At 49.9% G+C, this 117,983-nt stretch overlaps 2 protein-coding genes and 1 long non-coding RNA gene across 4 annotated transcripts in view; all 3 read left to right on the forward strand.

Moving 5' to 3' along the window:
• Positions 1–1,961: 1,961 nt before the first annotated feature.
• LOC142906968 (uncharacterized) lies at positions 1,962–16,703 on the forward strand. Of its 2 annotated transcripts, none has more exons than XR_012930602.1 (3): positions 1,962–2,320; positions 11,078–12,300; positions 16,121–16,703. It is a non-coding gene; the product is annotated as an uncharacterized LOC142906968 (long non-coding RNA). The 2 variants fall into 2 exon arrangements; XR_012930603.1 differs by lacking the exon at positions 16,121–16,703 and adding an exon at positions 15,874–16,047.
• Positions 16,704–16,923: 220 nt separating this feature from the next.
• On the forward strand, positions 16,924–43,693 carry LOC116958147 (endoplasmic reticulum membrane adapter protein XK-like). The gene is made up of 6 exons (XM_076055818.1): positions 16,924–17,090; positions 23,900–24,017; positions 27,121–27,265; positions 33,821–34,014; positions 38,501–38,612; positions 39,619–43,693. Exons 1-6 carry the CDS (start codon positions 17,050–17,052, stop codon positions 40,452–40,454), a joined length of 1,446 nt encoding a protein of 481 aa, XP_075911933.1. The 5' UTR covers positions 16,924–17,049; the 3' UTR covers positions 40,455–43,693.
• A 39,449-nt stretch (positions 43,694–83,142) lies between these two features.
• The window catches only part of SMS (spermine synthase), a 73,279-nt gene continuing 38,438 nt past the window's right edge, over positions 83,143–117,983 (forward strand). The window contains exons 1-5 of the mRNA XM_076055822.1: positions 83,143–83,407; positions 97,831–97,954; positions 102,539–102,623; positions 105,481–105,542; positions 112,974–113,149. Coding sequence (XP_075911937.1) covers positions 83,164–83,407; positions 97,831–97,954; positions 102,539–102,623; positions 105,481–105,542; positions 112,974–113,149 — 691 coding nt within the window. The 5' untranslated portion in view covers positions 83,143–83,163. The remainder of the gene's footprint in view (positions 83,408–97,830; positions 97,955–102,538; positions 102,624–105,480; positions 105,543–112,973; positions 113,150–117,983) is intronic.

Consider the following 117,983-nt stretch of genomic DNA (forward strand, 5'->3'; position numbering starts at 1 on the left):
GTGGGGTGATAGTGGGTGGGGTGATAGTAGGTGGGGGTGGTAGTGGGTGGTAGTGAGTGGGGTGGTAGTTGGTGGGGGTGATAGTAGTGTGGTGGGGGTGATAGTGGGTGGGGGTGATAGTGGGTGGGTGAATAGTGGGTGGGGGTGGGTAGTGGATGGTAGTGGGTGGGGGTGGTAGTGGGTGGGATGATAGTGGGTGGGTGATAGTGGGTGGGGTGGTGGTGGGGGTGATAGTGGGTGGGGGTGTATGGTGGTGGTGATAGTGGGTGGGGGGAGTGTGGCTGGTAGTGGGTGGGGGTGGTAGTGGGTGGGATGATAGTGGGTGGGGTGGTAGTGGGTGGGTGGTAGTGGGGGTGGGGTGATAGTGGGTGATAGTGGGTGGGGTGGTAGTGGTGGGGGTGGTAGTGGGTGGGGGGTAGTGGGTGGGGGTGGTAGTGGGTAGGGGTGATAGTGGGTGGAGTGATAGTGGGTGGTAGTGGGTGGGGGTGGGGTGATAGTGGGGTGGTAGTGGGTGGGGGTGGTAGTGGGTGGTAGTAGGTGGGGTGGTAGTGGGTTGGGTGGTAGTGGGTGGTAGTGGGTGGGGTGATAGTGGGTGGGGGTGACAGTGGTTGGGGTGATAGTGGGTGGGGGTGATAATGGGTGGGGGTGGTATTGGGTGGGGGTGATAGTGGGTGTGTGTGGTAGTGGGTGGGGTGGTAGTGGGTGGGGTGATAGTGGGTGGGTGGTAGTGGGTGGGGGTGATAGTGGGTGGGGTGGTAGTGGGTGGTAGTGGGTGGGGTGATAGGGGGTGGGGGTAGTAGTGGGTGGGGTGATAGTGGGTGGGGGTGGTAGTGGGTGGGGGGTTAGTGGGTGGGGGCGTTAGTGGGTGGGGTGATGAGGGTGGGGTGGTAGTGGGTGGGGTGGTAGTGGGTGGGGGTGATAGTGGGTGGGGGTGGTAGTGGGTGGTAGTGGGTGGGGGTAGTAGTGGGTGGGGTGATAGTGGGTGGGGTGGTAGTGGGTAGGGGTGATAGTGGGTGGGGTGATAGTGGGTGGTAGTGGGTGGGGGTGGGGTGATAGTGGGTGGTAGTAGGTGGGGTGGTAGTGGGTGGGGTGATAGTGGGTGGGGTGGTAGTGGGTGGGGTGGTAGTGGGTGGGGTGATAGTGGGTGGGGGTGGTAGTAGGTGGTAGTGGGTGGGGTGGTGGGTGGGGTGGTAGTGGGTGGTAGTGGGTGAGGTGATAGTGGCTGGGGGTGGTAGTGGGTGGTGGTGGTAGTGGGTGGGGTGATAGTGGGTGGGGTGGTAGTGGGTGGGGGTGATAGTGGGTGGGATGGTAGTGGGTGGGGGGTGATAGTGGGTGGGGGTGATAGTGGGTGGGGTGGTAGTGGGTGGGGTGGTAGTGGGTGGAGTGATAGTGGGTGGGGGTGGTAGTGGGTGGTAGTGGGTGGGGTGGTAGTGGGTGGGGGTGGTAGTGGGTGGGGGTGGTAGTGGGTGGGGGTGGTAGTGGGTGGGGTGATAGTGGGTGGGGGTGGTAGTGGGTGGTAGTGGGTGGGGTGCTAGTGGGTGGGGTGATAGTGGGTGGGGTGATAGTGGGTGGGGGTGGTAGTGGGTGGTAGTGAGTGGGGTGGTAGTTGGTGGGGGTGATAGTGGGTGGGGTGGTAGTGGGTGGAGTGGGTAGTGGGTGGGGTGATAGTGGGTGGGGTGGGTAGTGGGTGGGGTGATAGTGGGTGGGGGTGATAGTGGGTGGGGTGATAGTGGGTGGGGGTGGTAGTGGCTGGTAGTGGGTGGGGGTGGTAGTGGGTGGGATGATAGTGGGTGGGGTGGTAGTGGGTGGGGTGGTAGTGGGTGGGGGTGGTAGTGGGTGGGGTGGTAGTGGGTGGTAGTGGGTGGGGGTGGTAGTGGGTGGTAGTGGGTGGGGGTGGTAGTGGGTGGTAGTGGGTGGGGTGGTAGTGGGTGGGGTGGTAGTGGGTGGTAGTGGGTGGGGTGTAGTTAATTAATTATTTCTTTGTTGACGCTGCCTTCTGCTGCTGCAGGCAGCCATGGGCGGATTCTCATTCCGACGGCAGCTGAAACAGTAGCGACACAGACACACAGAGACACAGAGACACACACACAGAGACACAGAGACACAGACACACAGACACACACAGAGACACACACAGAGACACAGACACACACAGAGACACACAGAGACACACACAGAGACACACACAGAGACACAGACACACACAGACACACAGACAAACAGACACACAGACACACACAGACACACACACAGACACTGTCTCTGTGTGTGAGGCGAGACGGACACGTCGACAGGAGAGAGACACGGGGAGAGAGACAAGGTGAGAGACACGGAGACACGGAGACACAGACACGGAGACGTTTAGACACACAAATGTATACATAGACACACAGACACACACACAGACTCACACACCTAGACACACACACAGACACACACACCTAGACACACACACACACAGACACACACACACACAGACACACACACACAGACACCCACACAGACACACACACAGACTCACACACCTAGACACACACACAGACACACACACACAGACACACACACAGACCCAGAAACACACACAGAGATACACACATACACATAAGCACACACAGACACACACCCATAAACACACACAGAGACACACCTAGACACACACACTCACACACACGGACACACACACAGACCCATAAACACATACAGAGATACACACAGACACATAAGCACACACACAAACACACATAGACCCATAAACACACACAGAGACACACACAGACACATAAGCACACACAGACACACACACACCTAGACACACACACCTAGACACACACCTAGACACACACACAGACACACACACACACCTAGACACACACACAGACACACACACAGACACACACAGACTCACACGCACACAGACACACACACAGACCCAGAAACACACAGAGACACACACAGACACATAAACACCCACAGAGGCACATACAGACACACACAGATCCATAAACACCCACAGAGGCACATACAGACACACACACAGACCCATAAACACACACAGAGACTCACACAGACCATAAACACACAACAATCACATAAGCCCATACACACACAGAGATAAACACAGACTCACAGAGACACACAGACTCACACAGAGACTCACACTCACACAGAGACTCACACTCACACAGAGACTCACACGGACTCATACACAGAGACACACAGACTCACACAGAGACTCACACTCACACAGACTCATACACAGAGACTCACACAGACTCACAAAGAGACACACAGACTCACAAAGAGACACACACTCATACACACACACTCACACAGACTCACACAGAGACTCACACTCACACAGAGACTCACACGGACTCATACACAGAGACACACAGACTCACACAGACTGACACTCACACAGAGACTCACACTCACACAGAGACTCACACTCACCACAGACTCATACACACAGACTCACACAGAGACACACACTTACACAGAGACACACACAGACTGACACATACACAGAGACTCACACAGACTCACAAAGAGACACACACACAGACTCACAAAGAGACTCACACTCACACAGAGACACACACAGACTGACACATAAACAGAGACTCACACAGACTCACAAAGAGACACACAGACTCACAAAGAGACACACAGACCCATCAGCACACACAGACTCACACAGACCCATAAACACACAGACAGACTCATACACACAGACTCACACAGAGACTCACACGGGACTCATACACAGAGACACACAGACTCACACATACACAGAGACTCACACAGACTCACAAAGAGACACACAGACTCACAAAGAGACACACACTTACACAGACTCATACACACAGACTCACACAGAGACTCACACTCACACAGACTCACACACACAGACTCACACGGAGACTCACACGGACTCATACACAGAGACACACAGACTCACACAGAGACACACACAGACTGACACATACACAGAGACTCACACAGACTCACAAAGAGACACACAGACCCATCAGCACACACAGACTCACACAGACCCATAAACACACACACAGACTCATACACACACACACAGACTCATACACACACACAGACTCATACACACAGACTCACACAGAGACTCACACGGACTCATACACAGACTCACACAGACTCACACAGAGACTCACACACAGACTCATAACACACTCACACACACAGACTCATACACACACTCACACAAAGACTCACACGGACTCATACACAGAGACACAGAGACTCACACAGAGACTCACATTCACACATAGACTCACACTCACACAGAGACTCACACAGAGACTCACATTCACACATAGACTCACACTCACACAGAGACTCACACAGAGACTCACACTCACACAGAGACTCACACTCACACAGAGACTCACACAGAGACTCACACAGACCCATAAACACACACAGACTCACACAGAGACTCACACTCACACAGAGACTCACACAGAGACTCACAGACTCACACAGAGACTCACACTCACACAGAGACTCACACAGAGACACACAGACTCACACAGAGACTCACACTCACACAGAGACTCACACAGAGACACACACCACTCACAACAGAGACTCACACTCACACAGAGACTCACACAGACCCATAAACACACACAGACTCACACAGAGACTCACACTCACACAGAGACTCGCACAGAGACTCACAGACTCACACAGAGACTCACACTCACACAGAGACACACAGACTCACACAGAGACTCACACTCACACAGAGACTCACACAGAGACACACACACAGACCCACACATACACACAGACTCACACAGAGACACACACAGAGACACACACACAGAGACTCACACAGACCCATAAACACACACACACAGACTCACACAGAGATTCACACTCACACAGAGACTCACACAGAGACACACACACAGAGACTCACACAGAGACTCACACAGAGACACACACGGACTCATACACAGAGACACACAGACTCACACAGACTCACACACACAGACTCATACACACAGACTCACACAGAGACTCACACAGAGACTCACACAGACTGACACATACACAGAGACTCACACAGACTGACAAAGAGACACACACACACAGACTCACAAAGAGACTCACACTCACACAGAGACTCACACAGACTGACACATACACAGAGACTCACACAGACTCACAAAGAGACACACAGACTCACAAAGAGACACACAGACCCATAAGCACACACAGACTCACACAGACCCATAAACACACACACAGACTCATACACACATACTCACACAGAGACTCACACTCACACAGAGACACACAGACTCACACAGAGACTCACACGGACTCATACACAGAGACACACAGAGACTCACACAGAGACTCACATTCACACACAGACTTATACACACAGACTCACACAGAGACTCACACGGACTCATACACAGAGACTTACACAGAGACTCACACTCACACAGAGACTCACACTCACACAGAGACTCACACAGAGACACACACACAGACTCACACATACACACAGACTCATAAAGACTCACACAATCACACAGAGAACCATAGACTTATCACACAGAGCCATAAACTCAACACACAGAGACCCATAGACTCACCACACAGAGACACCATAGACTCACCACACAGAGACCCATAGACTCACCACACAGAGACCCATAGACTCACCACACAGAGCCATAAACTCAACACACAGAGACCCATAGACTCACCACACAGAGACCCATAGACTCACCACACAGAGACCCATAGACTCATCACACAGAGAGCCATAGACTCACTCACCCCCCACCCACTCACCCACCCACTCACCCACCCACTCACCCACCCACTCATCCACCAACTCACCCACCCACCAACTCACCCACCCACCAACTCACCCACCCACAATCACCCACCCACTCCATCCGTCTCCCCACTCACCCACTCATCCGTCCTCCCCTCACCCACTCACTCTCCCACCCTCCACCCTCCCACCCACCCACCCACCCACCCACCCACCCTGACACCCACCCACCCTCCCACCCTGACACCCACCCACCCCCACCCTCCACCCTCCCGCCCTCCACCCTCCACCACCCTCCACCCTCCCACCCACCCTCCCACCCTCCCACCCTCCCACCCACCCTCCCACCCTCCACCCACCCTCCCACCCTCCCACCCACCCTCCCACCCTCCCACCCACCCTCCCACCCACTCTCCCAACCACCCACCCACTCTCCCAACCACCCACCCACTCTCCCAACCACCCACCCACTCTCCCAACCACCCACCCACTCTCCCAACCACCCACCCACTTTCCCAACCACCCACCCACTCTCCCAACCACCCACCCACTTTCCCAACCACCCACCCACTCTCCCAACCACCCACCCACTCATCCACCCACTCACCCACCCACGCACCCACTCACCCACCCACTCACCACCCACCCACCCGCTCACTCACTCACCCACCCACCCACTCACTCACCCACCCACCCACCCACCCGCTCACTCACCCACCCACCCACCCCCACCCACCCACCCACTCACCCACCCACCCACCCACTCTCTCACCCACCCACCCACCCACTCACCCCCCCACCCACCCACCCACTCACCCACCCACCCACCCACTCACCCACCCACCCACTCACTCACCCACCCACTCACTCACCCCACCCACCAATCCACTCACCCACCCACCCACCCACCAACCCACTCACCCACCAACCCACTCACCCCCCAATCCACTCACCCCACCAATCCACTCACCCACCAATCCACTCACCCACCAATCCACTCACCCACCAACCCACCAACCCACTCACCACCAATCCACTCACCCACCAATCCACTCACCCACCAATCCACTCACCCACCAATCCACTCACCCACTCACCCACCAATCCACTCACCCACTCACCCACCAATCCACTCCATCCACTCACCCACCAATCCACTCACCCACTCCCACCAATCCACTCACCCACCAATCCACTCACCCACCAATCCACTCACCCACCAATCCACTCACCCACCAATCCACTCACCCACCAATCCACTCACCCACTCACCCACCAATCCACTCACCCACTCACCCACCAATCCACTCACCCACTCACCCACCAATCCACTCACCCACCAATCCACTCACCCACCAATCCACTCACCCACCATCACTCACCCACTCACCCACCAATCCACTCACCCACTCACCCACCAATCCACTCACCCACTCACCCACCAATCCACTCACCCACTCACCCACCAATCCACTCACCCACCAATCCACTCACCCACCAATCCACTCACCCACCAATCCACTCACCCACTCACCCACCAATCCACTCACCCACCCAATCCACTCACCCACTCACCCACCAATCCACTCACCCACTCACCCACCAATCCACTCACCCACTCACCCACCAATCCACTCACCCACCAATCCCACTCACCCACTCACCCACCAATCCACTCACCCACTCACCCACCAATCCACTCACCCACCAATCCACTCAACCACCATCCACTCACCACACACCCACCAACCCACTCACCCACCAACCCACTCACCACCAACCCACTCACCCACCAATCCCACTCACCCACTCACCCACCAATCCACTCACCCACTCACCCACCAATCCACTCACCCACCAACCCACTCACCACCCAACCCACTCACCCACCAACCCACTCACCCACCAATCCACTCACCCACTCACCCACCAATCCACTCACCCACTCACCCACCAATCCACTCACCCACCAACCCACCTCACCCACCAACCCACTCACCCACCCACCCACTCACCTACCAACCCACTCACTCACCCACCAACCCACTCACCCACCAACCCCACTCACCCACCAATCCACTCACCCACCAACCCACCAACCCACTCACCCACCAACCCACTCACCCACTCACCCACCAACCCACTCACTCACTCACCCACCAATCCACTCACCCACCAATCCACTCACCCACCAACCCACTCACCCACCAACCCACTCACCCACCAATCCACCCACCAATCCACTCACCCACCAATCCACTCACCCACCAATCCACTCACCCACCCACTCACTAATTCAGCAGTGGATAGACCCTGGATGATTGACAGTGAAAATGTTTTGGAGGGGGGAAAAAACCTCTGAGCTGGCACGGCTCCTGGGACGTCGCGTGCCACTTCCGGTTTGGGACCGGAAGTAGTACGTCACGGCAGTGTATGCTACAGTATATATAGACTGTACGTCACTGCTACAGTATGTGGACTGTACGTCACTGCTACAGTATGTGGACTGTACGGCACAGTCACAGAATGAGTACTGTACATCACTGTCACCGCGGGCTACTGTACATAGCTGATACAGTAGTTGTACTGCGCATTGCCGGTACAGTATACGCACTGTACATCGCCGCCACAACAGATGTACTGTACACCGCTGCTACAATATTGTACTGCACATCACGGCTACAGTATTGCACTGTACACCGATGGTACAGTAGGTGTGCTGTGTATCCCTGCCACGGTTAGTATACTGTACATCGCTGCTACAGTATGCGTACTGTGCGCCGCTGTTACAAATATATGTACTGTATGTCGCTGCTACAGCAGGTATACTGTATGCCGCTGCAACAGTAGGTATACCATGTCGCTGCTACAGTAGGTATACTGTATATCGCTGCTACAGAATGTGTACTGTATATCACTTACAGTATGCGTACTGTATATCGCTCCAACCGCATGTGCGTACTGTACATCGCTGCTACAGTGTTGTACTGTATACCACTGCCACAACATGCATACTGTACATCACCGCCACAGTACTGTACTGTATATCACTGCCACAGTAAGTGTACTGTATATCGCTGTTACAGTATGTGTGCTGTATATCACTGTTACAGTATGTGTACTGTATATCGCTGTCACAGTATGCGTACTGTATATCACTTACAGTATGTGTACTGTGTATCGCTGATACAGTTGGTGTGCTGCATATCGCAGCTACAGTATTGTACTGTATATCGCTGACACAGTAGATGTACTGTATATCACGGGGGGTACAGTAGGAGTGCTGTGCATCGATGCCACAGTCTGTACTGTACGCCGCTGTTACGGTATGTGTACTGTATCTCACTTCTACAGTAGGTATACTGTACATCGCTGCTACAGTATACAATATACAGACTTATGTACATCAGTATGGACTATACACACTGCTACAGTATATACAGACTATGTACAGTATGCAATCACTCTTACTGTATGCATACACTACATCAATACAGTATATATAGACTGTATGTACAGTGTAACATTGCTGGACTAATATACATAATTTATGCGTTATGGACTGGACATAACTGCAGTAAATACAATTACTGTACATGATCACAGTTTGCATAGTTGTGTATATTCTATGTTAGATATATAAGTCTATAGAGACTATATCACTACAGTTCGCAGGAGTGATACAGTCTTAAGAGACCCACAGAGACCCACACAGACCCACACAGACCCATAGAGACCCACACAGACCCACAGAGACCCATACTCATAGAGACCCATACAGACCCACGGAGACCCATACTCATAGAGACCCACACAGACCCACACAGACCCATAGAGACCTACACAGACCCACACAGACCCATAGAGACCTACACAGACCCACAGAGACCCATAGAGACCCACACAGACCCACAGAGACCCACACAGACCCACAGAGACCCACAGAGACCCACACAGACCCACAGAGACCCATACTCATAGAGACCCACAGAGACCCACAGAGCCCCATAGACACCCACAGAGACCAACAGAGACTCACAGAGCCCCAAACTAAAACTAAACTAAGTTGATGTCACCAGGTGTAAGATCCCACTCAGCTGCTGTGTTGATATTTTATCAGAAGCGAGCTGGGCCATCACTTATGACAGCAGCTCAGCCACGTGGCTGATATCATCATCATCGTCATCACCACGTGACTGATATCATCATCACCATCACGTGGTCATTGATAGCAGCAGACAAAGACTCTGAACTCGTGATTCTAAACGTGAGAGGGGAAAAACCGGAGGACCCGGAGTGATAAAATCAACGCAGCGACCACCACGGGGAGAGAGACGCAGACTCCAAATACACAGCAGCAGCAGCAGGGTCTGGGATCGAACCCACGACCTCCTGTAGACCACTTACTCGGTTATTCAGTCTCCCACCCACTGACCCACCTAATGACTCACTCACCCACTCACTCACTCAACAACTCACCCACCCAACCACCCACCCACTCACCCACCCACTCCGTCATTCAGTCATCCACACACTCACCCACTCATTCACCCACCCACTCATTCACCAACTCATTCACCAACTCACTCACCCACCCACTCACCCACCCACCCACTCACCCACCCACCCACTCACTCATTCACCCACCCACCCACTCACCCACCCACTCACCCACTCATTCACCCACCCACCCACTCGCCCACCCACCCACTCATCCACCCATTCACCCACCCACCCACTCACCCACTCACTCACCCACCCACCCATTCACCCACTCACCCACCCACTCACCCACCCACCCACTCACCCACCCACTCATTCACCCACCCATTCACCCACCCACCCACTCGCCCACCCACCCACTCATCCACCCATTCACCCACCCACCCACTCACCCACTCACTCACCCACCCACTCATTCACCCACTCACCCACCCACTCACCCACCCACCCACTCACCCACCCACTCATTCACCCACCCACCCACTCGCCCACCCACCCACCCATTCACTCACCCACTCACTCACCCACCCACCCACTCACTCACCCACCCACCCACTCACTCACCCACCCACTCACCCACCCACCCACCCACTCACCCACCCACTCATTTACCCACCCACCCACTCACCCACCCACCCACTCATCCACCCACTCACCCACCCACCCACTCACCCACCCACTCACTCACCCACCCACTCACCCACCCACCCACCCACTGGTTTGTCCCCCCACCGCCAGGGCCCTACAAGGCCTGAGGATCTCCTCCAACACCCAAGGGGACCGGTCTACGCCTTCCATACTCAACCACCCACCAACCCTACCAACTACCCACCCACCCTACTAACTACCCACCCACCCTACTAACTACCCACCAACCCTACTAACTACCCACCAACCCTACTAACTACCCACCCTACTAACTACCCACCAACCCTACTAACTACTCACCCTACTAACTACCCACCAACCCTACTAACTACCCACCCACCCTACTAACTTCTCACCAACCCTACTAACTACCCACCCACCCTACTAACTACCCACCCACCCTACTAACTACCCACCAACCCTACTAACTACCCACCCTACTAACTACCCACCAACCCTACGAACTACCCACCCACCCTACTAACTACCCACCCACCCTACTAACTACCCACCCTACTAACTACCCACCCTACCAACTACCCACCCACCCTACTAACTACCCACCCACCCTACCAACTACCCACCAACCCTACTAACTACCCACCCTACTAACTACCCACCCTACTAACTACCTACCCTACTAACTACCCACCCACCCTACTAACTACCCACCCACCCTACTAACTACCCACCCACCCTACTAACTACCCACCCACCCTACTAACTACCCACCCACCCTACTACCCACCCACCCTACTAACCATCCACCCACCCACCCTACTAACTACCCACCCTACTAACTATCCACCCTACTAACTACCCACCCTACTAACCATCCACCCACCCACCCTACTAACTACCCACCCACCCTACCAACTACCCACCCACCCTACTAACTACCCACCCACCCTACTAACTACCCACCCACCCTACCAACTACCCACCAACCCTACTACCTACCCACCCTACTACCCACCCACCCACCCAGCCCCCCACCCCACCCACCGACCGGCCCACCACCGCCACCATGATGCATCTGAGGAGTGCGCGCTCCTCCGCCGGCTCTCGCGTGCCGGTGGGTCCGGTGCTGGCGGCTGCGCTGGCGCTGGCCGAGTTGGTGTGCGCCTGCGTGCTGTGCGCCTGCGAGTATCACCACGGCCACCACGGCCACCACGGCCACCACGGCCACCACGGCCACCACGGCCACCACGGCCACCACGGCCACCACGACGGAGGCGGTGGCTCGCCGCAGACGCCGCCGCCTCGTCCTGACTGGGCACAGGGACTGCCGCCGGAGTACGCCGGCAATGGAGGTGGGTGGGGTGGGTGGAGTGGGGTGGGGTGGGTGGGGTGGGTGGGTGAGTGAGTGAGTGGGTGAGTGAGTGAGTGGGTGAGTGAGTGTGTGAATGGGTGAGTGAGTGCGTGGATGGGTGGGTGGGTGGGTGAGTGGGTGGGTGCGTGGATGGGTGGGTGGGTGGGTGAGCGAGTGGGTGGGTGAGCGAGTGGGTGGGTGAGCGAGTGGGTGGGTGAGTGAGTGTGTGAATGGGTGAGTGAGTGTGTGAATGGGTGAGTGGGTGGGTGAGTGGGTGGGTGGGTGGGTGAGTGGGTGGGTGGGTGGGTGAGTGGGTGGGTGAGTGAGTGAGTGAGTCGGTGAGCGAGTGGGTGGGTGGGTGGGTGAGTGTGTGAATGGGTGAGTGCGTGGATGGGTGGGTGGGTGGGTGAGTGGGTGGGTGGGTGGGTGAGTGGGTGGGTGGGTGGGTGAGTGGGTGGGTGGGTGGGTGAGTGGGTGGGTGGGTGGGTGAGTGGGTGGGTGGGTGGGTGGGTGGGTGGGTGAGTGGGTGGGTGGGTGGGTGAGTGGGTGGGTGGGTGGGTGAGTGGGTGGGTGAGTGAGTGTGTGAATGGGTGAGTGAGTGCGTGGATGGGTGGGTGGGTGAGTGGGTGGGTGGGTGGGTGGGTGAGTGGGTGGGTGAGTGAGTGAGTGAGTGGGTGAACGAGTGGGTGGGTGGGTGGGTGAGTGTGTGAATGGGTGAGTGAGTGCGTGGATGGGTGGGTGGGTGGGTGAGTGGGTGGGTGGGTGGGTGAGTGGGTGGGTGAGTGAGCGAGTGAGTGGGTGAGCGAGTGAGTGGGTGAGCGAGTGTGTGAATGGGTGAGTGCGTGGATGGGTGGGTGGGTGGGTGAGTGGGTGGGTGGGTGAGTGGGTGGGTGAGTGGGTGGGTGAGTGAGTGTGTGAATGGGTGAGTGAGTGCGTGGATGGGTGGGTGGGTGAGTGGGTGGGTGAGTGAGTGAGTGAGTGGGTGAGCGAGTGGGTGGGTGGGTGGGTGAGTGTGTGAATGGGTGAGTGAGTGCGTGGATGGGTGGGTGGGTGAGTGGGTGGGTGGGTGGGTGAGTGGGTGGGTGAGTGGGTGGGTGAGTGGGTGGGTGGGTGGGTGAGTGGGTGGGTGGGTGAGTGGGTGAGTGGGTGAGTGGGTGAGTGGGTGAGTGGGTGAATGGGTGGGTGGGTGGATGGGTGGGTGAGTGGGTGGGTGGGTGAGCGGGTGGGTGGGCGGGTGAGCGGGTGGGTGGGTGGGTGATTGGCTGGGTGGGGATCACTGGACGGGTTCCGCAGGATTGGAAGGATGCCCTGGTGGTCCCCCTCTTTAAGAAGGGGGACCGCACAGACTGTAACAACTACAGGGGCATCTCACTCCTCAGTGTGCCGGGAAAGGTCCTGGCAAGGATTATTCAACATCGCCTTGCCAGGCACGCTGAGGAGAGGCTTGCGGAGCCCCAATGCAGTTTCAGGAAAGGGCGGTCCTGCACAGATGCCATATTTTCTGTCCGTCTGCTACAGCAGAGGTGTAGGGAATTCCAACAAGACCTACATCTCTGCTTTATTGACCTGGTCAAGGCCTATGATACCATCAGTAGGCCTGGGCTCTGGGTCGTTCTTCGTGCTTTTGGAGTACCTGACCCTCTGCTCACGATCATTAAGGACCTTCATGATGGTGAGAGGGCCCGGGTAAAACTACGTGGCCGGGAGTCAGAGCCATTCCCTGTACACCTTGGGGTGCGACAGAGATGTCCTCTGGCTGCCGCATTATTTAACATCTATTTATACCACGTAGTTTATGAAGCTTTTGATGGCTGTACCGGAGGAATTTCCATCTGGTACAAATACAATAGGAGGCTGATTGATGCCCGGGTGCTATCAAGGGATGGCTCCCTATTGCTCAACCACGTTATGTATGCCGATGACCTGGTAATAGCTGCTCATTCAGAGGAGGAGTTGGAGACGCTGCTGCTGAGACTGGAGTGTGCCACTAAGAGGTGGGGCCTTACCATCAGCCCCACCAAAACTAAGCACCTGCCTGGGTATTTTGTACCATCGGACACTCCACCCCCACAACTCCCAATCGGTGATGGGGCAGTTGTGGAGAGAGTGGAGAGTTTCCCATACCTGGGGAGTGTGCTTATGACTGGCTCCAGTTTAACAGCAGAGGTCTCACTCCGAATAAGTCGAGCGGCAATATCTTTTCATCGGTTGTGTAACGCTGTGTGGAAGCTACCTGGTCTGTCGCTCCGCACGAAGCTTCAGGTCTTCTCGGCCACGGTCATTCCCTCCCTTCTCTACGCTTGCGAAACGTGGACCCCCCTAATGGAACATCTTCGCCGGTTAGAAACATTTAGGCTGGCCTGCCTACGATCCATCCTGGGTTTAACCAGGCTGGATTGTGTGAGGAGCTCACAAATCCTTGAAAGATCTGGGCAAGGTCCCATCGGTGAGCTCCTCCGGCGGGCAAGGCTGCGATGGCTGGGTCATGTAGCCCGCATGCCCAGCCACCGCATGCCGAAACAGCTTTTGTTCGGCCGGATTGAGGGGGCTAAGCGGGCGCGGCACGGGCTAGAGAAGAGATGGAGTGATGTGGTACAGGAGGACGTGGAGCTGAGTGGACTTGCCGATGACTGGTACCAGCGGTGTCAAGATCGGCCTCTGTGGAGGAGGCTCGTGAAGGACGCTACTGGGCAGTTGGAGGCAGTCGCCCTCCAACAACAACGGAGGGCGGAGGAGCGACGCTCACAACAACGAGCGGAGCGCCGGGTGGCTAAAGCACAGCAGGTTGGCACAGTAGGGGGCACAGGTGGTGCACCAGCCAGTCATCTCAGTCAGTCGACCCGTGGCACCTGGGTCTGCCCCGTGACCTCCTGCCAGCGGGCGTTCGACACTTCACGTGGCCACAGGGTGCACATAGCCTGGCACAAGCGTCGTGGTGACTGTGTGCGTGTGACTGTGTGTCTGTGTGCGTGTGTCTGTGTGCGTGTGTCTGTCTGTGTGTGTGTCTGTCTGTGTGTGTGTCTGTCTGTGTGTGTGTCTGTGTGTGTGTGTGTGTCTCCCCCTCCCTCTCTCTCTCTCTGTGTCTGTGTGTGTGTCTGTGTGTGTCTGTGTGTGTGTGTCTCTCCCCCTCTCTCTCTCTGTGTCTGTGAAGGTGATGGTGGCGGTGACGGTGATGGAGGTGGTGGTGTGAGTCACCCGGCGTGGCTGGGCCTCACCCTCTCTCTCTCTCTGTGTCTGTGAAGGTGACGGTGGTGGTGGTGGCGGTGACGGTGGTGACGGTGGTGGTGGTGTGAGTCACCCGGCGTGGCTGGGCCTCACCCTCTCTCTCCCTGTGTCTGTGTGTGTGTCTGTGTGTGTGTGTGTCTGTGTGTGTGTCTGTGTGTGTGAAGGTGACGGTGATGGAGGTGGTGAGAGTGGCGTGAGTCACCCGGCGTGGCTGGGCCTCACCCTCTCTCTCTGTGTGTGTGTGTGAAGGTGACGGTGATGGAGGTGGTGGTGGTGTGAGTCACCCGGCGTGGCTGGGCCTCACCCTCACCCTCTCTCTCTCTCTGTGTGTCTCTGTGTGTCTGTGAAGGTGACGGTGATGGAGGAGGTGGTGATGGAGGTGGTGGTGGTGTGAGTCACCCGGCGTGGCTGGGCCTCACCCTCTCTCTCTCTGTGTCTGTGTGTGTGTCTGTGTGTGTGTGTGTCTGTGTGTGTGTCTGTGTGTGTGAAGGTGACGGTGACGGTGAGAGTGGTGGTGTGAGTCACCCGGCGTGGCTGGGCCTCACCCTCACCCTCTCTCTCCCTGTGTCTGTGTGTGTCTGTGTGTGTCTGTGAAGGTGACGGTGATGACAGTGATGGTGGTGTGAGTCACCCGGCGTGGCTGGGCCTCACCCTCTCTCTCTGTGTGTGTGTGTGAAGGTGACGGTGATGGAGGAGGTGGTGACGGTGAGAGTGGTGTGAGTCACCCGGCGTGGCTGGGCCTCACCCTCTCTCTGTGTGTGTCTGTGAAGGTGACGGTGATGATGGAGGTGTGAGTCACCCGGCGTGGCTGGGCCTCACCCTCTCTCTCTCTGTGTGTGTGTGTGAAGGTGACGGTGATGGAGGAGGTGGTGATGGAGGTGGTGGTGGTGTGAGTCACCCGGCGTGGCTGGGCCTCACCCTCTCTCTGTGTGTGTGTGTGTCTGTGTGTGTGTGTCACCCCCTCTCTCTCTCTCTGTGTGTGTGTGAAGGTGACGGTGATGGAGGTGGTGGTGGTGTGAGTCACCTGGCGTGGCTGGGCCTCACCCTCTCTCTCTGTGTGTCTGTGTGTGTCTGTGTGTGTGTGTGTCTGTGTGTGTGTCTGTGTGTGTGAAGGTGACGGTGATGGAGGTGTGAGTCACCCGGCGTGGCTGGGCCTCACCCTCTCTCTCTGTGTGTGTGTGTGTGAAGGTGACGGTGATGGAGGAGGTGGTGATGGTGGTGTGAGTCACCCGGCGTGGCTGGGCCTCACCCTCTCTCTGTGTGTGTGTGTGTGTGTCTGTGTGTGTGTCTGTGTGTGTGAAGGTGACGGTGACGGTGGTGGTGGTGTGAGTCACCCGGCGTGGCTGGGCCTCACCCTCTCTCTCTGTGTGTCTGTGAAGGTGACGGTGATGGAGGAGGTGGTGATGGTGGTGTGAGTCACCCGGCGTGGCTGGGCCTCACCCTCCTCTTTGCGCTGCTCCCCCACGCGCTCGCACAGCTGGCGCTGGCGCACGCCCACAGGGACCTGGGCCGGGACCGGCCGCTCATGCTCATGCTGCACGCCATGCAGCTCGGTGGGGTCACCAGGTCAGTGGGGGGGGGGGGGGGGGAGGAGGGGGGGTGGAGGAGGGGGTGTGTGTGTCACTGTGTGTCTCTGTGTGTGTGTGTTGTCTGTGTGTGTGTGTGTGTCTGTGTGTGTCTGTGTCTGTGTGTGTGTCTGTGTGTGTGTGTGTGTCTGTGTGTGTCTGTGTGTGTGTGTGTGTCTGTGAGTGTATGTGTCTGTGTGTGTGTCTGTGTGTGTGTGTGTGTCTGTGTGTGTGTGTGTGTCTGTGTGTGTGTCTGTGTGTGTGTGTCTGTGTGTGTGTGTGTCTATGTGTGTGTCTATGTGTGTGTGTCTGTGTGTGTGTGTCACTGTGTGTGTCACTGTGTGTGTGTGTCACTGTGTGTGTGTGTGTGTGTCTGTGTCTGTGTATCTGTGTCTCTGTGTGTGTGTGTGTGTCTATGTGTCTGTGTGTCTGTGTGTGTGTGTCTATGTGTGTGTGTGTGTCTCTGTGTGTGTGTCTATCTGTGTGTGTGTCTGTGTGTGTCTGTGTGTGTGTGACTGTGTGTGTCTGTCTACCCTACCTCCTCGCGGTGCCGGACGGTCAACTCTGTCGTGGACAGTGCTGTGGGGGGAGGTCCAATTCCGATTGGCTCCTCCCCTCATGGCATCTGTGACCACCACAGGGGCTAAACGGGGGCTCTGGACGGGTGCGAGGGGCTGGTAACCCCTCCATATTCAATTAATTTCCACTAAACTACGAATACAAAATGTAATTAATAAGCTTGTGCCGGAGGCCACGGGGGGCCAGGCGTCTATGACGTCTCCTGGCCAAACTCCAATTAGCGGAGCCAGGAGATTGAATATCTACCCTCGGGGCTCCTCCAGAAACAACGAAAAGCCACTTCGTGTGGCCACGTGGAATGTTTGAACGCTCACTGCGGAGGAGAGGCTGCCACTCCTCTGTCGGGAGCTGGACCGGTACCGCCTGGATCTCTGTGGCATTCAGGAGGTCCGGTGGACTGGTTCTGGCTCCTGCCATCATGAGGGGTGGACAGTCCTCTACTCGGGGCAGCAGACTGCCAAACAACAGGGTGTGGCTCTTCTTTTGAACAAAAGAATGAAGGGGGCGTGGGAGCGTGGCGGTGAGGTGTGGGAAGCTCTAAGCCCCAGGCTACTTTGGGCTCGCCTTCCCATTAACCGGAGGCGAGGAGTGGTGGTCGTGGTTACTTATGCCCCCACCGAAGACGAACATCCGTGGAGGGATGCAGGCAAGGCCGATGAGGCAGATGCCTTCTATGACCTCCTGTCACAGGTGCTGGCTAAAGTGGCACCTCGGGATAGAGTCATCTTGTTGGGTGACTTCAATGCTTGAGTTGGTCATGATGCTGGCACCTGGTCTGGAGTGATCGGAGGGCATGGGCCAAATCAGCTCAATAACAATGGTAGGAGGCTGCTAGATTTTTGTGCAGCCCATGGGCTTGTAATTACCAACACGCTGTTCCGGCATCGGCGCATCCACACAACACCATGGATGCATGCCGGGTCCAAGCAAGAACATCTGCTGGACTACATAGTGACGGATCAGTGGATGCGATCCCATGTCCTTCACACCAGGACCTACCGTGGAGCTGATCTGCCCTCTAACCATCGACTAGTCATCTGTAAGATGCACCTGCCATTCTTCCACTCCAGTGGTGGGTGTAGACCCAGGACCCCATTCCAACCAAAGGTGGCCTGGTCTCAGCTGATGAAAGTTGCAAGCGAGAATTTCATCATCACTTGTGGCTGGGGTTGGCATGGTCCCCCACTCCTCCTGATGTCGAGGGTAAATGGGTGAGGTTTAGGACTGTGACTCATGCAGCTGCAATGGCTGCTTTGAGTACGTGGTCCAGACCTCCCCAGAGACCCTGGCTGACAGAGGAGGTGTTCAGGATGGTTGAGAAAAAGCGACAGGCCCACTGTCATCAGCTACAGAATCCCACGTCGGAGAATGAGGAGGCTTACCGCAGCCTTCGCTCGGAGGTTCGGAGAGCCATGAGGCGCTGCAAGGATGGGTGGTGGTCGCGGGTTGCTGAGGAGATGGAGTCTGTCTCAGTGGCCCGCGATCACAAATCCCTATTTAACTCCATCAAAAAAGTTACCTGCAGCGCCACACCGATTACCATCATTGGGGGAAAGAACGGTCATCCAATCTCCGGCCCCCAGGAACAGGTTTGCAGATTTGCTGAGCATTTCTGTGAGGTCCTGGGGAAGGGGAAATCTCTCAGCCAGGAAAACATCGTGGCACAAAGTGAGGATGACCCTGCTGAGGCTGCGGTGCCTCCCCCTGTGAGTGGCTGGCTGAGGTGCCATCTGTTGAGGAAGTACTGAAGGCGATCCAGAGTCTGAGACCAGGAAAGGCACCGGGCAGAGATGATCTCCCAAGCGAAATGCTGAGGGAGGGTGGCGTTTGTGCACAGACTGCCCTATATGACATCATAACAACAGTCTGGACCACTGGACAGGTTCCACAGGATTGGAAGGATGCCCTGGTGGTCCCCCTCTTTAAGAAGGGGGACCGCACAGACTGTAACAACTACAGGGGCATCTCACTCCTCAGTGTGCCGGGAAAGGTCCTGGCAAGGATTATTCAACATCGCATTGCTAGGCACGCTGAGGAGAGGCTTGCGGAGCCCCAATGCGGTTTCAGAAAAGGGCGGTCCTGCACAGATGCCATATTTTCTGTCCGTCTGCTACAGCAGAGGTGTAGGGAATTCCAACAAGACCTACATCTCTGCTTTATTGACCTGGTCAAGTCCTATGATACCATCAGTAGGCCTGGGCTCTGGGTTGTTCTTCGTACTTTCGGAGTCCCTGACCCTCTGCTCACGCTCATTAAGGACCTTCATGATGGTGAGCGGGCCCCGGTAAAACTACGTGGCCGGGAGTCAGAGCCATTCAATCGCTGTACCGGAAGAATTTCCGTTTGGTACAGATATAATGGGAGGCTGATCGATGCCCGGGTGCGGTCAAGGGATGGCTCCCTATTACTCAACCACGTTATGTATGCCGATGATTTGGTAATAGCTGCTCATTCAGAGGAGGAGTTGGAGATGCTGCTGCTGAGACTGGAGCGTGCCACTAAGAGATGGGGCCTTACCATCAGCCCCACCAAAATTAAGCACCTGCCTGGGTATTTGGTACCATTGGACACTCCACCCCCACAACTCCCAATCGGTGATGGGGCAGTTGTGGAGAGAGTGGAGAGTTTCCCATACCTGGGCAGTGTGCTCATGACTGGCTCCGGTTTAACAGCAGAGGTCTCACTCTGAATCAGTCGAGCGGCAATATCTTTTCATCGGTTGCGTAACACTGTATGGAAGTTACCTGGTCTGTCGCTCCACACGAAGCTTCAGGTCTTCTCAGCCACGGTCATTCCCTCCCTTCTCTACGCTTGCGAAAGGTGGACCCCCTTAATGGAACATCTTCGCCGGTTAGAAACATTTAAGCTAGCCTGCCTATGATCCATCCTGGGTTTAACCAGGCTGGATTGTGTGAGGAGCTCACAAATCCTTGAAAGATCTGGGCAAGGTTCCCATCAGTAAGCTCCTCCGGCAGGCAAGGCTGCGTTGGCTTGGTCATGCCCAGCCACCGCATGCCGAAACAGCTTTTGTTCGGCCGGATTGAGGGGGCTAAACGGGCGCGGCACGGGCTAGAGAAGAGATGGAGTGACGTGGTACAGGAGGACGTGGAGCTGAGTGGACTTGCCGATGACCGGTACCAGCGGTGTCAAGATCGGCCTCTGTGGAGGAGGCTCGTGAAGGACGCTACTGGGCAGTTGGAGGCAGTCGCCCTCCAACAACAACGGAGGGCGGAGGAGCGACGCTCACAACAACGAGCGGAGCACCGGGTGGCTAAAGCACAGCAGGTTGGCACAGTAGGGCGCACAGGTGGTGCATCAGCCAGTCATCTCAGTCAGTCGACCCGTGGCACCTGGGTCTGCCCCGTGACTTCCTGCCAGCGGGCGTTCGACACTTCACGTGGCCTCAGGGTGCACATAGCCTGGCACAAGCGTCGTGGTGACGTCACCGCCACTTAGTGGCGAATGGCGGTTGTTGTTGTTGTGTGTGTGACTGTGTGTGTGTGACTGTGTGTGTCACTGTGTGTGTGTCACTGTGACTGTGTGTGTGTGACTGTGTGTCTGTGACTGCGTGTGTGTGACTGTGTGTGTGACTGTGTGTGTGTGACTGTGTGTGTCACTGTGTGTGTGTGTGTCACTGTGTGTGTGTGTCACTGTGTGTGTGTCACTGTGTGTGTGTAACTGTGTAAATGTGTGTCACTGTGACTGTGTAACTGTGTGTGACTGTGTGTAACTGACTGTGTGTCACTGTGTAGAGTGATCGAGGCGGTGTGTGTGTGACTGTGTGTGTAACTGTGACTGTGTGACTGTGTGTGTGTAACTGTGTCTCACTGTGTAGAGCGATCGAGGCGGTGTGTGTGTTACTGTGTAACTGTGTGACTGTGTGTGACTGTGTGTGTGTGTCACTGTGACTGACTGTGTCACTGTGTCACTGTGTGTGTGTGTGACTGTGTGTCACTGTGACTGTGTGACTGTGTGACTGTGTGTGTGACTGTGTAACTGTGTGTGTGTGTAGAGCGATGGAGGCGGTGTGTGTGTCACTGTGTAAGTGTGACTGTGTGTAACTGTAACTGTGTGTGTGTGTAAAGCGATGGAGGCGGTGTGTGTGTCACTGTGTGTGTGTGTCACTGTGTCACTGTGTGTGACTGTGTGTGTCACTGTGACTGTGTAACTGACTGTGTGTAACTGTGACTGACTGTGTGTGTGACTGTGTGTGTGTGTCACTGTGTGTGTGTGTAACTGTGACTGACTGTGTGACTGTGTAACTGTGACTGTGTGTGACTGTGTGTGACTGTGTGTGACTGTGTGCGACTGTGTGTAACTGTGACTATGTGTCTCACTGTGTGTAGAGCGATGGAGGCGGTGTGTGTGTGTGTGTGACTGTGTGTAACTGTCACTGTGACTGTGTAGAGCGATGGAGGCGGTGTGTGTGTGTGTGTGTCACTGTGACTGTGTGTATCACTGTGACTGTGTCTCACTGTGTATGTGTGTCTCACTGTGTAGAGCGATGGAGGCGGTGTGTGTGTGTGTGTGACTGTGTATCACTGTGTGTCACACTGTGTGTGTCACTGTGTGTGTCACTGTGTAGAGCGATGGAGGCGGTGTGTGTGTCACTGTGTCACTATGACTGTGTGTGTGTGTGACTGTGTATCACTGTGTAACTGTGACTGTGTGTGTCACTGTGTAGAGCGATGGAGGCGGTGTGTGTGTGACTGTGTGTGTGACTGTGTGTCTCACTGTGACTGTGTAGAGCGATGGAGGCGGTGTGTGTGACTGTGTGTGTGTGACTGTGTGTGTGTGACTGTGTGTGTGACTGTGTCTCACTGTGTGTAGAGCGATGGAGGCGGTGTGTGTGTGTCTCACTGTGACTGTGTGTGTGTGTATCACTGTGACTGTGTGTGTGTGTATCACTGTGACTGTGTGTGTCACTGTGTAGAGCGATGGAGGCGGTGTGTGTGTGACTGTGTAACTGTGTGTGTCACACTGTGTGTGTATCACTGTGTGTCACTGTGTAGAGCGATGGAGGCGGTGTGTGTGTGTCACTGTGTCACTGTGACTGTGTGTGTATCACTGTGACTGTGTCTCACTGTGTGTCACTGTGACTGTGTAGAGCGATGGAGGCGGTGTGTGACTGTGTGTGACTGTGTGTATCACTGTGACTGTGTGTCACTGTGTGTCACTGTGACTGTGTAGAGCGATGGAGGCGGTGTGTGACTGTGTGTGACTGTGTGTATCACTGTGTGTGTGTCTCTGTGTGTAGAGCGATGGAGGCGGTGTGTGTGTGTGTGACTGTGTGTGTGTCACTGTGACTGTGTGTGTCACTGTGACTGTGTGTGTGTGACTGTGTGTGTGTGACTGTGTGTGTGTCACTGTGACTGTGTGTGTCACTGTGTGTGTATCACTGTGTGTGTCACTGTGTAGAGCGATGGAGGCGGTGTGTGTGTGTAACTGTGTGTAACTCACTATGTGTGTGTCTCTGTGTGTAGAGCGATGGAGGCGGTGTGTGTGTGTCACTGTGTAACTGTGTGTGTGTGTGTGTGACTGTGTGTGTGTGACTGTGTGTGTCACTGTGTGTGTGTGTCACTGTGTGTGTGTCTCACTGTGTAGAGCGATGGAGGCGGTGTGTGTGTGTGTGACTGTGTGTGTGTCACTGTGACTGTGTGTGTGTGTGTGTGACTGTGTGTGTGTGACTGTGTGTGTGTGACTGTGTGTGTATCACTGTGACTGTGTGTGTGTGACTGTGTGTGTGTCTCTGTGTGTAGAGTGATGGAGGCGGTGTGTGTGTGTGACTGTGTGTATCACTGTGACTGTGTGTGTCACACTGTGTGTGTCACTGTGACTGTGTGTGTGTGTGTAACTGACTGTGTGTGTGACTGTGTGTGTGTCACACTGTGTGTCTCACTATGTGTGTGTCTCTGTGTGTAGAGCGATGGAGGCGGTGTGTGTGTGTGACTGTGTGTGACTGTGTGTCTCACTGTGTGTGTGTCACTGTGACTGTGTAGAGCGATGGAGGCGGTGTGTGTATCACTGTGTATCACTGTGTGTGTGTGTGACTGTGTGTCTCACTATGTGTGTCACTGTGTGTGTATCACTGTGTGTGTCTCTGTGTGTAGAGCGATGGAGGCGGTGTGTGTGTGTATCACTGTGTGTGTGTGTGACTGTGTGTGTATCACTGTGTGTGTCTGTGTGACTGTGTGTGTGTCACACTGTGTGTGTCTCACTGTCACTGTGTAGAGCGATGGAGGCGGTGTGGACCTACCGTGCGTTGGGCCGTGTAGAGGAGCCGTACTGTAGCTTGGTGCGCAAAATTCGCGTCTCTCGTGATGGCTCGCAGCACCACGTGATTCGCGAGGTGACACACTCACACACTTACACACTCATACACACACTCACTTACACACACTTACACACACACACTCACTTACACACTCAATTACACACTCACTCATACACTCACTTACACACTCACTTACACACTCACTTACACACTTACACACTCACTTACACACACACTCACTTACACACACTTACACACACTCACTTACACACTCACACACACACTCATACACACACTCACTTACACACACTTACACACTCACACTCACTTACACACTCACTTACACACACTTACACACTCACACTCACTTACACACTCACTCACTTACACAGACACTCACTTACACACTCATACACACACTCACACACACTCACTTACACACTCACTTACACACTTACACACTCATACACACTCACTTACACACTCACTTACACACTCATACACACACTCACTTACACACTCACTTACACACTTACACACTCATACACACTCACTTACACACTCACTTACACACTCACTCATACACACACTCATACACTCATACACTCACTCACTCACTTACACACTCACTTACTTACACACTTACACACACTCACTTACACACTCATTTACACACACACTCACTTACACACACTCATACACTCATACACTCACTCACTTACACACTCACTTACACACTCACTTACACACTCACTTACACACTCACTTACACACTCACTTACACACTTACACACTCATACACACACTCACACACTCATACACTCACACACACTTACACACTCACTTACACACTCACTCACTCACTTACACACTCACACACACACTCACTTACACACTCACTTACACACTCACTCATACACACACTCATACACTCATACACTCACTCACTCACTTACACACTCACTTACTTACACACTTACACACTCACTTACACACTCACTTACACACTCACTTACACACTCACTTACACACTCACTTACACACTCACTTACACAGACACTCACTTACACATTCACACTCACTTACACACTCACACACACTCATACACTCACTCACACACTCACTCATACACTCACTCATACACTCATACACTCACACACACACTCACTCACTTACACACTCATACACTCATTCACACACTCACTCACACACTCACTCACTTACACATACACTCACTCATACACTCACTCATACACTCATTCACACACTCACACACTCACTCACTCACACACTCACTCACTTACACACTCACTCACACACTCACTCATACACTCACTCACTCACACACTCATACACTCACTCACTTACACACTCACTCACACACTCACTCACACACTCACTCACTCATACACTCACTCATACACTCACTCACTCATACACTCACTCATACACTCACTCACTCATACTCACTCATACACTCACTCATACACTCACTCACTCATACACTCACTCATACACTCACTCACTCATACACTCACTCACTCATACACTCACTCATACACTCACTCACTCATACACTCACTCATACACTCACTCATACACTCACTCACTCATACACTCACTCATACACTCACTCACTCATACACTCACTCACTCATACACTCACTCATACACTCACTCACTCATACACTCACTCACTCATACACTCACACACTTACACACTCACTCACACACTCACTCACTCACTCATACACTCACTCACACACTCACACACTCACTCACACACTCACTCACACACTCACACACTCACTCACACACTCACTCATACACTCACTCACTTACACACTCACACACTCACTCACTCACACACTTACACACTCACACACTCACTCATACACTCACTCACTTACACCTCACACACACACTCACACACACACACTCATACACTCACTCATACACTCACTCATACACTCACTCACACACTCATACACTCACTCACTCACTGACTCACACACTCACTCACACACACACTCACTCACTCACTCACACACTCACACACACACTCACACACTCACACACACACTCACACACTCACACACACACTCATACACTCACTCACTTACACACTCACACACTCACTCACTCACACACTTACACACTCACACACTCACTCATACACTCACTCACTTACACCTCACACACACACTCACACACACACACTCATACACTCACTCATACACTCACTCATACACTCACTCACACACTCATACACTCACTCACTCACTGACTCACACACTCACTCACACACACACTCACTCACTCACTCACACACTCACACACACACTCACACACTCACACACACACTCACACACTCACACACACACTCATACACTCACTCACACACTCACTCATACACTCACACACTCACTCATACACACACTCATACACACACTCACTCACACTCATTCACTCACACACTCACTTACTCATACACTCACTCATACACTCACACACTCACTCACTCATACACTCACTCACACAGTGATAGTGGTTGTTGTTGTGGTGGTTGTGATAGTGGTTGTGGTGGTGGTGCAGGTTAGCCGGCTGGAGGGATGCCTGTATAGTGATTTTGGTGGTTGTGATAGTGGTTGTGGTGGTAGTGATAGTGGTTGTTGTCGTGGTTGTTGTGGTTGTGATAATGGTTGTTGTGGTTGTTGTTGTGGTGGTGGTGGTGGTTAGCCAGCTGGAGGGATGCCTGTATAGTGATTTTGGTGGTTGTGATAGTGGTTGTGGTGGTAGTGATAGTGGTTGTTGTCGTGGTTGTTGTGGTTGTGATAATGGTTGTTGTGGTTGTTGTTGTGGTGGTGGTGGTGGTGGTTAGCCGGCTGGAGGGACGTCTGTATAGTGATAGTTGTTGTTGTGGTGGTTGTTGTTGTGGTGGTGGTGGTGGTTGTGGTAGTGGTTGTTGTGGTTGTGATAGTGGTTGTGGTTGTTGTTGTGGTGGTGGTGGTGGTGGTGCAGGTTAGCCGGCTGGAGGGACGTCTGTATAGTGATAGTTGTTGTTGTGGTGGTTGTTGTTGTTGTGGTGGTGGTGGTGGTGGTTGTGGTAGTGGTTGTTGTGGTTGTGATAGTGGTTGTGGTTGTTGTGGTTGTTGTTGTTGTGGTGGTGGTGGTGCAGGTTAGCCGGCTGGAGGGACGTCTGTACGCTCACCGCGCTGCGTTCGCCCGTGCGATGGTGCTGATGGCGTTCCTTGGCTCGGCTCCGCAGCTAACCCTGCAGGCCTACATCACCCTGCAGAGCCACAGCCTCACAGCATACAGAGGTAGTGTGTGTGTGTGTGTCACTGTGTGTGTCTGTGTGTGTGTGTGTCACTGTGTGTGTCCTACATCACCCTGCAGAGCCACAGCCTCACAGCATACAGAGGTAGTGTGTGTGTGTGTGTCACTGTCTGTGTGTGTCTGTGTGTGTGTCTGTGTCTGTGTGTGTGTCTGTGTGTGTGTGTGTGTCACTGTGTGTGTCTGTGTGTCTGTGTGTGTCTGTGTCTGTGTGTGTGTCACTGTGTGTGTCTGTCTGTGTGTGTGTGTCTGTCACTGTGTGTGTCTGTGTGTGTGTGTGTGTGTCATACATCACCCTGCAGAGCCACAGCCTCACAGCATACAGAGGTAGTGTGTCTGTGTGTGTGTGTGTCTGTGTGTGTGTGTGTCTGTGTGTCACTGTGTGTGTCTGTGTGTGTGTGTGTCACTGTGTGTGTCTGTCACTGTGTGTGTCTGTGTGTCTGTGTGTGTGTGTGTGTCTGTGTGTCTGTGTGTCCTACATCACCCTGCAGACCCACAGCCTCACAGCATACAGAGGTAGTGTGTGTGTGTGTGTCACTGTGTGTGTGTGTGTCACTGTGTGTGTGTGTGTCTGTCACTGTGTTTGTCTGTGTGTGTCTGTGTGTCTGTGTGTGTCTGTGTGTGTGTGTCTGTGTGTGTCTGTGTGTGTGTGTGTGTCACTGTGTGTGTCCTACATCACCCTGCAGAGCCACAGCCTCACAGCATACAGAGGTAGTGTGTGTGTGTGTGTCACTGTCTGTGTGTGTGTGTGTGTCTGTGTGTGTGTCTGTGTCTGTGTGTGTGTCTGTGTGTGTGTGTGTAGTCCGGCAAAACAACCCCATACCTCCTCGCGGTGCCGGACGGGCAACTCTGTCGTGGACAGCGCTGTGGGGGAAGATCCAATTTTGATTGGCTCCTCCCCTCATGGCATATGTGTCCACCACAGGGGCTAAACGGGGGCTCTGGACGGGTGCGAGGGGCTGGTAACCCCTCCACCTTCAATTAATTACCACGAAACTACGAATTAAACTGAAATATGTAACAACTAAGCTTGTGCCGGAGGCCCCGGGGGGCCAGGCGTCTATGACGTCTCCTGGCCAAACCCCAATTGGCGGAGCCAGGAGATTGAATACCTACCCTCGGGGCTACTCCAGAAACAACGAAAAGCCACTACGGTTGGCCACGTGGAATGTTCGAACGCTCACTGCAGAGGAGAGGCTGCCACTCCTCTGTCGGGAGCTGGACCGGTACCGCCTGGATCTATGCGGCATTCAGGAGGTCCGGTGGACCGGCTCTGGCTCCTGCCACCATGAGGGATGGACAGTCCTCTACTCGGGGCAGCAGACTGCCAAACAACAGGGTGTGGGTCTTCTTTTGAACAAAAGAATGAAGGGGGCGTGGGAGCGTGGCGGTGAGGTGTGGGAAGCTGTAAGCCCCAGGCTACTTTGGGCTCGCCTTCCCATCAACCGGAGGCGAGGAATGGTGGTCGTGGTTACTTATGCCCCCACCGAAGATGAACATCCGTGGAGGGATGCAGGCAAAGCCGATGAGTCAGATGCCTTCTATGACCTCCTGTCACAGGTGCTGGCTAAAGTGGCCCCTCGGGATAGAGTCATCATGTTGGGTGACTTCAATGCCCGAGTTGGTCATGATACTGGCACCTGGTCTGGAGTGATTGGAGGGCATGGGCCAGATCAGCTCAATAACAACGGTAGGAGGCTGCTAGATTTTTGTGCAGCCCATGGGCTTGTAATTACCAACACGCTGTTCCGGCATCGGCGCATCCACACAACATCATGGATGCATGCCGGGTCCAAGCAAGAACATCTGCTGGACTACATAGTGACGGACCAGCGAATGCGAGCCCATGTCCTTGACACCAGGACCTACCGTGGAGCTGATCTGCCCTCTGACCATCGACTAGTCATCTGTAAGATGCGCCTGACATTCTTCCACTCCGGTGGTGGGTGTACACCCAGGACCCCATTCCAACCTAAAGTGGCCTGGTCTCAGTTATCTGATGAAAGTTGCAAGCGAGAATTTCATCATCGCTTGCGGCTGGGATTGGCATCGTCCCCGACTCCTCCTGATGTCGAGGGTAAATGGGCGAGGTTTAGGACTGTGACTCATGCAGCTGCAATGGCTGCTTTGGGTATGCGGTCCAGACCTCCCCAGACACCCTGGATGACAGAGGAGTTGTTCAGGATGGTTGAGAAAAAGCGACAGGCCCACTGTCATCGGCTACAGAATCCCACGTCAGAGAATGAGGAGGCTTACCGCAGCCTTCGCTCGGAGGTTCGGAGAGCCGTGAGGCGCTGCAAGGATGGGTGGTGGTCGCGGGTTGCTGAGGAGATGGAGTCTGCCTCAGTGGCCCGTGATCACAAATCTCTATTTAACTCCATCAAAAAAGTAACCTGCAGCGCCACACCTATTACCATCATTAGGGGAAAAAACGGTGATCCAATTTCCGACCCCCAGGAACAGGTTCGCAGATTTGCTGAGCATTTCTGTGAGGTCCTGGGGGAGGGAAAATCCCTCAGCCAGGAAAACATCGTGGCACAAAGTGAGGATGACCCTGCTGAGGCTGCGGTGCCTCAAATATTGGATGAAGTCACCCCCTGTGAGTGGCTGGCTGAGGTGCCAGCTGCTGAGGAAGTATTGAAGGCGATCCGGAGTCTGAGACCAGGAAAGGCAGCGGGCAGAGATGATCTCCCAAGCGAAATGCTGAGGGAGGGTGGCGTTTGTGCACAGACTGCCCTATATGACATCATAACAACAGTCTGGACCACTGGACGGGTTCCGCAGGATTGGAAGGATGCCCTGGTGGTCCCCCTTTTTAAGAAGGGGGACCGCACAGACTGTAACAACTACAGGGGCATCTCACTCCTCAGTGTGCCGGGAAAGGTCCTGGCAAGGATTATTCAGCATCGCCTTGCCAGGCACGCTGAGGAGAGGCTTGCGGAGCCCCAATGCGGTTTCAGGAAAGGGCGGTCCTGCACAGATGCCATATTTTCTGTCCGTCTGCTACAGCAGAGGTGTAGGGAATTCCAACAAGACCTACATCTCTGCTTTATTGACCTGGTCAAGGCCTATGATACCATCAGTAGGCCTGGGCTCTGGGTCGTTCTTCGTGCTTTTGGAGTACCTGACCCTCTGCTCACGATCATTAAGGACCTTCATGATGGTGAACGGGCCCGGGTAAAACTACGTGGCCGGGAGTCAGAGCCATTCCCTGTACACCTTGGGGTGCGACAGGGATGTCCTCTGGCTCCCACATTATTTTACATCTTTTTGACCACGTAGTTCGTGAAGCCTTCAATAGCTGTACCGGGGGAATCTCCATATGGTACAGATATAATGGGAGGCTAATCGATGCCCGGGTGCGGTCAAGGGATGGCTCCCTATTGCTCAACCACGTTGTGTATGCTGATGACTTGGTAATAGCTGCTCAGTCAGAGGAGGAGTTGGAGACGCTGCTGCTGAGACTGGAGCGTGCCACTAAGAGGTGGGGCCTTACCATCAGCCCCACCAAAACTAAGCACCTGCCTGGGTATTTTGTACCATCGGACACTCCACCCCCACAACTCCCAATCGGTGATGGGGCAGTTGTGGAGAGAGTGGAGAGTTTCCCATAGCTGGGCAGTGTGCTTATGACTGGCTCCAGTTTAACAGCAGAGGTCTCACTCCGAATCAGTCGAGCGGCAATATCTTTTCATCGGTTGCGTAACGCTGTGTGGAAGCTACCTGGTCTGTCGCTCCGCACTAAGCTTCAGGTCTTCTCGGCCACGGTCATTCCCTCCCTTCTCTACGCTTGCGAAACGTGGACCCCCCTAATGGAACATCTTCGCCGGTTAGAAACATTTAGGCTGGCCTGCCTACGATCCATCCTGGGTTTAACCAGACTGGATTGTGTGAGGAGCTCACAAATCCTTGAAAGATCTGGGCAGGGTCCCATCGGTGAGCTCCTCCGGCAGGCAAGGCTGCGATGGCTGGGTCATGTAGCCCGCATGCCCAGCCACCGCATGCCGAAACAGCTTTTGTTTGGCCGGATTGAGGGGGCTAAGCGGGCGCGGCACGGGCTAGAGAAGAGATGGAGTGATGTGGTACAGGAGGACGTGGAGCTGAGTGGACTTGCCGATGACTGGTACCAGCGGTGTCAAGATCGGCCTCTGTGGAGGAGGCTCGTGAAGGATGCTACTGGGCAGTTGGAGGCAGTCGCCCTCCAACAACAACGGAGGGCGGAGGAGCGACGCTCACAACAGCGAGCGGAGCGCCGGGTGGCTAAAGCACAGCGGGTTGGCACAGTAGGGGGCACAGGTGGTGCATCAGCCAGTCATCTCAGTCAGTCGACCCGTGGCACCTGGGTCTGCCCCGTGACCTCCTGCCAGCGGGCGATCGACACTTCACGTGGCCTCAGGGTGCACATAGCCTGGCACAAGCGTCGTGGTGACGTCACCGCCACTTAGTGGCGAATGGCGGTTGTTGTTGTTGTCTGTGTGTGTGTCTGTGTGTGTGTCTGTGTCTCTGTGTCTGTGTGTGTGTTTGTGTGTCTGTGTGTCTGTGTCTCTGTGTCTCTGTGTGTCTGTGTGTGTGTGTCTCTGTGTGTGTGTGTCTGTGTGTGTCTGTGTGTGTGTGTGTGTCTGTGTGTGTCTGTGTGTGTGTGTGTCTGTGTGTCTGTGTGTGTGTGTTTGTGTCTGTGTCTGTGTGTGTGTCTGTGTGTGTGTCTGTGTGTGTGTGTCTGTGTGTGTCTGTGTGTCCTACATCACCCTGCAGACCCACAGCCTCACAGCATACAGAGGTAGTGTGTGTGTCTGTGTGTGTGTCTGTGTGTGTGTCTGTGTGTGTCTGTGTGTGTGTGTCTGTGTGTGTGTGTCTGTGTGTGTGTGTCTGTGTGTGTGTGTCTGTGTGTGTGTGTGTGTCTGTGTGTGTGTGTCTGTGTGTGTGTGTCTGTGTGTGTCTGTGTGTGTGTGTCTGTGTGTGTGTCTGTGTGTGTGTGTCTGTGTGTGTGTGTCTGTGTGTGTCTCTGTGTGTGTGTCTGTGTGTGTGTGTTTGTCTCTGTGCGTGTGTCACTGTGTGTGTCTGTGTGTGTCTGTGTGTGTGTCTCTGTGTGTGTCTGTGTGTCTCTGTGTGTGTCTGTGTGTGTGTCTCTGTGTGTGTCTGTGTGTCTCTGTGTGTGTCTGTGTGTGTCTGTGTGTGTGTGTGTATGGGTATGTGTGTGTGTGTGTCTCTGTGTGTGTCTGTCTGTGTGTGTCTGTGTGTGTGTGTCTGTGTGTGTGTCTGTGTGTGTGTGTCTGTGTGTGTGTGTGTGTGTCTGTGTGTCTGTGTGTCTGTGTGTGTGTGTGTCTCTGTCTGTGTGTGTCTCTGTGTGTCTGTGTGTGTCTGTGTCTGTGTGTGTGTCTTTGTGTGTGTGTCTCTGTGTGTCTGTGTGTCTCTGTGTCTCTGTGTCTGTGTGTGTGTCTCTGTGTGTCTGTGTGTCTCTGTGTCTCTGTGTCTGTGTGTGTGTCTCTGTGTGTGTGTCTCTGTGTGTGTGTCTCTGTGTGTGTGTCTCTGTGTGTCTCTGTGTAGGGGTTCTGATGGCCGTGTCTCTACTCTCTGTGTCCCTGGGGGCCCTGGTCCTCACTCTGATCGCCGTCCGAGTCTCTGTGTGTTTGTGTGTATGTGTGTGTGTGTGTCTGTGTGTGTGTCTCTCTGTGTCTGTGTAGGGGTTCTGATGGCTGTCTCTCTGTGTGTGTGTGTCTGTGTGTAGGGGTTCTGATGGCCGTATCTCTGTGTGTGTCTCTGTGTAGGGGTTCTGATGGCTGTCTCTCTGCTCTCCGTGTCCCTGGGGGCCCTGGTCCTCACTCTGCTCGCCGTCTGAGTCTCTGTGTGTGTGTCACTGTGTGTCTGTGTGTCTGTGTGTGTGTCTCTGTGTGTCTCTGTGTGTCTCTGTGTGTGTGTCTGTGTGTCTGTGTGTCACTGTGTGTGTGTGTCTGTGTGTCTGTGTGTCTGTGTGTGTCATTGTGTCTCTGTGTAGGGGTTCTGATGGCTGTCTCTCTACTCTCCGTGTCCCTGGGGGCCCTGGTCCTCACCCTGCTCGCCGTCCGAGTCTCTGTGTGTGTCTGTGTGTCTGTGTGTGTGTGTCTCTGTGTGTGTGTCTGTGTGTGTGTGTGTGTCTGTGTGTCTGTGTGTGTGTGTGTGTCTGTGTGTTTGTGTGTGTGTGTGTCTGTGTGTTTGTGTGTGTCTCTGTGTGTCTCTGTGTGTGTGTCTCTGTGTGTCTCTGTGTGTGTGTCTCTGTGTCTCTGTGTGTGTCTGTGTGTGTCTGTGTCTGTGTGTGTCTCTGTGTGTGTGTGTGTGTCACTGTGTCTGTGTCTCTGTGTCTCTGTGTAGGGGTTCTGATGGCTGTCTCTCTGCTCTCTGTGTCCCTGGGGGCCCTGGTCCTCACCCTGCTCGCCGTCCGAGTCTCTGTGTGTCTGTGTGTCTGTGTCTGTGTGTCTGTGTGTGTGTCTCTGTGTGTGTGTGTCTGTGTGTGTCTGTGTCTGTGTGTGTCTCTGTGTGTCTGTGTGTGTCTGTGTGTGTCTGTGTAGGGGTTCTGATGGCTGTCTCTCTGCTCTCCGTGTCCCTGGGGGCCCTGGTCCTCACCCTGCTCGCCGTCCGAGTCCGCTTCGACCGCGTGGAGCTCCGCATCAGCGGCCGCGCTGTCGTCGTGGCGACCGCCTGGCGAGCCATGGAGATCTCTACCCGCGTCACAGTCCTCGTGCTCTTCAGCTCTGCCTGCCGGGTACACACACAGCGTGTGTGTGTGTGTCACTGTGTGTGTGTGTCACTGTGTGTGTCACTGTGTGTGTGTGTCACTGTGTGTGTGTCACTGTGTGTGTGTCACTGTGTGTGTGTGTCACTGTGTGTGTGTCACTGTGTGTGTGTGTCACTGTGTGTGTGTGTCACTGTGTGTGTGTCACTGTGTGTGTGTCACTGTGTGTGTGTGTCACTGTGTGTGTGTGTCACTGTGTGTGTGTCACTGTGTGTGTGTGTCACTGTGTGTGTGTCACTGTGTGTGTGTGTCACTGTGTGTGTGTGTCACTGTGTGTGTGTGTCACTGTGTGAGTGTGTGTGTCACTGTGTGTGTGTGTCACTGTGTGTGTGTGTGTGTCACTGTGTGTGTGTGTGTGTCACTGTGTGTGTGTCACTGTGTGCCTGGCGAGCCATGGAGATCTCTACCCGCGTCACAGTCCTCGTGCTGTTCAGCTCTGCCTGCCGGGTACACACACAGCGTGTGTGTGTGTGTGTCACTGTGTGTGTGTGTCACTGTGTGTGTCACTGTGTGTGTGTGTCACTGTGTGTGTGTGTCTGTGTCACTGTGTGTGTGTGTGTCACTGTGTGTGTGTGTGTCACTGTGTGTGTGTGTCACCGTGTGTGTTTGTGGTCCTCACCCTGCTCACACACAGAGACACGGCAACTCTGTCGTTGACAGTGCTGTGGGGGGAGGTCCAATTCCGATTGGCTCCTCCCCTCATGGCGTCTGTGACCACCACAGGGGCTAAACGGGAGCTCTGGACGGGTGTGAGGGGCTGGTAACCCCTCCACCTTCAATTAATTACCACTAAACCACGAGTTAAACTGAAATATGTAACTAATAAGCTTGTGCCGGAGGCCCCGGGGGGCCAGGCGTCTATGACGTCTCCTGGCCAAACCCCAATTGGCGGAGCCAGGAGATTGAATCTCTACCCTCGGGGCTCCTCCAGAAACAACGAAAAACCACTACGGGTGGCCACGTGGAATGTTCGAACGCTCACAGCGGAGGAGAGGCTGCCACTCCTCTGTTGGGAGCTGGACCGGTGCCGCCTGGATCTATGTGGCATTCAGGAGGTCCGGTGGACCGGTTCTGGCTCCTGCCACCATGAGGGGTGGACAGTCCTCTACTCGGGGCAGCAGACTGCCAAACAACAGGGTGTGGCTCTTCTTCTGAACAAAAGAATGAAGGGGGGCGTGGGAGCGTGGCGGTGAGGTGTGGGAAGCTGTAAGCCCCAGGCTACTTTGGGCTCGCCTTCCCATCAACCGGAGGCGAGGAATGGTGGTCGTGGTTACTTATGCCCCCACCGAAGATGAAGATCCGTGGAGGGATGCAGGCAAAGCCGATGAGTCAGATGCCTTCTATGACCTCCTGTCACAGGTGCTGGCTAAAGTGGCCCCTCGGGATAGAGTCATCTTGTTGGGTGACTTCAATGCCTGAGTTGGTCATGATGCTGGCACCTGGTCTGGAGTGATTGGAGGGCATGGGCCAGATCAGCTCAATAACAACGGTAGGAGGCTGCTAGATTATTGTGCAGCCCATGGGCTTGTAATTACCAACACGCTGTTCCGGCATCGGCGCATCCACACAACATCATGGATGCATGCCGGGTCCAAGCAAGAACATCTGCTGGACTACATAGTGACGGACCAGCGGATGCGAGCCCATGTCCTTGACACCAGGACCTACCGTGGAGCTGATCTGCCCTCTGACCATCGACTAGTCATCTGTAAGATGCGCCTCCCATTCTTCCACTCCGGTGGTGGGTGTACACTCAGGACCCCATTCCAACCTAAAGTGGCCTGGTCTCAGTTATCTGATGAAAGTTGCAAGCGAGAATTTAATCATCGCTTGCGGCTGGGATTGGCATCGTCCCCGACTCCTCCTGATGTCGAGGGTAAATGGGCGAGGTTTAGGACTGTGACTCATGCAGCTGCAATGGCTGCTTTGGGTACGTGGTCCAGACCTCCCCAGAGACCCTGGCTGACAGGAGGTGTTCAGGATGGTTGAGAAAAAGCGACAGGCCCACTGTCATCGGCTACAGAATCCCACGTCAGAGAATGAGGAGGCTTACCGCAGCCTTCGCTCAGAGGTTCGGAGAGCCGTGAGGCGCTGCAAGGATGGGTTGTGGTCGCGGGTTGCTGAGGAGATGGAGTCTGCCTCAGTGGCCCGTGATCACAAATCTCTATTTAACTCCATCAAAAAAGTAATCTGCAGCGCCACACTTATTACCATCATTAGGGGAAAAAACGGTGATCTAATCTCCGACCCCCAGGAACAGGTTTGCAGATTTGCTGAGCATTTCTGTGAGGTCCTGGGGGAGGGAAATTCCCTCATCCAGGAAAACATCGTGGCACGAAGTGAGGATGATCCTGCTGAGGCTGCGGTGCCTCAAATATTGGAAGAAGTCACCCCCTGTGAGTGGCTGGCTGAGGTGCCATCTGTTGAGGAAGTACTGAAGGCGATCCGGAGTCTGAGACCAGGAAAGGCAGCAGGCAGAGATGATCTCCCAAGCGAAATGCTGAGGGAGGGCGGAGTTTGTGCACAGACTGCCCTATATGACATCATAACAACAGTCTGGTCCACTTGACGGGTTCCGCAGGATTGGAAGGATGCCCTGGTGGTCCCCCTTTTTAAGAAGGGGGACCGCACAGACTGTAACAACTACAGGGGCATCTCACTCCTCAGTGTGCCGGGAAAGGTCCTGGCAAGGATTATTCAACATCGCCTTGCCAGTCACGCTGAGGAGAGGCTTGCGGAGCCCCAATGCGGTTTCAGGAAAGGGCGGTCCTGCGCAGATGCCATATTTTCTGTCCATCTGCTACAGCAGAGGTGTAGGGGATTCCTACAAGACCTACATCTCTGCTTTATTAACCTGGTCAAGGCCTATGATACCATCAGTAGGCCTGGGCTCTGGGTTGTTCTTCGTGCTTTTGGAGTACCTGACCCTCTGCTCACGATCATTAAGGACCTTCATGATGGTGAGCGGGCCCGGGTAAAACTACGTGGCCGGGAGTCAGAGCCATTCCCTGTACATCTTGGGGTGCGACTGGGATGTCCTCTGGCTCCCACATTATTTAACTTCTATTTTGACCACGTACTTCGTGAAGCCTTCAATAGCTGTACCGGGGGAATCTCCATATGGTACAGATATAATGGGAGGCTAATCGATGCCCGGGTGCGGTCAAGGGATGGCTCCCTATTGCTCAACCACGTTGTGTATGCTGATGACTTGGTAATAGCTGCTCAGTCAGAGGAGGAGTTGGAGACGCTGCTGCTGAGACTGGAGCGTGCCACTAAGAGGTGGGGCCTTACCATCAGCCCCACCAAAACTAAGCACCTGCCTGGGTATTTTGTACCATCGGACACTCCACCCCCACAACTCCCAATCGGTGATGGGGCAGTTGTGGAGAGAGTGGAGAGTTTCCCATACCTGGGCAGTGTGCTTATGACTGGCTCCAATTTAACAGCAGAGGTCTCACTCCGAATCAGTCGAGCGGCAATATCTTTTCATCGGTTGCGTAACGCTGTGTGGAAGCTACCTGGTCTGTCGCTCCGCACTAAGCTTCAGGTCTTCTCGGCCACGGTCATTCCCTCCCTTCTCTACGCTTGCGAAACGTGGACCCCCCTAATGGAACATCTTCGCCGGTTAGAAACATTTAGGCTGGCCTGCCTACGATCCATCCTGGGTTTAACCAGACTGGACTGTGTGAGGAGCTCACAAATCCTTGAAAGATCTGGGCAGGGTCCCATCGGTGAGCTCCTCCAGCAGGCAAGGCTGCGATGGCTGGGTCATGTAGCCCGCATGCCCAGCCACCGCATGCCGAAACAGCTTTTGTTTGGCCGGATTGAGGGGGCTAAGCGGGCGCGGCACGGGCTAGAGAAGAGATGGAGTGATGTGGTACAGGAGGACGTGGAGCTGAGTGGACTTGCCGATGACTGGTACCAGCGGTGTCAAGATCGGCCTCTGTGGAGGAGGCTCGTGAAGGATGCTACTGGGCAGTTGGAGGCAGTCGCCCTCCAACAACAACGGAGGGCGGAGGAGCGACGCTCAGAACAACGAGCGGAGCGCCGGGTGGCTAAAGCACAGCAGGTTGGCACAGTAGGGGGCACAGGTGGTGCATCAGCCACTCATCTCAGTCAGTCGACCCGTGGCACCTGGGTCTGCCCCGTGACCTCCTGCCAGCGGGCGTTCGACACTTCACGTGGCCTCAGGATGCACATAGCCTGGCACAAGCGTCGTGGTGACGTCACCGCCACTTAGTGGCGAATGGCGGTTGTTGTTGTTGTTGTGTGTAACTGTGTGTGTGTGTCACTGTGTGTGTGTAGGAGTGGACTTTGGCTGTAGTGCTACTCAACCTCACTGTGTGTGTGTCACTGTATGTGTGTCACTGTGTGTGTAGGAGTGGACTTTGGCTGTAGTGCTACTCAACCTCACTGTGTGTGTGTCACTGTGTGTGTGTCACTGTGTGTGTAGGAGTGGACTCTGGCTGTAGTGCTACTCAACCTCACGGTTTTTGGTCTCCTGCCGTGGGTCGGCCTTTGGAGGCAGCGGCGATGTTTGCCAGAACACCCCGACACCACTTACGGTGACTCCACCACCACCACCACTATCACCACACCACCACCACCACTACTACACCACCACCACCACTACTACACCACCACTATCACCACCACCACCACTACACCACCACTACCACTTACGGTGACTCCACCACCACCACTATCACCACACCACCACCACCACTACTACACCACCACTATCACCAGAACCACCACTACACCACCACCACTACCACTTACGGTGACTCCACCACCACCACTATCACCACCACCACACCACCACCACCACTACTCCACCACTACACCACCACTACCACCACTACCACTACTGCACCACTCCACCACCACTACACCACCACCACTACCACCACCACTACCACCACTACCACCACCACTACCACTACACCACCACTACACCACCACCACTACCACCACTACACTACCACTACTACACCATCACTACACCACCACCACTACACCACCACTACTCCACCATCACCACACCACCACTACACCACCACCACACCACCACCACACCACCACTACACTATCACTACCACCACCACCACTACCACCACCACCACACCACTACTCCACCACCACTACCACCACACCACCACTACACTATCACTACACTACCACTACTCCACCACTACACCACCACTACACTACCACTACACCACCACTACCACCACCACCACTACGACTACACCACCACCACCACCACCACACCACCACCACACCACCACTACTCCACCACTACACCACCACTACACTACCACTACCACCACCACCACTACACCACCACTACACCACTACTACACTACCACTACCACCACCACCACCACCACTACACCACCACTACACCACCACTACACTACCACTACCACCACCACCACTACCACCTCTACTACCACCACACCACCACTACACCACTACCACCACCACTATCACCACTACTACCACCACCACACCACCACTACTCCACTTATGGTGACTCCACCCCCCACCCACCCCTCCCCACCCCAGGTGCGTGCGGTGCGGCCACCTCCTCCGTCCTCCTCTCCCTCCTCTTTGCCGCCGTCAACGCCTTCTGCTGGTCGGCTCTTCGCCTGCAGCTCTCCGCCCCCGAGCTCGTGGTGACCGGCGGCGGCGGCGGCGGCGGCGGCGGCGGCGGCGACCGCCCCCTGCGCTGGGCCGCGGCCTTCTACTCCGCTCGCCTCCTGGAGAACACGGCCCTCCTGCTCGCCTGGTGGCTGGCCGTCGATGGACGGCCCCAGCAGCCGCCGCCGCTGTGCCCGCCGGCGGCGCTCGCCAAGCTCACGGCCGCCTACGGCCTCGCCGTGGCGCTCATGGTCGTCTTCTACCGCTACTGCCACCCCTGCCGGCGGCTGCTGCGGTTCCGCCCGGGCTGGGCCCGGCTGTGCCCGGCGCCGGGCGGCGGCACCGGCGGCGACGGCGGCGGCACCGGCGGCGGCGCCGGCGCCTGGGGCGACGACGGCGACGATGATTATGAGGAGGAGGAGGAGGAGGAGCGGGGGCGGTGCTGGGAGCGCTGGTGTGGTGTTAAGGGTGGCGGCCGTGGTGGCGGTGATTGTAAAGGCACCAGAGGTGGTGGTGGTGGCGGTGGTGATGGTGGCGGTGGTGGTGGTGGTGGCGGTGGTGGCGGTGGTGGTGTCGGTAGTGGCGGTGGTGGCGGTGGTGGTGGTGGTGGCGGTGGTGGTACGGAGGCTCCACTTGTGGCCGGGGAAGAGGAGGGGGATGATGACGGAGAAGCAAAGGATTCTGGGAGGCTGATGATGGTGGCCACTGGCCCTGCCCGCAGTACCCATGGTGGTGGTGGTGGTGGCGGTAGCCAGGTATGAGAGCCAGGGTACTGCTGCTGCTGGTGGTGGTGGTTGTTGTTGCTGCTCAACAGCCGCTTGCCCCAACAGTCTGTTGAGGCTACACGGGGGATCTTTGTCTTTGTTTGCATGTCTGTCTGTGTGCGACTCAACTAGTCCTGGGCGTCCCCTACGTTGACTCAGTGTCAAATGAGTATCTGTTACGATCGCCACCGGGGAGACAAAGGTGGCCCACAACCATTTACTCACCAATCCACTCACCCATTTACTCACCGATCCACTCACCCACTCAGCTACCCACTCACCCATTTACTCACCAATCCACTCACCCACTCAGCTACCCACTCACCCATTTACTCACCAAACCACTCACCCACTCAGCTACCCACTCACTCACCAATCCACTCACCCACCCACTCATCCACCCACCCACTCACCAATCCACTCACCCACTCACCCATTTACTCACCAATCCACTCACCCACTCAGCAACCCACTCACCTATTTACTCACCAATCCACTCACCCACTCAGCTACCCACTCACCCATCCACTCATCCACCCACTCACCCACTCACCCATCCACGTACCCATCCACTCACCCACCCACCCACTCACCCATCCACTCACCCACCCACTCACCCATCCACTCACCGACCCACTCACCCATCCACTCACCCACTCACCAACCCACTCATCCACCCACTCACTCACCAATGCACTCACCCACCCACTCACCAATGCACTCACCCACCCACTCACCAATGCACTCACCCACCCACTCACCAATGCACTCACCCACCCACCAATGCACTCACCCACCCACTCACCAATGCACTTACCCACCCACCCACCAATGTACTCACCCACCCACTCACCAATGCACTCACCCACCCACTCACCAATGCACTCACCCACCCACTCACCCACCCACTCACCAATGCACTCACCCACCCACTCACCCACCCACTCACCAATGCACTCACCCACCCACTCACCCACTCACCAATGCACTCCTCACCCACCCACCAATGCACTCACCCACCCACTCACCCACCCACTCACCCACTCACCCACCCACCCACCAATGCACTCACCCACCCACTCACCCACCCACTCACCAATGCACTCACCCACCCACTCACCAATGCACTCACCCACCCACTCACCAATGCACTCCTCACCCACCCACCAATGCACTCACCCACCCACTCACCCACTCACCCATCCACCCACTCACCAATGCACTCACCCACCCAAGGCTGTGGATCTGAATGTAAACAGAAAACAAAATGGCGGCTCGCCAAGTGCGCCGCCATTTTGTGCGCCGCCATTTTGGAGAGACGAGTGGAAAAAATGGCGGCCGGGCGCGCCGCCATTTTGAGAGGGCAGCGGGTGGGGACGAACAAAAAATGGCCGCCGCAACAATGTGGCCACCATTTATTTACTTTTGCAATCACGCAGGGGTACAGCCGCGTGACTCCGGGCAGCCAATCGCGTGCTGCTGCTGCTGCCAGTGACCAATTGGGAGCGTCGATGTCCATTGCGAGGGGAGGTGGTGGGCCACCCACAGCCCTGTGTACCGTGCCGGTCTCCTCAACGAGGCTACAAACCTGGGTTTCGATTCCCGCTCGCGACGGCCGCCGCCGCCGCCACCACCAACCCAAGCGGCGGCGGCGGCGATCGTCCGAACAACCTTCAGTCTAAAGTGAAAATGTGTTCCTTTAGAGCTGCTGCTGCTGCCGCGGTTGTTGTTGTTGTGTTTAGTTTGTTGTCTTTCCCCCCCTCCCCCCCAAAATAAGTTCAGCGTAGTTACATACGTAGGTGGGTGGAGTGATTGAGTGGGTGGGTGAGTGGGTGGGTGGGTGGATGAGTGGATGATTGAGTGAGTGGGTGGGTCAGTGGATGATTGAGTGAGTGGGTGGGTGGAGTGATTGAGCGGGTGGGTGAGTGAGTGGAATGGTGGATGAGTGAGTGAGTGGTGAGTGAGTGGGTGGAGTGATTGAGCGGGTGGGTAGGCGAGTGGGTGGGTGGGTCAGTGGATGATTGAGTGAGTGGGTGGGTGGATGATTGAGTGGGTGGGTGAGTGAGTGAATGATGGATGAGTGGGTGGTGAGTGAGTGAGTGGGTGGAGTGATTGAGCGGGTGGGTAGGCGAGTGGGTGGGTGGGTCAGTGGATGATTGAGTGAGTGGGTGGGTCAGTGGATGATTGAGTGGGTGGGTGGATGAGTGGGTGAATGATTGAGTGGATGGCTGAGTGGAATGGTGGATGAGTGGGTGAGTGGGTGGTGAGTGAGTGGGTGCCTGGGTGGGGCAGTGGGTGATTGAGTGGGTGGGTCAGTGGATGATTGAGTGGGTGGGTGGATGAGTGGGTGGGTGGATGAGTGGGTGAATGATTGAGTGGATGGGTGAGTGAGTGGGATGAGTGGGTGAGTGGGTGGTGAGTGGGTGGCTGGGTGGGGCAGTGGGTGATTGAGTGAGTGGGTGGGTGGATCAGTGGGTGGATCAGTGGGTGAATGATTGAGTGGTTGGGTGAGTGAGTGGAATGGTGGATGAGTGGGTGAGTGGCTGGTGAGTGAGTGGGTGAGTGAGCGGGTGATTGAGTGAGTGGGTGGGTGGATGAGTGGGTGAATGATTGAGTGGATGGCTGAGTGAGTGGAATGGTGGATGAGTGGGTGAGTGGCTGGTGAGTGAGTGAGTGGGTGAGTGAGCGGGTGAGTGCCTAACCATCGAACAAAGGGGATCGCAGTTGGCTACATACGAAGAAAGTCTGGCATACATATAACCGGTTACCTACGCCTACCCTAGGTCGACTCAGCCTCAAATTATTACCTCGTTCAGTGTGTAGTAAACGTGGCCACCGGGGAGATACAAAGGCGGCCGGGCGTGGTGCCGGCCACCCTCGTTCGCCACGGTGCTAACCGCAATTTCCCCTTGTTAGAGGTTGTCTTTACGTCGTGTGTAAGGAGCGGTGGGGCAGCGGTTAGCGCTATGGCACTACGAACCACGCTCGTGACCTCCACCGCCACCCCCCTCTGTGTGTGCCACGGTGCCGGTAGCCTTCAGGCGCTGCTGCTGCTACTGACGGCACTCGCCCCTACCAGTCTGTTAGAGGCTACACGGGGGAGCTTTGTCTTTGTACATATAAATACATGTATACTACATAGGGCGCATGATCAAAGATTGTAAGCTCTCACGGCTCACAATGGGTGGTTCACGGTGGCCGTGTGGGTGGGTGGGGTTCACGGTGGGTGGGTGGGTGGGGTTCACGGTGGCCGTGTGGGTGGGTGGGGTTCACGGTGGCCGTGTGGGTGGGTGGATGGGGTTCACGGTGGCCGTGTGGGTGGGTGGATGGGGTTCACGGTGGCCGTGTGGGTGGGTGGATGGGGTTCACGGTGGCCGTGTGGGTGGGTGGGGTTCACGGTGGCCGTGTGGGTGGGTGAGGTTCACGGTGGGTGGGTGGGTGAGGTTCACGGTGGGTGGGTGGGGTTCACGGTGGCCGTGTGGGTGGGTGGGGTTCACGGTGGGTGGGTGGGTGGGGTTCACGGTGGGTGGGTGGGGTTCACGGTGGCCGTGTGGGTGGGTGGGGTTCACGGTGGCCGTGTGGGTGGGTGGGGTTCACGGTGGCCGTGTGGGTGGGTGGGGTTCACGGTGGCCGTGTGGGTGGGTGGGGTTCACGGTGGCCGTGTGGGTGGGTGGGGTTCACCCACGGCACCTGCAGGGTCTGTCACGTGACCTCCTCATGCACCTAGCCTGGCACAGCAGTACAACCCACGGCACCTGCTGGGTCTGTCCCGTGACCTCCCGCCAGTGAGCCTTCGACACATCACTTGGTCTCCAAGTGCACCTAGCCTGGCACGGGGGCGCCGTGGTGACGTCACCGTCACTTAGTGGCGATTGGCGGCTGTTGGTATTGGTACGCTACTGTACACAAACTGTATGCTACTGTACACGATTTGCGCACCGACAATACTGTACGCACTGTTCGCACTGTATGCGACTGTACGCTACTGTACACGGTTAGCACACCGACAATACTGTACACACTGTATGCACTGCGCGACTGTATGCTACTGCACACGATTTGCACACCGGCGCTACTGTACACACTGTATGCTACTGTACACGACTACATTTCTGCGCTCTACTGTTCACTACAGTGCACAAATGTACACGACTGTACGCCACTGTACGCCTTACACCACTGTACATTTACTGTACACTACGGTGTGTCACTGAACACGGCTACATCACTGTACGCTACTGCGCGCTACTCTACTGTACACCACTGTGCAGCACTGTACACCACTGTACGCCACTGTACACTGGCTTGTGGGTTTACTGTGAGAATTTTAAGTTATTTTTGTGCCATCAGGCGGACCGACTCTGACAAACGTTCGGTCGACGTTGAGGCGACGTTGGGCTGACGTTGAGGCGACGTTGGGCTGACGTTGAGGCGACGTTGAGGCGACGTTGAGCTGACGTTGAGGCGACGTTGGGTCGACGTTGAGGCGACGTTGGGTCGACGTTGAGGCGACGTTGGGCTGACGTTGAGGCGACGTTGGGCTGACGTTGAGGCGACGTTGAGCTGACGTTGAGGCGACGTTGGGCTGACGTTGGGCTGACGTTGAGGCGACGTTGAGGCGACGTTGGGCTGACGTTGAGCTGACGTTGGGCTGACGTTGAGGCGACGTTGGGCAAAATTCTGGCTTTTATTTATTTCAAAGAAAAATAAAAACCGTTGAGAAAATTACTACAGCAGTTGACTAATTACTGTGGGAATGAATCACTCGTTAAGTGAGTCACTCGTTAAGTGAATCACTCGTTAAGTGAGTCACTCGTTAAGTGAATCACACGTTAGGTGAATCACTCGTTAAGTGAGTCACTCGTTAAGTGAATCACTCGTTAAGTGAGTCACTCGTTCAGTGAGTCACTCGTTAAGTGAATCATTCGTTAAGTGAGTCACTCGTTAAGTGAGTCACTCGTTAAGTGAGTCACTCGTTAAGTGAGTCACTCGTTAAGTGAATCACTCGTTAAGTTAATCACTCGTTAAGTGAGTCACTCGTTAAGTGAGTCACTCGTTAAGTGAATCACTCGTTAGGTGAATCACTCGTTAAGTGAGTCACTCGTTAAGTGAATCACTCGTTAAGTGAGTCACTCGTTAAGTGAGTCACTCGTTAAGTGAATCATTCGTTAAGTGAATCATTCGTTAAGTGAGTTACTCGTTAAGTGAATCACTCGTTAAGTGAATCACTCGTTAAGTGAATCACTCGTTAAGTGAGTCACTCGTTAAGTGAATCACTCGTTAAGTGAGTCACTCGTTAAGTGAGTCACTCGTTAAGTGAGTCGCTCGTTAAGTGAATCACTCGTTAGGTGAATCACTCGTTAAGTGAGTCACTCGTTAAGTGAATCACTCGTTAAGTTAATCACTCGTTAAGTGAGTCACTCGTTAAGTGAGTCGCTCGTTAAGTGAGTCACTCGTTAAGTGAGTCACTCGTTAAGTGAGTCACTCGTTAAGTGAGTCACTCGTTAAGTGAATCACTCGTTAAGTGAGTCACTCGTTAAGTGAATCACTCGTTAAGTGAGTCACTCGTTAAGTGAGTCACTCGTTAAGTGAGTCACTCGTTAAGTGAGTCACTCGTTAAGTGAGTCACTCGTTAAGTGAATCACTCGTTAAGTGAGTCACTCGTTAAGTGAGTCACTCGTTAAGTGAATCACTCGTTAAGTGAATCACTCGTTAAGTGAATCACTCGTTAAGTGAGTCACTCGTTAAGTTAATCACTCGTTAAGTGAATCACTCGTTAAGTGAGTCACTCGTTAAGTGAGTCACTCGTTAAGTGAATCATTCGTTAAGTGAGTCACTCGTTAAGTGAATTACTCGTTAAGTGAATCACTCGTTAAGTGAATCACTCGTTAAGTGAATCACTCGTTAAGTGAGTCACTCGTTAAGTGAATCACTCGTTAAGTGAATCACTCGTTAAGTGAGTCACTCGTTAAGTGAGTCACTCGTTAAGTTAATCATTCGTTAAGTGAGTCACTCGTTAAGTGAATCACTCGTTAAGTGAGTCACTCGTTAAGTGAGTCACTCGTTAAGTGAGTCACTCGTTAAGTGAATCACTCGTTAAGTGAGTCACTCGTTAAGTGAGTCACTCGTTAAGTGAGTCACTCGTTAAGTGAGTCACTCGTTAAGTGAATCACTCGTTAAGTGAGTCACTCGTTAAGTGAGTCACTCGTTAAGTGAATCACTCGTTAAGTGAATCACTCGTTAAGTGAGTCACTCGTTAAGTGAGTCACTCGTTAAGTGAATCATTCGTTAAGTGAGTCACTCGTTAAGTGAATTACTCGTTAAGTGAGTCATCCGTTAAGTGAATTACTCGTTAAGTGAGTCACTCGTTAAGTGAGTCACTCGTTATTTGAATCACTCGTTAAGTGACTCACTCGTTAAGTGAATCACTCGTTAAGTGAATCACTCGTTAAGTGAGTCACTCGTTAAGTGAATCACTCGTTAAGTGAATCACTCGTTAAGTGAATCACTCGTTAAGTGAGTCACTCGTTAAGTGAGTCACTCGTTAAGTGAGTCACTCGTTAAGTGAGTCACTCGTTAAGTGAATCACTCGTTAAGTGAATCACTCGTTAAGTGAGTCACTCGTTAAGTGAGTCACTCGTTAAGTGAGTCACTCGTTAAGTGAATCACTCGTTAAGTGAGTCACTCGTTAAGTGATTCACTCGTTAAGTGAGTCACTCGTTAAGTGAGTCACTCGTTAAGTGAGTCACTCGTTAAGTGAGTCACTCGTTAAGTGAGTCACTCGTTAAGTGAATCACTCGTTAAGTGAGTCACTCGTTAAGTGAGTCACTCGTTAAGTGACTCACTCGTTAAGTGAATCACTCGTTAAGTGAATCACTCGTTAAGTGAGTCACTCGTTAAGTGAATCACTCGTTAAGTGAATCACACGTTAAGTGAGTCGCTCGTTAAGTGAGTCGCTCGTTAAGTGAGTCGCTCGTTAAGTGAGTCGCTCGTTAAGTGAGTCGCTCGTTAAGTGAGTCGCTCGTTAAGTGAGTCACTCGTTAAGTGAGTCACTCGTTAAGTGAATCACTCGTTAAGTGAGTCATTCGTTAAGTGAGTCACTCGTTAAGTGAATCACTCGTTAAGTGAATCACTCGTTAAGTGAATCACTCGTTAAGTGAGTCACTCGTTAAGTGATTCACTCGTTAAGTGAATCACTCGTTAAGTGAGTCACTCGTTAAGTGAGTCACTCGTTAAGTGAGTCACTCGTTAAGTGAGTCACTCGTTAAGTGAGTCACTCGTTAAGTGAATCACTCGTTAAGTGAGTCACTCGTTAAGTGAGTCACTCGTTAAGTGAATCACTCGTTAAGTGAGTCACTCGTTAAGTGAATCACTCGTTAAGTGAATCACTCGTTAAGTGAGTCACTCGTTAAGTGAGTCACTCGTTAAGTGACTCACTCGTTAAGTGAATCACTCGTTAAGTGAGTCACTCGTTAAGTGAATCACTCGTTAAGTGAATCACTCGTTAAGTGAATCACTCGTTAAGTGAGTCACTCGTTAAGTGAATCACTCGTTAAGTGAGTCACTCGTTAAGTGAGTCACTCGTTAAGTGAATCACTCGTTAAGTGAGTCACTCGTTAAGTGATTCACTCGTTAAGTGAGTCACTCGTTAAGTGAATCACTCGTTAAGTGAATCACTCGTTAAGTGAGTCACTCGTTAAGTGAGTCACTCGTTAAGTGAGTCAATCGTTAAGTGAATCACTCGTTAAGTGAGTCACTCGTTAAGTGAGTCACTCGTTAAGTGAATCACTCGTTAAGTGAGTCACTCGTTAAGTAAATCACTCGTTAAGTGACTCACTCGTTAAGTGAATCACTCGTTAAGTGAATCACTCGTTAAGTGAGTCACTCGTTAAGTGAATCACTCGTTAAGTGAGTCACTCGTTAAGTGAGTCACTCGTTAAGTGAATCACTCGTTAAGTGAGTCACTCGTTAAGTGAGTCACTCGTTAAGTGAGTCACTCGTTAAGTGAATCACTCGTTAAGTGAGTCACTCGTTAAGTGAGTCACTCGTTAAGTGAATAACTCGTTAAGTGAATCACTCGTTAAGTGAATCACTCGTTAAGTGAATCACTCGTTAAGTGAGTCACTCGTTAAGTGAATCATTCGTTAAGTGAGTCACTCGTTAAGTGAATCACTCGTTAAGTGAATCACTCGTTAAGTGAGTCACTCGTTAAGTGAATCACTCATTAAGTGAGTCACTCGTTAAGTGAGTCACTCGTTAAGTGAATCACTCGTTAAGTGAGTCACTCGTTAAGTGAATCACTCGTTAAGTGAGTCACTCGTTAAGTGAATCACTCGTTAAGTGAGTCACTCGTTAAGTGAATCACTCGTTAAGTGACTCACTCGTTAAGTGAATCACTCGTTAAGTGAATCACTCATTAAGTGAATCACTCGTTAAGTGAATCACTCGTTAAGTGAGTCACTCGTTAAGTGAGTCACTCGTTAAGTGAGTCACTCGTTAAGTGAATAACTCGTTAAGTGAGTCACTCGTTAAGTGAGTCACTCGTTAAGTGAGTCACTCGTTAAGTGAGTCACTCGTTAAGTGAATAACTCGTTAAGTGAGTCACTCGTTAAGTGAGTCACTCGTTAAGTGAATAACTCGTTAAGTGAATCACTCGTTAAGTGAATCACTCGTTAAGTGAATCACTCGTTAAGTGAGTCACTCGTTAAGTGAATCATTCGTTAAGTGAATCACTCATTAAGTGAGTCACTCGTTAAGTGAGTCACTCGTTAAGTGAGTCACTCGTTAAGTGAGTCACTCATTAAGTGAGTCACTCGTTAAGTGAGTCACTCGTTAAGTGAATCACTCGTTAAGTGAGTCACTCGTTAAGTGAATCACTCGTTAAGTGACTCACTCGTTAAGTGAATCACTCGTTAAGTGAATCACTCGTTGAGTGAATCACCTGTTAAGTGAATCACTCGTTAAGTGAATCACTCATTAAGTGAATCACTCGTTAAGTGAGTCACTCGTTAAGTGAATAACTCGTTAAGTGAATCACTCGTTAAGTGAATCACTCGTTAAGTGAGTCACTCGTTAAGTGAGTCACTCGTTAAGTGAATCACTCGTTAAGTGAGTCACTCGTTAAGTGAGTCACTCGTTAAGTGAGTCACTCGTTAAGTGAGTCACTCGTTAAGTGAATCACTCGTTAAGTGAGTCACTCGTTAAGTGAGTCACTCGTTAAGTGAGTCACTCGTTAAGTGAATCACTCGTTAAGTGAATCACTCGTTAAGTGAGTCACTCGTTAAGTTAATCACTCGTTAAGTGAATCACTCGTTAAGTGAGTCACTCGTTAAGTGAGTCACTCGTTAAGTGAATCATTCGTTAAGTGAGTCACTCGTTAAGTGAATTACTCGTTAAGTGAATCACTCGTTAAGTGAATCACTCGTTAAGTGAGTCACTCGTTAAGTGAATCACTCGTTAAGTGAATCACTCGTTAAGTGAGTCACTCGTTAAGTGAGTCACTCGTTAAGTTAATCATTCGTTAAGTGAGTCACTCGTTAAGTGAATCACTCGTTAAGTGAGTCACTCGTTAAGTGAGTCACTCGTTAAGTGAGTCACTCGTTAAGTGAATCACTCGTTAAGTGAGTCACTCGTTAAGTGAGTCACTCGTTAAGTGAGTCACTCGTTAAGTGAGTCACTCGTTAAGTGAATCACTCGTTAAGTGAGTCACTCGTTAAGTGAGTCACTTGTTAAGTGAATCACTCGTTAAGTGAATCACTCGTTAAGTGAGTCACTCGTTAAGAGAGTCATTCGTTAAGTGAATCATTCGTTAAGTGAGTCACTCGTTAAGTGAATTACTCGTTAAGTGAGTCATCCGTTAAGTGAATTACTCGTTAAGTGAGTCACTCGTTAAGTGAGTCACTCGTTATTTGAATCACTCGTTAAGTGACTCACTCGTTAAGTGAATCACTCGTTAAGTGAATCACTCGTTAAGTGAGTCACTCGTTAAGTGAATCACTCGTTAAGTGAAGCACTCGTTAAGTGAATCACTCGTTAAGTGAGTCGCTCGTTAAGTGAGTCACTCGTTAAGTGAGTCACTCGTTAAGTGAATCACTCGTTAAGTGAGTCACTCGTTAAGTGATTCACTCGTTAAGTGAGTCACTCGTTAAGTGAGTCACTCGTTAAGTGAGTCACTCGTTAAGTGAGTCACTCGTTAAGTGAATCACTCGTTAAGTGAGTCACTCGTTAAGTGAGTCACTCGTTAAGTGAGTCACTCGTTAAGTGAATCACTCGTTAAGTGAATCACTCGTTAAGTGAGTCACTCGTTAAGTGAATCACTCGTTAAGTGAATCACACGTTAAGTGAGTCGCTCGTTAAGTGAGTCGCTCGTTAAGTGAGTCGCTCGTTAAGTGAGTCGCTCGTTAAGTGAGTCGCTCGTTAAGTGAGTCGCTCGTTAAGTGAGTCACTCGTTAAGTGAGTCACTCGTTAAGTGAATCACTCGTTAAGTGAGTCATTCGTTAAGTGAGTCACTCGTTAAGTGAATCACTCGTTAAGTGAATCACTCGTTAAGTGACTCACTCGTTAAGTGAGTCACTCGTTAAGTGATTCACTCGTTAAGTGAATCACTCGTTAAGTGAGTCACTCGTTAAGTGAGTCACTCGTTAAGTGAGTCACTCGTTAAGTGAGTCACTCGTTAAGTGAGTCACTCGTTAAGTGAATCACTCGTTAAGTGAGTCACTCGTTAAGTGAGTCACTCGTTAAGTGAATCACTCGTTAAGTGAGTCACTCGTTAAGTGAATCACTCGTTAAGTGAATCACTCGTTAAGTGAGTCACTCGTTAAGTGAGTCACTCGTTAAGTGACTCACTCGTTAAGTGAATCACTCGTTAAGTGAGTCACTCGTTAAGTGAATCACTCGTTAAGTGAATCACTCGTTAAGTGAGTCACTCGTTAAGTGAATCACTCGTTAAGTGAGTCAATCGTTAAGTGAGTCACTCGTTAAGTGAATCACTCGTTAAGTGAGTCACTCGTTAAGTGATTCACTCGTTAAGTGAATCACTCGTTAAGTGAATCACTCGTTAAGTGAATCACTCGTTAAGTGAGTCACTCGTTAAGTTAGTCACTCGTTAAGTGAGTCACTCGTTAAGTGAATCACTCGTTAAGTGAGTCACTCGTTAAGTGAGTCACTCGTTAAGTGAATCACTCGTTAAGTGAGTCACTCGTTAAGTAAATCACTCGTTAAGTGACTCACTCGTTAAGTGAATCACTCGTTAAGTGAATCACTCGTTAAGTGAGTCACTCGTTAAGTGAATCACTCGTTAAGTGAGTCACTCGTTAAGTGAGTCACTCGTTAAGTGAATCACTCATTAAGTGAGTCACTCGTTAAGTGAGTCACTCGTTAAGTGAGTCACTCGTTAAGTGAATCACTCGTTAAGTGAGTCACTCGTTAAGTGAGTCACTCGTTAAGTGAATAACTCGTTAAGTGAATCACTCGTTAAGTGAATCACTCGTTAAGTGAATCACTCGTTAAGTGAGTCACTCGTTAAGTGAATCATTCGTTAAGTGAGTCACTCGTTAAGTGAATCACTCGTTAAGTGAATCACTCGTTAAGTGAGTCACTCGTTAAGTGAATCACTCATTAAGTGAGTCACTCGTTAAGTGAGTCACTCGTTAAGTGAATCACTCGTTAAGTGAGTCACTCGTTAAGTGAATCACTCGTTAAGTGAGTCACTCGTTAAGTGAATCACTCGTTAAGTGAGTCACTCGTTAAGTGAATCACTCGTTAAGTGAATCACTCGTTAAGTGAATCACTCGTTAAGTGAGTCACTCGTTAAGTGAGTCACTCGTTAAGTGAATCACTCGTTAAGTGAGTCACTCGTTAAGTGAATCACTCGTTAAGTGACTCACTCGTTAAGTGAATCACTCGTTAAGTGAATCACTCATTAAGTGAATCACTCGTTAAGTGAGTCACTCGTTAAGTGAGTCACTCGTTAAGTGAGTCACTCGTTAAGTGAATAACTCGTTAAGTGAGTCACTCGTTAAGTGAGTCACTCGTTAAGTGAGTCACTCGTTAAGTGAATAACTCGTTAAGTGAGTCACTCGTTAAGTGAGTCACTCGTTAAGTGAATAACTCGTTAAGTGAATCACTCGTTAAGTGAATCACTCGTTAAGTGAATCACTCGTTAAGTGAGTCACTCGTTAAGTGAATCATTCGTTAAGTGAATCACTCATTAAGTGAGTCACTCGTTAAGTGAGTCACTCGTTAAGTGAGTCACTCGTTAAGTGAGTCACTCGTTAAGTGAGTCACTCGTTAAGTGAGTCACTCATTAAGTGAGTCACTCGTTAAGTGAGTCACTCGTTAAGTGAGTCACTCGTTAAGTGAATAACTCGTTAAGTGAGTCACTCGTTAAGTGAGTCACTCGTTAAGTGAATAACTCGTTAAGTGAATCACTCGTTAAGTGAATCACTCGTTAAGTGAATCACTCGTTAAGTGAATCACTCGTTAAGTGAATCACTCGTTAAGTGAGTCACTCGTTAAGTGAATCATTCGTTAAGTAAATCACTCATTAAGTGAGTCACTCGTTAAGTGAGTCACTCGTTAAGTGAGTCACTCGTTAAGTGAGTCACTCATTAAGTGAGTCACTCGTTAAGTGAGTCACTCGTTAAGTGAATCACTCGTTAAGTGAGTCACTCGTTAAGTGAATCAGTCGTTAAGTGACTCACTCGTTAAGTGAATCACCCGTTAAGTGAATCACTCGTTGAGTGAATCACCTGTTAAGTGAATCACTCGTTAAGTGAATCACTCATTAAGTGAATCACTCGTTAAGTGAGTCACTCGTTAAGTGAGTCACTCGTTAAGTGAATAACTCGTTAAGTGAATCACTCGTTAAGTGAGTCACTCGTTAAGTGAGTCACTCGTTAAGTGAATCACTCGTTAAGTGAGTCACTCGTTAAGTGAGTCACTCGTTAAGTGAGTCACTCGTTAAGTGAGTCACTCGTTAAGTGAATCACTCGTTAAGTGAGTCACTCGTTAAGTGAGTCACTCGTTAAGTGAGTCACTCGTTAAGTGAATCACTCGTTAAGTGAATCACTCGTTAAGTGAGTCACTCGTTAAGTTAATCACTCGTTAAGTGAATCACTCGTTAAGTGAGTCACTCGTTAAGTGAGTCACTCGTTAAGTGAATCATTCGTTAAGTGAGTCACTCGTTAAGTGAATTACTCGTTAAGTGAATCACTCGTTAAGTGAATCACTCGTTAAGTGAGTCACTCGTTAAGTGAATCACTCGTTAAGTGAATCACTCGTTAAGTGAGTCACTCGTTAAGTGAGTCACTCGTTAAGTTAATCATTCGTTAAGTGAGTCACTCGTTAAGTGAATCACTCGTTAAGTGAGTCACTCGTTAAGTGAGTCACTCGTTAAGTGAGTCACTCGTTAAGTGAGTCACTCGTTAAGTGAGTCACTCGTTAAGTGAGTCACTCGTTAAGTGAGTCACTCGTTAAGTGAATCACTCGTTAAGTGAATCACTCGTTAAGTGAGTCACTCGTTAAGTGAGTCACTCGTTAAGTGAATCACTCGTTAAGTGAATCACTCGTTAAGTGAGTCACTCGTTAAGTGAGTCACTCGTTAAGTGAATCATTCGTTAAGTGAGTCACTCGTTAAGTGAATTACTCGTTAAGTGAGTCATCCGTTAAGTGAATTACTCGTTAAGTGAGTCACTCGTTAAGTGAGTCACTCGTTATTTGGATCACTCGTTAAGTGAATCACTCGTTAAGTGAATCACTCGTTAAGTGAATCACTCGTTAAGTGAGTCACTCGTTAAGTGAATCACTCGTTAAGTGAATCACTCGTTAAGTGAATCACTCGTTAAGTGAGTCACTCGTTAAGTGAGTCACTCGTTAAGTGAATCACTCGTTAAGTGAGTCACTCGTTAAGTGATTCACTCGTTAAGTGAGTCACTCGTTAAGTGAGTCACTCGTTAAGTGAGTCACTCGTTAAGTGAGTCACTCGTTAAGTGAGTCACTCGTTAAGTGAATCACTCGTTAAGTGAGTCACTCGTTAAGTGAGTCACTCGTTAAGTGACTCACTCGTTAAGTGAATCACTCGTTAAGTGAATCACTCGTTAAGTGAGTCACTCGTTAAGTGAATCACTCGTTAAGTGAATCACACGTTAAGTGAGTCGCTCGTTAAGTGAGTCGCTCGTTAAGTGAGTCGCTCGTTAAGTGAGTCGCTCGTTAAGTGAGTCGCTCGTTAAGTGAGTCGCTCGTTAAGTGAGTCACTCGTTAAGTGAGTCACTCGTTAAGTGAATCACTCGTTAAGTGAGTCATTCGTTAAGTGAGTCACTCATTAAGTGAATCACTCGTTAAGTGAATCACTCGTTAAGTGAATCACTCGTTAAGTGAGTCACTCGTTAAGTGATTCACTCGTTAAGTGAGTCACTCGTTAAGTGAGTCACTCGTTAAGTGAGTCACTCGTTAAGTGAGTCACTCGTTAAGTGAATCACTCGTTAAGTGAGTCACTCGTTAAGTGAGTCACTCGTTAAGTGAATCACTCGTTAAGTGAGTCACTCGTTAAGTGAATCACTCGTTAAGTGAATCACTCGTTAAGTGAGTCACTCGTTAAGTGAGTCACTCGTTAAGTGACTCACTCGTTAAGTGAATCACTCGTTAAGTGAGTCACTCGTTAAGTGAATCACTCGTTAAGTGAATCACTCGTTAAGTGAATCACTCGTTAAGTGAGTCACTCGTTAAGTGAATCACTCGTTAAGTGAGTCACTCGTTAAGTGAGTCACTCATTAAGTGAATCACTCGTTAAGTGAGTCACTCGTTAAGTGATTCACTCGTTAAGTGAGTCACTCGTTAAGTGAATCACTCGTTAAGTGAGTCACTCGTTAAGTGAGTCACTCGTTAAGTGAGTCACTCGTTAAGTGAATCACTCGTTAAGTGAGTCACTCGTTAAGTGAGTCACTCGTTAAGTGAGTCACTCGTTAAGTAAATCACTCGTTAAGTGACTCACTCGTTAAGTGAATCACTCGTTAAGCGAATCACTCGTTAAGTGAGTCACTCGTTAAGTGAATCACTCGTTAAGTGAGTCACTCGTTAAGTGAATCACTCGTTAAGTGAGTCACTCGTTAAGTGAGTCACTCGTTAAGTGAGTCACTCGTTAAGTGAATCACTCGTTAAGTGAGTCACTCGTTAAGTGAGTCACTCGTTAAGTGAGTCACTCGTTAAGTGAATCACTCGTTAAGTGAATCACTCGTTAAGTGAATCACTCGTTAAGTGAGTCACTCGTTAAGTTAATCACTCGTTAAGTGAATCACTCGTTAAGTGAGTCACTCGTTAAGTGAGTCACTCGTTAAGTGAATCATTCGTTAAGTGAGTCACTCGTTAAGTGAATTACTCGTTAAGTGAATCACTCGTTAAGTGAATCACTCGTTAAGTGAGTCACTCGTTAAGTGAATCACTCGTTAAGTGAATCACTCGTTAAGTGAGTCACTCGTTAAGTGAGTCACTCGTTAAGTTAATCATTCGTTAAGTGAGTCACTCGTTAAGTGAATCACTCGTTAAGTGAGTCACTCGTTAAGTGAGTCACTCGTTAAGTGAGTCACTCGTTAAGTGAATCACTCGTTAAGTGAGTCACTCGTTAAGTGAGTCACTCGTTAAGTGAGTCACTCGTTAAGTGAGTCACTCGTTAAGTGAATCACTCGTTAAGTGAATCACTCGTTAAGTGAGTCACTCGTTAAGTGAGTCACTCGTTAAGTGAATCACTCGTTAAGTGAATCACTCGTTAAGTGAGTCACTCGTTAAGTGAGTCACTCGTTAAGTGAATCATTCGTTAAGTGAGTCACTCGTTAAGTGAATTACTCGTTAAGTGAGTCATCCGTTAAGTGAATTACTCGTTAAGTGAGTCACTCGTTAAGTGAGTCACTCGTTATTTGAATCACTCGTTAAGTGACTCACTCGTTAAGTGAATCACTCGTTAAGTGAATCACTCGTTAAGTGAGTCACTCGTTAAGTGAATCACTCGTTAAGTGAATCACTCGTTAAGTGAATCACTCGTTAAGTGAGTCACTCGTTAAGTGAGTCACTCGTTAAGTGAATCACTCGTTAAGTGAGTCACTCGTTAAGTGATTCACTCGTTAAGTGAGTCACTCGTTAAGTGAGTCACTCGTTAAGTGAGTCACTCGTTAAGTGAGTCACTCGTTAAGTGAGTCACTCGTTAAGTGAATCACTCGTTAAGTGAGTCACTCGTTAAGTGAGTCACTCGTTAAGTGACTCACTCGTTAAGTGAATCACTCGTTAAGTGAATCACTCGTTAAGTGAGTCACTCGTTAAGTGAATCACTCGTTAAGTGAATCACACGTTAAGTGAGTCGCTCGTTAAGTGAGTCGCTCGTTAAGTGAGTCGCTCGTTAAGTGAGTCGCTCGTTAAGTGAGTCGCTCGTTAAGTGAGTCGCTCGTTAAGTGAGTCACTCGTTAAGTGAGTCACTCGTTAAGTGAATCACTCGTTAAGTGAGTCATTCGTTAAGTGAGTCACTCGTTAAGTGAATCACTCGTTAAGTGAATCACTCGTTAAGTGAATCACTCATTAAGTGAGTCACTCGTTAAGTGAGTCACTCGTTAAGTGAGTCACTCGTTAAGTGAGTCACTCATTAAGTGAGTCACTCGTTAAGTGAGTCACTCGTTAAGTGAATCACTCGTTAAGTGAGTCACTCGTTAAGTGAATCACTTGTTAAGTGACTCACTCGTTAAGTGAATCACCCGTTAAGTGAATCACTCGTTGAGTGAATCACCTGTTAAGTGAATCACTCGTTAAGTGAATCACTCATTAAGTGAATCACTCGTTAAGTGAGTCACTCGTTAAGTGAATAACTCGTTAAGTGAATCACTCGTTAAGTGAATCACTCGTTAAGTGAGTCACTCGTTAAGTGAGTCACTCGTTAAGTGAATCACTCGTTAAGTGAGTCACTCGTTAAGTGAGTCACTCGTTAAGTGAGTCACTCGTTAAGTGAGTCACTCGTTAAGTGAATCACTCGTTAAGTGAGTCACTCGTTAAGTGAGTCACTCGTTAAGTGAGTCACTCGTTAAGTGAATCACTCGTTAAGTGAATCACTCGTTAAGTGAATCACTCGTTAAGTGAGTCACTCGTTAAGTTAATCACTCGTTAAGTGAATCACTCGTTAAGTGAGTCACTCGTTAAGTGAGTCACTCGTTAAGTGAATCATTCGTTAAGTGAGTCACTCGTTAAGTGAATTACTCGTTAAGTGAATCACTCGTTAAGTGAATCACTCGTTAAGTGAGTCACTCGTTAAGTGAATCACTCGTTAAGTGAATCACTCGTTAAGTGAGTCACTCGTTAAGTGAGTCACTCGTTAAGTTAATCATTCGTTAAGTGAGTCACTCGTTAAGTGAATCACTCGTTAAGTGAGTCACTCGTTAAGTGAGTCACTCGTTAAGTGAGTCACTCGTTAAGTGAATCACTCGTTAAGTGAGTCACTCGTTAAGTGAGTCACTCGTTAAGTGAGTCACTCGTTAAGTGAGTCACTCGTTAAGTGAATCACTCGTTAAGTGAATCACTCGTTAAGTGAGTCACTCGTTAAGTGAGTCACTCGTTAAGTGAATCACTCGTTAAGTGAATCACTCGTTAAGTGAGTCACTCGTTAAGTGAGTCACTCGTTAAGTGAATCATTCGTTAAGTGAGTCACTCGTTAAGTGAATTACTCGTTAAGTGAGTCATCCGTTAAGTGAATTACTCGTTAAGTGAGTCACTCGTTAAGTGAGTCACTCGTTATTTGAATCACTCGTTAAGTGACTCACTCGTTAAGTGAATCACTCGTTAAGTGAATCACTCGTTAAGTGAGTCACTCGTTAAGTGAATCACTCGTTAAGTGAATCACTCGTTAAGTGAATCACTCGTTAAGTGAGTCACTCGTTAAGTGAGTCACTCGTTAAGTGAATCACTCGTTAAGTGAGTCACTCGTTAAGTGATTCACTCGTTAAGTGAGTCACTCGTTAAGTGAGTCACTCGTTAAGTGAGTCACTCGTTAAGTGAGTCACTCGTTAAGTGAATCACTCGTTAAGTGAGTCACTCGTTAAGTGACTCACTCGTTAAGTGAATCACTCGTTAAGTGAATCACTCGTTAAGTGAGTCACTCGTTAAGTGAATCACTCGTTAAGTGAATCACACGTTAAGTGAGTCGCTCGTTAAGTGAGTCGCTCGTTAAGTGAGTCGCTCGTTAAGTGAGTCGCTCGTTAAGTGAGTCGCTCGTTAAGTGAGTCGCTCGTTAAGTGAGTCACTCGTTAAGTGAGTCACTCGTTAAGTGAATCACTCGTTAAGTGAGTCATTCGTTAAGTGAGTCACTCGTTAAGTGAATCACTCGTTAAGTGAATCACTCGTTAAGTGAATCACTCGTTAAGTGAGTCACTCGTTAAGTGAGTCACTCGTTAAGTGAATCACTCGTTAAGTGAATCACTCGTTAAGTGAATCACTCGTTAAGTGAGTCACTCGTTAAGTTAATCACTCGTTAAGTGAATCACTCGTTAAGTGAGTCACTCGTTAAGTGAGTCACTCGTTAAGTGAATCATTCGTTAAGTGAGTCACTCGTTAAGTGAATTACTCGTTAAGTGAATCACTCGTTAAGTGAATCACTCGTTAAGTGAGTCACTCGTTAAGTGAATCACTCGTTAAGTGAATCACTCGTTAAGTGAGTCACTCGTTAAGTTAATCATTCGTTAAGTGAGTCACTCGTTAAGTGAATCACTCGTTAAGTGAGTCACTCGTTAAGTGAGTCACTCGTTAAGTGAGTCACTCGTTAAGTGAATCACTCGTTAAGTGAGTCACTCGTTAAGTGAGTCACTCGTTAAGTGAGTCACTCGTTAAGTGAGTCACTCGTTAAGTGAATCACTCGTTAAGTGAATCACTCGTTAAGTGAGTCACTCGTTAAGTGAGTCACTCGTTAAGTGAATCACTCGTTAAGTGAATCACTCGTTAAGTGAGTCACTCGTTAAGTGAGTCACTCGTTAAGTGAATCATTCGTTAAGTGAGTCACTCGTTAAGTGAATTACTCGTTAAGTGAGTCATCCGTTAAGTGAATTACTCGTTAAGCGAGTCACTCGTTAAGTGAGTCACTCGTTATTTGAATCACTCGTTAAGTGACTCACTCGTTAAGTGAATCACTCGTTAAGTGAATCACTCGTTAAGTGAGTCACTCGTTAAGTGAATCACTCGTTAAGTGAATCACTCGTTAAGTGAATCACTCGTTAAGTGAGTCACTCGTTAAGTGAGTCACTCGTTAAGTGAATCACTCGTTAAGTGAGTCACTCGTTAAGTAATTCACTCGTTAAGTGAGTCACTCGTTAAGTGAGTCACTCGTTAAGTGAGTCACTCGTTAAGTGAATCACTCGTTAAGTGAGTCACTCGTTAAGTGAGTCACTCGTTAAGTGACTCACTCGTTAAGTGAATCACTCGTTAAGTGAATCACTCGTTAAGTGAGTCACTCGTTAAGTGAATCACTCGTTAAGTGAATCACACGTTAAGTGAGTCGCTCGTTAAATGAGTCGCTCGTTAAGTGAGTCGCTCGTTAAGTGAGTCGCTCGTTAAGTGAGTCGCTCGTTAAGTGAGTCGCTCGTTAAGTGAGTCACTCGTTAAGTGAGTCACTCGTTAAGTGAATCACTCGTTAAGTGAATCACTCGTTAAGTGAATCACTCGTTAAGTGAGTCACTCGTTAAGTGATTCACTCGTTAAGTGAATCACTCGTTAAGTGAGTCACTCGTTAAGTGAGTCACTCGTTAAGTGAGTCACTCGTTAAGTGAGTCACTCGTTAAGTGAATCACTCATTAAGTGAGTCACTCGTTAAGTGAGTCACTCGTTAAGTGAATCACTCGTTAAGTGAGTCACTCGTTAAGTGAATCACTCGTTAAGTGAATCACTCGTTAAGTGAGTCACTCGTTAAGTGAGTCACTCGTTAAGTGACTCACTCGTTAAGTGAATCACTCGTTAAGTGAGTCACTCGTTAAGTGAATCACTCGTTAAGTGAATCACTCGTTAAGTGAATCACTCGTTAAGTGAGTCACTCGTTAAGTGAATCACTCGTTAAGTGAGTCACTCGTTAAGTGAGTCACTCATTAAGTGAATCACTCGTTAAGTGAGTCACTCGTTAAGTGATTCACTCGTTAAGTGAGTCACTCGTTAAGTGAATCACTCGTTAAGTGAATCACTCGTTAAGTGAGTCACTCGTTAAGTGAGTCACTCGTTAAGTGAGTCACTCGTTAAGTGAATCACTCGTTAAGTGAGTCACTCGTTAAGTGAGTCACTCGTTAAGTGAGTCACTCGTTAAGTAAATCACTCGTTAAGTGACTCACTCGTTAAGTGAATCACTCGTTAAGCGAATCACTCGTTAAGTGAGTCACTCGTTAAGTGAATCACTCGTTAAGTGAGTCGCTCGTTAAGTGAGTCGCTCGTTAAGTGAGTCACTCGTTAAGTGAGTCACTCGTTAAGTGAGTCACTCGTTAAGTGAGTCACTCGTTAAGTGAATCACTCGTTAAGTGAGTCACTCGTTAAGTGAGTCACTCGTTAAGTGAGTCACTCGTTAAGTGAATCACTCGTTAAGTGAATCACTCGTTAAGTGAGTCACTCGTTAAGTGAATCACTCGTTAAGTGAATCACACGTTAAGTGAGTCGCTCGTTAAGTGAGTCGCTCGTTAAGTGAGTCGCTCGTTAAGTGAGTCGCTCGTTAAGTGAGTCGCTCGTTAAGTGAGTCGCTCGTTAAGTGAGTCACTCGTTAAGTGAGTCACTCGTTAAGTGAATCACTCGTTAAGTGAGTCATTCGTTAAGTGAGTCACTCGTTAAGTGAATCACTCGTTAAGTGAATCACTCGTTAAGTGACTCACTCGTTAAGTGAGTCACTCGTTAAGTGATTCACTCGTTAAGTGAATCACTCGTTAAGTGAGTCACTCGTTAAGTGAGTCACTCGTTAAGTGAGTCACTCGTTAAGTGAGTCACTCGTTAAGTGAGTCACTCGTTAAGTGAATCACTCGTTAAGTGAGTCACTCGTTAAGTGAGTCACTCGTTAAGTGAATCACTCGTTAAGTGAGTCACTCGTTAAGTGAATCACTCGTTAAGTGAATCACTCGTTAAGTGAGTCACTCGTTAAGTGAGTCACTCGTTAAGTGACTCACTCGTTAAGTGAATCACTCGTTAAGTGAGTCACTCGTTAAGTGAATCACTCGTTAAGTGAATCACTCGTTAAGTGAGTCACTCGTTAAGTGAATCACTCGTTAAGTGAGTCAATCGTTAAGTGAGTCACTCGTTAAGTGAATCACTCGTTAAGTGAGTCACTCGTTAAGTGATTCACTCGTTAAGTGAATCACTCGTTAAGTGAATCACTCGTTAAGTGAATCACTCGTTAAGTGAGTCACTCGTTAAGTTAGTCACTCGTTAAGTGAGTCACTCGTTAAGTGAATCACTCGTTAAGTGAGTCACTCGTTAAGTGAGTCACTCGTTAAGTGAATCACTCGTTAAGTGAGTCACTCGTTAAGTAAATCACTCGTTAAGTGACTCACTCGTTAAGTGAATCACTCGTTAAGTGAATCACTCGTTAAGTGAGTCACTCGTTAAGTGAATCACTCGTTAAGTGAGTCACTCGTTAAGTGAGTCACTCGTTAAGTGAATCACTCATTAAGTGAGTCACTCGTTAAGTGAGTCACTCGTTAAGTGAGTCACTCGTTAAGTGAATCACTCGTTAAGTGAGTCACTCGTTAAGTGAGTCACTCGTTAAGTGAATAACTCGTTAAGTGAATCACTCGTTAAGTGAATCACTCGTTAAGTGAATCACTCGTTAAGTGAGTCACTCGTTAAGTGAATCATTCGTTAAGTGAGTCACTCGTTAAGTGAATCACTCGTTAAGTGAATCACTCGTTAAGTGAGTCACTCGTTAAGTGAATCACTCATTAAGTGAGTCACTCGTTAAGTGAGTCACTCGTTAAGTGAATCACTCGTTAAGTGAGTCACTCGTTAAGTGAATCACTCGTTAAGTGAGTCACTCGTTAAGTGAATCACTCGTTAAGTGAGTCACTCGTTAAGTGAATCACTCGTTAAGTGAATCACTCGTTAAGTGAATCACTCGTTAAGTGAGTCACTCGTTAAGTGAGTCACTCGTTAAGTGAATCACTCGTTAAGTGAGTCACTCGTTAAGTGAATCACTCGTTAAGTGACTCACTCGTTAAGTGAATCACTCGTTAAGTGAATCACTCATTAAGTGAATCACTCGTTAAGTGAGTCACTCGTTAAGTGAGTCACTCGTTAAGTGAGTCACTCGTTAAGTGAATAACTCGTTAAGTGAGTCACTCGTTAAGTGAGTCACTCGTTAAGTGAGTCACTCGTTAAGTGAATAACTCGTTAAGTGAGTCACTCGTTAAGTGAGTCACTCGTTAAGTGAATAACTCGTTAAGTGAATCACTCGTTAAGTGAATCACTCGTTAAGTGAATCACTCGTTAAGTGAGTCACTCGTTAAGTGAATCATTCGTTAAGTGAATCACTCATTAAGTGAGTCACTCGTTAAGTGAGTCACTCGTTAAGTGAGTCACTCGTTAAGTGAGTCACTCGTTAAGTGAGTCACTCGTTAAGTGAGTCACTCATTAAGTGAGTCACTCGTTAAGTGAGTCACTCGTTAAGTGAGTCACTCGTTAAGTGAATAACTCGTTAAGTGAGTCACTCGTTAAGTGAGTCACTCGTTAAGTGAATAACTCGTTAAGTGAATCACTCGTTAAGTGAATCACTCGTTAAGTGAATCACTCGTTAAGTGAATCACTCGTTAAGTGAATCACTCGTTAAGTGAGTCACTCGTTAAGTGAATCATTCGTTAAGTAAATCACTCATTAAGTGAGTCACTCGTTAAGTGAGTCACTCGTTAAGTGAGTCACTCGTTAAGTGAGTCACTCATTAAGTGAGTCACTCGTTAAGTGAGTCACTCGTTAAGTGAATCACTCGTTAAGTGAGTCACTCGTTAAGTGAATCAGTCGTTAAGTGACTCACTCGTTAAGTGAATCACCCGTTAAGTGAATCACTCGTTGAGTGAATCACCTGTTAAGTGAATCACTCGTTAAGTGAATCACTCATTAAGTGAATCACTCGTTAAGTGAGTCACTCGTTAAGTGAGTCACTCGTTAAGTGAATAACTCGTTAAGTGAATCACTCGTTAAGTGAGTCACTCGTTAAGTGAGTCACTCGTTAAGTGAATCACTCGTTAAGTGAGTCACTCGTTAAGTGAGTCACTCGTTAAGTGAGTCACTCGTTAAGTGAGTCACTCGTTAAGTGAATCACTCGTTAAGTGAGTCACTCGTTAAGTGAGTCACTCGTTAAGTGAGTCACTCGTTAAGTGAATCACTCGTTAAGTGAATCACTCGTTAAGTGAGTCACTCGTTAAGTTAATCACTCGTTAAGTGAATCACTCGTTAAGTGAGTCACTCGTTAAGTGAGTCACTCGTTAAGTGAATCATTCGTTAAGTGAGTCACTCGTTAAGTGAATTACTCGTTAAGTGAATCACTCGTTAAGTGAATCACTCGTTAAGTGAGTCACTCGTTAAGTGAATCACTCGTTAAGTGAATCACTCGTTAAGTGAGTCACTCGTTAAGTGAGTCACTCGTTAAGTTAATCATTCGTTAAGTGAGTCACTCGTTAAGTGAATCACTCGTTAAGTGAGTCACTCGTTAAGTGAGTCACTCGTTAAGTGAGTCACTCGTTAAGTGAGTCACTCGTTAAGTGAGTCACTCGTTAAGTGAGTCACTCGTTAAGTGAGTCACTCGTTAAGTGAATCACTCGTTAAGTGAATCACTCGTTAAGTGAGTCACTCGTTAAGTGAGTCACTCGTTAAGTGAATCACTCGTTAAGTGAATCACTCGTTAAGTGAGTCACTCGTTAAGTGAGTCACTCGTTAAGTGAATCATTCGTTAAGTGAGTCACTCGTTAAGTGAATTACTCGTTAAGTGAGTCATCCGTTAAGTGAATTACTCGTTAAGTGAGTCACTCGTTAAGTGAGTCACTCGTTATTTGGATCACTCGTTAAGTGACTCACTCGTTAAGTGAATCACTCGTTAAGTGAATCACTCGTTAAGTGAGTCACTCGTTAAGTGAATCACTCGTTAAGTGAATCACTCGTTAAGTGAATCACTCGTTAAGTGAGTCACTCGTTAAGTGAGTCACTCGTTAAGTGAATCACTCGTTAAGTGAGTCACTCGTTAAGTGATTCACTCGTTAAGTGAGTCACTCGTTAAGTGAGTCACTCGTTAAGTGAGTCACTCGTTAAGTGAGTCACTCGTTAAGTGAGTCACTCGTTAAGTGAATCACTCGTTAAGTGAGTCACTCGTTAAGTGAGTCACTCGTTAAGTGACTCACTCGTTAAGTGAATCACTCGTTAAGTGAATCACTCGTTAAGTGAGTCACTCGTTAAGTGAATCACTCGTTAAGTGAATCACACGTTAAGTGAGTCGCTCGTTAAGTGAGTCGCTCGTTAAGTGAGTCGCTCGTTAAGTGAGTCGCTCGTTAAGTGAGTCGCTCGTTAAGTGAGTCGCTCGTTAAGTGAGTCACTCGTTAAGTGAGTCACTCGTTAAGTGAATCACTCGTTAAGTGAGTCATTCGTTAAGTGAGTCACTCATTAAGTGAATCACTCGTTAAGTGAATCACTCGTTAAGTGAATCACTCGTTAAGTGAGTCACTCGTTAAGTGATTCACTCGTTAAGTGAGTCACTCGTTAAGTGAGTCACTCGTTAAGTGAGTCACTCGTTAAGTGAGTCACTCGTTAAGTGAATCACTCGTTAAGTGAGTCACTCGTTAAGTGAGTCACTCGTTAAGTGAATCACTCGTTAAGTGAGTCACTCGTTAAGTGAATCACTCGTTAAGTGAATCACTCGTTAAGTGAGTCACTCGTTAAGTGAGTCACTCGTTAAGTGACTCACTCGTTAAGTGAATCACTCGTTAAGTGAGTCACTCGTTAAGTGAATCACTCGTTAAGTGAATCACTCGTTAAGTGAATCACTCGTTAAGTGAGTCACTCGTTAAGTGAATCACTCGTTAAGTGAGTCACTCGTTAAGTGAGTCACTCATTAAGTGAATCACTCGTTAAGTGAGTCACTCGTTAAGTGATTCACTCGTTAAGTGAGTCACTCGTTAAGTGAATCACTCGTTAAGTGAGTCACTCGTTAAGTGAGTCACTCGTTAAGTGAGTCACTCGTTAAGTGAATCACTCGTTAAGTGAGTCACTCGTTAAGTGAGTCACTCGTTAAGTGAGTCACTCGTTAAGTAAATCACTCGTTAAGTGACTCACTCGTTAAGTGAATCACTCGTTAAGCGAATCACTCGTTAAGTGAGTCACTCGTTAAGTGAATCACTCGTTAAGTGAGTCACTCGTTAAGTGAATCACTCGTTAAGTGAGTCACTCGTTAAGTGAGTCACTCGTTAAGTGAGTCACTCGTTAAGTGAATCACTCGTTAAGTGAGTCACTCGTTAAGTGAGTCACTCGTTAAGTGAGTCACTCGTTAAGTGAATCACTCGTTAAGTGAATCACTCGTTAAGTGAATCACTCGTTAAGTGAGTCACTCGTTAAGTTAATCACTCGTTAAGTGAATCACTCGTTAAGTGAGTCACTCGTTAAGTGAGTCACTCGTTAAGTGAATCATTCGTTAAGTGAGTCACTCGTTAAGTGAATTACTCGTTAAGTGAATCACTCGTTAAGTGAATCACTCGTTAAGTGAGTCACTCGTTAAGTGAATCACTCGTTAAGTGAATCACTCGTTAAGTGAGTCACTCGTTAAGTGAGTCACTCGTTAAGTTAATCATTCGTTAAGTGAGTCACTCGTTAAGTGAATCACTCGTTAAGTGAGTCACTCGTTAAGTGAGTCACTCGTTAAGTGAGTCACTCGTTAAGTGAATCACTCGTTAAGTGAGTCACTCGTTAAGTGAGTCACTCGTTAAGTGAGTCACTCGTTAAGTGAGTCACTCGTTAAGTGAATCACTCGTTAAGTGAATCACTCGTTAAGTGAGTCACTCGTTAAGTGAGTCACTCGTTAAGTGAATCACTCGTTAAGTGAATCACTCGTTAAGTGAGTCACTCGTTAAGTGAGTCACTCGTTAAGTGAATCATTCGTTAAGTGAGTCACTCGTTAAGTGAATTACTCGTTAAGTGAGTCATCCGTTAAGTGAATTACTCGTTAAGTGAGTCACTCGTTAAGTGAGTCACTCGTTATTTGAATCACTCGTTAAGTGACTCACTCGTTAAGTGAATCACTCGTTAAGTGAATCACTCGTTAAGTGAGTCACTCGTTAAGTGAATCACTCGTTAAGTGAATCACTCGTTAAGTGAATCACTCGTTAAGTGAGTCACTCGTTAAGTGAGTCACTCGTTAAGTGAATCACTCGTTAAGTGAGTCACTCGTTAAGTGATTCACTCGTTAAGTGAGTCACTCGTTAAGTGAGTCACTCGTTAAGTGAGTCACTCGTTAAGTGAGTCACTCGTTAAGTGAGTCACTCGTTAAGTGAATCACTCGTTAAGTGAGTCACTCGTTAAGTGAGTCACTCGTTAAGTGACTCACTCGTTAAGTGAATCACTCGTTAAGTGAATCACTCGTTAAGTGAGTCACTCGTTAAGTGAATCACTCGTTAAGTGAATCACACGTTAAGTGAGTCGCTCGTTAAGTGAGTCGCTCGTTAAGTGAGTCGCTCGTTAAGTGAGTCGCTCGTTAAGTGAGTCGCTCGTTAAGTGAGTCGCTCGTTAAGTGAGTCACTCGTTAAGTGAGTCACTCGTTAAGTGAATCACTCGTTAAGTGAGTCATTCGTTAAGTGAGTCACTCGTTAAGTGAATCACTCGTTAAGTGAATCACTCGTTAAGTGAATCACTCATTAAGTGAGTCACTCGTTAAGTGAGTCACTCGTTAAGTGAGTCACTCGTTAAGTGAGTCACTCATTAAGTGAGTCACTCGTTAAGTGAGTCACTCGTTAAGTGAATCACTCGTTAAGTGAGTCACTCGTTAAGTGAATCACTTGTTAAGTGACTCACTCGTTAAGTGAATCACCCGTTAAGTGAATCACTCGTTGAGTGAATCACCTGTTAAGTGAATCACTCGTTAAGTGAATCACTCATTAAGTGAATCACTCGTTAAGTGAGTCACTCGTTAAGTGAATAACTCGTTAAGTGAATCACTCGTTAAGTGAATCACTCGTTAAGTGAGTCACTCGTTAAGTGAGTCACTCGTTAAGTGAATCACTCGTTAAGTGAGTCACTCGTTAAGTGAGTCACTCGTTAAGTGAGTCACTCGTTAAGTGAGTCACTCGTTAAGTGAATCACTCGTTAAGTGAGTCACTCGTTAAGTGAGTCACTCGTTAAGTGAGTCACTCGTTAAGTGAATCACTCGTTAAGTGAATCACTCGTTAAGTGAATCACTCGTTAAGTGAGTCACTCGTTAAGTTAATCACTCGTTAAGTGAATCACTCGTTAAGTGAGTCACTCGTTAAGTGAGTCACTCGTTAAGTGAATCATTCGTTAAGTGAGTCACTCGTTAAGTGAATTACTCGTTAAGTGAATCACTCGTTAAGTGAATCACTCGTTAAGTGAGTCACTCGTTAAGTGAATCACTCGTTAAGTGAATCACTCGTTAAGTGAGTCACTCGTTAAGTGAGTCACTCGTTAAGTTAATCATTCGTTAAGTGAGTCACTCGTTAAGTGAATCACTCGTTAAGTGAGTCACTCGTTAAGTGAGTCACTCGTTAAGTGAGTCACTCGTTAAGTGAATCACTCGTTAAGTGAGTCACTCGTTAAGTGAGTCACTCGTTAAGTGAGTCACTCGTTAAGTGAGTCACTCGTTAAGTGAATCACTCGTTAAGTGAATCACTCGTTAAGTGAGTCACTCGTTAAGTGAGTCACTCGTTAAGTGAATCACTCGTTAAGTGAATCACTCGTTAAGTGAGTCACTCGTTAAGTGAGTCACTCGTTAAGTGAATCATTCGTTAAGTGAGTCACTCGTTAAGTGAATTACTCGTTAAGTGAGTCATCCGTTAAGTGAATTACTCGTTAAGTGAGTCACTCGTTAAGTGAGTCACTCGTTATTTGAATCACTCGTTAAGTGACTCACTCGTTAAGTGAATCACTCGTTAAGTGAATCACTCGTTAAGTGAGTCACTCGTTAAGTGAATCACTCGTTAAGTGAATCACTCGTTAAGTGAATCACTCGTTAAGTGAGTCACTCGTTAAGTGAGTCACTCGTTAAGTGAATCACTCGTTAAGTGAGTCACTCGTTAAGTGATTCACTCGTTAAGTGAGTCACTCGTTAAGTGAGTCACTCGTTAAGTGAGTCACTCGTTAAGTGAGTCACTCGTTAAGTGAATCACTCGTTAAGTGAGTCACTCGTTAAGTGACTCACTCGTTAAGTGAATCACTCGTTAAGTGAATCACTCGTTAAGTGAGTCACTCGTTAAGTGAATCACTCGTTAAGTGAATCACACGTTAAGTGAGTCGCTCGTTAAGTGAGTCGCTCGTTAAGTGAGTCGCTCGTTAAGTGAGTCGCTCGTTAAGTGAGTCGCTCGTTAAGTGAGTCGCTCGTTAAGTGAGTCACTCGTTAAGTGAGTCACTCGTTAAGTGAATCACTCGTTAAGTGAGTCATTCGTTAAGTGAGTCACTCGTTAAGTGAATCACTCGTTAAGTGAATCACTCGTTAAGTGAATCACTCGTTAAGTGAGTCACTCGTTAAGTGAGTCACTCGTTAAGTGAATCACTCGTTAAGTGAATCACTCGTTAAGTGAATCACTCGTTAAGTGAGTCACTCGTTAAGTTAATCACTCGTTAAGTGAATCACTCGTTAAGTGAGTCACTCGTTAAGTGAGTCACTCGTTAAGTGAATCATTCGTTAAGTGAGTCACTCGTTAAGTGAATTACTCGTTAAGTGAATCACTCGTTAAGTGAATCACTCGTTAAGTGAGTCACTCGTTAAGTGAATCACTCGTTAAGTGAATCACTCGTTAAGTGAGTCACTCGTTAAGTGAGTCACTCGTTAAGTTAATCATTCGTTAAGTGAGTCACTCGTTAAGTGAATCACTCGTTAAGTGAGTCACTCGTTAAGTGAGTCACTCGTTAAGTGAGTCACTCGTTAAGTGAATCACTCGTTAAGTGAGTCACTCGTTAAGTGAGTCACTCGTTAAGTGAGTCACTCGTTAAGTGAGTCACTCGTTAAGTGAATCACTCGTTAAGTGAATCACTCGTTAAGTGAGTCACTCGTTAAGTGAGTCACTCGTTAAGTGAATCACTCGTTAAGTGAATCACTCGTTAAGTGAGTCACTCGTTAAGTGAGTCACTCGTTAAGTGAATCATTCGTTAAGTGAGTCACTCGTTAAGTGAATTACTCGTTAAGTGAGTCATCCGTTAAGTGAATTACTCGTTAAGCGAGTCACTCGTTAAGTGAGTCACTCGTTATTTGAATCACTCGTTAAGTGACTCACTCGTTAAGTGAATCACTCGTTAAGTGAATCACTCGTTAAGTGAGTCACTCGTTAAGTGAATCACTCGTTAAGTGAATCACTCGTTAAGTGAATCACTCGTTAAGTGAGTCACTCGTTAAGTGAGTCACTCGTTAAGTGAATCACTCGTTAAGTGAGTCACTCGTTAAGTGATTCACTCGTTAAGTGAGTCACTCGTTAAGTGAGTCACTCGTTAAGTGAGTCACTCGTTAAGTGAATCACTCGTTAAGTGAGTCACTCGTTAAGTGAGTCACTCGTTAAGTGACTCACTCGTTAAGTGAATCACTCGTTAAGTGAATCACTCGTTAAGTGAGTCACTCGTTAAGTGAGTCACTCGTTAAGTGAGTCACTCGTTAAGTGAATCACTCGTTAAGTGAGTCACTCGTTAAGTGAGTCACTCGTTAAGTGACTCACTCGTTAAGTGAATCACTCGTTAAGTGAATCACTCGTTAAGTGAGTCACTCGTTAAGTGAATCACTCGTTAAGTGAATCACACGTTAAGTGAGTCGCTCGTTAAATGAGTCGCTCGTTAAGTGAGTCGCTCGTTAAGTGAGTCGCTCGTTAAGTGAATCACTCGTTAAGTGAGTCACTCGTTAAGTGAGTCACTCATTAAGTGAATCACTCGTTAAGTGAGTCACTCGTTAAGTGATTCACTCGTTAAGTGAGTCACTCGTTAAGTGAATCACTCGTTAAGTGAATCACTCGTTAAGTGAGTCACTCGTTAAGTGAGTCACTCGTTAAGTGAGTCACTCGTTAAGTGAATCACTCGTTAAGTGAGTCACTCGTTAAGTGAGTCACTCGTTAAGTGAGTCACTCGTTAAGTAAATCACTCGTTAAGTGACTCACTCGTTAAGTGAATCACTCGTTAAGCGAATCACTCGTTAAGTGAGTCACTCGTTAAGTGAATCACTCGTTAAGTGAGTCACTCGTTAAGTGAGTCACTCGTTAAGTGAATCACTCGTTAAGTGAGTCACTCGTTAAGTGAGTCACTCGTTAAGTGAGTCACTCGTTAAGTGAATCACTCGTTAAGTGAGTCACTCGTTAAGTGAGTCACTCGTTAAGTGAATAACTCGTTAAGTGAATCACTCGTTAAGTGAATCACTTGTTAAGTGAATCACTCGTTAAGTGAGTCACTCGTTAAGTGAATCATTCGTTAAGTGAGTCACTCGTTAAGTGAATCACTCGTTAAGTGAATCACTCGTTAAGTGAGTCACTCGTTAAGTGAATCACTCATTAAGTGAGTCACTCGTTAAGTGAGTCACTCGTTAAGTGAATCACTCGTTAAGTGAGTCACTCGTTAAGTGAATCACTCGTTAAGTGAGTCACTCGTTAAGTGAATCACTCGTTAAGTGAGTCACTCGTTAAGTGAATCACTCGTTAAGTGACTCACTCGTTAAGTGAATCACTCGTTAAGTGAATCACTCATTAAGTGAATCACTCGTTAAGTGAATCACTCGTTAAGTGAGTCACTCGTTAAGTGAGTCACTCGTTAAGTGAGTCACTCGTTAAGTGAATAACTCGTTAAGTGAGTCACTCGTTAAGTGAGTCACTCGTTAAGTGAGTCACTCGTTAAGTGAATAACTCGTTAAGTGAGTCACTCGTTAAGTGAATAACTCGTTAAGTGAATCACTCGTTAAGTGAATCACTCGTTAAGTGAATCACTCGTTAAGTGAGTCACTCGTTAAGTGAATCATTCGTTAAGTGAATCACTCATTAAGTGAGTCACTCGTTAAGTGAGTCACTCGTTAAGTGAGTCACTCGTTAAGTGAGTCACTCATTAAGTGAGTCACTCGTTAAGTGAGTCACTCGTTAAGTGAATCACTCGTTAAGTGAGTCACTCGTTAAGTGAATCACTCGTTAAGTGACTCACTCGTTAAGTGAATCACTCGTTAAGTGAATCACTCGTTGATTGAATCACCTGTTAAGTGAATCACTCGTTAAGTGAATCACTCATTAAGTGAATCACTCGTTAAGTGAGTCACTCGTTAAGTGAATAACTCGTTAAGTGAATCACTCGTTAAGTGAATCACTCGTTAAGTGAGTCACTCGTTAAGTGAGTCACTCGTTAAGTGAGTCACTCGTTAAGTGAATCACTCGTTAAGTGAGTCACTCGTTAAGTGATTCACTCGTTAAGTGAGTCACTCGTTAAGTGAGTCACTCGTTAAGTGAGTCACTCGTTAAGTGAGTCACTCGTTAAGTGAATCACTCGTTAAGTGAGTCACTCGTTAAGTGAGTCACTCGTTAAGTGACTCACTCGTTAAGTGAATCACTCGTTAAGTGAATCACTCGTTAAGTGAGTCACTCGTTAAGTGAATCACTCGTTAAGTGAATCACACGTTAAGTGAGTCGCTCGTTAAGTGAGTCGCTCGTTAAGTGAGTCGCTCGTTAAGTGAGTCGCTCGTTAAGTGAGTCGCTCGTTAAGTGAGTCGCTCGTTAAGTGAGTCGCTCGTTAAGTGAGTCACTCGTTAAGTGAGTCACTCGTTAAGTGAATCACTCGTTAAGTGAGTCATTCGTTAAGTGAGTCACTCGTTAAGTGAATCACTCGTTAAGTGAATCACTCGTTAAGTGAATCACTCGTTAAGTGAGTCACTCGTTAAGTGATTCACTCGTTAAGTGAGTCACTCGTTAAGTGAGTCACTCGTTAAGTGACTCACTCGTTAAGTGAATCACTCGTTAAGTGAGTCACTCGTTAAGTGAATCACTCGTTAAGTGAATCACTCGTTAAGTGAATCACTCGTTAAGTGAGTCACTCGTTAAGTGAATCACTCGTTAAGTGAGTCACTCGTTAAGTGAGTCACTCGTTAAGTGAATCACTCGTTAAGTGAGTCACTCGTTAAGTGATTCACTCGTTAAGTGAGTCACTCGTTAAGTGAATCACTCGTTAAGTGAATCACTCGTTAAGTGAGTCACTCGTTAAGTGAGTCACTCGTTAAGTGAGTCACTCGTTAAGTGAATCACTCGTTAAGTCAGTCACTCGTTAAGTAAGTCACTCGTTAAGTGAATCACTCGTTAAGTGAGTCACTCGTTAAGTAAATCACTCGTTAAGTGACTCACTCGTTAAGTGAATCACTCGTTAAGTGAATCACTCGTTAAGTGAGTCACTCGTTAAGTGAATCACTCGTTAAGTGAGTCACTCGTTAAGTGAGTCACTCGTTAAGTGAATCACTCGTTAAGTGAGTCACTCGTTAAGTGAGTCACTCGTTAAGTGAGTCACTCGTTAAGTGAATCACTCGTTAAGTGAGTCACTCGTTAAGTGAGTCACTCGTTAAGTGAATAACTCGTTAAGTGAATCACTCGTTAAGTGAATCACTCGTTAAGTGAATCACTCGTTAAGTGAGTCACTCGTTAAGTGAATCATTCGTTAAGTGAGTCACTCGTTAAGTGAATCACTCGTTAAGTGAATCACTCGTTAAGTGAGTCACTCGTTAAGTGAATCACTCATTAAGTGAGTCACTCGTTAAGTGAGTCACTCGTTAAGTGAATCACTCGTTAAGTGAGTCACTCGTTAAGTGAATCACTCGTTAAGTGAGTCACTCGTTAAGTGAATCACTCGTTAAGTGAGTCACTCGTTAAGTGAATCACTCGTTAAGTGACTCACTCGTTAAGTGAATCACTCGTTAAGTGAATCACTCATTAAGTGAATCACTCGTTAAGTGAATCACTCGTTAAGTGAGTCACTCGTTAAGTGAGTCACTCGTTAAGTGAGTCACTCGTTAAGTGAATAACTCGTTAAATGAGTCACTCGTTAAGTGAGTCACTCGTTAAGTGAGTCACTCGTTAAGTGAATAACTCGTTAAGTGAGTCACTCGTTAAGTGAGTCACTCGTTAAGTGAATAACTCGTTAAGTGAATCACTCGTTAAGTGAATCACTCGTTAAGTGAATCACTCGTTAAGTGAGTCACTCGTTAAGTGAATCATTCGTTAAGTGAATCACTCATTAAGTGAGTCACTCGTTAAGTGAGTCACTCGTTAAGTGAGTCACTCGTTAAGTGAGTCACTCATTAAGTGAGTCACTCGTTAAGTGAGTCACTCGTTAAGTGAATCACTCGTTAAGTGAGTCACTCGTTAAGTGAATCACTCGTTAAGTGACTAACTCGTTAAGTGAATCACCCGTTAAGTGAATCACTCGTTGAGTGAATCACCTGTTAAGTGAATCACTCGTTAAGTGAATCACTCATTAAGTGAATCACTCGTTAAGTGAGTCACTCGTTAAGTGAATAACTCGTTAAGTGAATCACTCGTTAAGTGAATCACTCGTTAAGTGAGTCACTCGTTAAGTGAATCATTCGTTAAGTGAGTCACTCGTTAAGTGAATCACTCGTTAAGTGAATCACTCGTTAAGTGAGTCACTCGTTAAGTGAGTCACTCGTTAAGTGAATCACTCGTTAAGTGAGTCACTCGTTAAGTGAGTCACTCGGTAAGTGAATCACTCGTTAAGTGAATCACTCGTTAAGTGACTCACTCGTTAAGTGAGTCACTCGTTAAGTGAGTCACTCGTTAAGTGAATCACTCGTTAAGTGACTCACTCGTTAAGTGAGTCACTCGTTAAGTGAGTCACTCGTTAAGTGAGTCACTCGTTAAGTGAATCACTCGTTAAGCGAGTCACTCGTTAAGTGAATCATTCGTTAAGTGAGTCATTCGTTAAGTGAATCACTCGTTAAGTGAGTCACTCGTTAAGTGAGTCACTCGTTAAGTGTGTCACTCGTTAAGTGAGTCACTCGTTAAGTGAATCACTCGTTAAGTGAGTCACTCGTTAAGTGAGTCACTCGTTAAGTGAATCACTCGTTAAGTGAATCACTCGTTAAGTGAGTCACTCGTTAAGTGAGTCACTCGTTAAGTGAATCACTCGTTAAGTGAGTCACTCGTTAAGTGAGTCACTCGTTAAATGAGTCACTCGTTAAGTGAGTCACTCGTTAAGTGAATCACTCGTTAAGTGAGTAACTCGTTAAGTGAATAACTCGTTAAGTGACTCACTCGTTATGTGAATCACTCGTTAAGTGAGTCACTCGTTAAGTGAATAACTCGTTAAGTGACTCACTCGTTATGTGAATCACTCGTTAAGTGAATCACTCGTTAAGTGAGTCACTCGTTAAGTGAATCACTCGTTAAGTGAGTCACTCGTTAAGTGAGTCACTCGTTAAGTGAATCACTCGTTAAGTGAGTCACTCGTTAAGTGAATCATTCGTTAAGTGAGTCACTCGTTAAGTGAATCACTCGTTAAGTGAGTCACTCGTTAAGTGAGTCACTCGTTAGGTGAGTCACTCGTTAAGTGGGTCACTCGTTAAGTGAATCACTCGTTAAGTGAGTCACTCGTTAGGTGAGTCACTCGTTAAATGAATCACTCGTTAAGTGAGCCACTCGTTAGGTGAATCACTCGTTGGGTGAATCACTCGTTAAGTGAGTCACTCGTTAAGTGAATCACTCGTTGAGTGAATCACCTGTTAAGTGAATCACTCGTTAAGTGAATCACTCATTAAGTGAATCACTCGTTAAGTGAGTCACTCGTTAAGTGAATCACTCGTTAAGTGAATAACTCGTTAAGTGAATCACTCGTTAAGTGAGTCACTCGTTAAATGAGTCACTCGTTAAGTGAGTCACTCGTTAAGTGAATCACTCGTTAAGTGAGTAACTCGTTAAGTGAATAACTCGTTAAGTGACTCACTCGTTATGTGAATCACTCGTTAAGTGAGTCACTCGTTAAGTGAATAACTCGTTAAGTGACTCACTCGTTATGTGAATCACTCGTTAAGTGAATCACTCGTTAAGTGAGTCACTCGTTAAGTGGATCACTCGTTAAGTGAGTCACTCGTTAAGTGAGTCACTCGTTAAGTGAATCACTCGTTAAGTGAGTCACTCGTTAAGTGAATCATTCGTTAAGTGAGTCACTCGTTAAGTGAATCACTCGTTAAGTGAGTCACTCGTTAAGTGAGTCACTCGTTAGGTGAGTCACTCGTTAAGTGGGTCACTCGTTAAGTGAATCACTCGTTAAGTGAGTCACTCGTTAGGTGAGTCACTCGTTAAATGAATCACTCGTTAAGTGAGCCACTCGTTAGGTGAATCACTCGTTGGGTGAATCACTCGTTAAGTGAGTCACTCGTTAAGTGAATCACTCGTTGAGTGAATCACCTGTTAAGTGAATCACTCGTTAAGTGAATCACTCATTAAGTGAATCACTCGTTAAGTGAGTCACTCGTTAAGTGAATAACTCGTTAAGTGAATCACTCGTTAAGTGAATCACTCGTTAAGTGAGTCACTCGTTAAGTGAATCATTCGTTAAGTGAGTCACTCGTTAAGTGAATCACTCGTTAAGTGAATCACTCGTTAAGTGAGTCACTCGTTAAGTGAGTCACTCGTTAAGTGAATCACTCGTTAAGTTAGTCACTCGTTAAGTGAGTCACTCGGTAAGTGAATCACTCGTTAAGTGAATCACTCGTTAAGTGACTCACTCGTTAAGTGAGTCACTCGTTAAGTGAGTCACTCGTTAAGTGAATCACTCGTTAAGTGACTCACTCGTTAAGTGAGTCACTCGTTAAGTGAGTCACTCGTTAAGTGAGTCACTCGTTAAGTGAGTCACTCGTTAAGTGAATCACTCGTTAAGTGAGTCACTCGTTAAGTGAATCATTCGTTAAGTGAGTCATTCGTTAAGTGAATCACTCGTTAAGTGAGTCACTCGTTAAGTGAGTCACTCGTTAAGTGTGTCACTCGTTAAGTGAGTCACTCGTTAAGTGAATCACTCGTTAAGTGAGTCACTCGTTAAGTGAGTCACTCGTTAAGTGAATCACTCGTTAAGTGAATCACTCGTTAAGTGAGTCACTCGTTAAGTGAGTCACTCGTTAAGTGAGTCACTCGTTAAATGAGTCACTCGTTAAGTGAGTCACTCGTTAAGTGAATCACTCGTTAAGTGAGTAACTCGTTAAGTGAATAACTCGTTAAGTGACTCACTCGTTATGTGAATCACTCGTTAAGTGAGTCACTCGTTAAGTGAATAACTCGTTAAGTGACTCACTCGTTATGTGAATCACTCGTTAAGTGAATCACTCGTTAAGTGAGTCACTCGTTAAGCGAATCACTCGTTAAGTGAGTCACTCGTTAAGTGAGTCACTCGTTAAGTGAATCACTCGTTAAGTGAGTCACTCGTTAAGTGAATCATTCGTTAAGTGAGTCACTCGTTAAGTGAATCACTCGTTAAGTGAGTCACTCGTTAAGTGAGTCACTCGTTAGGTGAGTCACTCGTTAAGTGGGTCACTCGTTAAGTGAATCACTCGTTAAGTGAGTCACTCGTTAGGTGAGTCACTCGTTAAATGAATCACTCGTTAAGTGAGCCACTCGTTAGGTGAATCACTCGTTGGGTGAATCACTCGTTAAGTGAGTCACTCGTTAAGTGAATCGCCTGTTAATCGATTCACCTATTAATAGACCCACACGTTAATCGATTCACGCTTTAGTTGAGTTACGTGTTAATTGATTGTTAAGTGAATCGTGGGTTCATGTATTCACATGTTAATCGATTCGCCTGTTCATCGCATCGCCTGCTAATCGATTCACCTGTTCATCTAATCGCCTATTCATCGATTCGCCTGCTAATCCATTCACATGTTAATATTATCGACGGACTTTGCCCACCTCTGATTGGAGGAGGAGGGAGGGGATAGGGACCCAATCACACCTCTCCCCCCCCCTCCACTCACCCCTCCGCGATACTAAAGTAGTCCGTGGCCTCCACCCGCTGCGTTCAACTGGCGGAGTCATACAACCACGGAACCGCATCACCGCCTACCTTGTGTGCGTAATTGCCTCTGTCTGCTGCTCAACAGCAGCACTTGCCCCCGTCAGCCTGGCGGAGGCTATACGGGGCAGCTTTGCCTTTGCTTCACGGGGAGAAGGGGGAGGAGCCACGCATAGAGGGGGAGGGGTTATACGAAGAGGGGAGGAGTTATCGCTGCGACCACGCCCCCTGTCAATGCAACTCCTCTCTCTAACTCCTCCTTCCCCTGTAACTCCTCCCCTTCTCTCGAACTTCTCTCTGTGGCCCCTCCCCCCTCCGTCGTTGTGGGAGGAGCCAACACCGCCTCTTCCACCTCCCTCAGCGGGCAGCTCGACCACCTCATCTACACCACCACCACGACCTTGTAACTCCTCCCCCTTCTCTCTCTAACTCCTCCCCTTCTATCTACAACTCCTCCCCCTTCTCCCTCTAACCCCTCCCCTTTCTCTCGAACGACCCTTTTCTCTCTGTAACTCCTCCCCATCTCCGCCTAACTCCTCCCCCGTGGTTATGGGAGGAGCCACCTCCACCACAACCTCTTTGTAACTCCTCCCCTTCTCTCTCTAACTCCTCCCCCATCCCTACGTAACTCCTCCCCTTTCTCTACGTAACTCCTCCCCCGTGATTGTGGGAGGAGCCACCACCACCTCCAACCTCCCTTAGCTGTCAACTCATCCGCTCGACCCACCACCACCACCACAACAACCACCACCACAACCACCACTACAACAAGAACCTCTTTGTAACTTCTCCCCCTTCTCTCTAACTCCTCCCCCTTCCCTTCGTAACTCCTCCTCCTTCTCTACGTATCTCCTTCCTCGTGAATGTGGGAGGAGCCACCACCTCCTCTTTGTGACTCCTCCTTCTCTCTGTAACTCCTCCCCCTTCTCTCCGTAACTCCTCCCCTTTTTCTCCATAACCCCTCCCCTTTTTCTACGTAACTCCTCCTAAAGATGATCCCAATAGCTACCGACCTATCTCAATTTTGTCCCCGTTGATGACATTTTTTGAAAAATTAGCAGTTTTTGAAAAATTAGCAGTTTCCTGTCCACCAACAATCTACTACATCTAAAACAATCTGGGTTCCGGAAAAAATTACAGCACCACATCTGCTGCATTAGACTCTATGAATCACATACTCTTTGGTTATATTGGGTAAAGTCACCACGGAGGTAAAAAAATAAAATAACAAAAATCACGACGTTTCAGCCACAACACAAGCGGCCTTCATCAGGTGAAGGGACGAGACTGTCTGGAGGACAGCGCTGGAGTGAAAAAGCCACGCTCAGACCGCGACCTTTAAGCTGTGTGAGAAGAAACAAAGCGCCTTGACAAAGGAATTAGCATATAATTTTGCATTGAAATAGCTGAGTGATTAGCTTGTGACTGGTCACAGAAATGGCTATGTTAAAGTATACACATCCGCAGAGGCACCCCTTGACAAAGGAATTAGCATAGAATTTAGCATTGAAATGGCTGAGTGATTAGCTTGTGACTGGTCACAGAAAAGGCTATGTTAAAGTCAAAGCATACACATCCGCAGAGGCACCCATTGACAAAGGAATTAGCATTGATATGGCTCATTGAAATAGCTAAGTTAAAGTATACACATCCACAGAGGCACCCCTTGACAAAGGAATTAGCACAGAATTTAGCATTACCAATAGAACCAAAGAGTATGGATCCTTGCAGTCACGAAAGCTTTAAATCTAGAATCTCTGAATCGCATTTACAGTAGCCTTGATAATAAGCAGTACTGTGCCTGTCTTTTTGTCGACCTGTCCAAAGCTTTTGGTACAGTAGACCACAACACCCTGCTTAGTAAACTAAGTTGCCTCGGTTTTCCCAAAAACGCAGTACAATGGTTACAAAATTTACCTCTTTTCTCGCACCCAAACTGTATTCGCAGATGGTTGGAGGTCAAACAGTGTGAAGATAACAAAAGGGGTTCCACAGGGTTCCATCCTCGGCCCCCTCTTGTTCTCTCTTTACGTCAATGACTTGGGCACTGACCTGGATCATTCCAGGGTAAATCTTTTTGCAGATGACACGATACTGATCACCGCTGGCCGCTCTCCGGATGACGTGATTGCTAAGCTCCAGGGTGATTTCAACAAACTCTCAACATCAGCTAGTTGCTCTGAATACCTCCAAAACCAAGGTGCTATGCTTCTCACCGGGACTAAAGCAGGAAGTTATTTTTCCCCAATTACATTCCTTAAATAATTATCAAATAGAGCAAGTCAAGATCTATAAGTATCTTGGGGTCATCCTGGATTCAAAACTTAATTTTGAAGATCACATTGATTATATTGGTAAAAAGACAAAAATAAAAATTGGTTTTCTGTATCGACACAAGCATTGCTTCCCCCCAATGTTCCGTTTGGAATTGATCAAAGCTACCATACTGCCTCCACTTGACTACTGTGACATCGTGTATAAATCAGCCACAAGTACTGTACTGAAGAAGCTTGATTCCATCTATCACTCGGCCTTAAGATTTGCATTGGACTGCCCATATAGGACTCACCACTGTGATCTCTAAATTGGGTCAAACTTAACATCTCTGAATGTTCGACGGCTTATGCACCAGCTCTTATTTATTCAACGATGTACTTACAACAAAAATCCGCAGACTACCTGCTGCTGGATCTCCTCTCTGTTTCAGAGAACAAATTTGACCTCAGGTCTTCGCTCATTCACCAGCTTCACATTCCCCTATTGCCATACTAAAACCGGAGGAAGGGCCTTTTGCTATTGATGCCCCCAGGGTCTGGAATGCTATTGCCAATAAACTGCAACTTGAATCTCGACCAATGAGATCTTCTCTCAAAACTGCTCTAGAGGACTCGTTGTTTTTTTCGGTAAAGTCACGTGTAGAAATACAATAAAATTATGAGCGTGGTTGTGTTTCGCTAAATTCTCCTGTTTGATGAGTACTAGGTGCCTCGGTGAATGTATATGCTCTGACTTTAACATAGCTATTTCTGTGACCAGTTATAAAGCTAATCACTCAGCTATTTCAATGCTAAATTCTATGCTAATTCCTTTGTCAAGAGGTGCCTCTGCGGATGTGTATACTTTAACTTAGCTATTTCAATGAGCCATTTCAATGCTAAATTATATGCTAATTCCTTTGTCAAGGCGCTTGGTCTTTTTCTTCTCACACAGCTTAAAGGTCGTGATCTAAGCGTGGCTTCTCCCACTCCAGCGCTGTCCTCCAGACAGTCTCGTCCCTTCACCTGATGAAGGCCGCTTGTGTTGTGGCCGAAACGTCGTGATTTTTTGTTATTTTATTTTCACCTACGTGACTTTACACAATAGAACCAAAGAGTACAATACATTTATGTTAAAACGAAGAACAATCACGACGTTTGGATCACAACGCAAGCGATCTTCATCAGGTATCAAGAACAAATCATGGAGGTAAATAAAACAAGAAGATGAGAGACGAGAATTCAACAAACCTAAGAAAAATTACGTGAAGCACAACCAGTCAGGCCAACGACACAGTTAGACACTCCCTGGCGGACCACGAATTTCAGAAGAGTCTTACATTTCGTGTTCAACCTCCGTTCTTGACACCTGATGAAGATCGCTTGCGTTGTGATCGAAACGTCGTGAGTGTTCTTTGTTTTAACGTGATTTTATTGCATTTCTACACACGCGACTTTACCGAAAAAAACTAATGAGCTTTAACACTTCATGCTCTAGAGGAGTTGTACACCCCCAGCTGCCACTGCTATTCATTGGCGTGAAATCAAATCAAATGTTTTCGCCCCGGATGACGCTGCAAAGTATTATCTGTGTTTTGATTATCTGTATTTGTACTAGGTGCCTCGGTGAATGTGTATGCTCTGACTTTAAACATAGCTATTTCTGTGACCAGTTACAAGCTAATCACTCAGCTATTTCAATGCTAAATTCTATGCTAATTCCTTTGTCAAGGGGTGCCTCTGCGGATGTGTATGCTTTAACTTTAACATAGCTATTTCTGTGACCAGTCACAAGCTAATCACTCGGCCATTTCAATGCTAAATTCTATGCTAATTCCTTTGTCAAGGCGCTTTGTTTCTTCTCACACAGCTTAAAGGTCGCGGTCTGAGCGTGGCTTTTTCACTCCAGCGCTGTCCTCCAGACAGTCTCGTCCCTTCACCTGATGAAGGCCGCTTGTGTGTTAGCCGAAACGTCGTGAGAATATTATTGTGTTATTTTAGTTTATCAATTTATTGTTGTATTCTCATTCTACGTGGTGACTTTACCGAAAGAACCAAAGAAGATGTCTGTATTTTGATTGAGCGTGCTGATCTTAAAGGTGCATTGAAGAATGTGATACTCCGACCGATGCTCCTGCTGTTGTGGAGTAACTCATGCAGCCAGCTGTGGCTCTAGGATTTGGTGTTACATGTTGTTTATGTAGTTTATTGTTAAACATTTCGGTCACAGTACCAGTTATCACCATTACGTTGCAATTATGGCTTTATTTTTTGGTGATTTCGAAAACGTTTTTTTGGTTTGGACACGTTTTTGCTCGTTGTAGTAACGGGGTTAGACTGATGGCCTTAATCTTAGTTGTCTTGTGGTTGTTGTTGTTTGACTTGAATCCCACTGGGATTTTTTGCGTTGGTGTACACTGCTTTTTTCAGGAATATTTTGATATTTTTTTCATGGATTTTCTGTTCGCACAGTCAACACAAAGTCACTTTAAGATGTTTCCCTTGTTCGTGTTCTTGTTTTTGTTGTGGTTGCACCCGATTCAAGAGCCGAATCGCTCAGGGCTATACCAAAAATTAATAAACTAAAGAAAGTGAAACTGAAACTCCTCCCCCTTCTCTCCGTAAATCCTCCCCCTTCTCTCCGTAACTCCTCCCCTTTCTGGCTGTAACTCCTCCCCCGTGAATGTGGGAGGAGCCACTACCACCTCCTCCAACCTCCCTCAGCTGTCAACTCATCAGCTCGACCCACCACCACCTCCACCACAACCACAAAAACCTCTTTGTAACGCCTCCCCTTCTCTCTAACTCCTCCCCTTCTCTCTAACTCCTCCCCCCTCTCTAACTCCTTCCCTACGTAACTCCTCCCCTTTCTCTACGTAACTCCTCCCTCGTGAATGTGGGAGGAGCCACCACCTCCTATTTGTAACTCCTCCCCCTTCTCTCCGTAACTCCTCCCCCTTCTCTCTGTAACTCCTCCCCTTTCTCTACGTAACTCCTCCCTCGTGAATGTGGGAGGAGCCACCACCTCCTCTTTGTAACTCCTCCCCCTTCTCCCCGTAAATCCTCCCCCTTCTCTCCGTAACTCCCCCCCTTCTCTCCGTAACTCCTCCTCCGTGAATATGGGAGGAGCCACCACCTCCTCTTTTGTGGCTCCTCCCCCTTCTCTCCGTAACTCCTCCTCCTTCTCTCTGTAACTCCTCCCCCTTCTCTCCGTAACTCCTCCCCCTTCTCTCCGTAATTCCTCCCCCGTGAATATGGGAGGAGCCACCACCTCCTCTTTTGTAGCTCCTCCCTCTTCTCTCCGTAACTCCTCCCCCGATGATTGTGGGAGGAGCCACCAACACCACCACCACCTCCAACCTCCCTCAGCTGTCAACTCATCCGCTCGATCCACCACCGCCACCACCACCACCACAGCCACCACCACCACAACCACCACAACCACGGCTATGGCGTCTCTCGTGCACGCCCTGGACTGCGTCTTCACGCCCAGCCCAGGTGAGCCGAGACGGGTGGGGGGAGTCCCGAGGGCTGTGAAAGAGCGGGCGACGCTCGACGGTATCGGGCCTCCTCGGCTAGTTGTCTCTGCCCGCTTTGGCGAGGGTGCCCCGGTAGGGCTGACAAGGCCGCACGGGGTGGGGGGGGGGGTTGGTCAATATTAAGAATAATTAATTTGCAAAATAAGTCGGCTGCGCGGTTATAAACTTCGCCGCGATCATCATCTTCGTCGTCTTCTTCTTCTAAGGCATCGCTCACAACGTCAACATCATCATCAGGATGGTGATTATCAGTAGCAGTGATCACCACCACGTGTGTCAATCACCACCATCACCACCATTACTACCATCACTACCATCACCATCACCACCATTACTACCATCATTACCATCACCACCATCACTATCACTACCATCACTACTATCACTACCACGTGTGTCAATCACCACCATCACCACCATTACCACCATCACCATTACCACCATCACCACCATTACCACCATCACCATTACCACCATCACTACCATCACCACCATCACTACCATCACTATCACTACCATTACCACCATCACTATCACTACCATCACTATCACTACCATCACTACTATTACTATCACTACCATCACTATCACCATCACTACCATCACTACTATCACTATCACTACCACCATCACCACCATCACTACCATCACTATCACCATCACTACCATCACTACTATCACTACCATTACCACCATCACTACCATCACCATCACTACCATCACTATCATCACTACTATTACTATCACTATCATCACCATCACTACCATCACTACCATTACCACCATCACTATCACTACCATCACTACTATCACTATCACTACCATCACTATCACTACCATCACTATCACCATCACTACCATCACTACTATCACTATCATCATTACTATTACTACCATCACTACTATTACCATCACTACCATCACTATCACCATCACTACTATCACTACCATTACCACCATCACTACCATCACCATCACTACCATCACTATCATCACTACTATTACTATCACTATCATCACCATCACTACCATCACTACCATTACCACCATCACTATCACTACCATCACTATCACTACCATCACTATCACTACCATCATTTCTATTACTATCACTACCATTACCAACATCACTACCATCACTACCATCACCACCATCACTATCACTACCATCACCACCATTACTACCATCACTACCATCACCATCACTACCATCACTACCATCACTATCACTACCATCACTACCAATACTACCATCACTACCATCACTATCACCATCACTACCATCACTACCATCACTATCACCATCACTACCATCACTACCATCACTATCACCATCACTACCATCACTACCATCACTATCACCATCACTACCGTCACTACTATCACTACCATCACCATTACCACCATCACTACCATCACTACTATCACTACCATCGCTACTATTACTACCATCACTACTATTACCATCACTACCATCACTATCACCATCACTACCATCACTACTATCACTACCATCACTACCACCACCATCACTACCATCACTACCACCATCACTACCATTACCACTATCACTACCATCACTATCACTACCATCACCACCATCACTACCACCATCACTACCATCACCACCATTACCACTATCACTACCATCACTGTCACTACCATCACTACCACGTGTGTCAATCACTACCATCACCACCATTACCACCATCACTACCATCACTATCACTACCATCACTATCACTACCATCACTATCATCACTACCATCACTACCAGCACCATCACTACCATCACTATCACTACCATCATCACTACTATCACTTTCACTACCATCACCACCATTACCACCATCACTACCATCACTATCACTACCATCACTACCATCATCACTACCATCACTATCACTACCATCATCACTACCATCACTACCATCACCATCACTACCATCACCACCATTACCACCATCACTACCATCACCACTATTACTACCATCACTACCATCACCATCACTACCATCACTATCACTACCATCACTACCATCACTATCACTACCATCACCACCATCACTACCATCACCACCATCACTACCATCACCATCACTACCATCACCATCACTACCATCACTATCACTACCATCACCACCATCACTACCATCACTACCATTACCACCATCACTACCATCACTACCATTACCACCATCACTACCATCACTATTACTACCATCACTACCATCACTATCACTACCATCACTATCACTACCATAACCATCACTACCATCACCACCATTACCACCATCACTATCACTACCATCACTACTATTACTACCATCACCACCATTACCACCATCACTACCATCACTATCACTACCATCACCATCACTACCATCACCATCACTACCATCACCATCACTACCATCACCATTTCCACCATCACTACCATCACCATCACTACCATCACCACCATTACTACCATCACTATCACTACCATCACCACTATTACTACCATCATCACTACCATCATCATCACTACCATCACCACCATTACCACCATCACTACCATCACTATCACTTGCATCACCACCATTACCACCATCACTACCATCACTATCACTAACATCACCACTATTACTACCATCACCACCATTACCACCATCACTACCATCACCATCACTACCATCACTACCACCATCATCACTAGCATCACCACCATCACTACCATCACCACCATTACCACCATCACTACTATTACCACCATCACTACCATCACGACCATTACCACCATCACCACCATCACTACCATCACCACCATCACTACTATCACTACCATCACTACCATCACCACCATTCCCACCATCACTACCATCACTATCACTACCATCACCACTATTACTACGATCATCACCATCACTACCATCACTACCACCATCACCACCATCACTACCACCATCACCACCATCACTATCACTAGCATCACTACTATTACTACCATCACTACCATCACCATCACTACCATCACCACCATTACCACCATCACTACCATCACTATCACTTGCATCACCACCATTACCACCATCACTACCATCACTATCACAAGCATCACCACTATTACTACCATCACTACCATCACTATCACTACCATCACTACCATCACCATCTTCACTACCATCACCATCACTACCATCATCACCATCACTACCATCACCATTACCACCATCACTATCACCACCATCACTACCATCACCATCACCACCATCACCACCACCATCACCACCATCACTACCATCACCATCACCACCATCACCACCACTACCATCACCACCATCACTACTATCACCACCATCACTACCATCACCATCACTACCACATCACCATCACTACCATCATCACCATCACTACCATCACCACCATCACTACCACGTGTGTCATCACTACCATAATCACCATCACTATCATCATCACCATCATCACCATCACTACCATCATCACCATCACTACCATCACCATCACTACCATCATCACCATCACTACCATCACCATCACTACCACGTGTGTTATCACTACCATCATCACCATCACTACCATCATCACCATCACTACCATCATCACCATCACTACCATCATCACCATCACTACCATCATCACCATCACTACCATCATCACCATCACTACCATCATCACCATCATCACCATCACCACCATCATCACCATCACCACCATCACCACCATCACGACCATTACCACCATCACTACCACCATCACCATCACCACCATCATCACCATCATCACCATCACCACCATCATCACCATCACCACCATCATCACCATCATTACCATCATCACCATCACCACCATCATCACTATCATTACCATCATCACCATCACCAACATCATCACCATCACCAACATCATCACCACCATCATCACCATCACCAACATCATCAACACCACCAACACCATGACCATCATCACCATCACCAACATCATCACCATCATCACCACCATCATCACCATCTTCACCACCATCATCACCACCACCACCATGACCATCATCATCACCAACATCATCACCATCATCACCATCATCAACACCACCATCACCATCATCAACATCACCACCACCATGACCATCATCATCACTATCACCACCATCACCATCATCACCATCGCCACTGACACCACAACCGCCATGCGCCACTAAGCGGTGGCGACGTCACCACGACGCCTGTGCCAGGCTAGGTGCATGAGGAGGTCACGGGACAGACCCTGCAGGTGCCAGGCTAGGTGCATGAGGAGGTCACGGGACAGACCCTGCAGGTGCCAGGCTAGGTGCATGAGGAGGTCACAGGACAGACCCTGCAGGTGCCAGGCTAGGTGCATGAGGAGGTCACGGGACAGACCCAGCAGGTGCCATGGGTCGCCTGACTGAGATGACTGGCTGATGCACCACCTGTGCCCCCTAGTGTGCCAGGCTAGGTGCACCACCTGTGCCCCCTGCTGTGCCAACTTGCTCCATTTTAGCCGCCCGGCGCTCCGCTCGTTGTTGTGAGCGTCGCTCCTCTGCCCTCCGTTGTTGTTGGAGGGCGACTGCCTCACCCACTCACCCACTCACTCACTCACTCACCCACTCACTCACCCACTCACTCACCCACTCACTCACCTACTCACTCACCCACTCACTCACCCACCCACTCACTCACCCACTCACTCACTCACCCACTCACTCACCCACTCACCCACTCACTCACCCACTCATTCACTCACCCACTCACTCACTCACCCACCCACTCACTCACCTACTCACTGACTCACTCACCTACTCACTCACTCACCCACCCACCCACTCACCCACCCACTCACTCACTCACCCACTCACTCACCCACCCACTTACTCACCCACTCACTCACCCACCCACTCACCCACCCACTCACCCACCCACTCACCCACCCACCCACTCACCCACCCACCCACTCACCCACTCACGCACCCACTCACCCACCCACTCACTCACCCACCCACTCACCCACCCACTCACCCACCCACTCTCCCACTCACCCACCCACTCACCCACCCACTCACTCACTCTCCCACTCACTCACCCACTCACTCACTCACCCACTCACTCACCCACTCACTCACTCACCCACTCACCCACCCACTCACTCACCCACCCACTCACCCACCCACTCACCCACCCACTCTCCCACTCACCCACCCACTCACCCACCCACTCACTCACTCTCCCACTCACTCACCCACTCACTCACTCACCCACTCACTCACCCACTCACTCACTCACCCACCCACTCACTCACCCACCCACTCACCCACCCACTCACCCACCCACTCTCCCACTCACTCACCCACTCACCCACCCACTCACCCACCCACTCACCCATCCACTCACCCACCCACTCACCCACCCACTCACCCACTCACCCACTCACCCACTCACCCACCCACCCACTCACTCACCCACTCACCCACCCACTCACCCACTCACTCACCCACCCACTCGCCCACTCACCCACCCACCCACTCACCCACTCACCCACCCACTCACCCACTCACTCACCCATTCACCCACTCACCCACCCACCCACTCACTCACTCACCCACTCACCCACCCACCCACTCACCCACCCACACACCCACCCACCCACTCACCCACTCACCCACCCACTCACCCACCCACTCACCCACCCACTCACCCACCCACTCACCCACCCACCCACTCACCCACCCACTCACCCACCCACCCACTCACTCACCCACTCACCCACCCACTCACCCACCCACTCACCCACCCACCCACTCACTCACCCACTCACCCACCCACTCACCCACCCACCCACTCACCCACACACTCACCCACCCACCCACTCACCCACCCACCCACCCACTCACCCACTCACCCACCCACTCACCCACTCACTCACCCACCCACTCGCCCACTCACCCACCCACCCACTCACCCACCCACTCACCCACCCACTCACCCACCCACCCACTCACCCACCCACCCACTCACCCACTCACGCACCCACTCACCCACCCACTCACCCACCCACCCACTCACTCACCCACCCACCACCCACCCACTCACCCACCCACTACCTGTCTGTCTGTGTAGGTGTGAATCTTATTGCTGAGGAGCAGCGATATTGCAGGGGGCCGCTTTGCTCGGCGTCTGTGGCCGTCTGTGGATTGTGGCCGCGTGGGGCACTGCAGTGGTTGCCGCAGTGCGGAGATGATGCGTGGTGTGTTGAGTGTGTGTGTGTGTGGTGTATGTGTCTGTGTGTGTGTGTCTGTGTGCGTGTGTCTGTGTGTGTGTGTGTGTGTCTGGTGTGTGTGTGTCTGGTGTGTGTGTCTGTGTTTCTGTGTGTGTGTGTCTGTGTGTGTGTGTGTGTGTCTGGTGTGTGTGTCTGTGTGTGTGTCTGGTGTGTGTGTGTGTCTGGTGTGTGTGTCTGTGTGTGTGTGTGGTGTTGAGTGTGTGTGTGTCTGTGTGTGTGTCTGTGTGTGTGTCTGTGTGTGTGTGTCTGTGTGTGTCAGTGTGTGTGTCTGGTGTGTGTGTCTGTGTGTGTGTCTGTGTGTGTGTGTCTGGTGTGTGTGTCTGTGTGTGTGTCTGTGTGTGTGTGTCTGTGTGTGTGTCTGTGTGTGTGTCTGTGTGCGTGTGTCAGTGTGTGTCTGTGTGTGTCTGTGTGTGTCTCTGTGTGTGTGTGTCTGGTGTGTGTGTCTGTGTGTGTGTCTGTGTGTGGTGTGTGTGTCTGTGTGTGTGTGGTGTGTGTGTCGGTCCGGCAAAACAACCCCCTACCTCCTCGCGGTGCCGGACGGGCAACTCTGTCGTGGACAGCGCTGTGGGGGGAGATCCAATTTTGATTGGCTCCTCCCCTCATGGCATATGTGTCCACCACAGGGGCTAAACGGGGGCTCTGGACGGGTGCGAGGGGCTGGTAACCCCTCCACCTTCAATTAATTACCACGAAACTACGAATTAAACTGAAATATGTAACAACTAAGCTTGTGCCGGAGGCCCCGGGGGGCCAGGCGTCTATGACGTCTCCTGGCCAAACCCCAATTGGCGGAGCCAGGAGATTGAATACCTACCCTCGGGGCTACTCCAGAAACAACGAAAAGCCACTACGGTTGGCCACGTGGAATGTTCGAACGCTCACTGCAGAGGAGAGGCTGCCACTCCTCTGTCGGGAGCTGGACCGGTACCGCCTGGATCTATGCGGCATTCAGGAGGTCCGGTGGACCGGCTCTGGCTCCTGCCACCATGAGGGGTGGACAGTCCTCTACTCGGGGCAGCAGACTGCCAAACAACAGGGTGTGGGTCTTCTTTTGAACAAAAGAATGAAGGGGGCGTGGGAGCGTGGCGGTGAGGTGTGGGAAGCTGTAAGCCCCAGGCTACTTTGGGCTCGCCTTCCCATCAACCGGAGGCGAGGAATGGTGGTCGTGGTTACTTATGCCCCCACCGAAGATGAACATCCGTGGAGGGATGCAGGCAAAGCCGATGAGTCAGATGCCTTCTATGACCTCCTGTCACAGGTGCTGGCTAAAGTGGCCCCTCGGGATAGAGTCATCATGTTGGGTGACTTCAATGCCCGAGTTGGTCATGATACTGGCACCTGGTCTGGAGTGATTGGAGGGCATGGGCCAGATCAGCTCAATAACAACGGTAGGAGGCTGCTAGATTTTTGTGCAGCCCATGGGCTTGTAATTACCAACACGCTGTTCCGGCATCGGCGCATCCACACAACATCATGGATGCATGCCGGGTCCAAGCAAGAACATCTGCTGGACTACATAGTGACGGACCAGCGAATGCGAGCCCATGTCCTTGACACCAGGACCTACCGTGGAGCTGATCTGCCCTCTGACCATCGACTAGTCATCTGTAAGATGCGCCTGCCATTCTTCCACTCCGGTGGTGGGTGTACACCCAGGACCCCATTCCAACATAAAGTGGCCTGGTCTCAGTTATCTGATGAAAGTTGCAAGCGAGAATTTCATCATCGCTTGCGGCTGGGATTGGCATCGTCCCCGACTCCTCCTGATGTCGAGGGTAAATGGGCGAGGTTTAGGACTGTGACTCATGCAGCTGCAATGGCTGCTTTGGGTACGCGGTCCAGACCTCCCCAGACACCCTGGATGACAGAGGAGTTGTTCAGGATGGTTGAGAAAAAGCGACAGGCCCACTGTCATCGGCTACAGAATCCCACGTCAGAGAATGAGGAGGCTTACCGCAGCCTTCGCTCGGAGGTTCGGAGAGCCGTGAGGCGCTGCAAGGATGGGTGGTGGTCGCGGGTTGCTGAGGAGATGGAGTCTGCCTCAGTGGCCCGTGATCACAAATCTCTATTTAACTCCATCAAAAAAGTAACCTGCAGCGCCACACCTATTACCATCATTAGGGGAAAAAACGGTGATCCAATTTCCGACCCCCAGGAACAGGTTCGCAGATTTGCTGAGCATTTCTGTGAGGTCCTGGGGGAGGGAAAATCCCTCAGCCAGGAAAACATTGTGGCACAAAGTGAGGATGACCCTGCTGAGGCTGCCGTGCCTCAAATATTGGATGAAGTCACCCCCTGTGAGTGGCTGGCTGAGGTGCCAGCTGCTGATGAAGTATTGAAGGCGATCCGGAGTCTGAGACCAGGAAAGGCAGCGGGCAGAGATGATCTCCCAAGCGAAATGCTGAGGGAGGGTGGCGTTTGTGCACAGACTGCCCTATATGACATCATAACAACAGTCTGGACCACTGGACGGGTTCCGCAGGATGTAACAACTACAGGGGCATCTCACTCCTCAGTGTGCCGGGAAAGGTCCTGGCAAGGATTATTCAGCATCGCCTTGCTAGGCACGCTGAGGAGAGGCTTGCGGAGCCCCAATGCGGTTTCAGGAAAGGGCGGTCCTGCACAGATGCCATATTTTCTGTCCGTCTGCTACAGCAGAGGTGTAGGGAATTCCAACAAGACCTACATCTCTGCTTTATTGACCTGGTCAAAGCCTATGATACCATCAGTAGGCCTGGGCTCTGGGTCGTTCTTCGTGCTTTTGGAGTACCTGACCCTCTGCTCACGATCATTAAGGACCTTCATGATGGTGAGCGGGCCCGGGTAAAACTACGTGGCCGGGAGTCAGAGCCATTCCCTGTACACCTTGGGGTGCGACAGGGATGTCCTCTGGCTCCCACATTATTTAACATCTATTTTGACCACGTAGTTCGTGAAGCCTTCAATAGCTGTACCGGGGGAATCTCCATATGGTACAGATATAATGGGAGGCTAATCGATGCCCGGGTGCGGTCAAGGGATGGCTCCCTATTGCTCAACCACGTTATGTATGCTGATGACTTGGTAATAGCTGCTCAGTCAGAGGAGGAGTTGGAGACGCTGCTGCTGAGACTGGAGCGTGCCACTAAGAGGTGGGGCCTTACCATCAGCCCCACCAAAACTAAGCACCTGCCTGGGTATTTTGTACCATCGGACACTCCACCCCCACAACTCCCAATCGGTGATGGGGCAGTTGTGGAGAGAGTGGAGAGTTTCCCATACCTGGGCAGTGTGCTTATGACTGGCTCCAGTTTAACAGCAGAGGTCTCACTCCGAATCAGTCGAGCGGCAATATCTTTTCATCGGTTGCGTAACGCTGTGTGGAAGCTACCTGGTCTGTCGCTCCGCACTAAGCTTCAGGTCTTCTCGGCCACGGTCATTCCCTCCCTTCTCTACGCTTGCGAAACGTGGACCCCCCTAATGGAACATCTTCGCCGGTTAGAAACATTTAGGCTGGCCTGCCTACGATCCATCCTGGGTTTAACCAGACTGGATTGTGTGAGCTCACAAATCCTTGAAAGATCTGGGCAGGGTCCCATCGGTGAGCTCCTCCGGCAGGCAAGGCTGCGATGGCTGGGTCATGTAGCCCGCATGCCCAGCCACCGCATGCCGAAACAGCTTTTGTTTGGCCGGATTGAGGGGGCTAAGCGGGCGCGGCACGGGCTAGAGAAGAGATGGAGTGATGTGGTACAGGAGGACGTGGAGCTGAGTGGACTTGCCGATGACTGGTACCAGCGGTGTCAAGATCGGCCTCTGTGGAGGAGGCTCGTGAAGGATGCTACTGGGCAGTTGGAGGCAGTCGCCCTCCAACAACAACGGAGGGCGGAGGAGCGACGCTCACAACAGCGAGCGGAGCGCCGGGTGGCTAAAGCACAGCAGGTTGGCACAGTAGGGGGCACAGGTGGTGCATCAGCCAGTCATCTCAGTCAGTCGACCCGTGGCACCTGGGTCTGCCCCGTGACCTCCTGCCAGCGGGCGTTCGACACTTCACGTGGCCTCAGGGTGCACATAGCCTGGCACAAGCGTCGTGGTGACGTCACCGCCACTTAGTGGCGAATGGCGGTTGTTGTTGTTGTTGTGTGTGTCTGTGTGTGTGTCTGTGTGTGTGTGTGGTGTGTGTATCTGTGTGTGTGTGTGTCTGTGTGTGTCTGTCTGTGTGTGTCTGGTGTGTGTGTGTCTGTGTGTGTGTCTGTGTGTGTGACTGGTGTGTGTGTCTGTGTGTGTGTCTGTGTGTCTGTGTGTGTGTCTGTGTGTGTCTGGTGTGTGTGTCTGTGTCTGTGTGTGTCTGGTGTGTGTGTCTGTGTGTGTGTCTGTGTGTGTGTGTGGTGTGTTGAGTGTGTGTGTGTCTGTGTGTGTGTCTGTGTGTGTGTCTGTGTGTGTGTCTGTGTGTGTGGGTCTGTGTGTGTCAGTGTGTGTGTCTGGTGTGTGTGTCTGTGTGTGTGTCTGTGTGTGTGTGTCTGTGTGTGTGTGTCTGTGTGTGTGTCTGTGTGTGTCTGTGTGTGTCTCTGTGTGTGTGTGTCTGGTGTGTGTGTCTGTGTGTGCGTCTGTGTGTGGTGTGTGTGTGTGTGGTGTGTGTGTCTGTGTGTGTGTCTGTGTGTGTGTGTGGTGTGTGTATCTGTGTGTGTGTCTGGTGTGTGTGTGTCTGTGTGTGTGTCTGTGTGTGTGTCTGTGTGCGTGTGTCAGTGTGTGTCAGTGTGTGTCTGTGTGTGTGTGTCTGTGTGTGTGTGTCTGTGTGTGTCTGTCTGTGTGTGTCTGGTGTGTGTGTGTCTGTGTGTGTGTCTGTGTGTGTGTCTGGTGTGTGTGTCTGTGTGTGTGTGTGTCTGTGTGTGTGTCTGTGTGTGTCTGGTGTGTGTGTCTGTGTGTGTGTGTCTGTGTGTGTGTCTGTGTGTGTGTGTGGTGTGTTGAGTGTGTGTGTGTCTGTGTGTGTGTGTGTGTCTGTGTGTGTGTGTCTGTGTGTGTCAGTGTGTGTGTCTGTGTGTGTGTCTGTGTGTGTGTCTGTGTGTGTGTGTCTGTGTGTGTGTCTGTGTGTGTGTCTGTGTGCGTGTGTCAGTGTGTGTCTGTGTGTGTCTGTGTGTGTCTCTGTGTGTGTGTGTCTGTGTGTGTGTCTGTGTGTGGTGTGTGTGTGTGTGGTGTGTGTGTGTGTGGTGTGTGTGTCTGTGTGTGTGTGTGGTGTGTGTATCTGTGTGTGTGTCTGGTGTGTGTGTGTCTGTGTGTGTCTGTGTGTGTGTGTCTGTGTTGAGTGTGTGTGTGTCTGTGTGTCTGTGTGTGTGTGTCTGTGTGTGTGTGTCTGTGTGTGTGTCTGTGTGTGTCTGTGTGTGTGTCTGTGTGTGTGTCTGTGTGTCAGTGTGTCTGTGTGTCAGTGTGTCTGTCTGTGTGTGTCTGCCGACGGCTCCCGTCGTGACTCCCGGCACAGCCACTGAGTGATCTTCGCCACGCCAGCAGAACTTGTCCACGTCGCGACTCGTTCAGTGGCACCGCGGACGTCACCGGCGTGGCCTCGCGGCCACCGCTACGGCGTGGGTGCCGTAGCGGCCCTGCAGGGGGCCCGGTGAGCGCCGTCCGCCGGCGCTGGCCGGCCCCGGGCCGCGGCAATGCGGTTGCCGAGGGCCGTGGCGCTCCGGTTGACCCCAGAGGGCACGCCGTGGCCGGTCCACGCGTCGGGGTCGAGATCCTCCTGGAGGGTTCTGGAAGGTGGGCGTGGCCAAGGGGAGGGGGCGGGGCCACGCCCACAGAGGATCTAAGCCGGGGTCCCCCCCGGGGGGAACGGCCGCCGTTGTTCATCCTGAAGAGATCTTTGCTCTAAACTCTACGTCGTGCAAGTAGGGGGCTAGGGGTGGTCACGTGTCGGACTTCAGATCCTGTTGGAGGGTTCTGGAAGGTGGGCGTGGCCAAGCGGGGGGGGGGCGGGGCCACGCCCACGGAGGATCTCAGCCGGGGTCACCCAGAGGGGAACGGCCGCCGTTGTTCATCCTGAAGAGATCTTCGCTCTAAACTCTACGTGCAAGTAGGGGGCTAGCGGTGGTCACGTGTCAGAGTTCAGATCCTCCTGGAGGGTTCTGGAAGGTGGGCGTGGCCAAGGGGGGTGGGGGTGGGGCCACGCCCACGGAGGGTCTAAGTCCTACGAGAGTCTCCGACACGTGGACCCGTGCCCAAGCTGTGGTCCGGTTCCTTCGTCGCCGGCCACGGTGCGGTTAGCACAGTGAGCCTGGTGGTCACCACCAGGATTTGTTGATGTGTTAAGGGGCAGCAGTAACCCCCCGTGTGTGTGTCTGTGTGTGGCTGTGTGTGTCTGTGTGTCTGTGTCTCGGTGTTAATAAAAGAGTTGCCTCCAAAGGGTACGTCTGCGAGTCCGTTGAACTCACGACACTAGGACAGCACTAGTGTAGTGTGTGGTGTAGTGTAGTGTGTAGTGTATAGTGTAGTGTGTAGTGTAGTGTATAGTGTAGTGTGTGGTGTAGTGTAGTGTAGTGTGTGGTTTAGTGTGGTGTGTAGTGTAGTGTAGTGTGTAGTGTAGTGTGTGGTGTAGTGTGGTGTGTAGTGTAGTGTGTAGTGTAGTGTGTGGTGTAGTGTATAGTATTGTGTAGAGTGTCGTGTGTAGTGTAGAGTGTAGTGTATAGTGTAGTGTATAGCATTGTGTAGAGTGTGTCTCTGTGGGTCTCTATGAGTATGGGTCTCTGTGGGTCTCTGTGGGTCTCTATGAGTATGGGTCTCTGTGGGTCTCTGTGGGTCTCTACGAGTATGAGTCTCTGTGGGTCTCTGTGGGTCTGTGTGGGTCTCTGTGGGTCTGTGTGGGTCTCTGTGGGTCTGTGTGGGTCTCTATGAGTATGGGTCTCTGTGGGTCTCTGTGGGTCTGTGTGGGTCTCTGTGAGTATGGGTCTATGTGGGTCTCTATGAGTATGAGTCTCTATGGGTCTCTGTGGGTCTCTATGAGTATGGGTCTCTGTGGGTCTCTGTGAGTATGGGTCTCTATGAGTATAGGTCTCTGTGGGTCTATGTGGGTCTCTATGAGTATGGGTCTCTGTGGGTCTGTGGGTTTCTATGGGTCTCTGTGGGTCTGTGTGGGTCTCTATGGGTCTCAATGGGTCTCTGTGGGTCTGTGTGGGTCTCTGTGTGTCTGTGTGGGTCTCTGTGGGTCTCTGTGGGTCTGTGTGGGTCTCTGTGGGTCTCTGTGGGTCTGTGTGGGTCTCTGTGGGTCTCTGTGGGTCTGTGTGGGTCTCTGTGGGTCTGTGTGGGTCTCTGTGGGTCTCTGTGGGTCTGTGTGGGTCTCTGTGGGTCTGTGTGGGTCTCTGTGGGTCTCTGTGGGTCTCTGTGGGTCTGTGTGGGTCTCTGTGGGTCTCTGTGGGTCTCTGTGGGTCTCTGTGGGTCTGTGTGGGTCTCTGTGGGTCTCTGTGGGTCTTTATGGCAGAGATGTCGATGGTGCTTTTGATGATGATGATGTTGATGATAATGGTCGTGATGATGATGTTGTTGATGTTGATAATGTTGATGATGGTGTTGATGATGATGTTAATCATGTTGTTGTTGATGATGATGTTGTTGATAATGTTGTTGATGTTGTTGATGTTGATGATGTTGTTGATGTTCTTGTTGATGTTGTTGATGTTGTTGCTGATGTTGATGTTGTTGATGTTGTTATTGATGTTGTTGGTGATGTTGTTAATGTTGTTGATGTTATTGATGTTGTTGGTGATGATGTTGATGTTGTTGTTGATGTTGTTGGTGATGTTGTTGATGTTGGTGATGTTGTTGATGTTGTTGTTGATGTTGATGATGATGTTGTTGTTGATGTTGTTGATGTTGTTGGTGATGATGTTGATGATGTTGTTGATGTTGTTGTTGATGTTATTGATGTTGTTGTTGATGTTGTTGATGATGTTGATGTTGTTGATGTTGTTGATGTTGTTGTTGATGATGTTGATGTTGTTGTTGATGTTGTTGATGATGTTGATGTTGTTGATGTTGTTGTTGATGATGTTGATGTTGTTGTTGATGTTGTTGGTGATGTTGTTGTTGATGTTGTTGTTGTTGTTGATGTTGTTGTTGTTGTTCTAGGCGCTTGTGAGGAAGTCCTGGCGTGCGTCCAAAGGGTTCTAGGCGAGGCAGGCTTCAGGGGCTCAGCCCAGGCCCTGGGGCCAGGGCCTGGAGCCTGCGGCTCACTCAGCGGGGACGGAGAAACGTGAGGAGCAGCAACAACCACAACCACTACAACCACCACCACAACCACCACCACAACCACCACAACTACCACGACCACTACCACCACCACCACAAACACCACAACCACCACATCCACCACCACAACCACTACCACCACAACCACCACCACAACCACTACCACCACCACAACCACTACCACTACCACAACCACTACCACAACCACAACCACTACCACAACCACCACTACCACCACAACCACAACCACCACCACTACCACCACCACCACCACCACAACCATCACCACAACCATCACCACAACCACCACAACCACCACTATCACCACCACTACCACCACAACAACCACCACTACCACCACAACAACCACCACTACCACCACCACCACAACAACCACCACTACCACCACCACAACAACCACCACTACCACAACCACCACAACAACCACCACGACTACAACCATCACCACAACCATCACCACAACAACCACTACCACCACCACAACCACCACGACCACAACAATCACCACAATCACAACAACCACCACAACAACCACCACCACCACAACCACCACAACCACCACGACCACAACCCTCACCACAACCATCACCACAATCACAACAACCACCACAACCACAACAACCACCACAACCACCACGACCACAACCCTCACCACAACCATCACCACAACCACCACCACAACCACTACAACCACCACCACAACCACCACCACAACCACCACCACTACCACCACAACTACCACGACCACTACCACCACCACCACAACCACCACAACCACCACATCCACCACCACAACCACTACCACCACAACCACCACCACAACCACAACCACTACCACCACCACAACCACTACCACAACCACTACCACAACCACAACCACTACCACAACCACCACTACCACCACAACCACAACCACCACCACTACCACCACCACAACCACCACCACCACAACCATCACCACAACCACAACCATCACCACAACCACCACCACAACCACCACAACCACCACTATCACCACCACTACCACCACAACAACCACCACTACCACCACAACAACCACCACTACCACCACCACCACAACAACCACCACTACTACCACCACCACAACAACCACCACTACCACAACCACCACAACAACCACCACGACTACAACCATCACCACAACCATCACCACAACAACCACTACCACCACCACAACCACCACGACCACAACAATCACCACAATCACAACAACCACCACAACCACAACAACCACCACCACAACCACCACAACCACCACGACCACAACAATCACCACAATCACAACAACCACCACAACCACAACAACCACCACCACAACCACCACGACCACAACCCTCACCACAACCATCACCACAATCACAACAACCACCACAACCACAACAACCACCACAACCACCACGACCACAACCCTCACCACAACCATCACCACAACCACCACCACAACCACCACAACCACCACGACCACAACCCTCACCACAACCATCACCACAATCACAACAACCACAACAACCACCACAACCACAACAACCACCACTACCACCACAACCACGATGATAGTGTAGCGGTTAGCGCTATGCTGCGCTATGAACCTGGCGACCCGGGTTCGATTCCCGCTCACGGCCAACACCAGTGACGATTATCTGAACCGGTCCTGGGCCTCCCCTAGGTCTACTCAGCCTCAAATGAGTTACCTGGTGCGGTGTGTAGTGAACATCGCTAGCACTGGGGAGACAAAGGCGGCCGGGCGTGGGGCTGGCCACCCACCCCCTCGTGTACCACAGTGCCGGTAGCCTTCACAGCTGCTCGCTAACAGCACTTGCCCCTACAGTCTGCTAGAGGCTACACGGGGGATCTTTGTCTGTGTAGGTAGCTACTACTAACAGCACTTGCCCCTACAGCCTGCTAGAGGCTACACGGGGGATCTTTGTCTGTGTAGGTAGCTACTACTAACAGCACTTGCCCCTACAGCCTGTTAGAGGCTACACGGGGGAGCTTTGTCTGTGTAGGTAGCTACCACTAACAGCACTTGCCCCTACAGCCTGTTAGAGGCTACACGGGGATCTTTGTCTGTGTAGGTAGCTACTACTAACAGCACTTGCCCCTACAGTCTGCTAGAGGCTACACGGGGGATCTTTGTCTGTGTAGGTAGCTACTACTAACAGCACTTGCCCCTACAGTCTGCTAGAGGCTACACGGGGGATCTTTGTCTGTGTAGGTAGCTACTACTAACAGCACTTGCCCCTACAGCCTGTTAGAGGCTACACGGGGGAGCTTTGTCTGTGTAGGTAGCTACCACTAACAGCACTTGCCCCTACAGCCTGTTAGAGGCTACACGGGGATCTTTGTCTGTGTAGGTAGCTACTACTAACAGCACTTGCCCCTACAGCCTGCTAGAGACTACACGGGGATCTTTGTCTGTGTAGGTAGCTACTACTAACAGCACTTGCCCCTACAGTCTGCTAGAGGCTACACGGGGGATCTTTGTCTGTGTAGGTAGCTACTACTAACAGCACTTGCCCCTACAGCCTGCTAGAGACTACACGGGGGATCTTTGTCTGTGTAGGTAGCTACCACTAACAGCACTTGCCCCTACAGCCTGTTAGAGGCTACACGGGGGATCTTTGTCTGTGTAGGTAGCTACCATTAACAGCACTTGCCCCTACAGCCTGTTAGAGGCTACACGGGGGATCTTTGTCTGTGTAGGTAGCTACTACTAACAGCACTTGCCCCTACAGCCTGTTAGAGGCTACACGGGGGATCTTTGTCTGTGTAGGTAGCTACTACTAACAGCACTTGCCCCTACAGCCTGCTAGAGACTACACGGGGATCTTTGTCTGTGTAGGTAGCTACTACTAACAGCACTTGCCCCTACAGCCTGCTAGAGGCTACACGGGGGATCTTTGTCTTTGTGGGTAGCTACTACTAACAGCACTTGCCCCTACAGCCTGCTAGAGGCTACACGGGGGATCTTTGTCTTTGTGGGTAGCTACTACTAACAGCACTTGCCCCTACAGTCTGTTAGAGGCTACACGGGGGATCTTTGTCTGTGTAGATAGCTACTACTAACAGCACTTGCCCCTACAGTCTGCTAGAGGCTACCTGGGGGATCTTTGTCTGTGTAGGTAGCTACTACTAACAGCACTTGCCCCTACAGCCTGCTAGAGGCTACACGGGGGATCTTTGTCTGTGTAGGTAGCTACTACTAACAGCACTTGCCCCTACAGCCTGCTAGAGGCTACCTGGGGGATCTTTGTCTGTGTAGGTAGCTACTACTAACAGCACTTGCCGCTACAGTCTGCTAGAGGCTACACGGGGGATCTTTGTCTGTGTAGGTAGCTACTACTAACAGCACTTGCCCCTACAGCCTGTTAGAGGCTACACGGGGGAGCTTTGTCTGTGTAGGTAGCTACCACTAACAGCACTTGCCCCTACAGCCTGTTAGAGGCTACACGGGGATCTTTGTCTGTGTAGGTAGCTACTACTAACAGCACTTGCCCCTACAGCCTGCTAGATACTACACGGGGGATCTTTGTCTTTGTGGGTAGCTACTACTAACAGCACTTGCCCCTACAGCCTGCTAGAGGCTACACGGGGGGTCTTTGTGGGTAGCTACTACTAACAGCACTTACCCCTACAGTCTGTTAGAGGCTACACGGGGGATCTTTGTCTGTGTAGATAGCTACTACTAACAGCACTTGCCCCTACAGTCTGCTAGAGGCTACCTGGGGGATCTTTGTCTGTGTAGGTAGCTACTACTAACAGCACTTGCCCCTACAGCCTGCTAGAGGCTACACGGGGGATCTTTGTCTGTGTAGGTAGCTACTACTAACAGCACTTGCCCCTACAGCCTGTTAGAGGCTACCTGGGGGATCTTTGTCTGTGTAGGTAGCTACTACTGACAGCACTTGCCCCTACAGTCTGTTACAGTGTGTGACTGTGTGTGTGTGTAACTGTGTGTGACTGTGTGACTGTGTGGGACTGTGTGTAACTGTGTGTATGTGTGACTGTCTGTGTGTCACTGTGTCTGTGTATAACTGTGTGTGTGTAACTGTGTGTGTGTGTAACTGTGTGTGTAAATGTGTGTGTGTGACTGTGTGTGTGTAACTGTGTGTATTTGACTGTGTGTAACTGTGTGTGTGTGTGTGACTGTGTGTGTGTGTGACTGTGTGTGTGTGTCACTGTGTGTGTGTGTCACTGTGTGTGTGTGTAGGTGTGCGTGTTTGTGTGTGTAGGTGTGCGTGTTTGTGTGTGTAACTGTGGGTGTGTGAGTAACTGCGTGTATTTGACTGTATGTGTGTGTAACTGTGTGTGTGTGACTGTGTGTGTGTGTGTCACTGTGTGTGTGTGTAACTGTGTGTGTGTGTCACTGTGTGTGTGTGACTGTGTGTGTGTGTGTAGGTGTGCGTGTTTGTGTGTGTAACTGTGTGGGTGTGTGTGTAACTGTGTGTATTTGACTGTGTGTGTGTAACTGTGTGTGTGTCACTGTGTGTGTAACTGTGTGTGTGTGTGTCACTGTGTGTGTGTGACTGTGTGTGTGTGTGTGTAGGTGTGCGTGTTTGTGTGTGCGTGAATCTGGGCTACTCACGATTGACCTTCATCGCGACGAAGCTGTTTCCCCTTCTCCTGATGAGGTGAGCACTCACCTACTCACTCACCTACTCACCTACTCACTCACTCACTCACCTACTCACTCACCTACTCACTCATCTACTCACTCACCTACTCACTCACCTACTCACCCACCTACTCACTCACCTACTCACCTACTCACTCACCTACTCACTCACCTACTCACCTACTCACTCACCTACTCACTCACCTTCTCACCTACTCACTCACTCACCTACTTACTCAACTACTCACTCACCTACTCAAGCACTTACCTACTCACTCACTCACTCACCTACTCACCCACCTACTCACTCACCTACTCACCTACTCACTCACCTACTCACTCACCTACTCACCTACTCACTCACCTACTCACTCACCTACTCACTCATCTACTCACTCACCTACTCACCTACTCACGCACCTACTCACCTACTCACTCACCTACTCACCTACTCACTCATCTACTCACTCACCTACTCACTCACCTACTCACCTACTCACTCACTCACTCACCTACTCACTCACCCACTCACTCACTCACTCACCTACTCACTCACTCACCCACTCACTCACCTACTCACTCACTCACCTACTCACTCACTCACCCACTCACTCACTCACCTACTCACTCACTCACCTACTCACTCACCTACTCACTCACTCACCTACTCACCTACTCACTCACTCACCTACTCACCTACTCACTCACCTACTCACTCACCTACTCACTCACCTACTCACTCACCTACTCACTCACTCACCTACTCACTCACTTACTCACTCACTCACCTACTCACTCACCTACTCACTCACTCACGTACTCACTCACCTACTCACTCACTCACCTACTCACTCACCTACTCACTCACCTACTCACCTACTCACTCACCTACTCACTCACCTCCTCACTCACTCACTCACCTACTCACTCACTCACCTACTCACTCACCTACTCACTCACCCACCTACTCAATCACTCACCTACTCACTCACTCACTCACCTACTCACTCACTCACCCACCCACTCACTCACCTACTCACTCACTCACCTACTCACTCACCCACTCACTCACTCACCTACACACCTACTCACTCACCTACTCACTCACCTACTCACTCACCCACCTACTCAATCACTCACCTACTCACTCACTTACTCACTCACTCACCTACTCACTCACCTACTCACTCACTCACGTACTCACTCACCTACTCACTCACTCACCTACTCACTCACCTACTCACTCACCTACTCACCTACTCACTCACCTACTCACTCACCTCCTCACTCACTCACTCACCTACTCACTCACTCACCTACTCACTCACCTACTCACTCACCCACCTACTCAATCACTCACCTACTCACTCACCTACTCACTCACTCACCCACCCACTCACTCACCTACTCACTCACTCACCTACTCACTCACCCACTCACTCACTCACCTACACACCTACTCACTCACCTACTCACTCACCTACTCACCCACCTACTCAATCACTCACCTACTCACTCACTCACTCACCTACTCACTCACTCACCTACTCACTCACTCACTCACCTACACACTCACCTACTCACTCACTCACCCACTCACTCACCTACTCACTCACTCACCTACTCACCTACTCACTCACTCATCTACTCACTCACTCACTCACCTACTCACTCACCTACTCACTCACCTACTCACCTACTCACTCACCTACTCACTCACCTACTCACTCACTCACTCACCTACTCACTCACCTACTCACTCACCTACTCACTCACTCACTCACTTACTCACCTACTCACTCACCTACTCACTCACTCACCTACTCACTCACTCACCCACTCACTCACCTACTCACCTACTCACTCACCTCCTCACTCACCTACTCACTCACCTACTCACTCACTCACCTACTCACTCACTCACCCACTCACTCACCTACTCACCTCCTCACTCACCTCCTCACTCACCTACTCACTCACCCACTCACTCACTCACCTACTCACTCACTCATCTACTCACTCACCTACTCACTCACCTACTCACTCACCTACTCACCTACTCACTCACCTACTCACTCACCTACTCACCTACTCACTCACCTACTCACTCACTCACCTACTCACTCACCCACTCACCTACTCACTCACCTACTCACTCACCTACTCACTCACCTACTCACCTACTCACTCACCTACTCACTCACCTACTCACTCACTCACACACTCACTCACCTACTCACTCACCTACTCACCTACTCACCTACTCACTCACTCACCTACTCACTCACTCACCTACTCACTCACTCACCTACTCACCTACTCACTCACCTACTCACTCACCTACTCACTCACCCACCTACTCAATCACTCACCTACTCACTCACTCACTCACCTACTCACTCACTCACCTACTCACCTACTCACTCACCTACTCACTCACTCACCTACTCACTCACTCACCCACTCACTCACCTACTCACTCACCCACCTACTCAATCACTCACCTACTCACTCACTCACCTACTCACTCACTCACCCACTCACTCACCTACTCACTCACTCACCCACTCACTCACCTACTCACTCACCTACTCACTCACTCACCCTCCCACTCACTCACCTACTCACCCACTCACTCACCCACTCACTCACCCACTCACTCACCTACTCACTCACTCACCTCCTCACTCACCTCCTCACTCACTCACCACGATCTCCTGCGTACCAGGCGAGGTAGTCAACATCTGCTGACAGCTCTTGCCCCAATAACCCCTTGAGGCTACAGGGGCGAGTTGGTGTGTGGGAGCCTTTGTCTGTGTGGGCCGCTGCTGGTTTAATGGTCCGACGTTTCGGGCGCGGTGCCTCTTCCACAGCTGTTCTCAGCTCTGGAGGTCGCCCTGCGGGAACTGCGGACGGAGGTGCAACACCTGCGCAGGTCACTCACTTACACACTTACACTCTTACTTACACACTCACTTACTTACACACTTACACACACACTCACACACTCACTTACACACTTACACACTCACTTACTTACACACTTACACACTCACTTACACACTCACTTACACAATCACTTACACACTTACTTACACACTCACTTACACACTCACTTACACACTTACTTACACACTCACTTACACACTCACTTACACACTTACACACTCACTTACACTTACACACACACACTTACACACTTACTTACACACTCACTTACACACTTACTTACACACTTACTTACACACTTACACACTTACTTACACACTTACTTACACACTTACTTACACACTTACACACTCACTTACACTTACACACACACACTTACACACTTACTTACACACTTACACACTCACTTACACACTTACACACTCACTTACACTTACACACACACACTTACACACTTACTTACACACTTACACACTCACTTACACACTTACTTACACACTTACACACTTACTTACACACTTACACACTTACTTACACACTTACACACTTACTTACACACTTACTTACACACTCACTTACACACTTACACACTTACACACTTACTTACACACTTACACACTCACTTACACACTTACTTACACACTTACACACTTACTTACACACTTACACACTTACTTACACACTTACTTACACACTCACTTACACACTTACACACTCACACACTTACACACTTACACACTTACTTACACACTTACACACTTACTTACACACTTACTTACACACTTACACACTTACTTACACACACACACTTACACACTTACTTACACACTTACACACTCACTTACACACTTACTTACACACTTACACACTTACTTACACACTTACACACTCACACTTACTTACACACTCACTTACACACTCACTTGCACACTTACTTACACACTTACTTACACACTTACACACTTACTTACACACTTACACACTTACTTACACACTCACACACTCACTTACACACTTACACACTTACTTACATACACACTTACACACTTACTTACACACTTACTTACACACTCACACACTCACTTACACACTTACACACTTACTTACACACTTACACACTCACTCACTTACACACTTACACACTCACACACTTACACACTTACTTACACAATTACACACTTACTTACACACTTACACACTCACTTACACACTTACTTACACACTTACTTACACACTTACACACTTACTTACACACTTACACACTTACTTACACACTCACACACTCACTTACACACTTACACACTTACTTACATACACACTTACACACTTACTTACACACTTACTTACACACTCACACACTCACTTACACACTTACACACTTACTTACACACTTACACACTCACTCACTTACACACTTACACACTCACACACTTACACACTTACTTACACAATTACACACTTACTTACACACTTACTTACACACTTACACACTCACTTACACACTTACACACACACTTACACACTCACTCACACACTTACACACTCACTTACACACTTACTTACACACTTACACACTTACTTACACACTTACACACTCACTTACACACTCACTTACACACTTACACACTTACTCACACACTTACACACTCACTCACACACTTACACACTCACTTACACACACTCACACACTTACTTACACACACACTCACACACTTACACACTCACTTACACACTCACTTACACACTTACTTACACACTTACACACTCACACACTTACACACACACACTCACTTCCTTACACACTCACTTACACACTCACACACTCACTTCCACACTTACTTACACACTCACTTACACACTCACTTATACACTTACACACTCACACACTCACTTACACACTCACTTACACACTTACTTACGCACTTACACACTCACATACACACTCACTTCCACACTTACTTCCACACTTACTTACACACTCACTTACCCACTCACTTATACACTTACACACTTACACACTGACTTACACACTTACACACACACTTACTTACACAGTTATACACTCACACACTCACTTACACACTTACACACTCACACACTTACACGCTCACTTACACACTCACACGCTCACTAACTCACACAACAACAACCGCCATTCGCCACTAAGTGGCGGTGACGTCACCACGACGCTTGTGCCAGGCTATGTGCACCCTGAGGCCACGTGAAGTGTCCGAACGCCCGCTGGCAGTAGGTCACGGGGCAGACCCAGGTGCCACTGGTCGACTGACTGAGATGACTGGCTGATGCACCACCTGTGCCCCCTACTGTGCCAACCTGCTGTGCTTTAGCCACCCGGCGCTCCGCTCGCTGTTGTGAGCGTCGCTCCTCCGCCCTCCGTTGTTGTTGGAGGGCGACTGCCTCCAACTGCCCAGTAGCATCCTTCACGAGCCTCCTCCACAGAGGCCGATCTTGACACCGCTGGTACCAGTCATCGGCAAGTCCACTCAGCTCCACGTCCTCCTGTACCACATCACTCCATCTCTTCTCTAGCCCGTGCCGCGCCCGCTTAGCCCCCTCACTCCGGCCGAACAAAAGCTGTTTCGGCATGCGGTGGCTGGGCATGCGGGCTACATGACCCAGCCATCGCAGCCTTGCCTGCCGGAGGAGCTCACCGATGGGACCGTGCCCAGATCTTTCAAGGATTTGTGAGCTCATCACACAATCCAGCCTGGTTAAACCCAGGATGGATCGTAGGCAGGCTAGCCTAAATGTTTCTAACTGGCGAAGATGTTCCATTAGGGGGGTCCACGTTTCGCAAGCGTAGAGAAGGGAGGGAATGACCGTGGCCGAGAAGACCTGAAGCTTAGTGCGGAGCGACAGACCAGGTAGCTTCCACACAGCGTTACGCAATCGATGAAAAGATATTGCCGCTCGACTGATTCGGAGTGAGACCTCTGCTGTTAAACCGGAGCCGGTCATAGCACACTGCCCAGGTATGAGCAACTCTTCACTCTCTCCACAACTGCCCCATCACTGATTGGGAGTTGTGGGGGTGGAGTGTCCGATGGTACAAAATACCCAGGCAGGGGCTTAGTTTCTGTGGGGCTAATAGTAAGGCCCCATCTCTTAGTGGCACGCTCCAGTCTCAGCAGCAGCATCTCCAACTCCTCCTCTGAATGAGCAGCTATTACCAAATCATCGGCATACATAACGTGGTTGGCCAATAGGGAGCCATCCCTTGACCGCACCCGGGCATCGATCAGCCTCCCATTATATCTGTACCATATGGAGATTCCCCCGGTGCAGCTATTGAAGGCTTCACGAACTACGTGGTCAAAATAGATGTTAAATAATGTTGGAGCCAGAGGACATCCCTGTCGCACCCTAAGGTGAACAGGGAATGGCTCTGACTTCTGGCCACGTAGTTTTACCCGGGCCCGCTCACCATCATGAAGGTCCTTAATGAGCGTGAGCAGAGGGTAAGGGACTCCGAAACCATGAAGAACAACCCAGAGCCCAGGCCTACTGATGGTATCATAGGACTTGACCAGATCAATAAAGCAGAGATGTAGGTCTTGTTGGAATTCCCTACACCTCTGCTGTAGCAGACGGACAGAAAATATGGCATCTGTGCAGGACTGCCCTTTCCTGAAACCGCATTGGGGCTCCGCAAGCCTCTCCTCAGCATGCCTGGCAAGGCGATGCTGAATAATCCTTGCCAGGACCTTTCCCGGCACACTGAGGAGTGAGATGCCCCTGTAGTTGTTACAGTCTGTGCGGGTCCCCTTCTTAAAGAGGGGGACCACCAGGACATCCTTCCAATCCTGCGGAACCCGTCCAGTGGTCCAGACTGTTGTTATGATGTCATGTAGGGCAGTCTGTGCACAAACGCCACCCTCCCTCAGCATTTCGCTTGGGAGATCATCTCTGCCCGCTGCCTTTCCTGGTCTCAGACTCCGGATCGCCTTCAGTACTTCCTCAACAGATGGCACCTCAGCCAGCCACTCACAGGGGGTGGCTTCTTCCAATATTTGAGGCACCGCAGCCTCAGCAGGGTCATCCTCACTTTGTGCCACGATGTTTTCCTGGCTGAGGGATTTTCCCTCCCCCAGGACCTCACAGAAATGCTCAGCAAATCTGCAAACCTGTTCCTGGGGGTCGGAGATTGGATCACCATTTTTTCCCCTAATGATGTAATAGGTGTGGCGCTGCAGGTTACTTTTTTGATGGAGTTAAATAGAGATTTGTGATCGCGGGCCACTGAGGCAGACTCCATCTCCTCAGCAACCCGCGACCACCACCCATCCTTGCAGCGCCTCACGGCTCTCCAAACCTCTGAGCGAAGGCTGCGGTAAGCGTCCTCATTCTCTGACGTGGGATTCTGTAGCCGATGACAGTGGGCCTGTCGCTTTTTCTCAACCATCCTGAACACCTCTGTCAGCCAGGGTCTCTGGGGAGGTCTGGACTGTGTACCCAAAGCAGCCATTGCAGCTGCATGAGTCACAGTCCTAAACCTCGCCCATTTACCCTCGACATCAAGAGGAGTGGGGGACGATGCCAACCCCAGCCGCAAGTGATGATGAAAGTCTCGCTTGCAACTTTCATCAGCTAACTGAGACCAGGCCACTTTAGGTTGGAATGGGGTCCTGGGTGTACACCCACCACTGGAGTGGACGAATGGCAGGTGCATCTTATAGATGACTAGTCGATGGTCAGAGGGCAGATCAGCTCCACGGGAGGTCCTGGTGTCAAGGACGTGGGCTCGCATCTGCTGGTCGGTCACTATGAAGTCCAGCAGATGTTCTTGCTTGGACCCGGCATGCATCCATGATGTTGTGTGGATGCGCCAATGCCGAAACAGCGTGTTGGTAATTACAAGCCCATGGGCTGCACAAATATCTAGCAGCCTCCTACCGTTGTTATTGAGCTGATCTGGCCGATGCCCTCCAATCACTCCAGACCAGGTGCCAGGATCATGACCAACTCGGGCATTGAAGTCACCCAACATGATGACTCTATCCCGAGGGGCCACTTTAGCCAGCACCTGTGACAGGAGGTCATAGAAGGCATCTGACTCATCGGCTTTGCCTGCATCCCTCCACGGATGTTCGTCTTCGGTGGCGGCATAAGTAACCACGACCACCATTCCTCGCCTCCGGTTGATGGGAAGGCGAGCCCAAAGTAGCCTGGGGCTTACAGCTTCCCACACCTCACCGCCACGCTCCCACGCCCCCTTCATTCTTTTGTTCAAAGAAGACCCACACCCTGTTGTTTGGCAGTCTCCTGCCCCGAGTAGAGGACTGTCCACCCCTCATGGTGGCAGGAGCCAGAACCGGTCCACCGGACCTCCTGAATGCCACAGAGATCCAGGCGGTACCGGTCCAGCTCCCGACAGAGGAGTGGCAGCCTCTCCTCCGCAGTGAGCGTTCGAACATTCCACGTGGCCACACGAAGTGGCTTTTCGTTGTTTCTGGAGGAGCCCCGAGGGTAGAGATTCAATCTCCTGGCTCCGCCAAATGGGGTTTGGCCAGGAGACGTCATAGACGCCTGTCCCCCCCGGGGCCTCCGGCACAAGCTTATTAGTTAGATATTTTATACGTGGTTTAGTGGTAATTAATTGAAGGTGGAGGGGTTACCAGCCCCTCGCACCCATCCAGAGCCCCCGTTTAGCCACTGTGGTGGTCACAGATGCCATGAGGGGAGGAGCCAATCGGAATTGGCCCTCCCCCCACAGCACTGTCCACGACAGAGTTGCCCGTCAGGCACCGCGAGGAGGTAGGGGGTTGTTTTGCCGGATACACTCACTCACTCACGCACTGACTTACACGCTCACTTCCTTACACACTCAAACGCTCACACGCTCACACACTCACTCACTTACACACTTACACACTCACACGCTCACACGCTCGCTCAATCACTCACACACTCACTCACTGACTTACACATTCACACGCTCACTTACTCACTAACTTACACACTCACACACTCACATGCTCGCTCAATCACTCACGCACTAATACGCTCGCTCACACAATCATAAACTCACTCACACACTCACAGGCTCATTAACATATACTCACTCACACGCTCACTAACAAACACACTTACACACTCACCCACTTACACACTCACTCACTCACTTACACACTCACACGCTCACTTACACACTCATTTACACACTCACACGCTCGCTTAATCACTCACACACTAACACGCTCGCTCAATCACTCACACACTCACTCACTCACTTACACACTCACACGCTCACTAACACACACTCACTTGCTCACTAACACACACTCAAACACTCACTCACACACACTTACACACTCACAAGCTCACTTACACACTCACACACTCACTTACACACTCACACGCTCGCTCAATCACTCACACACTCACTTGCACACTCCCACGCTCACTAAGACATGCTCACTTACACACTCACACGCTCACTAACACATACACTCACTCATTAACACACCCACTCACTCACTCACACGCTCACTCACCCACTCACTCACTCACACGCTCACTCACCCACTCACTCACTCACACACTCACTCACCCACCCACTCACTCACTCACCCACCCACCCACTCACTCACCCACCCACTCACTCACTCACCCACTCACTCACACGCTCACTCACCCACTCACTCACTCACCAACTCACTCACTCACCCAATCACTCACCCACTCACCCACTCACTCACTCACCCACTCATTCACTCACCCACCCACTCACTCACCCACTCACTCACCCACCCACTCACCCACCCACTCACTCACTCACTCACCCACCCACTCACTCACTCACCCACTCACACACTCACCCACGCACTCACTCACTCACCCACTCACCCACTCACTCACCCACTCACTCACTCACTCACCCACTCACACACTCACCCACTCACTCACTCACTCACCCACTCACCCACTCACTCACCCACCCACTCACTCACTCACTCATCCACTCACACACTCACCCACTCACACCCTCACCCACTCATACACTCACTCACCCACTCACTCACTCACCCACCCACCCCCCCACCCACCCCCCCACCCACCCCCCCATCCACCTACTCACTCACCCACCCACTCACTCACACACTCACTCACCCACTCACTCACTCACCCACCCACCCACTCACTCACTCACTCACCCACTCACTCACCCACTCACCCACTCACTCACCCACTCACTCACACGCTCACTCACCCACTTACACACTCACTCACTCACTCACCCACTCACTCACTCACTCACCCACTCACTCACTCACCACTCACTCACTCACTCACCCACTCACTCACTCACCCACTCACACACTCACCCACTCACTCACTCACCCACCCACCCCCCCACCCACCCACCCACCCACCCCCCCACCCACCCACCCCCCAGGCTGCCCCCTGTGCACCGTGGGGGTCCCGTGGAGCGATTCTGGGCCCTGTCGGATGGCCGCGTGGTGGAGTACGACTTTGAGGAGGAGACGCTCACCACTCGCTCGGCCTACCAGAGCGTGAGAGTGCTCCGCTCCCCCCAGTACGGGAGCACTCTGGTGCTCAACGGGGACGTCAGTGAGTCACTACCACACCACTACCACCATCACTACCACCACTACCACACCACCACTACCACACCACCACCACCACCGCTGTGACTTTGAGGAGGAGACGCTGACCACTCGCTCGGCCTACCAGAGCGTGAGAGTGCTCCGCTCCCCACAGTACGGGAGCACTCTGGTGCTCAACGGGGACGTCAGTGAGTCACTACCACACCACCACCACCGCTACCACCACTACCACACCACCACTACCACCACCACACCACCACTACTACCACCACCACCACTACCACCACCTACACCACCACTCTCACCTCTACCACCACCTACACCACCACTACCACACCACCACCACCACACCACCACTACCACCACTACCACCACTCACCACACCACCACCACCGCTACCACACCACCACCACCACCACTACCACCACTACCACACCACCACCGCTGTGACTTTGAGGAGGAGACGCTGACCACTCGCTCGGCCTACCAGAGCGTGAGAGTGCTCCGCTCCCCACAGTACGGGAGCACTCTGGTGCTCAACGGGGACGTCAGTGAGTCACCACCACAACACCACCACCATCACCACTACCACACCACCACCACCACCACACCACCACCACCACTACCACACCACCACCACCGCTACTACTACCACTACCACCACCACTACCACCACCACTACCACCACTACCACTACCACACCACCACTACCACACCACTACCACCACCACCACACCACCACCACACCACCACCACCACTACCACCACTACCACCACCACCACCGCTACCACCACCACCACACCACCACCACCACACCACCACCACCACACCACCACCACACCACCACCACCACCACACCATCACCACACCATCACCACCACACCACCACCACACCACCACCACCACCGCTACGACACCACCACCACTCACCACCACCACCACCACCACACCACCACCACCGCCACTGTGACTTTGACGGGGAGACACTCAGCTCTGTGTGTGTCTGTGTGTCCACGGGGCAAGTCAGATCTACAAACACAGACACAATTTCCACCGAGAGGATGGTTTCAAATTAAGCAACCATTGGAAAGATATAGTAATAGGTTTTACCCTTTTAACTGGCACAAAAACTGACACCTTTATTTAAGACATCATGTTTGCAATATCCACAACACAAGTAGTCAAAATGTAAACAAAAGAGACAACTCTGATAATAATATTGGCACCGTCCTTGAATTTGATTGGTCCACACCAGAGACGGCTTTTCTTAGAGCCCTTTAGTCTCTCCACTGGTGTTGGACCAGAAGACGCCAAAAGGCGTACAACTCAAAAACAGCGCCACCATCAGAGTTATTGAGGGCTCGGGGTGAGCATTTACATTATGAGACCTCCTTTGCCAGTAACAAGATATAGGAATAGGTTTTACCCTTTTAACTGGCACACATTGGAAAGATGTGCTAAATCGAACTAAACATTAAACTAATTTTTAATGGTACAGTATATATATTTTTTCAAGTAGTGGTACCCCAAACTTTCACAGCCCTTATAAATCCCCTTTTCACACCATCAGTAGGTAAACTCTCCCTACCCCCCTGCGCCAAACGGCAAGTCCACCGGCACGTACACCACCTCTACACCACCTCTATGCTAAGTCGGCCAATCAAATGCTTATTTTTAATGCTAATTCCTTTGTCAAGGCGCTCTGTTTCCTCTCACACAGCTTAAAGGTCCGCGGTCTGAGCGTGGTTGTGTTTCACTCCAGCGCTGTCCTCGAGACAGCCTGATCCCTTCACCTGATGAAGGCCGCTTGTGTTGTGGCCGAAACGTCGTGATTTTTGTTGTTTTATTTTTTTACCTACGTGGTGACTTTACTCAATAGAGCCAAAGAGTATGTCTGTGTGTGTGTGTGTGACTGTGTGTGTGTGTGACTGTGTGTGCAAAACAACCCCCTACCTCCTCGCGGTGCCGGACGGGCAACTCTGTCGTGGACAGTGCTGTGGGGGGAGTTCCAATTTTGATTGGCTCCTCCCCTCATGGCATATGTGTCCACCACAGGGGCTAAACGGGGGCTCTGGACGGGTGCGAGGGGCTGGTAACCCCTCCACCTTCAATTAATTACCACAAAACCACGAATTAAAGTGAAATATGTAACAACTAAGCTTGTGCCGGAGGCCCCGGGGGGCCAGGCGTCTATGACGTCTCCTGGCCAAACCCCAATTGGCGGAGCCAGGAGATTGAATACCTACCCTCGGGGCTACTCCAGAAACAACGAAAAGCCACTACGGGTGGCCACGTGGAATGTTCGAACGCTCACTGCAGAGGAGAGGCTGCCACTCCTCTGTCGGGAGCTGGACCGGTACCGCCTGGATCTATGCGGCATTCAGGAGGTCCGGTGGACCGGCTCTGGCTCCTGCCACCATGAGGGGTGGACAGTCCTCTACTCGGGGCAGCAGACTGCCAAACAACAGGGTGTGGGTCTTCTTTTGAACAAAAGAATGAAGGGGGCGTGGGAGCGTGGCGGTGAGGTGTGGGAAGCTGTAAGCCCCAGGCTACTTTGGGCTCGCCTTCCCATCAACCGGAGGCGAGGAATGGTGGTCGTGGTTACTTATGCCCCCACCGAAGATGAACATCCGTGGAGGGATGCAGGCAAAGCCGATGAGTCAGATGCCTTCTATGACCTCCTGTCACAGGTGCTGGCTAAAGTGGCCCCTCGGGATAGAGTCATCATGTTGGGTGACTTCAATGCCCGAGTTGGTCATGATACTGGCACCTGGTCTGGAGTGATTGGAGGGCATGGGCCAGATCAGCTCAATAACAATGGTAGGAGGCTGCTAGATTTTTGTGCAGCCCATGGGCTTGTAATTACCAACACGCTGTTCCGGCATCGGCGCATCCACACAACATCATGGATGCATGCCGGGTCCAAGCAAGAACATCTGCTGGACTACATAGTGACGGACCAGCGAATGCGAGCCCATGTCCTTGACACCAGGACCTACCGTGGAGCTGATCTGCCCTCTGACCATCGACTAGTCATCTGTAAGATGCGCCTGCCATTCTTCCACTCCGGTGGTGGGTGTACACCCAGGACCCCATTCCAACCTAAAGTGGCCTGGTCTCAGTTATCTGATGAAAGTTGCAAGCGAGAATTTCATCATCGCTTGCGGCTGGGATTGGCATCGTCCCCGACTCCTCCTGATGTCGAGGGTAAATGGGCGAGGTTTAGGACTGTGACTCATGCAGCTGCAATGGCTGCTTTGGGTACGCGGTCCAGACCTCCCCAGACACCCTGGATGACAGAGGAGTTGTTCAGGATGGTTGAGAAAAAGCGACAGGCCCACTGTCATCGGCTACAGAATCCCACGTCAGAGAATGAGGAGGCTTACCGCAGCCTTCGCTCGGAGGTTCGGAGAGCCGTGAGGCGCTGCAAGGATGGGTGGTGGTCGCGGGTTGCTGAGGAGATGGAGTCTGCCTCAGTGGCCCGTGATCACAAATCGCTATTTAACTCCATCAAAAAAGTAACCTGCAGCGCCACACCTATTACCATCATTAGGGGAAAAAACGGTGATCCAATTTCCGACCCCCAGGAACAGGTTCGCAGATTTGCTGAGCATTTCTGTGAGGTCCTGGGGGAGGGAAAATCCCACAGCCAGGAAAACATCGCGGCACAAAGTGAGGATGACCCTGCTGAGGCTGCGGTGCCTCAAATATTGGATGAAGTCACCCCCTGTGAGTGGCTGGCTGAGGTGCCATCTGCTGAGGAAGTATTGAAGGCGATCCGGAGTCTGAGACCAGGAAAGGCAGCGGGCAGAGATGATCTCCCAAGCGAAATGCTGAGGGAGGGTGGCGTTTGTGCACAGACTGCCCTATATGACATCATAACAACAGTCTGGACCACTGGACGGGTTCCGCAGGATTGGAAGGATGCCCTGGTGGTCCCCCTTTTTAAGAAGGGCGACCGCACAGACTGTCACAACTACAGGGGCATCTCACTCCTCAGTGTGCCGGGAAAGGTCCTGGCAAGGATTATTCAGCATCGCCTTGCCAGGCACGCTGAGGAGAGGCTTGCGGAGCCCCAATGCGGTTTCAGGAAAGGGCGGTCCTGCACAGATGCCATATTTTCTGTCCGTCTGCTACAGCAGAGGTGTAGGGAATTCCAACAAGACCTACATCTCTGCTTTATTGACCTGGTCAAGGCCTATGATACCATCAGTAGGCCTGGGCTCTGGGTCGTTCTTCGTGCTTTTGGAGTACCTGACCCTCCGCTCACGATCATTAAGGACCTTCATGATGGTGAGCGGGCCCGGGTAAAACTACGTGGCCGGGAGTCAGAGCCATTCCCTGTACACCTTGGGGTGCGACAGGGATGTCCTCTGGCTCCCACATTATTTAACATCTATTTTGACCACGTAGTTCGTGAAGCCTTCAATAGCTGTACCGGGGGAATCTCCATATGGTACAGATATAATGGGAGGCTAATCGATGCCCGGGTGCGGTCAAGGGATGGCTCCCTATTGCTCAACCACGTTATGTATGCTGATGACTTGGTAATAGCTGCTCAGTCAGAGGAGGAGTTGCAGACGCTGCTGCTGAGACTGGAGCGTGCCACTAAGAGGTGGGGCCTTACCATCAGCCCCACCAAAACTAAGCACCTGCCTGGGTATTTTGTACCATCGGACACTCCACCCCCACAACTCCCAATCGGTGATGGGGCAGTTGTGGAGAGAGTGGAGAGTTTCCCATACCTGGGCAGTGTGCTTATGACTGGCTCCAGTTTAACAGCAGAGGTCTCACTCCGAATCAGTCGAGCGGCAATATCTTTTCATCGGTTGCGTAA

This window comes from Petromyzon marinus, chromosome 73, assembly GCF_048934315.1.
Source record: "Petromyzon marinus isolate PM22_M1 ecotype Great Lakes invasive population chromosome 73, UKy_Petmar_22M1.pri1.0, whole genome shotgun sequence".
NCBI lineage: Eukaryota > Metazoa > Chordata > Hyperoartia > Petromyzontiformes > Petromyzontidae > Petromyzon > Petromyzon marinus.

Coding starts and splice junctions, on each gene's coding strand:
- LOC116958147 (XM_076055818.1), top strand. CDS start 17,050: ATGCTCATGCTGCACGCCATGCAGCTCGGTGGGGTCACCAG. Junction 17,091..23,899: donor CAGCTCGGTGGGGTCACCAG/GTCAGTGGGGGG, acceptor GTCACTGTGTAG/AGCGATGGAGGCGGTGTGGA. Junction 34,015..38,500: donor TCTTCAGCTCTGCCTGCCGG/GTACACACACAG, acceptor CTGTGTGTGTAG/GAGTGGACTCTGGCTGTAGT.